This window comes from Camellia sinensis, chromosome 10 (assembly GCF_055761805.1).
Source record: "Camellia sinensis isolate YWXY chromosome 10, ASM5576180v1, whole genome shotgun sequence".
In the NCBI taxonomy this organism is placed as follows: domain Eukaryota; kingdom Viridiplantae; phylum Streptophyta; class Magnoliopsida; order Ericales; family Theaceae; genus Camellia; species Camellia sinensis.
Genome location: NC_138970.1, coordinates 13,756,555 through 13,861,523, shown reverse-complemented (window position 1 = coordinate 13,861,523; position 104,969 = coordinate 13,756,555). Strand labels below are relative to the sequence as shown.

Sequence of the window (104,969 nt, the reverse complement as noted above, 5' to 3'; positions counted from 1 at the left end):
AAGCTCGCTCGAGCCAAGAAAGGCAACTCTCAGGTCCAGAACCAGACGCAACACTCGCTCGAGCGAAGCCACCCTGGCTCCACCCACCAGACACGAACCTCGCTCTCGCTCGAGCGACCAACTCCTCGCTCGAGCGAAGGTCCAAAAATCTGGGCAACAACACTAGGCACCCAAACACAACCAACCTGTAACAAACCTGCCCAACACATCTTATAACTCAATATACAAAGTAAAGAGGATGCAAACAAGATAATAAACAAATACCAACATCCACGGACACATGTCCGGATCACTGTACAACAAGGGTAAAATCTTGGGATCGCTATAACCTCCCCCCCTTAAAGAATTTCGCCCCCGAAATTAAGCACAAGTTTTCAAAAACAGGTTTTCCTTCATTTTAGACAATGTTACAATTTAACATTCAACAATTCGACCCATTACCGGTCATCCCATCTCTTTAACAAGAGGCATTCACAATATGTAAACAACATATGTATTTTCAACATGCATCAATATTATGCACTATCTTTCCAATTTCAACGATACGTTCAACATATATAATGTCACATTCAACTTTCATATGAGGCAAGTTCCAAAACATACTTCCAATAACCAAAACATTTTCAATGTTTCACAACTTAAGACATATATAAAAGCTCTTAAGTTCAACAATAGCTCAAAATTTAAACACAAGGTTACATAGCAATAAACAAGTCCGGATATTTCTCACGGACTTCCAACTCACGTTCCCAAGTGGCTTCCTCCACTCCGTGATATTTCCACAAGACTTTCACCAAAGGAATGGTCTTGCCACGCAAAACCTGATCCCGCCTATCCAAGACCCGAATCGGTCTCTCCTCATATGAGGCATCCTCATCTACCTCTAGATCGGTCCAATCCAACACATGTGATGGATCTGGCTCATACTTCCGAAGCATACTCACATGAAACACGTCATGCACTCCGGACAACTGCGGCGGTAAGGCTAACTGATAAGCAACCTCACCAATCCTCTCAAGGATCTCAAAAGGACCAATAAACCGAGGGGATAACTTCCCACTCTTCCCAAATCTCATCAAACCTCGCCTAGGTGATATCTTCAGAAAGACATGATCACCTACCTCAAACGCCAAAGGCCTCCTCCTACGGTCGGCATAACTCTTTTGTCGACTCTAGGCTGTAACAAGCCTCCTACGGATAAGCTCAACTTTCTCCGTCGTCTCCCTAACCAACTCCGGACCCAACAAAGGTGCATCACCCACGTCGGCCCAACAAACTGGAGACCTACACGGTCGACCATACAAGGCCTTAAACGGTGCCATACCAATGCTAGACTGAAAACTGTTGTTGTAGGCAAACTCTACCAATGGCAAGTGCCTCTCCTACGTCCCACTGAAGTCCAGGACACAACCCCGAAGCATATCCTCGAGGATCTGAATAGTACGCTCGGACTGCCCGTCAGTCTGAGGATGATAAGCCGTACTAAAGGTCAACTTAGTGCCCAAGGCACTCTGCAAACTCTGCCACAACCTAGCAGTAAAACGAGGATCTCTATCTGAGACGATCGTCACTGGGACCCCGTGCAATCTCACTACGTCCCGAATATATAAATCGGCAAGATGATCCACCGAATCTCTCACGCGCATAGGAATAAAGTGCGCCGACTTAGTCAACCAGTCTACAACCACCCAAATAGCATCACTACCCCGTTGAGTCCTCGGAAGACCTACAACGAAGTCCATAGTGACATGCTCCCACTTCCACTCGGCAATAGGCAAGGGTTGCAACAAACCCGCTGGCCTCTGATGCTCGGCCTTCACTTGCTGGCAAGTAAGGCACTTCGATACAAAAACAGCCACATCTCTCTTCATACCCCGCCACCAAAACTGGCGACCCAAATCCTGATACATCTTAGTACCTCCCGGATGCACCGTAAGGCGCGAATGATGAAACTCTCGGAGTACTTCCTCTCGGCAAGCCTCCGGTACAAACAAACGGTCTCGGTATCTCACACTCAGGTCGGGATACACCGTCAAACCCTTCTCAACTTTCCCACTGGAGATCTTCTCTCGGAGAGATTCTACCTCAAGGTCACCTCTCTGTGCCTCTAACACTCTAATCACAAGTGTAGGCTGCGCAACAACAGAAAACAAGGCCGCAGCCTCAACAGACTCGCCCAGTAGCAAATCAAACTCGCCAAGTGCTCCCAACATCTCCCATTCCCGGATGGCTATACTAGCTACATCACTAATGGATTTCCTACTAAGGGCATCGGCCACAACATTGGCCTTTCCCGGATGATAATGTAACTCAAAATCATAATCCTCGATGAACTCTATCCACCTCCTCTGCCTCAAATTCAAGTCTCTCTGTGTAAACAGATACTTCAAACTCTTGTGGTCCGAGAACACCTCGAACCTCTCACCATAAAGGTAGTGCCTCCAAATCTTCAAGGCAAAGATCACAGCCGCTAACTCTAGGTCGTGTGTGGGGTAATTCTTCTCGTGTATTTTCAACTGACGTGAACCATAAGCTACCACTTTCCCCTCTTGCATCAACACACAACCCAAACCCTCTCGTGAGGCATCACAATAAACCGCATAACCCAACCCTCTCTCCGGAATAATCAACACCGGAGCGGTGGTCAATCTAACTTTCAGCTCTTGGAATGACTTTTCACAAGTCTCACTCCACACAAACTTGACTCCCTTCCGAGTCAGTCTAGTCAACGGTGACGCTAACCTGGAGAAATCTTTCACAAACCGACGATAATACCCAGCCAATCCCAGAAAACTGCGGATCTCAAACATACTCTTAGGCTGTGCCCAATCTTGCACTGCCTCAACCTTGGATGTATCAACAGACACCCCTTCCCCGGATACCACGTGGCCTAAGAATTTGACTTCCCTCAGCCAGAACTCACACTTCCCAAACTTGGCATACAGCCTATGGGCTCTAAGCAACACAAGCACCACTCTCAAGTGTGCCTCGTGCTCCTCCTCTGAAGGAGAATAGATAAGGATGTCGTCCACAAAGACGACCACATATCGGTCTAAGAACTCCCGGAAGATCCGGTTCATCAAGTCCATAAAGACTGCCGGTGCATTGGTAAGCCCGAATGGCATCACCAGAAACTCGTAATGGCCATACCGCGTACGGAATGCCGTCTTCGGAATATCCTCTTCCCTGACCCTCAACTGGTGGTAACCCGATCTCAAGTCTATCTTAGAGAAACAACGAGAACCCTTCAACTGGTCAAACAAATCATCTATACGGGGCATAGGATACTTATTCTTAACCGTAGCCCGATTCAACTTCCGATAGTCAATACACAATCTCAGGGCACCATCTTTCTTTTTAACAAAGAGGGCCGGTGCTCCCCACGGTGAAACACTAGGGCGAACAAAGCCCTTATCGAGCAATTCCTGGAGCTGAACTTTCAACTCAACCAACTCTGCTGGAGCAAAACGGTAAGGTGCCATAGAAATCGGCGCCGTGCCGGGCACTAAATCAATAGAGAACTCTATCTCTCGGTGAGGTGGCAAACTAACAAGATCTTCGGGAAAGACATCCGAATACTCACAAACCACCCTCGGCAATACAACCTGGGTCTCACTACTCTCACCACTCTCAAAGCTAGCAAGTAGACCACTAAGCTCACTTCGCCCTCGCGAATCATACCCCGGTGGCAAAACACTACCAACCCGGTCTCCCAAGAAATGGAACCACTCCCCGCTCAAGGTACATAACGTGACCCTCTGGCGGTAGCAATCAATAACAGCCCGGTATGACGATAGCCAGTCCATACCCAAAATAACATCAAAACCCTTCATGGGCATGACAACAAACGGAAAAGGAAGCCTATAGTCGGCGACCTCTATATCACATCCTCTAACACCCTGTTTCAGGATCAACTCACCACCCAAAGGCGATACCACACAAATAGGAGATGCTAACTGTGCTAACTTCAATTCCAAAACCGATGCAAATGCAGCAGATACAAAAGAATGAGATGCACACGTGTCTATCAACACACTAGCAACCGAGTTGCAAAACAAAAAAGTACCTCTCACTACTGATGGAGCCGGTACTAAATCCTGCGCGGAAACAGCATACACGCGCCCCGTAGGCCCCTGGTCTACCTGCTCACCTCTCAGAGCAAAAGACTGCTGCACAGACTGGGATGACGAAGCTCCCGGATTGGCCCTCGAGGCCTGCACAGACTGAGCTGGCTGAAAACCCTGCGTCTGCCTAGAACCAGACGCTCCCGAAGTGGCACTCAACTGCGGGCAAAACCTCTTCAGGTGCCCAGGCTGTCCACACTGATAACAAGTCAAGGGCTGCCCCCTGCCCAAACTCTGACTCTGCGGTCTAGCTGAAGAAGAAGCAGCTCTCTGACCCCCACCCTTCTGCGGGCAAACAGAAACCTTGTGACCCAACTGGCCACACTTGTAACAGGTGAAATCCCCCTGACCACCTCTCCCGGAGCCTGCACTTGGCACTGGGAAGGTCGATCTAGCAACACCACCCTGCGACTGCTGAGGGTTAGAACCCCTCTGCCTCCTGCCATCACCCTGACTATCCTGGCTCCTCTTGGAGCCTCTCTGCCCCTCATCCTCCTCCTGCATCATGAGCTTCATATGAGCTGCAGCATCTACCAGGTGTCTATACTCTCGGATATAAGACCCACCAACTCTCAACTTGAGGCCCCGCCTCAACTTCCGCTCAAACTCATAGCAACGGCGTTCCTCAGACGCCACCAGTTCAGGTGCAAACCTGGACAGACTGGTAAATGTAGCCTCAAACTCGGCCACTGACAAGCCCTGATGATTAAGCCGGCTAAACTGATCCCTCAGCTTCTCCCTAGCTGCTGCAGACAAAAACCTCTCCTGAAAAGCATTTATAAACGCCTCCCAAGTACCACCAACACGAGCCTTCTCGTACTTCCACCATTGACCCGCATCTCCCTTCAGTTGGAAGGATGCCAAGATCACTTTCAGTGCTCCGTCCTCGATGCCAAGCATCTCGAACGTCTTACTCATTTGCTCTAGCCACTCATCAGCCTTCAGCGGCTCCTTCGGATCCCCGACAAACTCATCCGGATTAGACCGGAAGAACTTCCTCTTCAAGAAAGAAGGCCCTGCCTCAGCGGCCTGATTCCCAGCTCTAAGAATACCCAAAGCTCCTGCTATCTCTCTGGCCAAGGCACCCATAGCCTGCTGACCCACTGGCTCGGCCACATTGGCCTGACCAACTCCCTCCTGCACTGCCGGAATCTCACCCGGTAACGGTGCTTCCTGCCTCGCAGGTCTACCACGCCTAGCACCTCTTCCTCGTCCTGACATTCTAATAAAAGTAACACAGAACATTAGCACATTCACAAATGTGCCGAAACTAAACACTCACGTCCTAATGCATGGACAACTGTAATTCACTCCACATAAGCACATAAACACATAAACACTTACGAATTTCATTTTCAGATAATGATAGTCCCGAGGCGTTACTAGAGTTCCGGTTAGAAACAGCATTGATTGAGTGCTTTTCCAACAAGACTCCCAAAAACTCAAGGATCCAATCAACATCCTAGAAATTAAATCCCATACCCACATAGTCACATAAGCATGTTATCAATTAAGCACATAGCATATGATATTACATCTAAGTCTCTATCAAGCGAGACAAACCCATTGTGATACTAATCACTCCCCACGTACCCAAAGTATTCGAACCCGGTACGCTCTGATACCAAGTTGTAACGCCCTCAAAATAACAACATTAAACCCATCAGATAAGACATGCATTTACATATAAACTAACCACATACTTTTATTCATTAGAGTTCCATTACATAAGTATTACATGTTAACATCAAAACAAAATGCCCTACGGGCTTACAGCTTTCCAAGTTAACACTTGGTTACAACAAAAGAGTACTAACTCATACACATTAAGCCCTTGGCTTGTATTTACATGTAATACATCAAAAAGTAAAACGACTACATTATGTCCGCCTCTAGCCTCCCAAGCTATGTCCTTGGAGGTGGCATGCTTCCTGTACCTGAAAATGATGTTCCCATATAGGGTGAGCCACAGCCCAGTAGAAATACACTAAACCAACCATGAACAATGACTAAAAGATTAGCAATTGATAGATGGCTAACACAGATACATTCACATAAATTACACATTTATGTCATACAACTTATGAGTCTAAGTTACCTTTCATTTTCCCTTTCTCAACAGATAAGCATGCTAGCTCTATCATCATTTCCACAGATATGTATAAAAACTATATCCCACATTCACAGATAAGCATATAAGCTGTATCCACACTTTACCAAGATAAGCATATAAGCTCTATCTTCACTTCTCTAGACAAGCATATGAGCTGTATCTACGGAGTTCATCCCCTATCTTCTCCCAACACTATCCGGTTTAGAGGTACATCCCCTATCTTCCCCTAAACCGCGGAGTACATCCCCTATCTCCTCCTCTACACATAACGTATATAAACACATTGGTTCTATATACAATCACCCAATACATACAGTTAATGTATTCTATCAACCGTCAAGTTCCATGACACATTTCATTGATTAGTTTCAGTTTGCCTAATCATCATGCATTGTCTACAACAATCACGACTATCCTCCACCGATAGCCCAAAGCAGTTATTTCTAAACAGAAAATAAATGCACAATGGATATTCAATCAACATTTCATTTCCTCATTTCTCACAATTAATCATCCCAATTAATTAAACAATGTAATTAGGTCGTTATCCATAATTACCATTTCAACCCTTAGGTCCCATTTTCATCAATGATTCAACATTTAATTCCATTTCTCTATGCCAAACATGCATCTAGGTTTATTATGAATAAAACCCCAACTTTTGTAAAAATTGCACAAAAGCCCCAAACTTTCACAAAATTACCAAGCCAAGCCCAACATCTCAAAATACCAAAAATTAAAGACAAAATCCATAGAGAGGAGTAGGGTATCCCTACCTCGAAGTTTAAGCCAAAAAGGAGATGAAGACCCGAAGATCAACTTGCTCCAAATCCAAACTTTTTCAGATTAAATCAAAGCTCTCAACGCCCTCTATCTTTTTAACAAAGGCTCTAGGCTAGATTCACACTCTAGGGAGATCAAATCTTAGAAAGGGTGTAAGTTTAGAGAGAGAGAGTCTTGGATTTAGGGTTTGATCAAAAAAAAGAAATGAAAAACTGAAGTTCAAAATCGCTACTGTCCGCTGATATAAAACACGCTCGCTCGAGCGAAGACTTGGTCGCTCGAGCGACCAGACACAGAAAACTCTCGCTCGAGCCAAGAAGTTCTCGATCGAGCGAAGAAAAACCCAGACCGCTCGAGCGAAGGAAGCTCGCTCGAGCCAAGAAAGGCAACTCTCAGGTCCAGAACCAGACGCAACACTCGCTCGAGCGAAGCCACCCTGGCTCCACCCACCAGACACGAACCTCGCTCTCGCTCGAGCGACCAACTCCTCGCTCGAGCGAAGGTCCAAAAATCTGGGCAACAACACTAGGCACCCAAACACAACCAACCTGTAACAAACCTGCCCAACACATCTTATAACTCAATATACAAAGTAAAGAGGATGCAAACAAGATAATAAACAAATACCAACATCCACGGACACATGTCCGGATCACTGTACAACAAGGGTAAAAACCCGGGATCGCTATAATAATAAACTCAACTTTTTCAATCTTTTTCTTCTTTGAGAAACTTGTTTCTCGACGACGTAATCTTTTACGATGACTGGGAACATCTGTACAAAAACATTGAGCATGAACATTGAAAATTGAGAAGAATTTTATCACTGAACTAGGCAAACTAAGAAGAATTTATCAGTCTATTATGCAAATTAAGCAAATATATAATTGTATCGCAAAGTTTAGATTCTAAATTGCAAAATAACATAAAGTATCATGATGAAGATGAAAACAACTGATAATTTATCACTCAATGAGGTAAAGTAAGTAAATTCTATCACTCGATTAAGCAAAGTAAGCAAATCCATTATTATAACAAATTTTATCACTCGATTAGGCAAATTAAGCAAATCTGTCATTGTTAGCAAAACTAAGCAAATGCATCATTGTATAGCAAATGAACATAAAGATATGATTATTATGAAGTTGAATATCACTCATAAATTAATACTGTATGGTACAGATTGAAAATAGTTTCAAGTCGAATTTTATCACTCAATTATAGTTATGAAAGAAGAAGGGAAGCAAATCCATTGTTATAACAAATTTTATCACTCAATTACAAAAATTAAGCAAATCTATCATTCTTATAGCATATTTTCTCACTGATTTGGGAAAAGTAAGCAAATCCATCATTGTATAGGAAATGAACATGAAGATGTGATTATTATGAAGTTGAATATCACTTATAAATTAATACTGTATGGTACAGATTGAAAATAGGTTCAAGTCGAATTTTATCACTCAATTATAGTTATGAGAGAAGAAGGGAGGCAAATCTATCATTATAACAAATTTTATCACTCAATTAAGAAAATTAAGCAAATCTATTATTCTTATAGCAAATTTTATCATTGAATTGGGCAAAGTAAGCAAATCTGTCATTGTATATCAAATTTTATCACTGAATTAGCAAAAGTAAGCAAATTCATCATTGTATAGCAAATGAACATAAAAATGTGATTATTATGAAGTTGAATATCACTCATAAATTAATACTGTATAATGCACATTGAAAATAGCTTCAAGTTGAATTTTATTACTCAATTATAGTTATGAAATAAGAAGACATTGAAAATAGCTTCAAATCGAATTTTATTACTCAATTATAGTTATGAAAGAAGAAGGGACGCAAATCCATAGTTATGAAATAAGAAGATAAGCAAATCCATCATTATAACAAATTTTATCACTTAATTAGGAAAATTAAGCAAACTTATCATTCTTATAACAAATTTTCTCACTAAATTGGGCAAAGTAAGCAAATCTATTATTGTATATCAAATTTTATCACTAAATTAGCAAAAGTAAGCAAATTCATCATTGCATAGCAAATGAACATGAAGATGTGATTATTATGAAGTTGAATATCAATCGTAAATTAATACTGTATGATACACATTGAAAATAACTTCAAGTCGAATTTTATAACTCAATTATAGTTATGAAAGAAGAAGGGAAGCAAATCCATCATTATAACAAATTTTATCACTCAATTAAGAAAGTTAAGCAAATCTATCATTCTTATAGCAAATTTTCTCACTGAATTGGGCAAAATAAGTAAATCTGTTATTGTATAACAAATGAACATGAACATATGATTATTATGAAGTTGAATATCACATAATTATAGTTATAAAAGAAGAACGAAAGATGAATATGACTCACGTTTGATTCGCATGTTTGTTGAAGATGAACTAAAGAGGGAGAGTAGATGTCCAAATCAGAATATAGATCGAAACGGTGGAAGATTTGCTGGGGATCTATTCGGAATCAGAATATAGATCGAAATAGAGGTGATTTCTTTGGAAACGATGAGATATTCAGGAAAAATCTCGTCGTTTGTTTTGATTTCCAAATCGCAAATCGCCTCAGAATGGTTTCCAAATCGCCTCAGAATAGTTTCCAAATCAGAACAATTGAGAAGGAGCGTGTGTGTCACGCGTGCAGGGGAGAGCTCGTGATATCTTCTTTGCTTCACGCGTGTGGTGTGACATTGAGGGGTAAAATTGGAAACTGAAATAGGGCAGGACTTGGTGGGTAGTAATTTGTTTCCATGGGACCAGCTAGTAAGTCCCCCTATATTATTTTCTAATTTGAACTGAAATTCAAATGAGACCAACCTCTTTAATTAGAACAGAAAATATTGATAACTTGGGTAAAAATAATAGTGATGCTATAAGAAAAGAACAATTTTCTCCGAAATTATTTTATGAATAAATTTTTTATGTACTACATAAAAGATTGGACAAGAGAAGATTAATCCCAATATTATTTCCTCCATGCCTTTAGACACGGGCATATACTAGTATGCAGATATTGCAGAGTCATATTTCCATTATAATCGCAATATTAAATCTAAGTTCTCAAGATTGTTTTCTTAGAATTTCCATGGCTGGCCTTCAATACAAATTCTTCCCTACTGATTTCTTCTTTCCTCCTCAACAATCTGTCAACAACACAAACAGTCCTCTCCGTCAAGTTCTTCCGATCAAGCCCCGAAAAATTGATGATATCAACGGCCGTGAACAACCCATAACTCCGATCATCAACTACAAGCATCTGAAAGCTCCTCCCTCCTCATTGCTACCAATATCTCCCATTCGTAAGGAAAATTAGAGCAAGCTTCACTAGGCAATAGTATTGTGTTCTTTTAAGCTATGATATTTTTACCTTGATTCATCTTTTTTATTTTTTATTAATATAAACTGGTTGAATTTTTTGTAATTTTGATTTGTATTAATAATATTTTTATGTTGTTGATTAAAAAAATTCATTTTGTGTTGAAATGGTGGAATATTGAAGAGATTCAAAGTTCAAATTAAGTTCTTCAATTATATCAAAGAAATTTTTATGGTTGAGCAATAATATTAGAGACTGACATTTTACACTCACAAATGCATTCACAATGTAAAGATGATAAATTCCATATAATTGAATGTATAACTATTCAAAAACTAATACTTGTCCAATCACTTGATAAAGTTAAAATGTATGTTTGTGTATTAAAATGATATGACAATCTTGAACACAGTATTTATAATTAGTGTCATGAATATGACAATCTTGAACACAGTACTTCGGTGCTTGTGTATTCATGCAATAAGATTTGGTCCATAATAACTTTGGGCCCAAATTATTTTGAACACAGGATTTATAATTAGCAGTTCCCTGCTTAATTAGGTATTGGCCCTAGTAGTTGTGTAATAGTATTTGATAGTTTCACTACAAGAAAATATATTTTTGGCGACTAAAGTTTTAGTCGCTGAAGCCTTTTCCTGATTAAATATTTTGGTCGCTAGATTTGTCACGGGAAAATGGTCGGGGAAGGTTTTGGCGATTGAAAAAAATTTAGTCGCCAAAAGTCCTATAAATGGCTACTAATGTTTTAGTAGGGAAAAGTACGAGGTATTGGCGACTAAATATTTTTTAGTAGCCAAAAGTCATAAATTGGCGACTAAATATTTAGTCGCCAAAAGTTTTCAAATAAAATTAATTTTCATTTTCATCGACTAAAACTTTTAGTCGCCCAAAGTATCACTTATTATTAGCTACTAAATATTTAGTCGCCAAAAAAAATTAATTTTCATATTTTTCTTTTAACTACTAAACTATTTAGTCGCCTAAAGTCTCATATATTTTTGACTACTAAATTTTTAGTTGCCAAAAAATCTTTGATTTGTTTTTGGCTACTAAATTTTTAGTAGCCAACAAGTTTTATTTTGTTTTTTTGGCTACTAAACATTTAGTCACCAAAAACTTTATTTTGTGTTATTTTTTTTATTATTATTATTAATTTCTGCACAATCTGTATTTATTTCGTGCAACCTGCACCCTGTATATAAACAAAACAACACATATGTCTATTTCTATTTCACTTTCAACCATCCAAAAATTTGGTCTTGTAACATCAAATTCTATACAAACTGTGGGGATATATTTTCTGAGTACCGACACATGGTTAAGGTGACGCCGACGTGTCAGCCGAGGTGCCACGTGTCCTGGTTATGATGCTGAGATGATCTCGGTTAGGCCGAGGTTATCTGTGAAGATACCGGAATCCGGGATAAGCGGATAAGAGACAAGAGTCCTAGAATGAAGAAGGATCACATCTTAGATAAGGATAAAGTCCTTAAGGGAGTTTATCTTTATCCATTGGAGAGTCCGGGATAAGCACTGAACTAAAGTCCATTGAAGCTAGGCTTTTATTGGGACTTAGTTTGTGTTGGCTATAAAAGAGAAGCACCCCCATGGGTCTAAGGTCGTTCAGGCGCCATCTATTCCACCAGTGCTCTCCAGTTGAATACTGAGTTGGTAGTGTGGTCAAAAAATCACTCACACAATTAGGCGCCGTCTCTGGGAAAGAAAGGAGGATAAATGGCCAGCGACGGATAGAAGGAGAAGGTTGGGGATGAAATCCCTGCTGGGAACGGTAAAGACGTTGACCTTGACATGGAGGAAGATGGTTGCAACGAAGAGACTCAGGGTCAGAATCATGGCAAGAAAGACGTCGGCCAAGAGGACAACGTACCAAAGAAATCAGATCGAAGCGGGTATTACAACGAGGACAACCTACAGGTATGGAAGGATAGATGCCTATGGAGGGATGAAGAGGTCAAAGAGATGGCGAACAAATTGGCCGACCTACAATCGGTCGTCAATTTCATGATGCAAAACGTCATGCAGCCACCATTCCCGCTGCAGGACACGCCGATTCCAGCGGCCAATGCCCAAAAGGGAGGGCCGAAAACAATCCCTGTAGCCCCCCAGTACACTAGGAACAAAAAACACTCTCACCGGCCTTCAAAGGAGGTCGGGCGAGGAGAGTCGAGAAGGGAAGAATCTCGAAGGACATATCGCACCAAGGAAGCAAACCCCAGAGAACATCGGCATGTTCAAAGGCAGGAGCCGTGCTTCGACACAACTCATGGAGAAAGGTCGAAAAGGGCTCACAACGAAGCTGAGAGCAGTGCACCGAAAAGACTGAAGTCAAGAGATAGCCGAGCTCCTGGCCAGACCAAAGAGGACTTGAGAGATTACCTCAAGAGGAAGCAAGAGCATGCTGAGGTAACTTTCTCTGTTAAACCGAGAACACCATTCTCGGTAGAGTTAGACAAAGTTGAGGCCCCGAAGAGATTCAGTATGCCAAGGTTCCAGATATACGATGGAAAGTCGAACCCCAACTTTTATATCGGATTATACCTTAACTCGATGGCATTGTACACTGGAAACGAGCCGTTGCTCTGCAAAGTGTTCCCCTCATCATTCGGGGAGATTGCATCGGATTGGTTTCACAAATTGCCGAAAGGAAGTGTGAAAACCTGGGAAGGCCTAGCCGAGATGTCTGTGGCCAGGTTCATGACAAACAAACTACAGCCCTTGAGGGTAGACGCCCTAATGGCTCTGAAGATTGGCAAGGACGAAAGCCTGAGGACCTACGCCAAGAGGTATTACGAGGTGTTCAACCGAATACCAGAATGCAACCAAGAAGTGGTCGTGGTGTCATTTAAAAATGGCTTGAAAGATAGTTGTCTACACCGAAAATCACTGGCAAAGACGTTGCCGAAAAGCATGGAGGAGCTCATGGCCAGAATCGAGAAATATGTCAAAGCCGAGGAGGACACACCAGGAACCACGGCGATAAAACAAGAAAAAGGAAATGGCTTGCCGAAGCGAGGCCGAGGTAACAACGGATCCAACAAGCAGGAGATAGGACTAAGGGTTGCACAAGCAGTCACAATTGTGTTCCGAATCCCCATTTACAAAGTCCTAGATAAAATCCAAACCCAACCCTATTTTAGAGCACCAGCAAAGGTACCATGAGAGTTAATGGAACGAAGCCTTGGCAAGCATTGTGCTTACCATAACGAAGATGGGCATATGACCCAGGGTTGCAGAGCCCTGAAGGCACACCTGGAAGACCTGGTAAGACAAGGCCATTTGAGGGACCATGTAGATGAGGCCAGAACAAGGGAAGAGCAGGCAAGACTGCCTCAGGCATCGGCAGCTCCACCTACCCCAGCACAGCAGCCGCAGGCAGGCAGACCTCGGGTAATTAATGTAATTCACTCGAAGGTCAACGAAAACGAAATACGAGAGGAGACCCAGAAGGTGAGGCACTTGCAGCATGTGTACCAAGTAAGGGAGAAAAGGCCTCGGGCCGAGGAGTACCAGGGACTAGTAGTGTCCTTTACTAAATCCGACCTGGATATGGTCCAACATCCGCACAACGATGCCTTGGTAGTATCTCTCCAGGTTAGAGAGTGCCAACTGAAGTGCATCCTCATTGACCAAGGCAGCTCTTGTGACATCATGTATGTCAGATGTTACACGGAGCTTGGCCTTCAACCAGACGATATGGAACAATCTAATGGCCCAATGGTCGGGTTCAATGGAACGCCGACATGGCCACTAGGAGTAGTAAACTTAGATGTGCAGGCTGGCACGAAGAAGATAAAGACAGAGTTCACCGTAATCGACACACCCTCCCCTTGCAATATTATCTTGGGAAGGCCATGGTTGCATGCAATAGGGGCTGTTCCCTTAACATTGCATCAACTATTGCGGTTTCCAACAGAGCATGGGATAGAGGAGGTCAGAGGAGATCAGCTGCAGGCAAAGAATTGCTCCATGGCAGCAATGAAATCCACCTGCAGCGTATGAGAACCAAAGAAGGCAGAGATCGAAGATGATGACGTGGAAGTCCTAGAGGATGTCGGCAAGGAGCCAGCCGAGAAGAGTGAAAAAGTAGTGAAGAAAATCCTCGTCTAGGAGGGGGATGAAGAACGTTTTTTTCTTCTCGGCTCGGACTTAGCCGAAGAAGAGGAAAAAGAGTTGGAAGTTTTCTTGAAAGCAAATATTGAGGTGTTTGCTTGGATGCCTTACGAAATGCCTGGCATTAACCCCGAGGTCACTTGCCATAAACTGAACGTTGACAGGTCGGCCAAACCTGTAATTCAACGAGCAAAAAGACCGACGTTGATACACGTCGAAGCAGTGGAAGAGGAAGTAGACAGACTTCTGGAGGCCAGGGCCATTCGAGAGGTAAATTACCCGACATGGCTATCAAATACAGTGGTGGTGAAGAAAAAGAATGGTAAATGGAGGATCTGTGTGGACTTTACCAGCCTGAACAGGGTCTGTCCCAAAGATAGTTTTCCTCTACCCAAGATTGACCAACTAGTAGACGCCACTTCAGGGCATGGAAGGATGAGCTTCCTAGATGCCTACGGGGGGTACCATCAGATAGCCATGTACCCCTCAGATGAAGAGAAGACTGTGTTTATCACCCCCAAAAGGGCTGTATTGCTACAGAGTGATGCCTTTTGGGTTGAAAAACGCAGGAGCAACTTACCAAAGATTGGTAACCAAGATGTTCAAACACCTGATTGGCGGAACGGTGGAAGTTTACATCGATGACATGGTCGTAAACACCAAGGAACCTGAAGGTCATTTGGCTAACCTGAAAGCAGTCTTTGACATCCTTAAAACATATCAGCTCCGACTCAATGCATCGAAGTGTGCATTTGGAGTTGGATCTGGTAAGTTCTTGGGATACTTGGTAACCAGAAGGGGCATTGAGGCCAGCCCAGATCAGATTAAGGCCATCCTAGATTTGAAAAGCCCGACATTGACAAAACAAATGCAAATGCTGACTGGAAGGGCTGCAGCCCTGAACAGGTTCATAAACAGAAGCTCTGACAAACGCAAACCCTTCTTCAGCTTAGTGAAGAAGGCCACAGACTTCTTATGGATAGAAGAGTGCGAAGTCGTCCTGACCGACTTAAAGAAGTATTTGACCACGGCTCCGGTTCTCTCAAATCCAGAACCTGGAGATAAGCTATTTTTGTATTTAGCAGTTTCAGAGCATGCAGTAAGCACAGTGGTAATCCGAGAAGAAAAAGAGGAGCAAAGGGCTGTTTACTATGTAAGCAAAAACCCTGGCTGATGCAGAAACCAGGTATCTACCCCTAGAAAAATTAACGCTGGCTTTAGTAATGGCTTCAAAGAAGCTAAACCATTACTTTCAAGCCCACAAAATTATGGTACTAACAGAACACCCTTTAAAGTCCCTGTTGCAGCAAGGAGATCTGACAAGCAGAATAGCCAGGTGGGCAGTGGCCTTGGGGCAGTATGACCTGGAATACAGACCCAAAACTGCAATCAAAGGCCAAGTCTTGGCCGACTTCGTGGCCGAGTTCACTCCAGGAGCCATCACACATCGGGCTCTGTTGAGCTGAGGTGACCGATGTCCAAGCAAGCAAGGAGAAGCCTAGCCGAGGGCAACGGAACAAAGGAAGGAAGAAAAACTAAGACCCTGCAACATTTACATCGGCGACTCCTTTCGACTGTTTATTAATGGGAGTTCAAACCGATAAGGAGTGGGGGCAGGAGTAGTACTAGTATCTCCAGAAGGGCAGATACTAGAACAATCGATTCGTTTAGGGTTCAAGGCCTCAAACAATGAAGCAGAGTATGAACCACTCATTGCAGGACTGAAACTGGCAGTGGCAGTAGAAGCAGATGAGGTAATAGTCTTTTGTGACTCCCAGCTTATAGCCAACCAGACAACGGGAGAGTTTACAGCCCGAGATGAAAGGATGTCGGCCTACGCAAAAGAGGTCAACAGGTTGGTGGCCTTGTTTCAGAACTACCGACTACATCAAGTTAGCCGAGATGATAACAGTCATGCTGATGCACTGGCCAACCTGGCTAGTGCAATACAACCTAGAAAAGCAAGGACGATAATGATTGACTACTTGTCAGGCCTGAGCATCGAACCACTGACCACAGAGCGTGAAGCAATGTGTGTGGACATGGGACCAAGTTGGATGGATGCAAAAGTAGCATTCCTGAAAGAAGGAAAATTGCCAGATGATCACAAAGAGGCACACAAGATCAGATTGAAGTCAGCAAGATTCAGTCTGACAGTAGAGGGACATCTCTACAGAAGATCCTTCACTGGACCCCTTTTGAGGTATGTACATCCTTCACAAATTGAAGATTTTTTATATGAAATACATGAAGGAATATGTGGAAGCCACGCTGGGGGCAGATCACTTGCCCATAGGGCCATTACCCAGGGATATTGGTGGCCCTACATGCAGAAAGATGCAGAAGCCTATGTGAAGAAATGTGAAAAGTGCCAAAGGTTTGCACCTCTGATACACCAACCAGTAGCAGACCTAAACCCAGTATCTAGTCCTTGGCCGTTTGCCCAATGGGGCATGGATCTCGTTGGACAACTCTCCCAAGCAACTGGACAAAGGAAGTACCTGCTGGTGGCAACAGACTACTTCACCAAATAAATAAAAGCTGAACCCCTTGCCAAGATTCGATATGTGGATGTGAAGAGCTTCATATGGAAGAATATCATCACCCGATTTGGGATTCCAAGAACAATAGTTACAGACAATGGAACACAATTTGACAGTAAGCTAATGAAGAGCTTCTGTGCAAAGTTCAAAATCAAGAATTACTTTTCAACCCCAAGCTTTCCCCAAAGTAATGGACAAGCAGAAGCATCTAACAAAGTTATCCTGGATAGGATAAAGAAGATGCTGCAGGCAGTAAAAGAAAAGTGGGTGAATGAGTTGCCTAGTGTACTCTGGGCATATCGGACTGCGCCGAGAAAATCAACAGGGGAATCCCCCTTTACTATGACTTATGGCACAGAAGCTGTCATTCCGTTGGAGGTCGGCATCCCAGGGATCAGAACCCAAGGAGTAGAGAACGAGACCAATGATGTACTCTTAGCCCAAGATCTAGATCTTATAGAAGAAAGAAGGGAGAAAGCTATAATTCAGCTCGTAGCATACTAGCAGCAGCTTGCCAGAGCTTATAATAAAAAGGTCAACCCAAGGGAGTTTCAAATCGGTGACCTTGTCTTGAGAAAAGTCGTCGGCAACAAGAAGGATCCCAGAGAGGGCAAGCTTGGCCCAAACTGGGAAGGACCCTACAGAATCATCTCGGTACTGGGAAATGAGGCATATCGACTTGAAGATAATGAGGGAAAAGAGTTGCCAAGGCCCTAGAATACTTGCAATCTTAAGTTTTTTTATCATTAAATTTTCTTGTTCTTTGTTATCAGCCGAAGTAATAAATAAAGCTTGATTTTATTTTTATTTTTTTCAGAATACATGTATAATGAGAACCCAAGTGGAACTTAAGTTCACATTAGGGGGCAGAGAGTTGGAAAATGGTTTTAACACTTGTTGAAATTTGAGAAAAATTTACAAGTTGAAGTTAAACCGAGATCATGTTTAACACTTGTTGAAATTTGAGAAAAATTTACAAGTTGAAGTTAAACCGAAATCATGTTTAACGCTTGTTGAAATTTGTGAAAAATTTACAAAGTTAAAGTTAAACCGAGATTATGTTTAACACTTGTTAAACTAAGCTTATATTGAACAATTCTTGAAAATTTGTGAAAAATTTACGAGTTAATACCAAGACTGTACCAAGAAAGGTACTTATATACTTGCCGAGGTACACCATTGGCTTGTATAACCGAGGTATGTCACCCCGAGAAGGTGGCATAAGACTAAGGTGTATATTGAAGACACAAAATTATTCTAAGTATGAAAGTCATACAAAAGCAGTAAAGGGATGATAAAGATACAAGCATTCAGAAAAAAAAGTTGCATTTATGTACAAAAAAATGCATTTCGGCCTACCAAAAGAGTAATTGTTCAGAGATTACAAAAGAAGACACATCAGCCACATAAAGAGCTTACTTTGTTTCAAAGAAAAATAAAGAAGCACAGAAAAAAGAAGGAGAAGATCAAATTAAGACTCTTCGGCAACACCAGATGGTTGGGTTTGAAGTTCAGAAGACTGCTGGGAGGACATCTCGGTAGCCTTCTCAGCCGCAAGCTCAGCATCTATCTCCTGAACGGTTTGATCGAGGCCCTTATCGGCGAGAGACACGTCCGATGATGCCTTCTCCGGAGTAGCATCCTTGGGAACCTCCTCACCCTTCTCATCTTGAGTCAAGTCCAGGACTTGCTCATTTTGAGTAGGGGACTTGGCCCCAGCAACTTCCCAGGACTTCCTCACCAAAGCCTCCTCCTCAGACTCAGAATCGTCTTCGGATTGGCTTGGAGTTGGGGGGAATGAAAGGGGAAGGACGTCGGTGTTCCTAAGGGGGGAGTCCTCGGGGAGTTCAAGTTTTTTTAGAAGAGACATCCAACCAAGGGTGAAACCCTTGTTGCATGCCTGCTTCACCTTTTTCTTATAGTCCGCCGTAACATCGGCCCCCCCTCAGCATATGCCTTTTCATCTGCGACCTTGACCTCGGCAGCTTTGGTGGCCAAGGCATCTTGAAGTTCTTTTTGGGCCTAGGTCATCTTTTCTTCGGCCTCTTTCTTTTCGGCCTCAAGAACCTTCTTGATGGCCTCAACGGCCTCCGCCTTTTCCATGGCCTCATCTTTGGCTTTAATGGCCGACGCAGCCTGGTCAAATAAAGTTTTCATCTTGGTTTCAGTCTTTTTAAGGGTCCTCTGCAGACCAGAGGCCTCCCTCGCCTTGTCGGCAAACGCATTCCTTATCTCAAAAGATTGCATTTAGAAGGAATGGGCGTGCTGGATTGCCTGAAGAAAAATGAACAGAGCAGAAGTTATTAGAAAATTTTCTAAGTATGGGAAAAAGAAAGAAAGAAAAATTACCAAATAAGAAGGCTTATTTTAGCAGAGTGCTGCAGCATCAAGGCGAAATTCTCATGCTCAGTCATCTGGGCATTGCGGTCAAGATCCCGAAGTAGGAGCAAGGCTGTAGTAAGGGCAACACCGACGTTGATATCGTCAGCACTATCCTCAACAAAGACTGGCCTATTCTCCAAAGTAATAGGTGCAGCCCAGGGGGCACCAGCCTTCATGGAGCCCGACGCTGTGGCAGACTCTGACCTCGGCCTCTTTGACCGAGTTGATTGGGAGGGTTCAACCTCGATGGGCCTCTTCTCGGGGGCGGAGGTAGTCTTCTCGCTTGAAGCCAATTTTGAAATTGGCAAGGTGTCCTCAGTATCAATCTGAGTCACTGTTGCCTTTGGCTGAGCCTGCTTTATCCTTTTTTGTTTTGGCTTTGGCTGAGACGGTGCTGGTTCAGCGTCAATAGTGGCCGGGATGTTGGCCAAGAGGTCCTTAGCAACTGCTTTCTGGCGACTCATCTCAGTGACAAAAACTGTTTGGCATCGTCGACGGCTTTGAGATGGCGGAATCAGCTGTGGAGCCGAGGTAGATAGTTGTTCAGCCGGATCTGAGGTTAACCCTTGATCTGGCCGAGATGAGGACGCTGTCGAAGGAGTAGTAGCGGAAGGAGGAGACTGACTCTTCTTCTTCTTCTTTGGGATGTCGGGGAGCACCGATTTGTAGGTGGGAATGAAATTGAGTACCAAAGGGGCTCTCCGCTTATGGATTGGCAGATCCAATAGTTTCTTCAAGTCTTTGCTGGGAAAGAAAGGCTGGCGGAAGCCCTTTGGTGGTTGAGGAAGAGCTGCAAGAAAAACAGACATTAGAAACAAACAAAGTATTGAAGACTTTAAAAAACGAGCAAGTGCAAAAACTAGGCTCATACCATTACCCTCTACAAAGACTGTACGAGGAAGAGGATAGAGGTGGAGGTCCTCATCTGGAGCGAACTCCCAGTTCCCCTAGGTAATGAAGTAATCATCCCCAGCTCCCTTGTTGGAGTCTGGGAGGTCGGCAATGATTTTGTACTCTGTGGACCTCGGTTTAAGGTAGTAGACATAGACTGTGTCCTTTTTAAGGCCACACATGGTGTAGCAGTATTGGATGTCGGCTAAGGTAACCCTAGCGTTCTCTTGTTTTGCTAAGGCTATTATACCATTTATGACTCGGTAGGAATTGATGGCGAGTTGTATTGGGTTCAATTTGTAATAATGGATTATTTCACGGAAAAGGATGTCGAGTGGGAGCCTAAGACCACACTCAATAAAGGCTACAACAAGGAAAGGCATAGAATCAGTTGTAGGCATGATGGAGTCATCCTCCTCAGCCAACCTCAGATGGACGTCAGCAGGGATGGAAAATTCTCGCCTAAAGTACTCTAATTTTGTCAAGGTGTCTACCCTATGCCTCCACATACCCATGATATCGGCTTAAGAGGAAGGTGTGAGACTTCGGAAAGGACCTCGGCTAAAACCTAAGGGAAATTCGTTTCAATTTTTCCTACAAATTTGTGGATTCTATAAGCAAATCCCAAACCTAGATCTATGGAAACAAAGATTGAAGACGAATCTAGAAAAGACACAGAAAATAGAAAACAAGAATGTGTTTCAGAATCAAGAACAGTGAAGAACTATCAAGAACACTGTGACAGAGTGTGTGCAAGGGTACAAGGCCAAGAACAATGGCAAAAGTGAACAAATGCGTGAGCAATGTGTGAATATTCAAGAGAGGATTGGGCGAAAATAGAACCGCGAAGTAACCATACTCAAATACATGAACAGATTAAATTAATCGAAGACATGAGAGAGTTCGAGGAAAAATCAAAGAATTGAAACCAGGAGGAACAGTGACTTACCAGAGAAGTGAGGCCGGTGAAAAGGATCGCCGAAGTCAGACGATGGTTATAAAAGCAACAGAGCGGTGAAAGTCTCGCCGGAGGAGGTGAATGGAGCAAGTTGCAGAACTAAAAGGGCTTGAACAATGGAAGATCTTGAGAAGAGGTTAGAAAGAGCTTCAGAGACAAAGGTGTAAAGTGAAAAGACAAAGAGAGGGAGAAAAGTTTTGTTAAAACCCGAAACGGCGGCAAAAAGGCAATTAATGTGCCTAAAACAACGTATGCGTTAGACGGCGCTCGCAAGAAAAATTCGACTTACAGGCGCGTGCCAAGTACGATCCAGTAAGGGGAAAACGTGTAGCTAAAACGGTTAAGTAATTATGCATGACAGCTCATACCCGTGAAAAGAGCTCTTGGAATTCTTGTTCTTTAAAAAGACATGTCGGCCTGTATGATGATCTCAGCTGAGAAATTTTAAGCTGACGTATTGGAAGGAATCACCGATATAGGTTCCATCATCTCAGAATGCCGAGGTAATAGAACCTAGGGGGTAGTTGTGAGGATATATTTTCTGAGTACCGACACGTAGTTAAGGTGACGCCGATGTGTCAGCTGAGGTGCCATGTATCCTGGTTATGATGCCGAGATGATCTCGGCTAGGCCGAGGTTATCTGTGAAGATACCGGAATCCAGGACAAGCGGATAAGGGACAAGAGTCCTAGAATGAAGAAGGATCACATCTTAAATAAGGATAAAGCCCTTAAGGGAGTTTATCTTTATCCATTGGAGAGTCCGGGATAAGCATTGAACTAAAGTCCATTGAAGCTAGGCTTCTATTGGGACTTAGTTTGTGTTGGCTATAAAAAAGAGGCACCCCCATGGGTCTAAGGTCGTTCAGGCAACATCTATTCCACCAGTGCTCTCCGGTTGAATACTGAGTTGGCAGTGTGGTCAGAAAATCACTCACACAAACCAAATATAATCCAACCCAAAATAATAATTCCATACAAACAGATAATCATACAAAAAATGATGTCCTCCGTATACAAAAAAGAAATATCCACTAGTAATCTATACCACCAGAAAATAACTTCATCTCTGTTGGATCAACAACTATTGCAGTAATTGGTAGTGGACAACCTCGAGTTTGTAAAAGTCTTCCAGTAACAAGGTCCCATACCTACAATACGAAAATAAGTCATTTCGAGAAACAAAAACACTCATGCTAGGAAGATATTACTATGAAACATTTAACATAATTAAGTAACCTTGCATGTGCTATCGAGGGAGCTTGATAAAAAAATTGAACTTGAGCCAGTTGATGCAGTTAATATGCCCGTTATGGTTTGTCCAAAGGGTCATGAGTTTAAACTTGCACTTGATAAAATTGCACAATGTAATAATAGCCTCGATATGCATGGTGGAGGGTTTTGTGAGTTAATAAGGTAAAGAGAGCAGATTGTGAAATTTTTTTTGATAAATTTGTTGACCATGTTCAATTGTGAAAGTAGATTCAAACATATTCAAACACTTGGTGACCATGTTCAATTGTGACCACAATGTAATAATAGCCCTTATATCTTTTCCTTCCCTCTATGATAACTTGGGCATATAACCTAGCATATTAAAGCTTTGAAGTCTGATGCATCTGTTCTAAGTAAAACAAATATAACTGATGTTACTACTAATCAACAAATCTGTCCAAAACTCTTAACTCTTGCAACCTCCACCTATGAAGATTTTTTTGGCTAAGAACATGGACATGAAGATTTTTTTTTTTTCTGTTGATAAATCACATGTACATCAAGATATTAAAAAAATAGGAAAACTATTAATCCAATTTGGGCTGTTTGTTATGTTTTTCTATTGATAGTGGTATGCTCTGTTTCTGCTCTATCTAAGAGATGGTAGTTTGTTTGTGTTGGCTGGCTTGGTGTAGAGGTTCTCCTCCATTGATTTCTGTTCTATACTCTGTTTGATTCTTTTCATCTTTTTCAATAACGCGACCTTTGGTTCTGATTATTTTTGAATTTTGTGTTTTAAATGTCTAAATAGGGTGAGGAAGATGTACCTTTTGGGATCTCCGTTGAGCCTTCTGCAACCCCTTTCTCTAATCTCCATAGAAGATAATTTTTTTCATCAGTTTCCTTGTCAGCCTCAACCAAAGGTGCTGCAACAGACAAAAAAACTTTCTTATGCTTCATGAACTATAGGTTTCTTAAGAAGATCCACAATGTGCTTGTAACTACTTATGCAATGTGCTAATTTAAACACACTCAGATCACAAAATCAACCTATGCTAATAAATCTCACGTATTGTATTGGATAGAAAAACCCCTCGGAATCCAAGACAATCCAATCTTGGATCCTTATGCCATTGCCATCGAAAACTATTTCCTTGTGAAGCTGACATGCCAGACTGATCAACAGCACCTCCCCAGCCAACAGAAGCAGCCTCTGGTTCTTTTGCTGATGAGGACTTCTTGGTTAGGTTTGTGCCATACCGTTGCCAACAAGAGAAAGCCTCTGCCATATTCTCAATATCAACCTTGGACCTCAACCTGTATCTGTAGCTCCAAAATAAACAAAAGTTGAATGAAAGATTTATCAACCATTTTGATCATTGAAAAAGCAAATAATCCTGATTCCTAAAGGTTTGGCCATTCATAAGGTAAAAAAGGTAAAAAAAATTATAAGGTAAAAAAGTTCCAATAAAAATTCTCAAAAGTAATATGACAATATCTCCTACTAATGTGTTTTTCTAACAGGACGCACATGATCATAGTAATAGTCACTAAAAAAATGTCAAGAAAAGACAGAATAGTATTGCAATTCATAAGCCCCACACAAAAAGGAAAAAGAAAAAGAAAAAAAGAAGAGGATAACAATACATGCTTACAGACAGTCAATAAATAAACAAAATTATATACATTTATATTGAATGAAAGATTTATTTTTCATTCGGCGACTAAAAGATTTTAGTAGCCAAAACTATTTATACAGCGACTAAAACATTTTTTAGTCGCTAATTGTGGCCTTTTTAGCGACTAAATTTTTTTTTAGTCACCAATAATCAATATTTCCCGACTAAAAAAAAATTAGTAGCTAAATATTGTATATTTGCCAACTAAAAAAAATTTTAGTCGCCAATGCGACATGTTTTGGCGACTAAATTTTTTTTAGTTGCCAAATTTGATCGCCAAAAGTGTATTTTGTTGTAGTGTTTGAGGTTGCGGTTCAATTTTTATGGAACGAAATTTGATTTTATTTTTACTATTTTTTGGGATACATTAGAGGAAGTAATCTGGGAAAGATTTTTACTTTTTTCCGTTCCTTTGATTTACCTTTTTTTTGGACACATTGGAGGATGCTGCCTCGAGAGAGAAATTGAGGAGTGAGATCTTTTATACCGCTTTAGAATGAGTTAGATGATCTGTACTCGAAATTTAAACTATTTACCTCCAATTGAGGTGCAAGGATTTTGGCCTATTGAGTTTGTCCTAATTGATTAAGAAAAGAATGGCTTGAGAAAATATTACGAACTTCGAAATTTCAAATCGTTTCAAATTTTTGACATGTAGGGACTTGTATGTATTTATTAAAATGATATTCCATGAATATGACAATCTTATGACCCACACATAGAGCATGATTTTGCTTTAGTAATGTATTGCATGAATTTTCATAATCTCATATTTTGCATGAGTTGTGGTTACAAGAGGAAATGTGGTTAAGATTTCATGGGTTAATGTATTATAATATAGTTCAAAATACTAGAGTGAATGAATCAAATTGTGAATTAAATTGATTGTGGGTTATGATAATTTTATAATATACTTTGACATGTTGGAGTGAACTAATGAAATTATGAATTAGATTGATTTGTCAAATTGTATTTTCCCCTATAAATAGAAGGTGTCTTTATTAATGATGAACTCTTCTTTTTGTTAAACACCGAAGATTATCTTTCATTACATTGTTTTCAAACCCGGACCGGACCGGCCGGTCGGACCGGGAACCGGTGACCCAGTGGTCGAACCGGTCAGAACCGGTCTATTTTTTTTTTTTTCTAGGTTTTACTTTTTTTTTTATTTTCTTTCTTTCTTTCTTTCTTTCTTATATATATATATATATATATATATAAATATATTTCAAAATTTTGACTAAAAATTCTTATTTCAAGAGTCTCCTCTCGTAAGAAAGAGTCTCATTGAAAGCTTGAGAAGATTATGAAAGTCTATTCCTATTTATAGGAAAAGATTTTTAAAGAGAACCTACAAAATTCTATGTGGGATTCAATCAAATTATTTGAAACATATTGATTGGAGGGAGAGTTGAAAATTTCATTTCCCTCCAAAATTAAATCTAGCATTCAATCAATTTATTTGGAGGGAATGTTTAAAAAATTTAATTTCTTTGAAATAAGTGACTTTTTTTTTTATCAATTATGACTTTATTAAATATTATTAATAAATATTATGCAACAATTTTTATTTTTATTTGATTATTTATATATATTTTTATTTATTTATAATTTATAATTATATTTTTTAATTATATAATATTAATTATGACGTCACGGTTCGACCGCTTTGACCCGACGGTTGAACCGGTGACCCGTCCACCCGGTCCCTTTTCCGGTTCGCTCACCGGTCCGGTTTTGAAAACATTGTTTCATTATACACAAATGCATTTAAAATTATAAGAGATAAGTTACAAAAAAATTGATCATAATCCGTCTATACTAATAACAATGTGGTTATAAGGTTGTCATTGAGTTTTTTTAAACCATAACAAGTTCTATGTCAAATTAAGAGAAGTTTTTTCCAAGTAATTTTGACTTCCACACATGATGGCAGTGACATGTTAATATCACAAATTAATTTGTACAGTCTATTTATAAACCTCACCTAAATAGATGGGGCATGAATAATTTTTTATTTTAAGTGTGTTAAATATTTTCCATAATTAATCACGTAACTTGAAGAATAACTATGTTTGATGGTGAAAATGCTGCTAAGCTTAATTTTAAGAAAGTTTGTAAATTTCGTTTTACAAATGATCTAGTAACTAACTTTACATATATATATATATATATATATATTGATTTGAAAACAATATATTTCTCAATTCAATATATTCAATTAACCTATAATTTATTCATTCATCAACCACTCAGTTAATAAGAAATGAGTAATTTGATAAATTGACATCTAATTTTAAGTGGCTTAATTCCTATGTGAATAGATCAATTTACTTTCAATTTTTATATAATTTCTTAACGAATATAAATAATTAGACTAAATTGACATAACATCACAAGTTAAATGATGAAAATTGATACAATAGAAACTACAAGAACTAAATTGATATAACACATATGACAAATTAAAGACAAAATCGATAAAATATGAAAAGGGAAATTTTATTTTCAGCTCACTCATCATAAATTTTTAGTAGTTTAAGAATATAAGAAAAACTTTTTTTTAGTTCAAGTCGTCTAAAACTTCCAACATCATTTTCAAACCAAAGTATCCTAGAACTAATAGTTTGTTATGATATCTTTGGAATGATTTAAAAACTTTAAAATTCAATAATTTTTTATTTACATATCTGTTTTTCATAAAATTTATATTTTAAAATCCTTTCATGAAGATCTATCAAACAAGATCCATAGTGAATATAAAATTCAAAATAAAATAAAATAAATTTTCACTGACCCAAGTTAGAGAAATTTCATTAAAATCAATTAAATGTCACTGTGATTAACTTTAAAATTACTCAGAAAAATTTCAGAATTGTTCAGAGAAACTTAAAAATTGCTTACTTTCTCTCCAAAAAAAAATTAGAATTGCACAGAAAAATTTCAGAATTGTTCAGAGAAATTTAAAAATTGCTTATTTTCTCTCCAAAAAAAAATTAGAATTGCACAGAAAAATTTCAGAATTGCTTATTTTCTCTCAAATAAATTTTAAAAATTGAACAATTGAGAAATTAGTGAAATTTCTTTTACTTTTAGATAGAAAACTTAGAGAAAATTTATTTATTTTTTCTTTTCAAAATTTCATATTCATCATGATCTTATTTGATAGATCTTGATGAGCCGATTCCAAAAATATAAATTTTAAAAAATATGGAGTTTCAAATCAAAAGTTATTAAATTTTAAAGTTTTGAAACACATTCTAAAGTACAACTTGTTTGCCTACAATGACGAGAAAATATGTTCAAATTTCATGGTACCAATTGTTAAAAGGGCATTCTGGGCATTCTTGACGTTTATGTTGAAATTTGTCCTTATCTTCATGGAATTTCAAATTTTAGGAACTTTAACTATCAAACAAATTGTGATTGTCCTTAAACTCTTATACAAATATAGAGAGGGATCCTCCTTAATTTTTCCTATGAAGGGTCAAAAGGAAAAAATTAGTGTGTTTGATTTGAATTTTTTGGATTGAATTTTTTGAAAATTGAGTTTTTTGGTTTTCGTATTTTTTTTTTTGTTTTTAGAGAATATTTTTAAAATTTTAAACATTTTTTTTTACTTTTTTAGATGCACCTAACTTATATGTATCTAAAAAGTAAAAAAAAATGTGTAAAAATATTTTAAAAAATTAATAAATACATAAAAATACAAAAAATGTACTGAATTCTTATATTTTTTTTCAACAATGATAGAGACCACTAATTTTGAAGCTCTAAAAAGACCACTAACGACATGGCACTCAATAAAAAAAGAAAAAAAAATACAACACCAAGGCCAAAACATCAAATCATTCATGGTGGGATCCACTGCCACATCATTAGTGGTAGCACTAATTAGTGCTCTCACTCATTTTTCATTTTTTTTTTTATATATTTTTGGTATTGAGTGAATTTTTAAAAGATTTTTTTTACAATTTTTTTACTTTTTAGGTGTATTTATGTTAGGTGTGTCTAAAAAGTAAAAAAAAAAAATTGTTCAAAATATTAAAAAATTTAGTAAAAATAAAAAAACACGATAAATAAGAAAATAAAATTTTCTAAAAAGTGTATTTGAAAAAATGAAACCAAGATAACTAAATTGAAACAAAGAGACCAACTCTTATAAACATCACCCATGACACAAATTAAAAATAGAGAAAATCAAACAATATAGTACAGATTTATAACACGAACCTAAAATTAAGTTGATCAGCAACGTTGTTTAAAAACAAAAAACAAAAAACAAAAAACAGGATTCTAAGGGCATTTGGGGCCTCCTCTCTTGGTCTTCCAATTATTGTAGCAAGGGCAGAACTGCTTGTTGCCATAAGTTCCGGGCGGTACACACAAGCATACCGTGCAGCATTTTTGACAAAAAAACATACATGGCTTCTTGAACGCTGTCTTTGAGCATCTTTCTGTGCAACGCGGTCCACATTCTACATTGTAAACCCACCCCCATAACCTTCAGATTTTTACTTGTTTTTTTTAAAATTGTGAGATTACATGTTCACCATAACTAGTTGCTCGGTATTGGATCTAGATGGCTCGATAATGAAAAGTACTATTATTTCAAAATTCTATGCAAAATAATCTTTTATTAAAATTACGAGACAGTGGTATTTTTATAATTAAGAGACATGTTAATTTTTATTTTTTTTTAAGTAATGGACACACAAGTCAACCATGTAATTCAGTATAAACTTTTTGTATTTTTTATTTTGGGTGTTTGCATGATATTACTCCAAAATTTAAACTAAAAAAATGAACATGTTACTTAATTACCTTGAGGATGAAGGCTACCTGGAGTGCTACCATACTGAAAAAAAATAATCCAACATCAAACTTATTATGTGTTAGCATTTTTGAAGAATGAAAGAGGTACTAATGGTGTGTTTGGTAACGTTTACCTTTTTAGTTTATATTTACAAAAATTTTATAAACTGGTTTTTGTTTGTTTTTTATTTATTTTTAGAAAAACATAAATTATAAATGCGTTTGGTAATTAGCAAAATGTTTAAAAAATTTTAAAAATATAAAAAAGAATGAGAAATGACAAGTGGCGGTAAGTGGAGGCAGAAGATGGCGGTGGAAAATGGTGACGGTGGGTGGTGGGTGATGGCGGGTGGGTGGTGGTGGTGCTGGCGGGTGGTGGTGGCAGGTGGGTGGCGGATAACGGGTGGTGGTGGTGGGTGGATGGGTGACGGTGATGGTGGCAGGTGGTAGCGAGTGGGTGGCGGGTGGTGGTGGTAGGTGGGTGGCGGATGGCTGGTGGTGGCGGGTGGTGACCGGTGGGTGGTGGGTGGTGATGGTGGGTAGGTGGGTGACGGTGGCGGGTAGTGGGTGGTAGCGAGTTGGTGGTGGGTGATGGTGGCAGGTGGGTGGTGGGTGGTGGGTGGTGATGGTGGGTGGGTGATGGTGGCGGGTGGTGGGTGGTAGCGAGTGGGTGGTGGCGGTGGCGGTGGTGGTGGTGGGTGGGTGACGGTGGCCGGTGGTAAGTGTTAGCGAGTGGGTGGTGGTGGGTAGTGGTGGTAGGTGGGTGGCGGGTGGGTGGTGGTGGTGGTGGCGGGTAGGTGACAGGTGGTTGGTGGTGGTGGGTGGCTGGTGGTGGATGGTGGTGGCAGGTGGGTGGTGAATGGTGGTGGCAAGTAGGTGGCGGGCGGTGGATGGTAATGGCGGTTGGTAGGTGGTGGCGGGTGGATGGTAGGTGGGTGGTGGTGGTGGTGGCGAGGGGTGGGTGGTTGGTGGTGGCAAGTGAGTGGCAGGTGGGTGGTGGCTAGTGGGTAGTGGTGGCGAGTGGTGGCGAGTGGTGGCTGATGGTGGTAGGTGGGTGACAGGTGGTGGTGGTGGTGGGTGGTGGTGGCGGAAAACGGTGGTGGAAAATGGTGGCGGGTGGTGGCTAGTGTTGGGTGGTAAAAAAAAAAAAAAAACCTCAAAACTCAAAACTCAAAACGGAAACACATTTTTTGTGTTTTCATTTTTTAGCCAAATTTATAAACTGAGACCACTGATTTATAAATCAAAAATTTTACCAAACAAGTTTTTATTTGAGTTTTTAAAATTTTTGTAAATATAAACAGAAAACTAAAAACGTAAGTATTACCAAACAGCACCTAAGTAATATAGTAATATTAGAAACTTTCAAAATATTTTTTCTATATTAGAAACTTCAAAACTATTATTCTTAAATTTAGCGACAAATGTAGTAGAGATTGAGTTTTTTAATTGGTTGATTTCTCAACAAATCAACAAGATATATAACAATTCATGGCATCAAAAATAAATTTTAACAGTAATATTTTAAAAAATTTAAGGATTTTTCTTGATCAGCAGGTATGGTAATAATTGGGTGCTCATGATGAGTTGTTAAGAAAGTTGTTTAAGAATTCTCACCATGGGAAGGTTCCCTGTTGGTTGTGGCTGTGGAGTGGGAGACTCTGTAATGACACCCTGTATAAAGCATTTGAGAATCAGATTAAAATTTACCATATAAAATTAAATAAATAAATAGTACCAGCACATCTGGATGACTCTGCTGCCTAATTTGTCTGGAATTGATTTTATTATTATTATTTTATTTTTTTTTTTGTATTTAGTACTTTTTTAAAAAAAATTTCTTACACATTTAAGTTCTAACTATACTTACTTTTTTTAATAAATAAAAAAAAAATTATCCTCGTCCACTAGATGAATATGGGGGAAAAAAAAATTGACAAAAAAATTAAAAAATTACTAAAATCAAAAAAATTCAAAAAAAAAATGTATATGACTTTTTTAAAGATGAATTCCAAACTCAATATGGTTTTATAATAAATTCATCCACAAAAGTGTAACAGCACCCTCCAATCTAATATGAACAGTAAAAAAGTCAGTAGTAAATTAAAAATACATTTTCTAAGATTTGATTAAAATACAAATCGTCCTTTGTGATTTTGAAAATTACATTTCACCCCTTAAGATTTTTAATTTCATAACAAATCGTTCCTTTATTAATAAATCATCAAGTCAATTAACAGTTTTTAATGATGTTAAAAATATGTTTCAATTAATAATTTAGGTAATTTTATTATTGTATAGGAGAACAATTATAAATTTTATTTTTTTTATTAATTTTGTTAAATAAAAAATCTAATAAATGAGTATTTTTAATTTTTCAAACCACATAAGATAATTTGTATTTTAAACAAATTTTAAGAATATATTTGTAATTCACACAAAAGTCAAATCTTAAAAGATTGATTATCATTGCAAATCACACATGCAATATTCAATTTAAATTCTTTAAGGTTTTTTGTTTTTTTTTTTTTTTTTTGACTGAGTAGTACAAAATGTTTTTCATGTTGTCAGTTTCTAACGGCCCATAGGCCCCACTGTTTGGTCTAATATGCTTACAAATAGCTTCCAGAAGATCCCTCATAAGCCAACATACCAAACTTGAATTGGATGGTATTATATTGAAAAACAAAAGCAACACAAAAATGAATGGAATTTAAAGTGTCATTTGACTTAATTGATAAAAATTCTTATATATGTTCTCACTTTCATTTAGGTTGGACGAGTTAACAAAAAAATAAAAATAAAAAAATGTAAGTGTTGTTACAAAAAGCCTCATCATTGGAATTCCCCATAAAAAATAAAAATAAAATAAAATAAAAAAAGCAAAAAGACCCTCTTTTTATTTCTATGATTTTTGGCTGAAATAGGAAATCTCTATTAGACTAGAAGATGTTGGTGCATGTGTGAAACTAAATCTGAGATCGATAGAAAAATTATTCAGAAAATTAGTATGAAAAATATTGATTTTATCACTTAAAAAATCATCAGAATAGCTTATATTTTGAAAAAATATCACTGATACATTACTCATAAAAAATTCTCTGTCCTTTTCTATTTCTCTGCATACATAATCAAGACATACCCATTGAAATGTATATGTTAGCATAAAAGAAAAAGTAGTGATTACAATGTTTTATACTATGTAACCCAGAGAAATTCTGAAGGAGAAGCATCAACATATATAAGATAAAATATGTAATGTTGCTTACATTGTTCTCTTTTACTAGAAGCAGAAGCATCAACATAAATATGAGAAGGCTTGGCTTCCTTGCCATTGCTTTGTTCAAAGAATGAAATTGCCACAACAGCTCTGCTACACACACACACACAGTTATGTGATGATGGGTGGTGGTGGTGGTGGTGGATGATGGGATAGGAGTATATATATACATAGGCAGTTGAGGCAGTTTGATTAAAAGTTGAGAATTAAAGAATTCTATAATGTATACTTTGCATGGAAATGGGGTAAAGGGACACCCTGTACTGTTTAATAAGTCTTATTTATTTTGGCCTTGTTTGGTTTGATTTTGAGAGATAAGTTTTCAAAAAATATTTTGGGAAGAGTTTAGAAATTTTTGTAATTTGTTTGGTTATATATTTTGAAAATAGTTTTAAAGTTTAGAAGTTTGGGATGATTTGATATTTTGTTGTAATTGAGTTAATGTATGTGAGAGAAAAAGTGATTGAAAAGGAGAGAGGAGAGAGAAAAAGTGATTGATTGATGAGTAAGAAAGAGGATGATTTTGGAAAATTTTTGAAAAAAATTACAAAGCAAACAAAATTTCCAAAAATTTTCTTCAAAATCTTTTTCTCAAAGCCAAACAATTCTAAGTTTCAGAAACATTGATAAAAAGCATATATTGTTATGTGATTCATGTCATGAGTATATATATGTAATGTGTGTGAGAGATGGTTGTTACCAAATGAATTTCACAATTTAGTGTACACCTGCACATGAATTTACACATCAAAATGTTATCAATTTTTTTTAGTTTATTTAAATTATTTATACTTAATAAATTATAAATAAAAATTATACCAAATAATTTGACATAGACTTTTAAATTAAAGTAAGTTATTAACAAGTAGTATACGTTGGACCAAAACATCACAATAATCATGAAAGGTAACTTATAAATGTGGGAAAGTTAGCTCAAACTTCTCTACAAAGAAAGAAGAAGGAAAGAGAAGAATGATTTCTCTTCTTGAACTTGAAGAAGGAATTAGAAGCTCTTGAATGATCCAGAAACAAGTAGCAAATTTCAATTTTGATTGAAGCTATGTGAAGGTCATACATGGAAGCTTTCTTTTCTTTTCTTTTCTTTTCTTTTCTTTTTTTAACACAGCCATGTGAAAATAGAACTTGAAAATGATAGGAGGCCCCTCACATCACATGTGTACTCATCACAACAGCCACTACTAACACAACAGACAGTCCAAGGAAAATCCATCTATATCAAATATATGAATGAACTATGCACTAACCTCTCTCTCTCTCTCTCTCTTTGTCTTCATTCACAGCACAGCAAGGTAGAGAAGTTGTAACAGCCCTTTCAATCCATCTATCCAATTCTCGTGACCTATTTTTTTAATAGGTTCTGCACTTTTTATCATGTGCTCTCTGTTTGTTGCTATCTTCTCTTTGTGATTTTGGAAATATAAGAGAGAGATAGAGAGAGAGAGTAGAAGATGGCCGTCCATTAGGACCAATGTTAGTTAGCTTCATAGCTATATAATGTTCCCGTGACCACTGCAAGTGACATGACAATTAGAATCACATGGGGGTTTATATAGAAATCACATGATGTTTTACATATATAACACACACATATATATATATATAGCTTTATTTACTTCTTTACTTTACACCTAAATGTGTGAGGATTTATAATTGTGTATAGAACAAATTTCATATGTGGGAGGTGAAAGTAAACTCATAATTGGCAAAACAGCTAACTATGATACTAAGTGAAGAACACAATCAACAGCCGCGAAAGGTATAGGCCATATGAGAGAAACAACAATGCAACAATAATCAACAAGAGACATCAAACAAAGGTGTATCAATTGTAACACACGAAGGTCAAATCAGTATCAACACACTAATGTGGTGAATTCTTACCAGAGAATGGCTTAACTAACTTAGAAAGTTGTGTAGTGTCTATACTAGTGGTTGTATGATAGAACGAATATATTGATGAAAGTCCCTAATAATGAAAATAAATAAATAAATAAGGTTCTATCATTATGAAATGATGAAGAAAAAGACAAACATGCCCAGGTAGCTATGGTCCAAGATGCAAAAGAGTGGGTGACACAAACATGACCCATAACCATTAGATTAAGTCACATTTTCTATAAACATCAAAAGTTCTACATTCAGTAGATATGTGAAATCTAACATAATACTTACAATACTTCTCTTTTTTTGCCTCCATTGAGCAAGAACTTCACATAGGTATCGGAGAGTCTTTCTAACCAAACCATTGACCGAATCACTTTAGTTGTTCGCTATGTGTGTGCAACACTTTCACTTCGACCTTAGGTGCATATAGGAAAATAATTCAAACAAAACAACAAACTAAGCTAACTTCTTTATAATCACAACATTAATAAAGTAAAAAAATTATAAAAAAAAATTAGCTAACGGTAGTTAGCACAGCATGAGAAACAAAAAACTCCTTGATAAAATTGTAGCCAAAACATTTTTTTGTCAAAAATAACCAAAAAAAAAAATGCAAATTTAAAAGCTGAACAATAGAATTTAACCGAAAACCGGCTTAAATCACAGCAAAAAGAGAGATCTCCACAGTGGCTTGTGAGAAATGTTAAAGATTATTTGTAAAAATGTTAGTAGAGCTCGCATTGTAGTCCTACCTTACAACAAATGCACCAAGGCTGGCTTAGAAGTTAGGGCTTTGAATTGCCCAATTATATGAGTCCTGGCCATGGGTTAGGTTGGGCTGGGTTTGGACTTAGGCTAAAATATATATATACCCAAACAATGTCTGGGCCAATATTGGATTAATTTAAACACCCAACCCAACCCTGGCCCATCACAAAGCAGAGATGACAACTTTGTTTTTAGCAAACATGAACCTCATGTCTTTAGCAGAAAGAAAAAAACTCTTTATTTTTAAAACTATTTGTCATTATTTTTTGGGGATAAATTTGATAAAATTATATAGTTATGGATATCAAATTGATCTTTTTTTAATCAATGCTCTATTCAAAGTGACTTAAAAAATGAATAGCTAAGATGATTGAAACGAGACTCGTGCTAAATTTCACGCCCGAATAACATGGTTTAGTCCAATGACTAGACTGAAAACCACCCATCACCTACAATTTATCTTCTACTGACCAAAAAAGAGCAATAATTATAGGAATCATAAAAAATTACCCGTAATTCTACTATGAAAGTGATGCGTAAGATTTAAATTTAAAGTTAACATTTTGTAGGTCCTAGGTAAAATAAATCTTATCCAAGTATTTAGGCTATGTTTGGTTTAATTTTTAGAAACTTGTTTTAGAAATTATTTTAAAAAATTAAAATTAATTTGTTAGAAAAATGAAAAAATCAAATGTATTTATCATTTTTATATAATTTTATCTTTTTGGAAATAGGAAATAATTTTTGAAAAATTAAAAATATATATATTTGATATTTATTTTTGTCAAATTAATTTTTATATTTAAAAAAACAAAAAATAGTTTCAAAAATCAAATCAATATTGGCCTTAAATTATGAGTATATAGCACAAATGAAAAAAAATAAATAAATAAATAAAAAAATCACAAAATCACAAAATCAATTAGATGATTTTAATTCTGGTCAGCCAGCAAAGCATTCCCGCCATCACAGTTGGATCATAGGTAAGACAGTTGAAACTTGAAACCCAAGTTTACAAAAACAGAATCCCAACAAAATCAAGCTTTTAGTGGTAGTTTCCATGTATAATTACACATTTTACTTTCCAAAAACATAACAATCCTAATCCCTCTCTCACCCATCTCTTCTCTCTCACTCTATATATATACACACATAAATCCATAAACCCTAAATCAGATATAACCAATATCTTTCCATTCCATTCCACTCTGTTACTGAGTTTTTTTTCTGGGATTTTCAGAGTTCTTCTTCTTCATCAAAACGTTACACATTTTTGTGTTTCGGGTTTTGAATATTGAGAGATGGTGATTGTGAAGAAACGCCGTAGGCTAGTGAAACTCTCGGATGCTACTGCTGTGGACAGCCCTCTTCACAAAATGTAAGTTTTTTGGTTTCATATGTATATATGTACTCTGTTCTGCAATGTATATATGTATATGTTTGTGGGTGTTTGTATATATGTACTTATTGTATAAAGGGTTCGTACAAAAACAAGTTTTGTGGGTAATATTTGATTATGTTGTGTTGTGTTAATCAAGATCTTTCTAGGGCATGTTTCAGTTACAAGAAAAAATTTGGTTCCTCTGTTTCTTTTATGTGGGTTTAGGGTTTAGGGTTGAATTGCACATGGGGAAACTTGATACTTTAAATTTAACCAAACTACTTTAAAAAGGAAGCTTTCTTAATCTCAAGCAATGAAGCATCACTTTTCACAAAGAGACAATAGAGGATCCATATCAAAACCACCAAGGGGTTAGTAGAGCCTTAGGAAGAGTAGGTCACTAATTCGAATCCCATGAAACACTTGACCCCCTTGGGTCCACCACTGTATGTACCCGGGGACTAATTGAAGCAACCCCTAGTCATATTAAGTATCAATAACTTACGTGAATAAGTGTTTGACTCTTTTAGGACCATTCTAAGGCTGTGTCCAATAATTACTGAATATGTATAGGACAGAAAACTGCCTGTACTTAATGTTGTGGCAACATCCCAATACCATCATTACCCCAAAAAAAAAGAAGGATTCATTGCTGGGTGTTGTTTTGTCTAGTTGAATATGATCTATGTATGTTCTTTTTGAATCCATGAAATGCTTGGAAATCAACTTATGGTGTGCTTACTGTATTTCAGTTGCAGGGTTGACTCTAATGAACCATCCTTAACCATGGCTTCTGGATCATTCTACATTCCAAAACAAAAGGAGCAGAATCCTCTAGGCGATGATGCTCACTTCATCTGTCCAAAGCAGCAAACCATTGGAGTCGCAGACGGTGTGGGCGGTTGGGCCAGAAAGGGTGTGGATCCAGGGGAGTACGCAAGGGAACTAATAGCCAACTCTGTCATGGCAACTCTTGATCAGCCTAAAGGAACTGTTGTTGATCCTAAAGAAGTGTTAAATCATGCTTTCTTGAATACTGAAGCCAGAGGATCATCCACTGCTTGCATTTTGACTCTTTCAGGCAATGTATGAATCATAACTTTCACTCTCCTCTGTTTTCGTGCTCTGTCAGAAATTGATAACCATGAATGTGAATGCTAACTTGGTTTTGTGATAATTGCAGATCTTGCATGCTGTGAACGTTGGAGATAGCGGATTCGTGCTGATGAGAGGGGGGGAAATTGTGTATAGATCACCAGTGCAGCAACATAGATTTAACTGTCCCTATCAGCTGGGAAATACCAATGATAACCCGAGTTTAGCAAAGGTTTGAGCATATTTTGTTAATTCAAAACAGTCAAATTAAGAGTAACAAGAACATTAGTATTCAAAGTGCAAACTTGCTGACTTTTATCTGAATTTATTTTCCACAGGAGCTGAAAGTTCGTGTCATTGAAGGAGACATCATTGTAGCTGGAACTGATGGACTGTTTGACAACCTCGATTCTTCTGACATCGAGCAGGCAGTAAACCGAGGCCTTGACGAAGACATCATGCCTCCAGCATTAGCTTGGAACATTGCTAGATTTGCATACTACAGATCTGTGGATTGTGATGCTGAAAGTCCTTTTGCAAAAGCAGCTCAAGAGGCAGGATATAAATTAACAGGAGGCAAAATTGATGACATAACTGTCATTGTGGCCTATATTGTATCTTCAGACTTGGTTCACCATTAAACTGAATTCAGAGTAAGGATATTTCTCGGATTTTTGCACTTGTTGTCACCGGTAGGCGGCTATCTTTGCATCTGTAATCTTTCTTATCACGGTGGAACTACATCAGCTGTGGTGTGGATGTTTTCGTGTTTCATTGATTGTGCTTTAGATGTAAAGAACGATTTGGGTAAAAGTTATTTTTTTAAGATGTATAGAATCAATTTATACTTTCAAAACAGGAAAAAGTTGTATAGAATTAATTCACTTGAATGCTATTTTACCTCTCATAAATGATATTATATTACATGAGATCTTCTGTCATTAAATTTTCATCTCTCTATATACTTGGAAATATTGAATTATGTCTCAAAATTTCTGTACCTTAACAATCTAATATATAATCAACATATGATCCAACGGTCAGGACTATTTTAAGACGAGGAGAGTGAAACTTGGACGTAGAGAAACCGTGTATGTAAATCATTGTATCAAGGGCCCCAAAATGTGAATGTGGACACCACTGATCCAACAGTAGCATGGAATGACTCTGATGGTATAACTAGCTATTTTAGACAGATTAGTATTCAAAATTCAAAATTGCACAGATTAGTATTCAAAATTCAGTCCAATTTGGTGATCTAAAAAACAAACTCACTATATATACTTTAACAAATAATGCAAATGACCATTGAGTAGAATTATGGCTCTTATGGCTACAGAATTTCTCAAAACAATCCACCCTCTTAATCCTGATTACGGAGAGCAAACTCTAGTGTTTGACTTGCAAAAAATTTATTTCAAATTGGCTAATTATATAAACAAACCAAGTTGACACAATTTAAAACTCATTCTAGTTTGAGATGGACTGCAAAGCTAAACAAGTAAAATTTAAACATATTTTGAAACTCTTTTAAGTTTTCAAATCAAACTTAAATAATCTACTACCCAGCTCTACCTAGCAAGTATTAAACCAAGTAGCATCTCAAACATGTGTCCCAAGGCAGTGCATGATGATCATCACCATCATCATCTTGGCAGGTCAAATGAGATGCAAGATATAAAAACATAACCCAAACCCAAAATCAAAATCAAAATAAAAATAGAGAGAGAGAGAGAGAGAGAGAGAGAGAGAAAAGCAAAACAAATTTCTCCTTCCTAACACAAACTGAATCAATACAGAACCTTTCAAAACTGAATCGATGATATGCCTAGTATTGAACCTTAACATGAACGGAATAAGCCTAAACTCTCAGTGTAATCAACAGAAAGAATTTACAAATTAAGAATCAAAAAACAGAAAGAGAAGAAAAACTCTAACTAAATGTGCTGCTCAATTATTGAAATGAATCACGGGGACGATCTGCCTTGCATGCAAGAACTGCATCACGACAAGTGAGCCAATACTCTGTATATGGGATCAACATCCACGGCATTGTTGAAGGAAGACCAGTCCCCAGAGTAGATGGGATCCTATTGGAGTCAAAAAAATTATTAAAATGTGTACAATGTTGTGTGTGTGTGTGTCTCAGAGAGAGGATTAAAATCAAAGAAAGTAAGGAACCATAGTGCAATCAGAATTGATCATATAGACAGAAAGGAAACCCCACCTTTTCCCGGTGAGAACTCCATACGCTGATGAGGCAACAAATGACCGAGAAACCACAGAAAATACATATCTATAGTGAGGCCAGACAACTTGTCCTGAAATATATTTCCCAACAAGTCAGTACAAGAATAAATTTATTGAGAGAGAGAGACGGAGTATTAATAACAAAATGAAATTTAGCCATTAAAAAACATAACACAAATTTGGACATGTTCGGGCAAATATTTTCAAAATTTATATCCATGAGGTTTCAACAAAATTTTTAAAGCAGTTGGAAACCTAAACAAGACAAGGCCAACTTCAAAACAAATATGTATGGTTCTAGAAAGCAAACTAGGATCATAAGAGAATAATGGTCATCGTCAATCAAATAAGACCATGCATCCCCGTACAGGAATTATAAACTTTGTCAGTAGACAACCAAAACAAAAATAATAGATCTAGGCCTCACTTATATTCGAAAAGTTGCTGTGAAGATATGAAACCAAAACACTGGACTGATCCGGTCTTTGCAATGTCCTCTCAGATGGTGTAGAAGTATCATGAAGACATCCAATGTCCATAGGATCAACAGCGTTACTCTGACAGGATATAATTTCAAACCATATGCCAGAGGGAAACCTTCTTGGCCTCACAAACCATAGAAAAATCTTGATGTAAGGTGTCGCATGAATGACAGATATAATGAATTCAACTGCTATGCAGATAAAGCTGATGGTAGTCTTCATAATGGTGAAGAAAATATAGAAAACAGAAGTCGTTGGTAGTAGAAGAAGGAGCGGTGTAAATAGAAGAGAGCCAACTATGTGTTGCTCTACCGTGTAGTCATAGCTATCATATCTCTGACGAAGAGGATTCCACTTTCGACCCCTGTTCAAACCATTGAAACCACCACAAAATTATACCATCATAACATGAATTACTTAAAGATAATGGCTACAACTGGGAATGTAAATGATACAGTCAACCCCTTTGCACCAGTTGGGCAGGTACATGGAAGGGTTCTTTTCAGTCATGGCTAGAAACTGACAAGTTTTTCTTCATAAAAAACTATGCCATGTTTGTTTGCTCATAGGATACATATACAGAAGAGTTGAAGCCAATTGGAGAAACAATTGTCTTTGGCAGAAAGATTCACAAATCCCACCTCAAAATCAAAAATATAAATGCTAAATAATGAGATTTAGAAGCATTCCTAATATCTCCCCCAATTACTGAAAAAGAAATTTTCTCCCCTTGCCTGCCTAGTGAAATCTGCAATTATGTTTCTCAAAAGCAAAGACTGGTTACAATTTCCTATAAAACAAAAACAAAAAAAATAATAATAATAATAATTCAAGAATATCAACAGTTCAAAGCATAGTGATACCTGAAAAGGCGCCATAAAGCAGTTATTGCCTGTATCTGGTGAGAATACAAGTGTGATATTAACCAGTGAAGAGTTGACACATGTAATGTTGCCAACAAAATCATGTCTATGATAAGAGCAGCAGGTGTAGTCAAACCAAAAACAACCGCTGATATAGCAAGTACTTCAACAAAATGAATGAAGAGGGAACCCACAAAGAACCAAAGAGTAGACCAAATTTGGATTGCATTAAGAGAGATCATGCCAAGAACTCTTGCAAGTTCAGTGTTCAACTTGAAACCCGCAGGCACACCCATCAACCACACACAACCGGTACGCAACAAATAGTTTGTTATGTCATCGGCAAAGTTTGAAACCCATAGGCAAGCAGATTCTGCATGAAAGAATAATGCTATACCAAGAAAGTAGCCCAAAAGAACATCAATAGCAACACTTGACCACATGGAATGCTTATGGAATGTAGCTTTCTCCGCGTATTCCACACATGAGTGAGACCTTACAAATCAACAAAATTCGAAATAATGAGAGAAGCAGTTATAGGATCCTATTCCAACATTATACAGATAACAAACAACAGTATTTGCATAGGCATATAACAACTACACAGATATGTGGAACATTTATGCGATAAGTCACCAACTTTGTTACTCTTTTTAATTAGCTATCAAGAACTGCACTATGTTACCCTTTATGTTCTATTATAACTCCTGTGCAGTCAATGCTTGGTTTAGGTATTATTTTTGCTAACATATACACTGTATCATGGTCACCTTGGCTAAAAATCAATTTGATCTAATGTTTATGCAATTTAAGCTATATTCTCTTTAATGCAAAACTTGGAAGCCATCTGCTGAAGTAATCAATTTAAGATCTTAAACCATGTCAGTGGACCTGAAATCCAACAAGCAGGTTGGACCGATCAGTGATGTGATATTATTTCTCACAATCTGAGTAACAACAAAACTGATAACAAAGGTGCCGACAAATGAATTTTTACATACTTCGTGCCCACATGTGTATTTTGACATCAATATAAATTTCAACCATGTAATAAATGGGACAAATTCAAAATTTATCAAGTTACATCATTATAGCTATGGCTGACGTTGCTCAACATTCTGATGATCTGAATCCAACAAAATGTCAGTGTCTACTACATGTCTAATTTCCGTCATAAATCAGAATCACATCTGACATGACAATTGTAATGCTAGTAAATGAATCAAATATTGCAAAACTTATACCTCAATCAAATAACTCATAGGCATACAGACCTTTACATTACCTGAGACAGTCATCTTTAAGGAAGATTGGCCAATACAATATTTGAGAACAGCGGATTTGAATATTTTTCCATGTTTTGCTGAATACCTTTTCCAATGTGAGATACATCCATGATTGAGATTTAGAGCTCAAAAGGACATGAAGAAACTGAAAAATTATATAAAATAAAGTGGACAATGAAGCAATTGACATGGCCAACAGTTGCCATGTCAAATTAACACACCTGAAAAGCAAGAATATAGGCTATTAAAACATGCAAATCAAAAGATGCCACGGGGAGAGAGAGAGAAACCAAATTCCAGAAGAGATTACATGTAAACAATGGGGAACCGAACAGTAGATCTTTCAGGGCCCACATGTCTTTCAAAGAATAATTTGGCAGCATTAGCACAGTTGATTGCCAGAACCACCGTGTCCTGAATAAAATTTAAAAAAAAAAAAAATCAAGAAGCAAATAAACAATTGCGCAAACATTTGAAACATGTGATATCTCACAAACAACATTACCAAGTCCAGGAGTGGCTGCTTTTGATGAAGTTCTTCAAACCACTTAGGTTTCTTCAGAGGATTTTTCACTTGTTCAGAACTCCAAAACCCCAATGAAAAATGGTGACTGCCAAACATGGGAGTTTCATAGACTATTACCTGAATTTGTTTAGACAAACGAGGAAGTTAAAACACCACATGATGTGACATAACTTGAGTGTGCAGGAAGGTAATCATGACTTACATACGTGGACATCAAAATGTGACACTCTTTGCCCGTTCCAATGTATGTGATGCAATTTAGGGATCCACTTGATTTTTCTACCAATATATCCATGAGAATCATATACTAGCTGGATCCAAATATTTTTTTCTGCAGAAATCAGTTCACAATGGTCTAATAATCCATCATATTTGTAGCATCCACAGCTCCAGCGTCCGTATTTTTTATCTAACATATATTGACTGCTTTGTGTACATATATTACCATTAGTGGAGTTAATTTGATTATTTTCTTCCACTCCAACTGTCAGCGATTGACCATTGCAGCTCAAATCTACTGCACAATGACCAAGCAAAGAGAACATGCATTTATCTTGCACAGATACAGGCATACTTCCACTAGTTTCACGGATGATCCCCTGACAGAAAGATGTGCTCATCAATGTCAGAAATTATAAACAAGCCTAAATCCTTTACAGAACTAGCAAAATTAGCAATGTATCACAGAACCCATATGGCTCACAAGAATGAGAAAATTTGCACTACAGATATGTCGCTTCCTGACCATGGGAATTGCTAAATCCAAGTCATAAGTGTTTGCTTTCACATCCCTCCCTCTTACATAGGTTGGTCTCCCATCATAAGAAAAGTAGGGTGGCTCTAAAGCTGTAGTTTGGTACATCAGCAGATCAAAACTATAAGCGGTAAAGATTTTAGAAATGCGAAAATAATTTGAAATTAATTTTTTTACTAAATAACCCATCAAGCACTAGCTTGTGCATGCCTTTCTCATTGCACAACAACCACAAGACCCAAATTACTACACCCTAATTGTACTACCCTTTTTTAAAAATAAAAACAATATTATCAAAAGAAGAGCATCGGGCTTATGCTCACAATTTAACAAACACAAAGATATAAACAACCAACCAACGCCGCCTAATCATGAAGAGAGTCTAAAAATTCTCAAAATGAACACAAATCTGGCTCCACCCACCCCGACACCCAATTATACAAGACACCCAAAAATCTATACTTCAAACACAACATCGCCTCCGCCACTTCCCACCCAACCTCCTTTTCAACCACGAAAGACACCGGCAACATCCTTAGGTTGAACCCACACCACACTGCGACATAGCTCACAATTGTTATTGCTAGAAAACTAAACTTCATTGCAGCTAAACACTCAAAGAACAAATTAACTTGAATTTAATTCACATTTTTAACGTACAACTTGAATTATGAGTGTAGTTTCACCATATAATTACAAAAATGCATGGCTAAAATGGGTCAAATCTAAGATTTCAACTTGGGTTCTTATAGTTTATACCTCAACACGAGATTGGATTGAAGAGAGTGAAGCCTCATCGCAAGCAAAAGCCACTACGATGTCGAGAGAAGCCGAGGGGGACAAAACAAACCACCCAAAGAGGAAGATCGAGGAAGCTGGATGAGTCGATGAGAGGTGGGTAGGCCACCAAAGCCTACACTTTCTTCTCATTCTCATCTCATGATCTCACCTCAGCTCTGTGTTAAAGTTCATGAATGTCCTACAATGGAAGAAAACAAGTGTGTCACTGAAATTGTTAACTTACTGATCAAAATGAGAGGAAAATTCAGTGGGAAAATTGCATTGGGGTCTGTTTGGAGGGCGAGAAACTGAGGGAAAAGCACCAAAACGATGAGAGAGCACCTGCAATAGAAAGGGAAATCAAAGAGCTTGATTGAATAGATTATAGAAGTATGGAAGTCGTGTATAGAATGCTAAATTTGTTGAATTGAAACAACATTTTGCTGGGTTTGATTTCTCACTGGTTCGGAAAGCTTTGTTTGTTTTGTACAATTCGAATCTTTGGAGGCATAAAATTGACCAGTTCTTTTCACTTTAGGTTAGGGTTCCAAAAAATAAAATCTTATTTAGGGATAGGTTTTATTTATTTTTTTAAGGGGTTAATTAGGGATATTTATTTTTTTAAGGGGTTATTTAGGGATTGTTTGGAAATTAATTTTCTTACTTTTACGAAAAGGTGAGACATCTGGATTGGAAGGATTGTTTGGCCATGATAATTTAAATTATTTATTTTATTAAGTATTTTATGTATTTTATTTAAAAAAAAATTAGATTGATTCAAAAATTACAACTTATTTAATTTATTGTTTTTGTTATTACAAAAATGTATGATTTATTTTTCAAAAATATAATTATCATTTATTTTTTTTAGTAAAAAATACGATAAATTAAATAAGTTATAGTTATCGAATCTACTTAACATTTTATGAATGAAATACATGCAGTGCCTAACAAAATAAACGGTTCAAATACTGTGATAGGACTCATGAGCCTAAACAACCCCCTTCAGTCTAGATTTTGTATTTGATAGGATACTCCTCTCTACAAAAATACGTAAAAAAAATAAATAAATAAAATTATGTAATCATTTGTAATGTCTTTTTAATTTTTTTTGGTTAAAAATTAAAATTCCCAAACACAACGTTAAAGTCTTTTTAAACTTGTTTTGCATTCAAACATTTTTTTATTATAAAATAGGTGAAATTGATAAATCAATCCAAATCGATTCAAATTGTAAGGCTTGGTTTGATTTATTTATTTTTTTAAAATTGTTAGATTTTAATTTTAAATAATTATGATTCAATTCATAAATTAAGACTAAAAAAGGAATAATCGCATGGAACCAAATTATAAATTTTTATGAATGAAGTTTTCTTGAACCCCAATTTTATTCTAACTAGATCGTCGGTGTACGGGGGAGAAATATTCACCTCTTTCCGTACCTTCTTACTTCCAAGCTCATCGCATTCCGTTAGGACTCCGTCACACTGTGAACAAAATGAAGGTGAGCTACCCAGCGGGTGAGTTTGTTGGAAAATCCCTCAAACAGTCAAGTTAGCTTTCTTAGAGAAGAGAGAAGGCAGAGCATTGTAGAGAGAGAGAGAGAGTTGCACAAAATTGTTTACCTCCAACGTCTGCATGCTCCTCATTTTCAAGGCTGGCCATGTAATCTTAGGGATTGTGGGTGTACTACCTTTGTTGTCCTTCTCTAGACAGGCGGTTGTGTTCCCCTTTACATTTTTTACACGTATAGAGACCAAAACTACCAAACAATATTTGTCGCACCGCCAAACAGTATTAACGCGTACCAGGAATGGATTCCTCTCTTTTTGTTATTGGTCCATGTGGAATACTAGACCGAGCTATTACTAGTGAACCATAAGCATCATTTTTATCACCTTTACGCCGCATTGAGACTAACTGATCTTCCAAAGGAAGTATGATGCGGTCAAAGCCTGGAGCCAGTGGGGCGCGCAGTTCGTTATCTCGGCTACACACTGCGATCCCACGAACCATATGTCTCAATGATTGTAGCCGAACCATCTACAGCTCGGCCGCCATGTGGTTCCGCTACCTAGAACCGCAACGCTGGGGCAGCTTGGCCCACCAACGTGAGCCAATTCGGCTGAGTTTGGCCCAACGCAATATTCCGTGATAGTCTAGCTCGGCCTGACACCATATTCCGTATGGGCCCCGCTCAACCCACAACACCCCAGACAACCTTAGTCCGACCTAGCACCACATTCCGTGTGGACCCAATTCAGTCAATGCTCGGTATAAGTTTGGCCTAACACCATATTCTGTATGGGCCCAGCTCGATCCACGACACCCTACAACCTTAGTTCGACCAAGCGCCACATTTCGTGCGGACCCAATTTGGCCAATGCTCGGTATAAGTTCCCCTCACAATTGCCCCTTAATTCTATTCGAATTGAGCGTGAATGGGATTACATTTTCTAACCGAGCTATCCACTTTGGCTTGTCGCAGAGACTTGTGCCGGTTGTTTTGTCATCAATCAGTTAGCTGCACTGTCAGCCCATCAGTCGTACTAACAATCCGTCACCTCCATAACACATGGCACTTCCCTAGAGGTTCCATGCAGTCCCCATAGCTGTCATCATCATACCAAAAATTTGAAAAGTTGCCGCCTATTGGGCTCCCCTCCATAAATAGCCAATTTTACACCCCCTATCCTTTTCACTGTTTATCTCATTATCAAGCAAAAACCCTAGTTTCCTCAGAGCCCACGTTGTCACCGTCGTCGTCATCGTCGCCGTCGGTGCCTTCGTTCCCACCATTTCCAGTGTTTTTCATCGTCCAGGACATCGCACTAGAGGTCAAGATTGATTGGACCTTGACTTGCCTCTCGAATCTATAAGTTTTCCTTGTCTCTTTTTTCTTTCCTCTACTGTTCTTCATTTTTTTTTTTATTTGGGACTGTTGATATACTGCCTATGCCCCTCTCATAGGGTAAAACTTGTAAGAACCTGAATTTTTAGACAACTGATTAGTTTGTTAATAATAATATTAAGTCAATTAATAGTGATTATTAAACTATTAAATTAAATTAAATCTTAATAGCACTATGATTAATACCAATATTAAACTCCTTTAAATAAATTTATTTATCTTTGTGTGATTAAATTTCTATATCTAAATACAGTTGTGGAAACTAAATGATTTAAACAAATAGTAACTAAATTAATTAGAGGATAGTAGAAAGTAAAATATCTAGTGACCATGTTATATATATATATATATATATTGATTTTTATTTTTGTATACACAACCAAAAAAAAAATGCGAAGTTAGAATTTGGGCAGAGGAATTCGGCCTCCACCTTCCCAAGAAAGCTACTGGAGGCATGCATGCCTTTACGCTCTAGGCCTACCTTGTGGATATAATTCCCAAGCTAAGAGGAAAATAAATAAATAAAAATTGCCTCCAAACTCCTACATATAGAACATTGTTTAGCCCTTTTTATTTCCACGGCTGAGCAAAGAGAAACAAAGTGAGAAAAAGTAGAACAGAGAAGAAGAGAAGAGGATGCTTGGTGGTCACCATTTCAAAACAAATCTTAAGAATAGTTTGTAATAGCTCACGAGGTAAGAATACTCAACCTCTAACCGCCCTTAGATATTTTTTTTTACTGAATCTATATATTAAAAGTATGCAAGAGTGTGCATTGTTAATACACACATAGCAAGAATAGCTTAATGCATGTTTACATTTTGATAGAATAATAATTTCATGATTCTATGATTTCTATTCCTTCTTACAAGCATAGATTAGATGGTTTAGCTACTAATTTTATCTTCTTATGTGTTCAAATATCCTCCATTGTTTGAAATAATCTTGCATGGGGGTAAAATGAGATAAGGTTGGTTCATTTTTACTCAAAACTTATGTTTTCTTCACTGTCTCAAATTTTATTGGAGGTAAAATGCTTTAATAAATTGAAAATAACTTGTGTCAAAAATCTATTGTTACTGGGAGTATATATAGGTGTTCTATATACATGTAAATTTTTATAGAATAATTGGACACCATTTTCTTACCAAAATAAATATTTGTCCCAAGTGTTGTTCACAACACAGCAAAAATAATGACTTCAAACAAGTTTCATTTTCTCTAAAAATTGTATTTTTCTGCACGACTACTTGGGATAGTTAGATATAAGAGTTATCTTTCATTTGTCGCCGATTTCACAAAAAATGGATAAGCCTAAAGGGAGAAATTAATTTTACTAAAATGCGACAAAATCTGTCCTATTTTCTTAAAAAAATTATTTGACCATCTTCTATTGGTTTTCAGTCTTCAAACTCTTCTGGAAATATGTTCTAAACTCAAATATCTAGCAAGCCGTTCTTACCATACCTCTTTTTGACACCGTTTGATACCCCTAGATCACTTGTGCTAGAAGTTACTGTAACTTATTGTCCCAGAAACTAGTTTTCTTCCAAATTTCATTTCTCTAGTTTAAAATCGATTTTAGCCCTGGTTTTCTTCATAAAATATTTTCCTAACTCAATGACCTAACACTAGTTAAAATATTGTAATAATTGAACTTCGTTTAATATGGGTTTCATTATTTTTAGTCTAACGATACAGCACTGAAAAGAAGAAGTGTGAGAAATTCATTGAAATTTTGTGATGTCTCCTAAGACACTCTATAATATTTATTTTGGTTTCCATACGTGATTATGTTGTGCTATATAAACCTTACGTCACTATGGTTTGTAAACTAAAACTTGTACATGCATCAAAATTTGAATTCAACGAAGTAAAGAAACACGAAATTTAACCGATGTATTAAAGTTTAAAAGTGATAGGGTGAGCTCGGTTTAGAGTCTTGTGCAAGTGAGTTGTGAACCCTAACATGGCCCGCAAAGGTATTTCAGCTCTTATCGATATAGGTGATATAAGGTTGGTGGTGTAGGTGTCACAACATGGACTGTTCCCTTGGGGCAGACCGTGATATCACGACTCGGGTACCTAACCCTGGTGCGTGGGCATCATTGGTAGTTACCGCAAGTAACATTTGAATATTTGACCAAGAGGGAGTCAAAATTGCCCGTGGCCATTGCTTAGCGGTTGAGTGGAAATAGTGCTCCGCGGGGAGTTACTTAAAATTACCTGATATACTAAATCTATGTGAATTTAAAAGAAAAGTTGACATTTTTCCTTATGATGAAATATTGCTTCTGTTTGCCCTTATTCTTATTATCTATTGTTATTATTTCAACTGATATCATCCTTGTTATGTTTATTAAATGTTGTTTGTTATTCCGTTACTACAAGTATTCATTAATTGTGAGTATTATTATTGGGGTGGGTATTTTCAGGTTGTAGTATCTTATTGAGCTTGTCGCTCATTGGCATTCCCGTTGCCTTGGCATTTTATGCCAGGTACCAAAGAAATCGAAGAAAACACTGAGGCCTTGCAAGGCGACATTCAACCTTGGTCAGCTTGAAGAGTGTCCAAGTTCCATGAACCATTTTTCTAAGTTTTCTAGTTTTTCTCTAGTTTTTTTTTTTTTATTTGGGTTTTTTTTTTATGTATTAAGACTAAGCCTTGAGTTTGATTGAAGTTGTAAGTAGAGAATTTTTAATTTTTGTGTTATTAATTAATGAATGATAGTAAACTTGGTGGTAGGAATGATTATAAGTTCTTAATTAATAAAATTGATATTAAGTTTTAAACCTTAATATGATGTCCTCAATTTTGGGGCGTTGTAAACTGATAAACTTTCGTGGATATTAGGCAAAACCGGAACCGAAAACACAAATGGGGCCACCGTGCCTTGCATTTCCCTCAGTTCCAGCGTATAAACTTCATATTTAGGATGAACAGCATAAATCCTGGATAAAACCGAGCAAAATCCTAATTTTAGATCCAAAAATAAGATTGAGCCGAGCTGAAACTGGTTCGTGGTCCTTCCAAGTGACTGTGACTACGCTAGAAGCTTGTAGGGACATCTAGCCGAGATAAGCACCAAGTGGTTAGGATGAAGGCCCAAAACCGGTCTAACATCTTAGGCTCCACCACCGAGCTAAAACGAAAATCAAGTTAAGATTGAGAGCGTAGCTGAACTTTTGCCGAGCTAGGCATATTTTGAGAGCTGCGCACTTGATGACGTGCTAACACTTGCACTTATTTTTAATAATGCAGAACGAACTAGGACTAACCAAGCACACATCAACATCACAATCGGTGAGGCTCAAAGGCTGAGCAGATAATCACCAGAGCCGCTCAATTTTGGCCAGGCTATTATTATATTTACCGTACAAAATATAACTGGGGTAAATAGGGAAGTACCAGTTTATGGCTAGTTCGCTTGGGGCAATTGCCGAGTTCCGTAGAGAATTCAACATTCCAGATGACGTCCACTTTGAGCTGGCCAAAAAAGGAGACACTCCCTGGGGTAAACTGGACGTCTGCCATTTCACGATTGTGTCCATTGTGGAAGGCGGCCTACGTTTCCCGGTCCAACCTCTAATCTATGAATTTTTTAGGCAGACTAGGCTGTGTCCAACCCAAGTCTCAAACAATATTTATAAGATAATAAACGGCGTGGCCACGCTAAATCAAATCCTCAGTTTGAACCTCGGCCTCGCCGAGGTATTCCACCAATATACACTTAGTAAAAATAAAGGAGGTTTCTACTGGTACCTGAAGGTTAGAAAGGGCTGAGCAAAACTCATAGAGGGTAACTCGGACAAAAAGTTGAATGATGATGACTTCCTGTGGGTGTCTGGAAATTACGAAGACACCGAGGGTCCCATACCGAGCTGGTACATACGCAAAAATTTCAAGAGCGCTGGTGAGCAGAACAACACGATTTTCTATTTTCGTATTTGATTTGTCTTTGCCGATCTAACATTTCTCTATCTCACGCAAATTCCAAACTCTTGGCGAACGATTATTCTCGCACTAACTAGGAGGCTCTCAAAATTGTTTTGCGGTATCCAGCCGAGGAACGAGAGGCCCAAAAGCTGTTCGAATACGAACCGAGCTACCAGCATACTACGCCACTCAAAAGCAAGGTCACCGATTTTCTTCATGCCCCTTCTCCAGAGCCGAATCCAACCCTTCCGCTGATCAAACTCGTTCTCTTAACTACAGAGCGAGAAATGGCTAAGATCCGTGCCATCAAGTCCATGATCACTGGCGAGCTGAGCAATTCTCAACCAGCAGAAATGGCAAGGGGGCAGTCTTTTTAACAGGCCGTTTGAGAATCTGGCCTGGTACTGGCTCTTGCCAACGAACAGGGTGCTGGACGGTCAAAGAAGATGTAGAAGTGAACACCGACCGAGAAAACATTGGTCGATGAAGATTCCACCGAGCTTCTTTCTACTATCAGGGAGAACAGATTGAACAAACCCTGGCCGAGCAATCTGGTCGCTCCACTGCCCCTCCAATCTGGTCACCCCGAGTTAAAATACAAAGGCCGAGTAGCGACCCCAACTGATTCGGTCTATGCTGACAAGGATTACTCCCTTGGTTTTAATATGACCAAGGGTCTGCTCCTACCGGCAAATATGAATAAACATGAAGAGCTTTCTGACCTGAAGGTTCTTAGGTTAGCTGCCAAGTCCATTGTGCTGGTAAGTAAACAAATCACTTTGTTACAAGTTATTGCTCGGTTTCCACATATTGACTTCATCTTTATTACAGGCTACCTAAAAAAAATTACTTGGCCCATGAGCGCATGATTTATGTGTGGCAAAGTTTGCGGGAGGCCATTACCGACAACAAGGCCAAGACTGCCAAGCTGGGGAAATTAAAGTCCGCTCATGAGGCGGCACTGGCCGAGCGGGATCAGCTGGCCAAGAAATTGGCTCGAGTCGAGAAAGACACACAAAAGGCTATCCAAGCCAAGAAAGAGAGATATATAGTCGAGCTGCGCAAGCTCCGCACTGGTCATGTGTCCAAGTTAAAAAAGCAAGTCAACAATGCGGAAGACCGTGGCTATGTAGAATGAGAGAAAGTTTATGAGCGGCAAGTGGAGGGAACGAAGGATATCTTTTTTCAGTGCAGTTGGAAAGTCGCAGCGGAGCAACTTGGCCATGGGCTTGATTATGATTTCTTTAAAAATCCCCTACTTGCCTTCATCCCACAGCACATGAAAGCCTACGCCGCAACCCTCCAGCAGAAAATGAATGAGGCGGCGACTGCGGCTGCCGTGACCGAGGCAACAACCCTTCCATCGACTAAAGAGATCACTTTACCAGTCACTGTGGAAGAAGAATCTCCGAGTAGCGGCCACACCGAGCAAGATGCTAGTCTGGGCCTCAGTGCGTGAGAAGAAACCGCGCCAAACGTGACTGATGAGGTCCTAGCCGACCTAGAGGATGCTATGGATGTAGATTAGGGCATAGCTAGGCTCTTTCTTTGCTGTATATATATATATATATATATTTATATTTTTTTGTAACCGGGTTGTCAGCCCCACCTTTTGTAACCAAACTATGTTATGAATGAACCTCAACTTTTTGCTCGCCATATGTATTTGTCTTCTTTAATTTCACTTCGTTTGAATAACTGTAATGCTCTCTTGTATAATGTCCGAGCTAAAACTGCTCGGCGTAACTCGGTCGTGATAAACTTGCATAAATGTGAAATGTGTTAGGATGTGCCAAGCTAATTTCTGCTCAGATGAGACAGTACAAACGCAAAATGACTTTTCATTTGGACTTAGCCAGTTCAAATTTAGGGAAACACAATGTCCCTCCGAGTAAATATTAGCTCAGCAAAAGAAGCAAAAAGTTACCTTTTAAATTGAATTAGTTCCCTCATCCCCTGTGTTGAGCAAAATCAGCTCAGGGTAACGAGCAAAGTCAACTTAGTTTCAAATCAGAAGTTATATAGAACACCAACTTTCTCCCCGACGAGCAAAATCAGATCGGGAGGGCGAGCAAAACCAGCTAAGATTATATGGTCAAAAATTGAGCACAACACCACTTGCCCTTTAGCGAGCAAAATCAGCCCAGAACCAACGATTACAATTGGGAATAACACCAGTTGTTAGCGCGGCGGGCAAAGTTAACCCGGGGGGCGCAAAGTCAGCTTGGTCCCATGCCTTAGATTGGTCATAACACCAGTTTTTCGTCCGATGCGCCATCTAAACTAAGATCAAATTACCCCTAGTACCCAGTAGCTTAATGTGACACTTTAATAAAATAACCACATGATACAAAGAGAAATAAGAGGGCTCGTTTCATTGCTCATCAAACATTACATACAACGCCAAAAGGCCAAGTTTGAATAAAGGAAAAAAGATTACATGTTAGAAGTAAAACAGCTTGAGATTGGCCGCGCTCCAAGGCCTTAGAATGGCTATGCCATCTAGGTCCTCCAGATTATAAGCCCCTTCACCTATTTAGTGAAATAGTTGGTAACGGCAATGAAAAATTTGCAATTGCCTGAAGCAATTGGAAGCGGTCCCACAATGTCTAGCCCCCAAAATGCAAATGGCCAATGACTCGTTAAGGGGAGCAACTCTCTGGCCGGCTAGTGGATCTGGTGACCAAATTTTTGGCATTTTTCGCATTTACAAACATATTTCTGTGCGTCGGCCTACATGCATGGCCACCAATAGCCTTGAGAAATAGCTCAGTACGCTAGTGATCTGCCCTCAATGTGGCTACCACACATGCCTTCATGCATTTCAAAGAGAAAAACTTCAACCATATTAGGATTGACGCATCTCAGGTATGGCCCAGTAAAGGACTTTTTATACAAGATGGCAGATGGAGAAAGCTAAAACCACTCTAACCTGGCTCTTATCTTGTTAGCTTCCTTTTTTTCGGCAGGTAGGATTTGATCTTTTAGGAAGGTGACGATAGGATCCATCTAGGATGGTCCTAGGTCGACGCAGAGCACTTCGGGCCCCTTTGGTTCTTCGATGCTAGGTCGGGGTAAAAACTTGATCGTCAAAGGATTGAGAAAGATGGTTTGCATAGATGCTAAGCCAGCCAATTCATTTGCTTAACCATTCTCCTCGAGGCCGATTTGCTCCATTCTTATTGCAGTAAATTTTTTTATCTCAGCACGTACCAACGCTTGATACTTAGCTATCCTTTCATCCTTGGCCTTGTATTCCCGGAGACCTAATTGACCACCATTTTGGAGTCGCTGAATACCATAAGCTCTGATGCCTTTATTCTTAGGGCGCTCTTCAGGCCGGGAATCCAAGCGTAATAGCATGCTTAATGGTTAGTCCATCTGGCGAGGTTAATACAACTCCCAGCCCGGCGCCATGTCTATTGGAGGCTCTATCAAAGAAGAGCTTCCATATCTCGCCAATGAACAACTTCCAGCAGTCAGATTGGTTCTGAGAGTTTCTCAAATCCAACGCATAGGTTGACTCTACAAGCGGCTTTCCTACATGGTCATCTAGCCTGTCATTCAGCATGTCGACATGCTCTTCCTCTGCTTGTTCTGGAATGTCTTGCATTTCTATTGAAATCGTGGGTTGTGCCAAATCTGCACTAGCTAGATTAATAGGACAGACAGAGTGAGTGCTAGGGGCAAATTCCACCACAAAGTCGGCCAAGGCTTGCGCCTTGATAGCTATTCGCGGTTGAAACTTAATGTCGTATTGCCCCAACTCTACTACCCACTTGAAAATTTTGCCCGTAAAATTCGCTTTCTCAAAGAGCACCTTGAGTGAAAATTCAGTTAACAACTATTGTATGGGCGTAGAAATAGTGCGCCAACTATTTGGAGGCCATCATAAGAGCTAGGGCCAATTTTTTGAGTGGCAGATATCTTGATTCAACTGGGAGCAATGTTTTGCTGACATAGAAAATAGAAAGATGCTGAATCCCCTCAGCTCGAACGAGCATCGCACTCACCGCATGCTGAGAAACGGCCAAGTATAAATAGAGCTCTCCGTCTTGCTGTGGAGTGACCAGGATTGGCACAGAAGAGATATGCCTTTAGGTTCGTCAAAGCGCGGTCGTATTCTGCATCCCAAAAAAACTTGGCTTTTAAAGTCTTGAAAAAGGGCCTGCAATGATCTGATGACTAGCTGATAAATCTATTCAGCGCAACTACCATTCCGACAAGATGTTGCACGTCTTTTGTAGAGTTTGGTCATTCCAACTTTTGGATTGCCTTGATCTATGAAAGGTCAGCTTTAATTTCTCAGTTGGTGACCAAGAAGCCCAGAAATTTTCCAGTTCCTACTCCGAAAGCACACTTGGACGCATTTAAGCACAATTTGTGGAGTTTGAGTATAGCAAACATCTCAACTAAGGTGGTCAGTTGCTGGGACTCATCTTTGCTCTTCACTGCCATGTCATCAATGTAAGCCTCCATAGTGCGGCCTAGGAGAGGGGTAAACATTTTGGTAACCATCCTCTAAAACGTTGCCCCGACATTCTTGAGGCCAAAGGGCATAACCTTGTAGCAGTATAGGTCTCTTGGTGTGGTGAAGGATGTGATCTCTCTGTCTAGCTCATACATGGCTATTTGGTGGTAGCTGCGGTATGCATCTAGAAAACTGAACCTTTGGTGACCAGCGATAAGATCCACCAGCTGGTCAATCCTTGAGAGTGGAGAACTATCCTTGGGGTAAGTACAGTTGACCGTCTTGTAGTCAACGCATACCTGCCATTTTTCATTCTTCTTTGGTACTACCACTGTGTTAGAGATCCATCTAGGGTAGTGCACCTCTTTGATTGCCCCAGTTTTCAGCAAGTTTTTGACCTTTTCGGCCACTACTTCGACATGGTGTAAACCCAAGTGCCGACTTCTCTGAATGACCGGTGGTGTGTTGGGAAAGACATTCAATTGGTGACAAATGAAGCTAGAGTCGATGTCAAGCATATCATAAGGCGTCCACGCGAAGACTTCAATGTTAGAAACCAAAAAGTTGACATAATCCAGCCGCTCGGCGCTGGTCAGAGATGAACCTAAGAGAAAGAATTTGTTCAGATCATTCTCATCAATCTGAACCTCCACTAGACCCTCTACCAATTTTTCTTTGACCGTTCTTCCTATATCTTCCAAGATTTCTTTTCCTTTTGGTTCTTCTATCATTTGGACAAAGCCTTTAGCTGTCCGGCTGCCATTTACTATGATGAAGCATTGTTTGGCCATTACTTGGTCCCTCCAAATTTCTTCGATTTGCCCTGTTGGGACAAAAAAGTGCATGACCTGATGATAGATGGAAGCCACTACTTGCATGGTGTATAACTAGCCTCTCCTAAAGATTAGGTTGTACGTCGAAGGAACCTTCAGAACCCAAAACTCGACTTACTTTGTTACTGACCCCGCTTTGACCAGCAATATGATCTTTCCAATAGACCATTCCGGTTAAGAGTTGAAGTTGACCAAAGGAGATGTTGTTGGAGCTAAGTTCTTGTCCTCCAACTTCATCTGTTTGAATGCATCATAGTACATAATTTCGACTGAACTCCCCTAGTCGATCAGTATTCTCTTGATGTCGAAGTCCTTGACGCGAAGTGTTACAACTAAGGCATTGTTGTAAGGGGTTTGAATTCTTTCCAAGTCCTTACTTAAAAAGGTCATGATGTCTTTTATCTCAGTCTTTTCCTTCTTCATAGCGGGCTGAACAGAGAGCACTTTCCTCATATGCTCAACCTTCTTAATCATCCCCCTTCCTAAGCTCGCATACTCGAGCTGGTTCTATGATATAGTGAATAACATTGATAACTCCTTGAGGTTCTGCGTCTAGGGCGTGTAACACCCCTGTTCCGTAATATGCTAATTGGTCCCTAATACGTATGTGACTATATGTTTTGATATGATTTTGTTTTGTGTGCCATTATGTGAATATATGCGACTTTGGAATTCTACCTGTTCACCGTAGGAATATCTGTTTGAATAATCTGCTCTGGAAATTAAATTGAGGGCCTTATCGGCCACAGAACCCGAAATTGATTACGCCATTGTGATTGGCATAATTTTTAGAGCCTACGGTGAAATTTAATTGAAAATTGATTCTGGTCAATTTAAACTGATTAAATTGATAAATTAAGTACCCCATTATTTTATATATAAATATTTGTTAGTGGGGCTTATTGTATGATAGCATTACACTCCCCTTTAACTCTTATGAACTCAAGAATATGAGGGATTCAATTGTGAGAGAGTGAGGGCCGGCCTTAGTAAGAGAAAGGGAGAGAAATTGCCTGCTTCGATGTTATTGTACTTTACAATCAGTATTATGGGGATGTCTGGACTATGTGTATTGTGTGGGTAAATACTTCGATGTTACCTTCGTTGTTTCGGGAATCAGTTTTTGGATCCACCCTATATTCCTGAAGACTTTTAATTGACCTTGGATAATTGTGATGAGCCACTTGACTAAATACCGAATTAGATCGTGAATTGGGGAATTATTGAAGAATGAATTGAACTTTTGTGACACGGAATAGACCGAACTTCTGTGATAAAGTTAGCCGACATTGAAATAAATATGTTGGTGACCTACCTTGAAGAGAGCAGTTGGTGAATATGTCTAAATATTTTTCGGTGCCAACAGGTCGAAGTTGAATTTCAGATAGTGGCGGGACTACTTCAACCTCTCTCCATTTTGGAATGGAAATGGGAATATGTGGCTACGAATTTCGTTGTGGGGCTACCTTGAGCACCCAAGGTATAAGTCCCGTTTGGGCTACTGTAGGTAAAATTATTGAAGTTGCCCATTTCTCCCTATAAAATTTTGTATGATGCTTGTAGACTAGCCACTGTTTACATCGATAAGATCGCTCATTGACATGGAGTCCCAGTATCTATTGTTTAGACAGAAATTCTAAATGTGTTTGAATTTTGAAAAGCCTTCAAGGGGCAATGGGGGCTCAGCTTCTGTTCTGTTATGTTACCCGGATCTGGAGGTTCCCTTATGGAACTGGTTATTCGTAACCTCACGTGTATATGTTCTGTTCTATTTTGTTCCGTTCTGTTCTGGTAATGCTAATGGATGTATCACGTAAACTTAATCATGACTTATGATTTCTGCATATGATCTGGACAAATTATGAATTTGATACTAAACTGAATTATGATTCGGCACTGTTTTCCATCCGCAAGTTGATGTACGATCAGGAAGAACTGTTAGAGTTTTAGGAGGAATGCTCCAAAGATATGCATTAGATTTTTCAGGGGAGTTGGAAAGATTTATCCATCGTTGGCAAACTTTGCTTCCAACAACAGCTCTCACTCTAGTTTTGGCATGGCACCGTACAAGCCTTGTATGGCGGAAAAAGGTAAATCTATGACTGATTGAGAATAGAGCGTTGCTTGATTTTGAGACTAAGTGAATGACTATTAAGAATGATTGGAGCCGTTGAATGAAAAGTGTTCCGAATTGTTTCGACTAAAGGTAAAATAAGTTTGGAGGACCAAACTTCCTAAAGGGGGGAAGACTGTAACACCCCTGTTCCGTAATATGCTAATTGGTCCCTAATACGTATGTGACTATATGTTTTGATATGATTTTTTTTTTGTGTGCCATTATGTGAATATATGCGACTTTGGAATTCTACCTGTTCACCGTAGGAATATCTGTTTGAATAATCTGCTCTGGAAATTAAATTGAGGGCCTTATCGGCCACAGAACCCGAAATTGATTACGCCATTGTGATTGGCATAATTTTTAGAGCCTACGGTGAAATTTAATTGAAAATTGATTCTGGTCAATTTAAACTGATTAAATTGATAAATTAAGTACCCCATTATTTTATATATAAATATTTGTTAGTGGGGCTTATTGTATGATAGCATTACACTCCCCTTTAACTCTTATGAACTCAAGAATATGAGGGATTCAATTGTGAGAGAGTGAGGGCCGGCCTTAGTAAGAGAAAGGGAGAGAAATTGTGCAATTTGGCTTAAAGCTTGGAAATTTTGGGGATTTAGCTCAAGAATTGACTAGAGCTTAGAAGATCAAAGCTTCTAGGTGAGTAATTCTTGGATTATAGTTCGTAATTTTGTGTGTTCAAGCTAATTTGGTGATCAAGAATAAGATTGAAATGAAATTGTGTTGGAATTGTTGAATTGAAGCTTAATATGTGCATGCATGTAAGAAATTACTTTGAAATTGCATGTTTGAGCACAAATGTGTGTAGTCCATGTGAAATGTTAAAGGAAACTCATGTTTTGATCACCATTTGTGTTACCTAAGTTGAGAATGATGAGCATCTCCCACATGCATGTACAAATCATGGGAGTATAAGTCTTGAATGTTTGAATTTGAGCATGTTGATGATGGGTTTGAGATATTATGGGACATGCATGTAGATAAATCATGAAATTGAGCTTCCTGATGTTGTAATTCTGTATTAGTAGCATGTTAGCATGTGTAAATGTGTAATTTGAGCCATTGCATGCAAGTAATGTAGCTGGAAAACCGATTTGGAGCTCAAGAACACGATCTGGGAAACCCAGAATTTTGATGTCCGCTCGAGCGGGGTAATGGCCGCTCGAGCGGGAAAATCGTGCTCCCAGCACTTTTGCAGAGTTGGATGTCCGCTCGAGCGGGAAACCTCACGCTCGAGCGTGGAGTTTTGTAGACAGGCCTTCAGCTCGAGCGCTCTATTCCACGCTCGAGCGCATTTTTCATGCAACCAGTACTTTTGTAGGCCTTAAGGGTCCGCTCGAGCGGGTAAGTACACGCTCGAGCGGGTACCCTGTTTTCTGAAATTTTGTTCATGCATTCTGTGTTTCGTTTCCCGTTCTCTTTCACTTATAAGCACTCTTAGGCATATGTTAAGCATTGTAAATGAGTTGATAAGATAAGAATAAAGCCTAAAGAGGAGTATGTGAATTAAGGAACGGATTAAATGGTTAATGACCCTTTTGTGTTCATGGAATGTGTAGGGTCAAGCTCCAGGGCGAATCCACAAGCCGATCACTGTGAGTAATATCGATATTTGAATGCTTGTGAATGTCCACTTGTCTATTCCCTTATACGCTTTATGAATTGCTAAATTGGGATTATGGACGTAAGTCTGATATGAATAAACATAAATGGACCCAAGGTCGTTTTGATAAACATAAATGGACCAAAGGTCGTTCTGATAAACATAAATGGACCAAAGGTCGTTTTGATGAACATAAATGGACCAAAGGTCGTTCTGATAAACATAAACGGACCAAAGGTCGTTTTGATAGAAATGAGTGGACCGAAGGTCGTTTTGACATGAATGAGTGGGCCGAAGGCCGTTTTGACAGAAATGTATGGACCGAAGGTCGTTCTGATAGGAATGAGTGGACCGAAGGTCGTTTTGACATGAATGAGTGGGCCGAAGGCCGTTTTGACGTAAATGAATGGACCGAAGGTCGTTTTGATAGAAATGAATGGGCCGAAGGCCGTTTTGACGTAAATGAACGGGCCGAAGGCCGTTTTAACATGAATGGAAATCTGAATGGGCCAAAGGCCAGAATGTTTGGAACTACAGTCACTTGATTTGAATCTCGTATAGTTATATATCTATTAAATGGAAATATGAATTGGGCCGAAGGCCGTTTGGAACATGTTGTTCTACATTGTTATGTAACTTCTGTATTTGATTTGATATTATTCACTGGGCTATCGCTCACGCTCATTCATGTGTTTGTAGGTGAGCCAAGAGAAGTCCAGACCCAGTCTCAGTGAAGTCTGTATGGAACAACTAAGGTTTTGAGAGAGTCAGCCCTTGTGTCTCACGCACGAGACCCGTCTTCGCCCTTTTGTTATGTATTTACATTTTGTCAGGTTGGCGAAGTTTTGTATATGTCTGCTTATAGTTTTTATGGGTTGACTTAGTTTTGGATGATCCTGTCTGTACAGAACCTATGTCGCTATGTTTCTGTTGTGAGTTATTAACGTGCATATGTATAGTTTGTTTTGATGTGCCATGTAAGCACAGCTCTATGGACAAAGTTTTAAATTTTGCTTCCTTTTTGGCCCCTTTACTCTGATGTGTTAAGTCTATTTTGGTTTGAGGCCGTAGGTAATCTTAGGATTACTGGCCGGTTACGTCCTTAACCCATGGGGGCGGGTTCGGGTCGTGACAGGGCGGCTAGCCCATTTGGCTCGGCTTGTCCTTGTGGAGTGGCCCTCATATCTCTATCTATGTACTGGTCCAAGTGCCTAGCCGCAACCAGCTCTTCCAAATGTTGTTTCAATGGTACGCAGTCCTCCGTGCAGTGCCCCCTTTCTTCAAGGAAAATGCAACGGTACCTTAAGTTGAAGCCCTTCTGTGCATCCCTCAATTTTGCTGGCCAACGGACATATGGCTTACCTCGGATTTCACTGAGGATGCGATAAATTGGAATCTTAAAAATAGTGGTGATGCCAGTTCGTGCCTTCTATTTTCTTTTGGCATCTTCCTCTTCATTGCGAGGAGCATTAGCCCGATCGCTCCAACGGCTTTTGTTTTTGTCATTGCGGCCAACACCACTATGTTGTTTTCTAGCTCGATTATTAGGGCGATTATTCTCCTGCCCCACTAAGTGAACCTTCCCAACTATACGTTTGTCCACCGTAACCGGATTTACCTTCTAGATCGCGGTCACAGTCGCGGTCGCGGCATCATCCTCAACTCGGATGTATTCGTTAATTCGCTGCATCAATGATTCCATGGTTGTGGGTTGGTGCATTGTAAACGAGTCTAGCAATCTATGTTCGACTGGTAGGCCTCGTTTGTATTGGGCAATTACCAAATTAGTGGATCAATCGAGGATCTCATTGTAGGTATCCCAATACTTGGCATTGTATGCTTTCAAAGAACTACCTGATTGATACCAAGGAGGTGATTGACCTCTTTCGGTGTTCGCATATTGTCTTTAATCTGGTGACAAAGGCTTCCGCCAATTGCTGCCACCCCTTAATACTCCCCTCTATGAGCCTTTTGAACCATTTCAGGCCCAATTCTCCCAAACTCGCTAGGAATATGAGACACATCAAGGCATCGTTGTGCTGGTGGCCTGCCATTATGCTGGTAATGACTAACGTGCATATACGGATCCGTCTTGCCATTGCACAGCGTGAACTTAGGTTGATGGAATCCAGCAGGAAGCAGTATGCTCTCAATCTTTGGAGACAGTGGAGTGGTAGTGAGTCTTGCCAAATCTCTGTTTACCGGTGCTGGAGCCACCATTCTAGGTGGCAACATAGCCACTTCCTCACTACAACGAATTCTGGGACTTAGCCTTTGCAGTGCTGGCACTCTTTGGGCCTCTCTGCGACGTGCACGTTCCTTCAAGACGTCTCTCAAATCCTCCAAACGGGCGGAGTAAGAGTATCTCGACGTTGTTGACGGATGCGAAGGATGGTAGCTGCTGTCACGCACGCAAGAACTCTTCATCGGTGGGTCGGAATCGCCAACGTCATAGCTCCTAGTGATGGAGACGGAGGGTGTCCCTCATTGGTGCTGGCAACCTACGCGACGTTGTTGGGTGCACTCACTATGGTTTCCCACTCCAACAATACCCCTACCTTTGATTTGTCGCTTCAACGTCGCCATCTCAGCCGCCATCTTCCTAATGAGGGCATCCTGGTCTTTGAGTTTATACTCCAGGAGTTGAGCGTGCAACTCTCCTCATCTCTGACGCCCATTAGGACTCCTCAAATGGTCAGTGCTCATCACGCTTTTATCTCGCGCGTCTCTAGGTAGCACTCTAGAGGAGGTTTCCAAGCCTACCATAGTCGGAATGGCAGAAGGGCCATCTCTTCTCCAGACTGATTTCGGAGTGATGCCGTCAACAATGGACAACAATGTTTCATTGATGTTTGCCATGGAAAATAGCTAAAAAAGCTTATAGAACAAGGTTTGTCTATCAAAGAACTTCCCACAGACGGCGCCAATTGTATGGGGAAGAAATATTCACCTTGTTTCATACCTCCTTGCTTCTAAGTTCATCGCACTCCGTTAGGACTCTATCGCACTGTGAACAAAATGAAGGTGAGCTACCCGGCGGATGTATTTGTCGAAAAACCCCTCTGACGGTCAAGTTAGCTTTCTTGGAGAAAAGAGAAGGCAGAACGCTGTAGAGAGAGAGAGTTACATAAAATTACTTACCTCCAACGTCTGTATGCTCCCCCTTTTCAAGGTTGGCCATGCAGTCTCAGAGATTGTAGGTGCACTACCTCTGTTGTCCTTCTCTGGACAGGTGGTTGTGCTCCCCTCTACATTTTTTATACGTGTAAAGACCAAAACTACCAAACAGTATTTGTCGCACCGCCAAACAGTATTGATGCGTACCAGGAGTGGATTTCTCTCTTCTTGTTATTGGTCCACATGGAATACTGGACGGAGCTAGTACTTGTGAACCATAAGCATCATTTTTATCACCTTCATGTCGCGCTGAGACTAACCGATCTTCCAAAGGAAGTATGATGCGGTCAAAGCCTTAACTGCATCACCTGGAGCCGGTGGGGCACGCGGATCGTTATCTCGGCTACACACCGCTATCCCACGAACCATCTGTCTCAACGATTGTAGCCGAACCATCTACAGCTCGGCCGCCACGTGGTACCGCTACCTAGAACTGCAACGCTTGGGCAACTCGGCCCACCGACGTGAGCCAGTTCGGCTGAGTTTGGCTCGCTGTAGTATTCCATGAGGGTCCAGCTCAACCCGGCACCATATTCTGTGTGGGCCCAACTCGGCCCATGACACCCCAAATAACCTTAGTCCAGCCCAGCACCATATTCCATATGGACCCAATTCAACTAATGCTCAGTATAAGTTCGGCCCAACACCATATTCCATGTGGGCCCAGCTCGGCCCACGACACCCCAAACAACCTTAGTCTAGCCCAGCATCATATTCTGTGCAAACCCAATTCGGCCAATGCTTGGTATTAGGGATGACAATTTGAACTCGGCCCGACGAGGACCTGACCCCTCTACTTCGATTTCAGTAATTTTTCTCCAAAAAATATCCCCAACAGGCCGAGAATGGTATTCAAAAATCAATCCCTGATCAGTTTTTGGTCGGGGAGGAAATAAGTCTTCCAGTCCCATACCCGGTCCATCTCTGTCCCTATTCCTATCCCCGAAGTGAAATTACTATTTTACCCCTCTATATCCCCCTATATAATATATACATACAGATTCTCATCTAGTTTTGTTCTCTCTCTCTCTCTCTCTGATTCAAATCTCTGCTTTTATACAGGTACGCATCGATTGATTATAGATTTAGATCTATATCCATTCATTCGATTCAGATCTAATGAATTTTCTTCATTGACTTTTTCTTTTTCCAGCATCGTAATGGAGGATCAAACCAAACCCTCAGCTTATCTCTCTCAGTCTCATCTCACTCTCAATCTCTCTCTCTCTTTCTCTAGGTTCCTCTCTCTCTCTTTAAAACCCTTCCCTCCGAGAGACAATGAGAGTCAAAGGATCTCGCCGATAGTCTCCGACAAAGGATCTGAACCATAGATCAGATCAAAAAATGCAACCATAAATTACATCAAACCACCTCTGTCGAAGGATTTGATCCGTGGCCGTTAATCTCCATCCTCTGTGCATCTGACCTCAGATCTGTTGTTGATGAAGATGAAGAAAATGATGATCTGTTGAATGTGTTAGATTTTTTTATTTTTTACATTTGGTGAATATAAATGCCCAGATCTGTTGATGATGTTGTTGTTGTTGATGAATATATATGCTCAGATCTGTTATTGAATATATATGTTATTTATTTTTTTTTAATTATTTTGGTCGGAAAATTTTTGGGGTCGGGGAAATCCGATCCTCGTTAGGGGGCGGTGATAGGCTCCCTGTCGGGGATCGGGGCTGGGGCGAGGGACGGAAAAATTTCTACCATCAAGGATCGGGAACAGAAAGTGTGATCCCCGGCGCCGCCCCGCCCATTGCCATTCCTACTTGGTATAAGTTCCCCTCACAATTGGATATTTTTCTAAAAAAATATTTATTCTATTATATATGGTTCATTTATATTTTTCATTATTTATTTATTTTTATATTTGTACAGTAATTAGTATGTAATATTTTTGAAACAATTGAACATTTTTTTAAAGTTAGTTTAGAGTATATTATGAAATCTGAAGTATTTTTGTGTAATATTTTTGAAATACTTTTATATGTAAAATTAATTTTTATTGAACTACATAATATGGTTATAGTGGTACTGACACCTGAGTATAAATTTGGCGCCACTACATTTATGGAAATTTAAAGAATTTATTGTTGATTTCAAATTGTTTAGAAATATATTATTTTAGTAATTTTTTTATTTTTTACGAAAAAATATAATAAAAAAAAAGTAAAAAAAATGATATGATAATTTATAGTAATCTTCTAATTTTTTAATTAAAATATATAATTGACAAATAAGATCTAAGTTAGTCCATAAACCCTCTAAAAATAACAACCAAGTCTACAATGAATTGGTACAAACATGATAATGGCGTGGGGCATGGCCAATGAAGGTGGTTATGTGATAGCAACGCAGTGATGATGACGATGACGTTGATGATGGCAGTCATAGTGGTTTGTTTATTGTGGTATAGTGACCATTGAAAAATATATATTTAAATACATGCTAAAGTATGTAAATTATGCTTTATTATCATCAAAACTTAATAAAACAAATATGAGAACTGATACCAAAAATTGTACTATTAATAATAAAATTATCGTATCAATACTATCAAGCATTTTGGTTAGTTATGAATTTATTATGACCAAATGATAATAGTTTGGGCCCATCTACTCTTTTATTTTATTTAGTTATTTTTTTTCTCTTCAATAGTTTACAAGCACATTTTCAAGTAGAATAATGATATATATATATATATATATATCAATTAGTATATCAGTTAGTATACTAACGGCTAATGTGATATAATTTTAGATATTTTAAGTCTTTATAATTTATATAATGAGTGGAGTAATTTTAAAATGACAATGCTATAACTATGTAGGGGATTGATTGTCAAATTTTTGTTTAGTTTGAGAAAATAATCCCAACTCGAGTAGATAATTAAGAATGCCACAAGGTTATGTTTGTTTGGTAAATAGGCTATAAGATTGGATTATGTGTCTCATTCAATTTTGAAGCTCACCTCATGTTTGAATATCAAAGTAGACATTAGGATTAAAATTAAATAAATAATTTTTTTTTTTTTTTAAAAAGAGTAGACATTAGGATTAAAAGTCTCTTCAATTTACATATCTCTGTATAATGACTATTGAGTTGGGAAGGTGATATACAAAATATAGAAATTAAGGGAGGTTTGATTTAGAGAGTATTAAAACATTAAAATATCTTTAAATCATAGTCATTACTCCTTGTAATCCATACCTAGTACTTTTAAACAAACATCAAATAAGACGAGATTCTATTAATTCCTATCCTAATCTAAAAATATTCTAAACATTAAACATGATATATAATCAGATGATGTTGATAATCCCAAAAACTAATATTTCCATATGATCCAATTCATCAGACTAAACATGGCCAAAATCACACATGCCATTCACTAGTTAATAGTTATGTATGTATCAATAAATATTTAACAACCACATATCTTTGAGAAGTTAGTAAAAAATTATTTCTTACTTTTTAATTTATTTTTGGCCACATTACCTCTTGTATTTTTCACTCACAAAAGGATAAAAAAGTTTTAAAAAGTTAAAAAATCAACTTTTAACCAACTTTCCAAATCAACCCATAATCTATATAACAATGGAAGGGTTAGTTTGAATTCAAAGATTGAAAATATATATGTGTCAAAATTTGGACCTTTAGATTGCTTTAATCCAAGGGCTGAAAATGTCTTACTCTTATTTGTCCTATTTAGACATCTCAATAAGGATAAAGATTGGTAGCTCGAAAATTTACCCGCCCTAATCCCCCTAATGCCCAAAACGACGTCGTTTTGGGCATTAGGCTTTTTTTTCTTTTTTTTTCTTCTATTTTTGAAGCTTTTCGAGCTCAAACACAGACGGGGAAGAGGGAGAGGGAGAGGGAGAGGGAGAGAGAGAAAGGGAGAGCGGAGAGGAGAGAAGGAGACACACACACACAGAGGCCCCCCTGTAATCCGGCCGACCGTCCGATCGTCGCAGCTCCGCCATCGTCGCAGCTCCAGTCCCTTCTTCTTCCTCCTCCTCCTTCTTCCCTCTCTTCTTTTTCTTCCCTTCTTCCTCTTCTTCTTTCTTCTTCTCTACTTTCTTTCTTCTTCTTCGTCTCTTTTGATTTTCTAATTGAAAAAAAAAAAATTAAAACGACGAAACGACGTCGTTTCGTCGTTTAGGGGGATTCGGGGAGGCTAATTTCGAGCGACGTAGCATTACCGTTTCAATAATTGAGATCAATTACAATCAAGATCTAATGGTTCAAAATGTCTCTCACCTCAGCTCAAGATAATGTGGCTGAAAATTTCTCTCTCACGTGCTCCTCTCTGCTCAAAATCTCTCTCTGTTTCAATTTTCAAATTTTGAACACCCTCTCTCTTTCTCTCTCTCCATCAGAGCCCATTCCCTTGCTGGAGACCCAACCCCAATCTTCATCTTCATCAACTGAGGCAGCCCCAATCTTCATCTTCTCACTACAAAAGGTGAACGAACCAATCTTGTGTTTCCTCGCTCCATCATTACATATTTATCATCTTTAATTGACCGTGCCTTTTTGAGTGTCTGTGCCGGCCTATGCTCTTCTAGATTTCAACTTCATTCAATCATTGCTATATGTCAAATTCATACATCTTTTGAGTATTTGAGGAGTGATTCGTGAAGTGAAGGGAAAATTAAGCTAAATTTTCATTTTTCACTTCACTTAGCATGTGCTTCTATGGTTTCTGGGCAACCAAAGGATGTGATTATGTATATTTATGTATTCATTAGGCAATTCAGGAAGGAATGTATTGGGGTTTTATTTTAAGTAGGCCTTTCATAAATTTCACTTTGTGTAACTACAAAGAAACAATCATTTCATGAGTATCCATTATTAATCTACTTAATTACTCTTCTTTTATGTATTTTTTTTCTCTAAATTGCTTTTGTATTTCGTCCCTCTTAAAGACCAACCATTCGGAAGAACCAAGGGAGAATTATGACAATGTCAAGTTTACAGAGCACACCACTGTTAAACATGCTAGAGCAAGTAATGGGCCTTAGAAGGAGGATGGCCTGGATCTGAAACCTTGTTGGACAAAACCCGGTTTGGGTAAGTCGGCTTGAGTCCTAGAGATTCGTAAATTTCGTAGTTTTTAAAATTAGCTTACCTTTGGCTAATCATTCTCTCTTTCATGCTTTCTTATTTGTTCTTATGGCTAACAGAAGAAGCAACACAAACAGACGGTTTCGTCACCTTCTCATTAACCAACGGCCCTGAATATCATGCCTCACAGGTATCCTAAATTTAATATGCATCAGTTTCCTGTTGCCTTGCCTTGCGCTCTTTTCTAGGTTTATAGGAATAAATGGGTGGTTCAATCTATTACTGAACATTTTATTGAACAGTTAGTGAGCAATTCGTAAATGGCCAAGCTAATTAGAATTATTAAAAAGAGCTGCAAAATGCTAGGATCTGATTACCTAGGGCTCACTAACACAGAGAAAGAGATGAGACGAAGCCAACTGAGAAATACACGCGTAGAGGAGTGTTGGTGTAATCAGAGGCATAGGTGGGTGAGATTGTGTCAAATGTGCATCAAGTGATCAATAGCGACCTACCATGAGAAGGAAAATAGGAATTTTTTCCACATTTAGAAAATAGGAATTTTTTTTTTTCTTGAGAGTTTTCTTTTTGTAACTATTACTATCAACTCTTTCAGCAAACCTTGGGTTGGGATATATTCCACTCAAACTTGCACATTACACAATGAATATGCTATTGTTATTGGAAAGCCTGGAGTAGACAAATGGAAATCAATTACAGAAAATCAGAAAATATATTTTTCTAATTTGGTGCCTAAAGTTTATTTATTGGTAGCAAATGTGTTTTGGATTGCATTTGGTACCTCTTGAAAATCAATTTCTTTTTGTTGTTGATCAAAAAAAAAAAAAAAAAAGAAGAAGGAGAAAGAAAAGAAAAAAAAGGTGAACAATGATGTATGGAAATCAATTACAGAAAATCAGAAAACATATTTTGCTAATTTGGTGCCTAAAGTTTATTAGCAAATGTGTTTTGGATTCTATTTGGTACCTCTTGAAAATCAATTTCTTTTTGTTGTTGATCAAAAAAAAAAAAAAAAAAAAAAGAAGAAGAAGAAGAAAAAAGAAAAGAAAAAAAGGTGAACAATGATATATGGAAATCAATTACAGAAAATCAAAAAACATATTTTGCTAATTTGGTGCCTAAAGTTTATTTATTGGTAGCAAATGTGTTTTGGATTGTATTTGGAACCTCTTCAAAATCAATTTCCTTTTGTTGTTGATTAAAAAAAAAAAAAGAAAAAAAAAGAAAAGAAGAAGAAGAAGAAGAAAGAAAGAAAAGAAAAAAAGGTGAACAATGATATATGGAAATCAGTCACAGACAATCAGAAAACATATTTTGCTAATTTGGTGCCTAAATTTTATTTATTGTTAGCAAATGTGTTTTGGATTGTATTTGGTACCTCTTGAAAATCAATTTCTTTTTGTTGCTGATCAAAAAAAAAAAAGAAGAAGAAGAAGAAGAAGAAAGAAAAGAAAAAAAGGTGAACAATGATATATGGAAATCAATTACAGACAATCAGAAAACATATTTTGCTAATTTGGTGCCTAAAGTTTATTTATTGGTAGCAAATGTGTTTTGGATTGCATTTGGTACCTCTTGAAAATCAATTTCTTTTTGTTGTTGATCACAAAAAGAAGAAGAAGAAGAAGAAGAAGAAGAAGAAAGAAAAGAAAAAAAAGGTGAACAATGATATAATCTCAACATACATGAAACATAGAATGTCAATCTTCTAGCAATGGATTTAATAAAAGGTGTGGTTCAAAAGTTGGGGTATCAACGCCAGCAAATTCTTAGGGCTATGCAGACCAATGTTGTTACCATTTCTAATTTATTTTGGCCAATTTTACTTGAATCTTGGACTTGCTATGTTATCTTACTTCCTTTTTCATTGGTTGTGTCAAGGTTGGTTAAGTGGGGTTTTATTACAAGTGGTGTATGTGAACCCCTTTTATTGAGCCCCTTTCTAGACAATTTTTGTACTATTTTCATTGTGAATGTTTAGTGGTAAATTTTCACTAATAAGTAGGATTCACTAATTAAGTGTTTAAAAAGAATAATGTATTCGAAATCCCTTCAAGCCTATTCTTCTTTTTGATTATTCCCACCCATGCATGTGCAACAATCAAAACCTTAGTTTAAGATTTAGTTCACTCTAATTTCTATACAGTATGCAATAGTGAGCAAGAATACTAACCATAGAGAAGTTTCAGATTGCCATGTAAAACCAAACGAGGTTTTTGTTTTTAGAGTCCGTGTTCAATAATATGATTCTTTTGTAGTTTCTCATCCTTTGCTTTAATGAGTTCAAGTGTAATGGAGGCACAAGGTAAGCAATTTTAATATGATAATTGCGACTATTTTTGTTCATGGGACTTGCAGAATGTTAATAGTATAACATTTAGCAAAAGAATCTTTACTCTAATGTGTTTCAATAACTTATCTTTTTGGGCCCATCAAGTATATTTTCATCATGGATGAAGGTGTATTCTTTTGTTTCAATAATCTTTACTGTAACATGTTTCTATAATCTTTATTCTAATTTTTGGATATCTTTTGTTTCAATAATCTTTACTGTAATATGTTTCAATAATCTTTTGTTTCAAAAATTGTTGTTCGTGCCTTCATTCTTTTGTTTCAATAATGTTTCAATAATCTTTATTGTAATATGTTTCTATAATCTTTATTCTAATTTTTGGATATCTTTTGTTTCAATAATCTTTACTGTAATATGTTTCAATAATCTTTTGTTTCAAAAATTGTTGTTCGTGCCTTCATTCTTTTGTTTCAATAATGTTTCAATAATCTTTACTGTAATATGTTTCAATAATCTTTACTTTAATTTTTGGATATCTTTTCTAGCAAGTTTGACAACAGGTTTGTCCAATCTAATTGCTTTATTGATGTGTACAACTTGTGATTGAAACATACTCTAATTTTTTGATATCTTTTGTTTCAATAATCTTTAATTTCTAGCAAGTTTGTTAATTTCTAGCAGGTTTGACAACAGGTTTGTCCAATTTAATTGCTTTATTGATGTTTACAATTTGTGATTATGTGTAATATTTGATCTGGTGTGTCCAATACATTGTGTCTGAAGCATTGTGTTTGCTTAATAGGCTCACATTAGGCAGCTTGAGGACTTCCTTAAGACCTTTCATATCGAAACATTGTGGTAAGTATTTGATTTGTATTCTTACTTAAGCAATAATTGATCATTGTTATGTTGTGATTATTTCTTTGGTTGGTTGTGTTGGAAATTTTTAAGTATGGTTTTTTTTTTTTTTTAAATTTTTTCTTACAATTATCATTATTTGGGTTTATTAAAATCAAATTGGGGTAGGTGGGGTAGGGGGGGCAAGAAAGAATGAATGATTTAAGAAATCAACTATAGTATTTTTTTTAGTTAAATCTAAACCACATTTCATTTTGTCTTATTTGATACATGTTTAGGAATGTAGGATTAGAATTTTTTTTACCGGATTTGTCATGTTCATCAGTTTAGGCATGGACTACCAGATTTGTTCCTGTATGTGGGAGAGTTTTTTTTTTTTTTTTTCCTGCGTGTGGATGATTTGGTGCTCATGGATTTTCATTGTCATTTATTTATTTATGTTTTACATTTTGTCTTTAGTTAAATCTAAACCACATTTCATTTTTTTATTTTAGCAAATAGGCTCTTAACAGAATTATAGAATTCATGAGTTAATTTTTTAAATTAATTGATTTTTAAATTCATGAGTTAATTAGTTTGAACTTGTATTATCATACTGTTCAAGCTTTAATTAATCTTATTAGTAAAAGTCTTTGGAATTTTCTTAGAATTCTCTAATTGGTTGTTGAGAGTTTCATTGTTCCAGGTTAGTTTAACTAGATATCTTTATGTATTCAGATTCAAATTATTATTTACCAAATTTGATATTTTAAATTGAAGTGGGTCATAATTGATAGATTTTATTATGAGAGACAATAAATGTCACGACCCGAACCCACCCCTCTGGGTTAAGGCCATAACCGGCCAGTAATCACGAGATTACCTACGGCCTCAAACTAAATAAGACAAAACTCATCAGAGTAAAAGGGGCCAAACGGAAGCAATTTTAAAACTTTGTCCATAGAGCCGTGCTTATATGCACATCATAACATTCTAGACACACATATGTTAATAACTCATAACAGAAAGTATAGTAACTTAAGTACTTGTACAGACAGGATCATTCAAATCTAAGTCAGCCAAGCAAAACTACATACAGACGTATTCAAAACTTTGCCAACCTGACAAAATGTAAATACATAACAAAAGGCGAAGACGGGTCTCGTGCGTGAGACACAAGGGCTGACTCTCTCAAAACCTTAGTTATTCCATACAGACTTCACCGAGGCTGGGTCTGGACTTCTCTTGGCTCACCTACAAACACATGAATGAGCGTGAACGAAAGCCCAGTGAATAATATCAAATCAAATACAGAAGTTACATAACAATGTAGAACAACATGTTCCAAACGGCCTTGGGCCCAATTCATATTTCTATTTAATAGATATATATAACTATACGAAATTCAAATCAAGTGACTGTAGTTCCAAACATTCTGGCCTTTGGCCCATTCAGATTTCCATTCATGTCAAAATGGCCTTCGGCCCATTCATTTATGTCAAAACGGCCTTCGGCCCATTCGTTTCTGTCAAAATGGCCTTCGGCCCATTCGTTTACGTCAAAACGGCCTTCGGCCCACTCATTCATGTCAAAACGACCTTAGGTCCATTCTTACATGTCCAAACGACCTTCGGTCACTCATTTCTATCAAAATGACCTTCGGTCCATTCATTTCTGTCAAAACGACCTTCGGTCCATTCGTTTACGTCAAAACGGCCTTCGGCCAACTCATTTATGTCAAAACGACCTTAGGTCCATTAATTTCTATCAAAACGACCTCCGGTCCATTCGTTTACGTCAAAACGGCCTCCGGTCCATACATTCGTGTCAAAACGGCCTTCGGCCCATACATTCGTGTCAAAACAGCCTTCGGCCCACTCATTTATGTCAAAACGACCTTAGATCCATTTATTTCTATCAAAATGACCTTCGGTCCATTAATTCGTTCATGTCAGACTTTTGTCCACAATCCCAATTAGCAACTCATAAAGCTTATAAGGGGATAAACAGTTGGACATTGCTAAGCTTTCAAATATCGATATTACTCACAGTGATCGGCTTATGGATTTGCCCTAGAGCTTGACCCTACACATTTCATGAACACAAAAGCGGTCACTAACAGTTCAATCCGTTCTTTAATTCACATATTCCTCTTTAGGCTTTATTCTTATCTCGTTAACTCATTTACAATGCTCAATTCATGCCTAAGAGTACTTACAAGTGAAAGAGAACGGAAAACAGAATACAGAATGCAATTTCAGAATTTCAGAAAACAAGGTCCCCGCTCGAGCGTGGACTTCCCCGCTTGAGCGGACACTTAAGGCCTGCAAAAATACTGGTTACATCAAAATCACGCTCGGGCGTTAACTCTGCCGTTTGAGCGGATGGCCTGTCTACATGGCTCCCCGCTCGAGCGTCAACTTCCCCGCTCGAGCGAGAACCTTGTCTGCAAAAAGTGCTGGGAGCACGATTTTCCCGCTCGAGCGGCCATCAAAAATCTGGGTTTTCCAAATTGAGTTCTTGAGCTCCAATTCGACCTTCCAACCACATTTCCTGTATAATATGGCTCCAACTTCACATATATTTGCACTCACATGATATAAACACCAAAACACAACATCATGGAGCCCACTTTCATGAATTAACCACATTCTCAACTTAGATAACACAAATGGTGATCATTCTCATGGAACACAACAAAAACATGCTTGATTATGCAAAATTATGGTGATCCTACACATGCAGGTGCACATTAGCTTCAAATTCATCAATTATAGCACAACTCTTGTTCTTGATCACCAATTAATCTTTAATTCACAAAATCACAAGTTAAGTCTCATGAATTCAAGACCAAATGCTTACTTAGAGGCTCAATCTTCCAAACTATAGCAATTTCTTGACTTCAATCCTCCAATTCTTCACAAATTTGAGCCAAACACCCAACTCTCCTCTTTCTCTCTCTCTAGCCGACCCCCTCCTCCTTCTCTGAGTTAGATTCAGTCAAAATAAACTTAAGATGGAAGTTTGAGTGTATAAAGCCTTTACAACAAAACCCACTAAGGCCAAAATAATAGTAATAAAGTAGTTGGGTTCTAATTCATCATTTTAATCGATTTAATCTGACCCGAGTCAATTTTCAATTAAATTTCACCGTAGGTTCTAAAAATTATGCCAATCACAATGGCGTAATCAATTTTGGGTTCTGTGGTCGATAAGGCCTTCAATTTAATTTCCAAAGCAGATTATTCAAACAGATATTCCTACGGTGAACAGATAGAATTTCGAAATCACATATATTCACAAAATGGCACATAGAATCATATTAAACACATTATTATACTCATATTAAGGACCAATTAACGTATTACGGAACAGGGGTATCACAATAAATTTGACGAAAATGGGTTAGACAGAGATGAAAATTAATGAACCATTATGAAATACAGAAAGGTTAGTTTCTAATTGTTGAACCATTTGATGAGGCCTTTTTTGTAGAGAAAGAAATAGAGCTTTAATTTCTATGTTGTTTAATTTGTATGTTATCCTACCATGTATAGGACACAAAACAATATAATATTCACTCAGTTTAATTTAATATTCACTCAGTTTGTTATCCTTTCTATTGAGTTGATTTTTGGATTCTATGATTTTGTCAAAGATTATTTACTCCACTCAATAACCCAATAAATGCCAATTGGGTAGATCAAGCACTACTAGGAGCACATCCTCCTTATTGTTCCTTTGCTAGGAGGAAATGTAGCATCACCCGTAAATTGAGACAACTCTTCCTAAAAGCTGGTTAATGTTTTAAACTTGGTCCGTAAACATAATGGTAGTCAGTCTAATTTTATATTTCTATTATGATTTCAATATATTAGTCTTCAACATTATGGGTTAGAACAATATTTTCTAATTTTGGCTTTCAATATATTTTAGCTTTCAACATTATGGGTAAGAACAATATATTAGCTTTCAACATTATGGATTAGAACAATATATTAGCTGTCAATATATACATAGCATTAGAACAATATTTTCTAATTTTATATGTCTCTTATGGTTTCAACGTTATGGTTCAGAACATAGCATTAGAACAATCAAGCCTAGCCTCATAATTAAATTATATCGTCAATGGGTTTAGTGGCAGAACCAATATTTTGGCTCGGGGGCAACATTAAACAAAAACCTAAGTTTATATTGCTAATGGGTATAGTGGCAGAAATAATATTTTGGCTTGACAAAGTTTTGCCCAGTTTCACAGTCTTATTACTCACTCAGTTGTGTAATTATGAATTATAATTAAAAAAAAATCACATATCTATCCTGACGGTTAATTTTACATTTGATCAATTAACTGGTTTAAGGATTCCCAGTGGCAGAGAATAAATTAGGGGAACGCGTATGTATAATTTGCTTACTAATTGATAGTTGTAAAGAGCATGAATTTGTTTATTCTCTCTCTCAAATTGGCCCCTCTATAAAACATGTATTGGTACCATTTCGTCAACAAAAATAATTTTGCTTACATATTTGAGGTTATGTTTGAATCATAATAACTTTATATTTCCCTCATCTTTTCTTTTTCCTTTTTAAATTCCTATCAAAATTTAAAATGATATTCTCAGAGGGGAATACAGTGAGGGTGGTGGTTGTGCAATACGGTTTACGTTTAGATCAATTTAGTTTGCGGCTAACATTCAATTTCTATGGTCACTAGCATAAGGCACGAAGAAACCTCATCTTCATGTTATTTTTTTCTTCCAAAATGCAGCTTCTCTATTTGATACTCAGTGTATAATTGGAGCAATTATTATGTTTTTCTCACATAAATACATTTTTTAGGTCTTGAGTACTATTTTATTTGATAAATTGTTCATATTTTACTCTTTCATGATAACAAAACTGCATTGAGTTTTTATCTTGCGCGTATTATTTTGGATAATATAAACATCTTAAAATTAGATTGAGCATGACTATGAAAAAACTTCATCCCAAATTTAAACACCCTAAGCGTCAATTCAAAGAGCTACTTTTGTTTGAAGTATATTAGTTGGTCTACTTTTGAAAATGCATTTTCATGGCATTGGTATGTCATGGGTGAGAGAGAACTTAAGCAGAAAGCAGAGAAAGGGTTTGGTTGTGCAATGAGGTTGTGGGATGACGGGAAATAGAGGTATAGGGAGAAAAAAAGTGCAAACAAATGAATAGAACAGTGAGGGAAAGATATGGAGGATAGGATAGCGGGAAATGGTTTGCAATTAAATTAATGGATTTGATTTAGTTTAAAAGAGGAGATATAAGTTAAAATGATTACATATGTACGTTGGCAAAAATATCAGTATGAACTGGATAGTTAATATTTATGCTACATTGCTAAATTTTATGTTCATAAATTTTTTTGATGGCTGGAAATTAATTATATTTGCTAGATCAATTTTTCTAAATATTCTATTAAGTGTTTAGAGGCTAAAAGTTGAACTTCTGAAATCATGTTTAAGAGTTAAGATTTGATGTGGTTAGAACCTGAAATTGAACTTTTTATTTGTGTTTGATGAATTTAGTTTTTGCAATTGTTATAAATAGTTGTATATACATACATATAGAAACCCCTTTCACTCTCTCACATCTACATACTCTTCCCCTCCCCACCAGCTCTTGATCCAAAGCCCTTTACGATGGCTTCTTTATTGATGCAATAAAGGTTGTTATTGCGTAAGAATACTTTTGATGGTTAATTTCAAAGTGGGTTATATATTTCGATAGGCCACAAAACAAAAATGAAAATCCACTTATTTATATAATAAACCACAAGGGTTTTTGAAAATTTCCTACAATTGTCTTAGAGATACAATTGTTTTTAATGGTTGAGATCAATCCTAATCAATGTCTGACAGTTAAAAGTATAAGTTGAACAAAATGCGTGTTGATGCTAGACCTCTGGTTCTCGCTTACCGGTACCTCTATCTATCACAAACTTCTCTCACCCCCTTAAAAGTTAGTTTCATTAGAACATAATGTGAAGACCGGAAAGAGCTCTACTTAGTTTGAATTCCTAGACTTGAATGAGGAGAAGAGCTCTATTGGTTTTGATGTAAGTGGGATTACCTTCAAAGTTAGTTTCTTTACAACATAATTTGAAGACCAGAAAGAGCTCCACTTAGTTTTACTCTCTCTCTTTCTCTCTCTCTCTCTCTCTCTCTCTCTCTCTCTCTCTCACACACACACACACACAACCTCTTTGCAAGTGACGATAATGGCAATTTTTTGTGAATTTCGTTGAGGGTTTCTGTCTCTAGGATTGTGCTTTGTACATAGCTCCGTTGCTGCTTCAAGTCTCAATTTAGGTGTACAGTCAGAAGATTGAATATTTTTAACTGGTTTTACTTGCTTTGGTTTTAGATATGTTGTGGTTCACTTTCCCACATTTTATCTTGGTAATTTTTTTATTCTCTGGATAGGTTTGGGGATGGCTTAAACCACATAAAGCACTTGAAAACTCTAAATGTTTAGGGAGACAATTTGTTTTGTAGAAGACAAAATACAAGAAATTAGAAAATGGGAGAATGATTTGATACAGTTGTACTGAGTAATATCCATACACTAACTAAAGATTTGATGCACTAATTTAGTCATCCATGAGATTCTTTTTTATTATCGCAATCGCTTAAATATTGTTTTGAAGTCTTTATGAGTAAAAGGGCAATTTCTCATGTCTTATTCAGACTTAGATGGCATCTTCATTTTGTTTCTATGTAAAACATTTGATTTTATTTGTGAAGTGATGATTGGTCCTTTATATCAAAGTAAAAAACTAATTTTTGCCTGCGGGATTATTGTTCAGATTCATTTTTTCCTTCCAAATTAGTTTTAGTGTTTGTTGTGGCCAATACAAGCTATGCATTTCATATCATCTCTGTTTTTTTTTTCTTTTTCTTCTCAATTAATTTGTCAAGTGTTGCTTCATGTATTGTTGGGAATATAAAATTGTGGCCTCATCATGTCTTTCAAAGATTAAAAATATTGTGTTTTGGACTTACATAGTAGTGATTACACAAATTTTTGATTTTTTTGTGAATTTTGCAATTAATAGTTTGTGTTTTTTTAGGGCTTTTTAATTTTATTTTTTATTATTTGATCTATTTACAGAGCTTAGATAATTGGAAAAATGGCGAGGTCATCAATGCGTGTTCTATGTTTGCTTCACTGTAGTACTTCATTATCTAGATCAAAGTGTTTGGAGAGGTTTGCCTAATTCATATTTTTGCTGTTGTTGAAATTTGCTCCCCGGTTCAACTAGGAAGACTTTTATACAAGAGTTATCATTTTATTGTTAGGTTTCACTATGTAAAACCTGTGTAAACTTCTCTCTTACATTCATGTGTGTTTCAGCCAATGATGGGGTCAGAATTATGGTTACCACTGGTATATTCAGAGCTCTCAAAGAAGTACATGAATTTTGTGCTGAAAGAAGGGGATTAATTACAAAATAAATTGAAAGAAGATTATTTGTTGCTACGACAATGTCCAAACCAAACCAAACCAAATTAAACCAAGCCTTAAGTCTCATTGCTATGACAATGTCATTGCAAAAAATTGTGAAACATGCAATTATCACTCTTAAACCTAGGTTTGTTGAGTTTTTTTGGTATTGTTCAAATTGAAACCGTAAAATCATCTGATTTAATAATATTATATCAAGCTATTCATGTATTTGTTATTGTTCTTCAAATTATTTTTATTACTGCAATGAGTTCATTTTGTTGTCAAATTAGAGTTGCTTTTAAAGAATCATTTTGTTGATTTCTCATAGCTATTGGTTTTTTAAAACGAATTTAAGCGAGTGATTTTGTTGTAGGTAGCTGATCCGTATTAGAAATGTTGGGTTATGTTGCTTCTCTTTATGTGTGTAGTTGGCTGGTTCTCATTCTAAACTGAATGATTAATTATTATTTTTTTTAGGTAGATAGGATGATTATTCTTTTGTATCAAAATATTCATTCACCTTTTCTTGAAGGTATTGAAATTTGATAAAGTGAAAAGGTTACCAGTTATAATATGAATTCAGTAGCATCATTTTATTGAAGGTTTGCTATACATGTATCATTTTGACGTGGATTGAATTCTAAAATTTGCTGTTTGAACTTAAACTTTAGCAAATATTTTTAGATTCTATTCTTTGCTTATGCTACACTGTAATATAAAATTCATTATTTGGACTTTAATTTTGAAATTTGTTATTTGAAATTTATGAATGTTTTTTCCAGTTTACTGTGTAGAAACAATTTCAACTTTTTATTTGTGAAGTATTAAACTGAAGTGATATATTATTTTAAATTGATTTATTACAATTGAATTCCGTAGCATATGTGGTACCAAAAAAATTATTGATCGTGCCTATCCCTAGTGATAATTAGGATTCGGTAGATCAAATATTCAAATAATAGTACTTACTGGAATACAATAATATCTTATGGATTAATTGGGATACAAATACTTGAAAAAAAGATTTTCTAATAAATCTCCCTTTATAATCTACACCACATTTAATTCATATTGATGTTACATTTATCACATTTGCATATTATATTATGAATAATGCTATATGTATTAATTAATGTACTAACAAGTATACTAATAGATGAAGTGCCATAATTTTAGAAATTTTAAGTATTTGTAATTTGTATAATAGGTGGGGTCAGTAATAATAGCATAACACTAATTTGTACACTAGTGTGTATATTAATTAGTGTATGTAATACCACCGATTATATTTTATTTTATTTATCATCTTATTTGTTAACATAATATTGACATAATGGTTTACTAGCATAATTACTAATGCTATGCACGGGTATAAATAAATAATTAAAAATAAAAATTTAAAGTTAAATAATAATCTAAAAAAATTGTCTACAAGCCAAAGATGGACTAAAATAGGTATGCCAAAAGATGGACTAAGATGGACTAAAATAGATTGTGTGCACTAAGTTCTTAATAACAAATATATGTCGTAATTTAAGTGGTAAAAATTTAAAAATAAATCACAAAAATTATATTTATGATAAAATATAAATACATTTTGTCTTATGAGTTTCGTAAATTTAATTTATCATATGATAGTGGTAAATTACATTTGTCAATATAGTAATTTTTTCATGTTTTGTGAAGTCTAAAATTATAATTTGTCTTATATTATAAAATTTACATAAAAATGAATTAAGATTCACTTGTGATATTAAATTTGGGCTTATTATTAGATTTACGCCAACTTATCCTTCACCTAATCATTAAAAATTGTCTTGTTCTATTCCCAACTTATATGAATCATTTGATCTGTCTATTTATTAAATTAGTAAATAAATATTTGTTAATATTTTTTTATAATAAAAATAAGAAATATGAACTTATTTTATGCATACTTATTAAAAAGTTTGAACTATAGTTAAAAAAAAAAACTATATATTTATGTTTAAAACAATTAAATGAATAGTTATATATATTTATGTATAAAAAAATTATTTAAGATAAAGCCACTTTAAATTGTAGGTCATATTCTAGTCCTAAAAAATTTAAATTTTATATTTAAATTATATCATAGCTTATCAGTTTGTGACTGGTATGAGCTAATTTGGGAGTTTTAATATTGGAAATATTAAAAAGTTGCCAAGAAAATTTAGTTCAAGTCGATTTTTTTTTGCAAATAATTCTTGATTTAAGCCTAATCCTTAGATAATCGTCTAATTCATGTCCAATTCATGAGTTAGTAGACCTACCTATTTATTTAATTTTTAATTAGTAAATATATTTTTTTAAAAAAATTATAGCAAAAATAGGAAATATGTACATATTTGCTTGGTATATTTATTAACAATTTCAAAATTAATTAAGAAATTATGTACTTATTCTTAAAAGGATAAATTACATTGGTAATCCCTATATTTTAACTTTTGTGTTATTTTTGTCCTTACAATTTTAATTTTCTCAATTTTGACCCTAAATTTATACTTTTATCTCAATTTGGTTCAATTGTTATAATTGCTATTTTTTTTTATTGAAAATACACATATGAGTAGCATTTGTTATACTTTTATAAACAAAATTATAATCTTGTTCAACTCAATAACTTAATCTCGACCAACTTAATAACTATTTTCTTTCAAAAATCTTAATCAGCATTATTAATAGGACCAAATTAATACAAAATCTAAAATTAAGGATAAAAATTAAACTAATTGAAATTACAGAGACTAAATTGACACAAGAGACAAAATGTGGGGACTATCGATATAATTTACCCTTCTTAAATATGTCTAATATTGATAATCAATATTAAGATATATTTATATCTGAAAAACTATTTAATATCAGATCAAACTAGAACTTGAATACAAATTTAATGGCTTATTAAAAATATTTAATAATTATAAATTCAAATTTGATTAATTTTTCATTTAAATTTTTTCATAGAATTAGGTTGTTTGATAATTTTAATTTATAGTTCCAATTTTTCCTTATATTTTTTTTAAAATATTTTAAAATTATATATAATTATAATTTCTTTTCAAATTTCCTTTTCAATCTCAAATTAGTTATAACTTGAATTTGGTTAAAATTTATTTTTGACTTCTCATCTACAAAAATTAACAATAAACATAAATTAATTTTTTGAACATTATAAAAAGGTAAATAAAGAAATATATTATCAATAATAATAATAACAAAACATATTTTTTATTTATCATGTGACATCTTACCACTGCATTGATAATAGACATTAATAATAAAATTTATTACAATAATACAATAATATATCAAATGATAAGTAACATGTGATTACAATAATTTTTTATAGTTATACAAAAGTACCCAAAATTATATAATAAAAACAATATATGATCCATATTCAAATTTTATATTGTAAAATTCACATTTAATCTCAACCACACATTAGTTTTCTAAATCAATTCATCACCCAAACTATCTACTATTCTTTTAATATTCACCTGTTCAAAATCCATCCAAACAATGCTCTAGCCGAGCTCATCATCACTTTTATTGTTTCCATGCTCACCACCTCCACTAACCATTTTGTAACTCCGGTCTAGTTTTGTTGGCTTTTTTGGCTTTCGAAGGTTAGTATTGTGATTTTAAGCGTGTCAATAAGGATCAATCAGTCCTTACAGAAGATAAATTGCCAACCAATTATCAAAAAATTGTGTTTCAGTTCTTTCAGCCTCAATGAAGAGGACTTTTACTAGTGGCTTGTTTAGGAGAATTTAGTCAACAACAATTAAATGAAGAATAATTGCAGCATTTCATTAAGTAAAAATGAAAAAACTTACAATGATCTTATCCAGACTCGTAGAGGTTTACGGCAACAAGCTATTCGAAACTACTCCTATGAATAAAGTGCAATACAAGAATTTGAAGTGCAGAAATGTAAAGAACAAGAAATATAAAAACTGGAAGGAAAATAAAGTAGATAAAAACTGGTTTCTGAATCTGAGTCTGGGGGCTTCTTTCTGGGGCCTTCTTTGCTATTTATACTTCTCAATGATAACCGTTGAAATGAGCTTCTAACCGTCGAAACATCCCTCCATGATCACTAATCATGCTTTCTCACAGTTGGCTCCACTACGCCATGTCTGCAGTTAGGCTTCCCTCTTAATTTTGAATTTGAACCTTGTGGGTAACCGTTGGGCCACATCATTTTATATCCCTCGATCATTCCAGTGTTATGTGGACCCATTATTACTAGTATGGGTTGACATGTGTCTGACTATGGTTGGCGATTTATATTACCTTCCAAAATTACCTTCCAAAATTACCTTTCCCATACCACGTGTTGAATCGTGATTGGCTTATACAATTTATACATCCAACATTACCCCCCGCACTAATATACCAAATACTTGGTGATATTAGTGGATCAAAACACTTCACCCACGTCCTAGGACATGCATGGGTTTCACATCTTCTTAGAACTGCAACCGCCTGCATTAAATTCTTTTCTACACCTTGAACATTTCCCATTATCTGAGCATTCGAAAGGATTGATACAACTCGAATGGCCAAACAAACTTTCTTTGACATAGATTGAGCATATGAGGAGTTGTTAGATAATAATGTTTTCCCTCGAAAGAATTTTCATGCATTTATTAACCACTCCTATCCATCTCCCTATATTTAAGTCATGGAAGCTTTTGCAAACTATCGACCTTTGGTTTACGAACCTGTTATTTATAATTCTCTAGCCCAAAACTTTGCAAACATGGATATTGGAAGCTCTTCTTCTAACGAAAAACCTTCTGCCTGGGATGAGGCTGCAGCTTCTTCTTCTTCTTCTTCTTCTTCTTCTTCTTCTAAGACTTCTAGCAGAGGAGGCTGGCCAGAACTTGAGGAATCCAAGTTGAGAGAGCGCATTAATCATCACTTCGTCAAATTCGCTGATCTTCCATCTTTCCCTCCTTTTGTTCAAAGCTCGGCGATTTACCCATATGTATCCATCGATCACTGATGCAGTTTGGAAGGCAACTTACTCATATCATGGTACAGGTCCTACATACCTACGAAAATTGTGTAAGCCACTCGTCATCCAGAGGAAGCACAAGGGTACAACCCGTCATTCTTAGCCTAGAGGGCCAAATTTTGCTCTTCTGAGTAGCTTGAATGCGTAAACAACCCCCAGTTCTCTCCTTCTTTCGAGATGGATCCTCATGCACATCTTCTTCTGCAAAATCCTCATTGGGTGGAAGAAGTGAGACTTACTCTCTTTGAGAATCAGTTTATTCCTTCCTATGAACCTCCAACTCCCCCCACTATATTTGAGCGATATCAAGCTCAGCTTCTGCTTGCGGCCTTTTCTCACTTGCCCTTCAATGTTCTTGAGGGTGATGTTCCTCTTAAGAACTTTCGATGGGCTTATGACGTTATGACTCGAAGTCATGTCCTCAATCCTATTGCACAAGCAGAGCTTCAGATGTTTTTGGACCAACTCCCACTGCTTCTTCATTGGCACCAAACTTCTGTGGCCACCACTCAATCTTTGGACCAAATCTCAGCCCGTCGAATTCATACCCAGTTTGAAGCAGAGAACCTTATCGACGAATATAATGATTTCAAGAATAAAGATTCTGCATACTGGGATGACTTAGATATGGATGAGATGGAACAAGGATTAAAAGAAACAGAGTTTGAAGTAAAAGCCAATTTTTTTTTTTATCAAATAAGAGCATATCAACTTCAACAACCTAGCCTGGAGAAAATAGAGGACAGAATAAAAAAGGAACAGAAATTCATTGACCACAGTTGGAACAAATTCCATGAGCTTGTCATTTTCTCTATTCCTTATTTTTATGAAATTGAATATGTAGCCAAAAAGGGCTTCTGATGTAATTACTTTCATTTTAATAGAGCTAAGTTTTCCTTTCTTTATTTGGCGTGGTTTGATTTTACTCTATTTGTCCAAAACAAACAAAATCAGAGCTTCGAATTTACCAATTTTGTCGTTTGAAAGCTGATTTGAACATATCCAATAGAATACTAGAGACCTTATTTGAACTTTACCAACATATGGAGTGTAATTGACAACCTTTGCCTTAGTCTTCTTTTCCCAATCATATGGTTAACACAATCAACAGTTTCGAATCAACTATTTTCACTTCGAACAAACAGTCTACATTTTCCGAAGTATAGAAACTTTTTTTAAGGATTACACTGTTTTATTCGAAAAAAAAAGTGATTCCCTTTGTATTCTTCATTGCTTAACCAAATATTGGTTTTATGTCACTTCGAAGTCAAAACAAACAAATTCTAACTGTAGAGTATTTCAAACTTTACTTCGAAGGATTTTACTTTCAACAAGAAACCTAAAAGCAGGTTTTTAATCCTCTTGACGTAAAAAAATACCTTGGGCACTCCTGTTCTTTTAGGTATGAAATGTGCTTTGAAATCAATTTCCTACTTTCAAAGCTCTAGCTAAATGTTTGTCACCTGATTTTGGCGCCAAAGCTTGGCTTCGAAGCCAAACATTTGATTTCGAAGCCAATATTAGTATTTGAGATATGTTTCCCTCCCAAATTATCAATATTGAGAGAAACTTTTCGCATCCGTACCTTCAGTACTTTTCTATGAATTCTACCCATTTAAAACGTTTGGGTATTTTTCGGACAGAAAAGTTTAAAAACCCTTTTATTTCATGCTTCTAATTCACTCTGCTTACCTTTATTGCTGCCGATTCTCAAACCCTTAAAATTCTCACACTCCTCTTTCTTACTGTTCCTTACCAATGGAGTCTTCTTCTTTGAAAGTACTGGCCGTCGAACGTATAAGCCCGACAATAGCTTTGAAAAGATATATTGAGGAAGAAGTTACTAAATTTAAAGTTGGTGGCCCAAGTGCCATAGATGGACGCCTTTTTATTCCTCGCCACAGTGAAAAACAAGAATATGTCTTAGGTCCTATCTTTCGAGAGGTTCGTACTTAACTTCCCGCTTTGTACCCTCGTTTGGAGGACCACTTTCTTATCTATAAAGGAGGGCTTGATTGGGGAAATTGGAGGATGAATCGACCTCACCGTTGCTGGCCAACATTGAAGGTTAAGTGGGATGAGTGATATGACAGGGTAGTGCCTGCCAGAGAATGGGACTTACAAGAGCTCTGTATTCTCGATGCCCTTCATCTTTCCAGGTTTATCATTCTTGAAGATCCTTTTTTAATTCTTACCACTCTTTGTTTTTGGAATATGGCCTTTAATTTTTTCCAGTTTCGGCGTAGTATGATGGCTCCCATCGTTCTTGATATCTGCCATCTCTTAGGGCTTTCACCCCTTGGTACTCCCTTTACACCTAGCTATCTAGACCTCTCGGTTGATTTTTCTCTTCCACCTTTGAATTCTTCCTTTAGTGACTTCGTAAAAGCTGAGAATAAAAAGGAGGGCCTTGTGAGTGACCGAGAGCTCTTCTCCTTCATTTTGTATTGGTTGTGTAAATTTCTCTTTTGTACATCATCCCAACGAATCATGCTTGAATTTGCCCCATTTGCCAAGGCCCTTGTTTTGAAGAAGCGAATAGCCTTAGCCCTTTATATTTTAGGCCATGTTTATAGAGCCTGTTCCCAATTCTGTGAGAAACCCCTTGATGTCAACTAGGGAGGTCCCCTATGGGTGCTTCAACTCTGGCTCTTTGCATACTTCACTGGTTTACATTCCAAGTGTTTGAAGTTTTTAGTTCAAGATCCTAGCACTTATGGAGAAAAGTATGCTAGAATTGCCCTTTATCCTGCTTCTTTTGCTTACTATCTTACTTTTTTTTACCAACTTCCTGTTTCCTTATCTGCCACCTTCTTTTACCCCTTCGATGCCAATAAAGGACCGACTTGGCAAAGGACCGACTTGGCTAAAGACATTTTTGGCTGATAGGCAGTGTTCCAATCCATTACACAAGGATATGTGGGCCTCTATCTTGTTGCCGAGGGAGCTTTTTATTGGTACTTTAAACCTTCGAGCTTATAAGTGCATATCTGAGGTATACTGTCCCTCCCAGTTTGCCAGGCAATTTGGGCGTACTCAAGGAATTCCTATTCCACTCTGCAGTCTCTCAAATACCCATCTTATAGCCAGAAACTTGAGGGCACCCAAATCTAAGCTAGAGGAGGCAGCATTTAAACTGTTGGAAGATTTGAGTGAGTTTAAATTTACTCCATTCCTCCCCTCTGGCTCAGTTTTAAAAAGATTTTAAAATTGGTGGACAGCAAATATGGAAGTGCATCTAGCAATACATCCTCATGGTTTACTAGTAGGGCTAGGTGTGCCTTCTCAGGTTCAACCTAAAGAAACTAGGACCACCCCTTCTCCTTCTATTGCTACCAAGACTATTCCTGCAGTCTCACTCTTTCCTTCCAGAGTTACCAGAGCTGCTTCGAAAAAGGGTATGCATTTTTAAGCTTCCTTCATTTCATAATATTCTATTTGTTCCTCTCATATTCATATTACTTAGTGCAGGGTCTCCACAAGAAGAATCTCCCAAGAGAGCTGAAGCTTTGGTTGTTCTCAAACACAAACACCAGCAGAGAAAGAAAAGAAAACTACTACTCATTCCTGAAGAGTCTGAGTCTCAGATTGCAGAGAAAGAGACAGAGAAAAAGCAAGAAATACTATTGCAGAGGAAAAAGAAAAAGAAGACAACAGTCTCTCCTTCTGGCTTGGCCGAAGATCCCATTCATGAAGCAACTGCCAAAACAGTGGAGAATGAACACTTTAAAGAGATCATTGTTTTCCAAAGGGTTGAGAAAAGACAGCAACAACAAATACTAAGGGATAAAGCTGCTGCTGTTGATACAATCCAAAGAGAAATTGCAAGAATGCAACAAACTGCTGAGCATTATACCCTTTGCAGTTCTCCCACCATTGCCCCCTCTTCTGACACTGGTAATTTCCTTTTGCGTCTCTAATTCCTTTCCTTAAGTTTTCAATACTGAAACTTAACCTTGCTTTGTATTTCTTCTTCTGCAGCAACAATGACTCTATCTCTTCCTTCAATATGGGTTTCTCCAGTCTTGTCTGAAGTTGAAAGACCATTAGAAACACCCTTGAAAAGGAGGAAAGAAATTGACACTAGAGTGCCTTTACGTGTAGAACCCATTCAGACAATACTCCTACTCCTCCATTCTACATTTTCTATAGCTTTTTTGAGGCCAAACATTCCTATATCTTTATCCTTTAGCCTAACTCCGCATCTTTCCCATCTAACCTTTAATTCAACCCAATTTTCTTTCCCTACAAACCTTGCTGCTCCTTCTCCTCCCGAAGAGATCCCAATTACTATTCCACCTCCAGTGATGACTAATCTCCTCAGAGAAGATACTGATAGTTCACTAACTCTTTGTCTACCATCACTATCCACCTCTAACCCTTCTTCTCTTGACCAACTAACAGCAAGACTATGGACACTGCTAGGGACACTTTTTTCTCCTCTCCTATCCCTATGCAGCCATCTCTTCCTTCTCCTGAAGCCCTCTCTACACCACTAATGTCAATGGAAGAGATGGACATTTTTGAAGCTACACTGGCTAGCCTCTTTGGCATGCCTTCTACCATTCCAAAAGCTAGCAATGAAACTGAGCCATTGGATCTGGCTGATTCTCTTTTGGAGATTTTTGAGAGCTTTTCCACCAATAGTAGGACTTCCCCGCCTTCACTGGATTTAGATAACTGCTTGGAGTTGCTAACACTGTTCTCGAAGATCCCCTTTGAAGCCTTGCAAAGACCTATAATCAAGAATGATTTCCTCTAGTGCTGCAAGGTTATTGAACAATCCAGCATGGCTATTTCAAGTCATTTATCTTAGGCAGCAGCTACCGTTGACTTTTATATCAACATCTGCCATGTTGCCAAAGCTGCAGAGAAGAAATTGTTGAGAGACCAGAAATTTGTTTCCCAGATACATGCTGAAGTGTCTGAATTGAAAGAACAACATTCCTCTGTCTCCCAATTTCAATCCCAACTTTTGGAGAAGAAAGCTCAACTAGAAGAAGAGTTGTTAGCAGTCAACCTGGCTTTCGATCGAACTGCCACCAAGCTGCAAATCACCAACCAAGGACTGGCTGATCGGAAGCAGGAGATGACTATAGCCATTCAGTTGTTCCCATCTCTTAAGAGTAGAGAGTCAATTGTAAAGGAACAACTGAAACATTGTATTGACTTTTGGACCAATCTATGGCTGCATGTATTCAACTCCTTATGAAATAAAATCTTTATTTATTTTTTGAGTGTTTTCATGCTTCTTTTGTTTTGCACTTACTACACTCCTTGTGTTTCCCACACAGTTGGATAATAAGACTTCAAATACCTGCCATTAATTTTTTTAGGGTGTACATATCCATTCAAATTTCTTAAATGATGTACTCCCCAAGGCAAGACTCTATGAACTTGATATGGTCCTTCCCAATTAGGTGACCATTTGCCAAACCTATGGCTTTTAATCCCTATTGGGAGTATTGTCTTCCATACCAAATCACCTTTATCAAAGCTAATGTGCTTGACTTTCTTATTATAGTTTTTGGCTGCTTTTTTCTTTTGGGAAAGAATGCTATTTAATGCCAAAATTCTAACTTCATCCACATTCTCTAATTCCAAGCACATACTCTGATGGTACTGCTCAGGAACTAACAGGCATTGGCATCTCACCCTCAAGGACTTGATGTTAATTTCTACAAGTAACACTGCATCATGCCCATATACTAAAGCATAAGGAGTAATTCCTGTACTTGATCTTAGAAAAGTCCTATAAGCCCATAATACATCCAACAGTAAGTTATGTCAATCCCTGGGATTGTCTTCCACAACTTTCTGTATTCCTTTTTTCAAGGATTTATTGGATGATTCTGCCTGACCATTTACTTGTGCATAATAGGGAGTAGAATTAACAAAGCTAATTCCAAACTCTGCCACAAAAGACTTTACCATCTTCCCATCAAATATAGTCCCATTATCAATAGTTATAGTCTGTGGGATGCTATATTTGTGGATCAGATCTTTAATGAATCTAATAACTTCAGTTTAGTCTACAGCCTTATATGGTTTAGTTTCGACCCACTTAGTGAAGTAGTCTGTGGCCACTAAGATGAAACACTGATGCTTCGAAGAGGGTGGATGTATTTTTCCTATCATATCCATAGACCATCCTTTAAACGGCCAAGGCTTCACAACTACATGCAAATCAGTTATTGGTACACGTCTTATTGTGCCATGCTTTTGGCATTCCTAGCAACCTCTAGCATACTTTATACAATCTTTAAGGATTGTTGGCCAATAGTAGGAATGTCTTCGAAGCAGCCATCTCATCTTCACACCAAGCTGATGAGCACCACAGATGCCTTCATGAATTTCACCCATGGCTATCAATGCCTCATTTGGCCCTAAACATTCCAATAATAACCCATCTGCTCCCTTTTTGTAAAGAGCATTACCATACACTATGGGTCTGTTTGGTAACCATTTTGTTTTCAATTTACAGTTTATATTTACAAAAATTTTAAAAACTGTGCTAAAAACTTGTTTGGTAAATTTTTGATTTATAATCCTAATTCTCAGTTTATAAATTTCACCCAAAAAACGTAAACTGAAAAAACGTGTTTCCGTTGGTTTATTAATTTGGCACTGTAGCGGAAGTTACTGTAGCGGAGCTACAGTAACGTAGTTGTTGGCATTATGACCCTGGTTCAAATCTGCGTAGCACCTGAATGGAATTTATTTTCTCCCAACGGTAAAATAAAAGGTGTATCTCATCTTCCTCTACTTCATTCATGTTGACTGAAACTTCACAAATCAGGTCAGTGTCTCTCTTCTCTCTCTCTCTCTCTCTCTGTCATCTCTTCTCTCTACCTTCCATCTCTGTCTCCCCTCTCTTCTCTATGTTCACCGAGCTTCGAATTTTTTTTTTCTTTTATAAAACATTATGTTGCAAACATGCAGATCTTTGTAGATCTGTCAACAAATTGTTCTCAGGTCTCTCTCTTCTCTCTCTCTTGCTCTCTATCTCTCTCTTCCATCTCTTCTCTATTTTCTGTTTCACCGAGCTGCCATGGTGATTTTTTTTTTCTGAAACAACAAATCTATTATGCAGATCTTTTGCAAAATTTCCGAACCACATTGATCTCACTCTTAGGTCAGTCTCTCTTTCTCTGTTCTGCAAATCTATTCTGCAAAATTTTCGAACCAGAAATCTATTCTGCAAATCTATTCTGCCATGGTTGTTTGTAGATCTGTGTTACATTTTGTAGATCTGTACTATATTTTGTAGATCTGTGCTACAATTTGCAAAATTTCCGAACCAGAAATCTGTTCTGCAGATTTTTATTTTTTTATTTATTTATTTTTTTTTTTTTTTGTAGATCTGTGCTACATTTTGTTCTTCACTTTAAATTTGGAGTACATGATAAGGAAATTTGTTAGGCCTCTACAACTATTATTCACTGTAATGATATTATAACTGTTCTTCACTTTAAATTGTAATGATATAATTGTAATGATATTATAAACTGGTTTTTGGTTTATGTTTATAATCTGGTATTATAATGATATTATAATCTGGTATTATAAACTGATATTATAAACTGGTATGATAATCTGGTATTATAAACTGATATTATAATCTGGTTTCCTTATCATGTACAATTATCTGTTATAATATGTTCTTCAATTATAATGATATTATAATTGTAATAATTAAAAAACATACATTTTAGATCAGATTTTGTGGTTAATCCACAGAAACTGGACAGAACACTTGAGTTGAGAAACTCAACTGTGACAATCATACAAAATTTCCAATCAAATAAGCTTGCCGGCCATGATTTGAGTCAAAAGGTTTGATCTAGGCTTGCATAGGTTGCAGTAGCTTCAAAACTTAATGATGGGGGAGTATGATGGTGCAAGTCTTACAATTTAAATTCTATCATCTATATCTATATTAAAAAAACAAAAAACAAATAGAGAAGTTACAGTTAGCACAGTTTTTTTAAATATAAATATACATATTTAGGCCGCTTCTATAACCACTCATTCGTCCAATTACAAAATTCCATCCATTACTGATATCAAAACTGACTAACATCAATTGCCCAATAACTGTCCATCTTTCTGTAATCTTCAAATTTATCTTTAAATGAAAAATGTGGTATCTTGCAGGTTAATGTGATACTTTCACTTTATCATTGCATTTTCGTGGGGTAACTGATAATTTAGCAGCATCTATTTCATATTATAGTTGTGATTCATTCATTTATTCTCATTAATAATTCTGCTATCGTATGATTCATTTCATAAAAACTCTATCCAGAGTATTTCAAATGAAAAATTAGGAAAAGAAACAATGGCGCAAGCGACTGTTATTTGTCTTATTTGAAAAAGAAGGGAACAACTCTTTGACTCTTTGTGCACAAGTAAAGAACAATTAGGAAAAGAAGAAAAAAGGCAAGGGACTGTTATTTTTCCTATTTGAGCAAGTAGGGCTCAACTATTTGTGCACAAGTAATACATATTTGTGCACAAGTGGTCACGTTTGGTAACACCAAAAAAAAAAAAAAAGGAGTTGATTTTAGCTTGAAAATAACACCTAAAACCCAACTTTAAAAAAGTTAGATTTGTTAGCTTATTTTTAGCTTTTTAAGCTGAAGAAGCAAATAAGCTGAAAACCTGAAACTTGGAGCCAAACAACTTACTTTTTTGAAGTACATATGCATAAGCATGTGATTTTAAATTTTAACCTAAAAAAGCTGCAAATAAGTCGAACCACATTGGGCAATATCAAGAACTAAACAATTTTATTTTCAAACAATAATGCAAAGCCCAAAGATCTATTTCATATATGTAGCTATCTCTCCTTAATTTTTTTAGTCCTGGGAGTTCTCTCAACCTCTTGGCCTGCAGAATTTTCGATTGTACTACATCATTAGCATGATATTTTTCTCGTCTAAATAAACTAACAGGATATTTAACTGGTGCTTGTTCTTCAATGCCTCTTCATTTTATTTGACTTACATTTTTTTGAAAATTGTTTATCTATGAATAAATATACATAGTTAGGCAATGGCAACAGCAGTACACAATGATCTCTCCATTGATGATGATGTTGTTGAAGTTGGCAGAGGAAACAGTGTTCCATGGCCTCAGGCAAATAAGGCTCTTTTCATTACCCTCATGGATGAGGAGGTGAAAACCAAGAATAGTAAAATAACTAGGACATTCACTAAACAAGCTTGGAACAGGTTGAGAGATCAAATGAACGCAAAAACCCAATACCAGTATAACGTACACCAGCCTCGGAACAAATACAATTAGCTACGTATTATGTTCAACAAATTTACAGCATTACTGAAGCATACTGGTGTTGGTTGGGATAGCCAGCGACTTACTGTCACTGTACCGGATGACGTTTGGGAAGCCCTTTACAAGGTTTAATTAGCCTTTTGCATTTTCTTTGCTACATTTAATTGGGGAATTCTTCATGTTAACCTGAAATTCATTGGTTTGTAGGTTAATAGCCATGCAAAGAGGTTCAGGAAGAAAGGGATAGTTTACTACCATGAGTTGTCTCGTCTCTTAGGTGACACATCTGCAACTGGTAAACTAGCTCACCCTTCTAGCAAATCACCTTCTGAAAGTAGTGCTAGTTCTGATCCTGAATTTAAGGTAAGGAATGAGGACTTAGATGCATTACAAATTGATAGTGATAATGACAATGGAGATAGCCAAGGCAAGGACAAGTGCAAGAGCAAAATGGCAGATTAAAAGAGTAAGAAGAGGAGCTCTTTTCAAGCTAATATTTCTGAAGCACTCAAAGAAATGAGTGAAAATAGTAAGAGGAAGGTGGACCTAATGGAAAAGAGCTTGACAAGTGCTTCAGTTACTGATGTTGGCGAAAGTGCATGGCACTATTGCATGCTATGGAGGAAATTCCTGCGCCTGCTTACACTAAAGCTGTGAACAAACTTGCATCGAATCCCATAATAAGGGAGGCATTTGTTGATATGCTTACTAGTAGGATGAGGGATTGGGTCCTTAATCTTTGAAAGCTATTCTCAAAGAGTGCTGCAGATTTTGTGTGGTATGTGTTTGTGTTGTTTAATTTATTAGTAATGTTGGATAATATTTGGTAGTTAAAAAATGTTAGTTCGTATGGATGTTTTCATGTTTTCAAAAATGTTGGATAATATTTGGTAGTGTATTGTGGAAACAGAGTTATTATGGAAACAGAGTTGGGTGTGTGCAGCATGTATTTTATATTTGGTACTGTATTGTACTTTTTATTTTATTTTATTTGTTTCAGAATTATTTATTATGGAAACAGAGTTGGGTGTATGCAACATGTTCTGGAATGGTGTATGCTATTTATTATGGAAACAGAGTTATTATTGAATACTTTTTATTTTATTTTACTGTATTGTACTAGTGTATGCTATTATGGAAACAGAGATGGGTAGATAGGTAGATATAAAATTGAAACATATTCTGGAATGCTTTTGTACTGGAATATGGAATGCTATTGTATTGGTATGCAACATGTTTTTATTATGGAAACAGAGATGCGTAGATATAAAATTGAATGCTACTGCTATATTCAATGAATGCCACAGCTATATTCAATTATCTTGAATGCTATTACAGTGGGAGTTTATGGTTAGTTGAAGTATTGAATGATCTTCTCCTATATAATACTTGTTGGTAGTCATTCCAAGTATTTTTTATATCACTGCATTGTCAACACTGCATTCCAAGGTATATATGATCTTCTCCTATAAAAAATATTTATATCACAGCATTGTCAACGTTGTTTTCTTAAGAGTCCAAAGGTATATTTATAAAAAAATAAAAAATATTTGTCTTTAGTAGTAATAAAAATAAAAATAAAAATAAAAATAAAAATACATGGGAAGCATCAATTTCTTTCTATCACTAAATTCAATTTATTTGTTGAATCCCACAAGAGTATTGTTGAATAATTTCTCAACCAATAATTTCTATCACTACTTTCTATCTTCACTTCTCTGTTGACTATATACTTGTGTGAAAAGCCCCTTCATTGCTACTATAAAAAATTGAAAAATAAAAATAAAAATAAAAATAAAGATTGCAAGTATTGGTACTAAAAAAATTTTTAAAATAAAAATAAAAAATTCTTGTGTGACCATTATTTCATGTATTTTCATTATCACTAATACTTTTGTTTTTAAGGGGTCAACACAATATCACAGTGATATATATGAAGCCGATGCATGCTCTTGATTTGAGTTTTGACTCAGATAGTGACGATGAAAATAAACAATTTCTGATGTGTGTAGCACTACATGAGTATTGTATACTTACCTTCAATCTAGACCATGCCGAACGTCCATATTACAAGGACATGACTACGTATTAGAAATATTGAATGGCCATGAAACAAGGTCCAAGGAAAATTTTAGAATGGAACCAGATGTATTTATTAGTTTGCGCAAGGCACTTAAGGTATATGGTAAACTGGAACACTCACGTTATCTAACTGTCCAAGAGCAAGTTTGTATATTTTTGCTGACAATTGGTCACAACAAACGAAATCGTGTTGTCTAAGAGCGATTCCAACATTCTGGCCAGACCATCTCCAAATACTTCAACCGAGTCTTGAAGGCAGTGTGTAGGCTTGGTAAACAAGTTATAAGGCCTCCAGATTTTGATGAGGTGCCTGCAGAAATTTGACATAATCCACGCTTCTACCATTTTTTTAAGGTAATCACTAACAGAATATTTGAAGTATAAATTTTAGTAAAATATCCTACATTATTAAAGTCATTTGTCAAATAGGATTGCGTTGGAGCAATTAATGGTACCCACATAACTGCAAGGGTGCTAGCATCAAAGCAAATACCTTATACGGGTAAGCATATAGTTACAACGCAAAATGTAATGTGTGTTTGCTCATTTGACATGCGATTTACGTATGTATTGGCCGGTTGGGAGGGCACTGTTATAGTGATCCCGGTTGTCCCTTTACTGTTCAGTTGTATTCCGGACTCGGTTCTATGGAGTTGGTAGTTGTATCTATCTTGTTGTCGTCCTTTAATTCCATTTGTTTGAGTTTTAGGATGTGTTGGGCATGTTTCGAACAGGTGGGTTGAACCTTGGTCTAAAATCTTGTTGCCAGGTTTTTGGTTGTTCTGCTCGAGCGGATATTGCACACTCCCAGTATTTCTTGTCCCTGCAAAAATTTTGCAGGTGTGATTTTTACGCTCGAGCGGGTTTCTTTACGCTTGAGCGGTCGCGATCGAGCAGGTACTCTGGCGCTCGAGTGGGTAGTACTTTTTGGTGTAAGTTCTAGGAGGGGGAAATCTATGCTCGAGCGGACTGGTTTTCGCACTCGAGCGGATGTACTTTATTCTTGTGTCTTGGCGCTCGAGCGTACCTAGTTTTTTGTTCTTGACGCTCGAGCGTTGTGTTCTCCGCTCGAGCGGGAATGTCGTATATCAGTTGGCAGCTAGGCATTTTAAAATCACTTTTTACATTCTCTCTCTCTCTCTCTCTTACTTTCTAAAAAGATATTTTGAGAGCTCCTCTCTCTAGAAACTCCTTTCTCTCTAGGGTTTGATCTAGTTAGAGTGTCTCCCTATCCTCCGGCCTTTGTAAAAAGTGTGTTGATCGTCGAGGGCTCCATTTTGATCCGTGGATCTTTGAGTTTGGAGCATTTTGGTTTTCTTCGACTTCCCCGTTTGAGCTCTAACTTCGAGGTAGGGATATCCTACTCCTTCTCATGAGTTTTGTCTTTGAATTTTAGCATTTTGATGAGTTGGGGGTTGTTGGGTAATTTTGAGAAAGTTTGGGCCTTTGTGTAATTTTACAAAAGTTGGGGTTTTGTTTATATAAACTTATATGCATGTTTGGCATAGAGAAATGAGATCAATATTGGATTATTGGTGAAAATGGAACCTTAGGGTTGTGATGTTAATTATGGGAAATGCTCTAATTACATTGATAAATTAATTGGTATAATTAATTTGAAGAAAAGAGGAATTAAATTGAGAATGTTGGAATTGGATGTGTATAGGATTAAAGGGTGCAGTTAGATTCGTTCATCGCTCACCTAGTTGAAATGTTGATTATATATCCATTTTGTGCATTTATTTTCAGTATAGAAATAACTGCTTTGGGCTATCGGTAGAGGATAGTCTTGATTGTTGTAGACACTGCATGATGATTAGGCAAACTAAAACTAATCGATTGAGTATGCTATTGAATATAGTGACTGGAATAATACATTAATTATATGTATTTATTGATTGTATATGATCTATGTTTATATACATGTGTTGTGTGGGAGGAGATAGGGGATGTACTCCACGGTTTAGGGGAAGATAGGAAATGGACCTCTAAACCGGATTTTGTGTGACATTGATACAGCGCTACAATGTGTATCAAGTGTTGATTATGGAAGTGTTTGAATTGATTTCATATAGCACTAAAATGTATATTGTTATCAATTGTGAAGTATAGAAGTGATTCTATGTTATGTTGATACAGCACCGAAATATGTATCTTTCGCAAAGTGTGGAAATGGTTTATGTGTTATTGATACAACATTAAAATGTGTATCCCTTATGAATTTCGAAAGTGTTTTAAAGATGAGTCTAAATCTCATTAAGTTATCTGGCTAGGTGTTGAGCCTTGTTTTCAAACTCAAAGTTGGAAAAGACATGGGAAATAAAATGTGACATGGACTTAGTGTCATGAAACTGAAATGTGATATATGTGGATGTATCTGTGTTGGCCATCTATCAACTGTTAATCTTTTAGTCATTGTTCATAGCTGGTTTAGTGTATTTCTACTGGGCTGTGGCTCACCCTTTATGGGACATCATTTTCAGGTACAGGTAGCATGCCACCTCCAAGGACATAGCTTGGGATGCAAGAGGCAGTCAAGCTTTTGGCATTTTGTGATCTTTTGGATGTATTACATGTAAATTCAAGCCAAGGGCTTAATGTGTAGTTGAGTTAGTACTCCTGTTTTGTAACCAAGTGTTAACTTGGAAAGCTGTAAGCCCGTAGGGCATTTGCTTTTGTTGTTAACATGTAACACTCATTGTGAAGAACTACCCTGATGAATGGAAGAATATTTATTTTTTATACCAGTGCATGTCTAAATTGATGGGTTTTAATGTTATTATTTTGAGGGCGTTACAACTTGGTATCAGAGCGTATCGGGTTCGAATACTTTGGGTACGTGGGAAGTGATTAGTATCATAATGGGTTTGTCTCGCTTGTTAGAGACTTAAGTGTAATGTAATGTGTTTATGTGATAACATGTTTATGTGACTATTTGGGTATGGGATTTAGTTTCTAGGATGTTGATTGGATCCTTGGGTTTCTGTGAGTCTTGTTGGAAAAGCACTTGATCAATGCTATTTCTAACCGGAACTCTAGCAACGCCTCGGGACTATCATTATCTGGAAATGAAATTCGTAAGTGCTTATGTGTTTATGTGCTTACGTGGAGTGAATTACAGTTGTCCATGTATTAGGACGCGAGTGTTTAGTTTTGGCACATTTGTGAATGTGCTAACGCTCTTCGTTACCTTTATTAGGATGTCAGGACGAGGACGTGGTAGACGTGGCAGACGTGGTAGGCAGGATATGCCTTTACCGTATGATATTCCGGTACAGCAGGAAGGGGTTGGCCAGGCCAATGTGGCCGAGCCAACAGGTTAAGAGGCTATGGGCGCTTTTGCCCAAGGGATAGCCGATGCTTTGAGGGAGTATGTGGGCATTTTCCGAGCTGAGAATCCAGTTCAGGCTCCAGTTTAGGCCCAGGTTGTTAAGGCAGGGCCTTCTTTCTTGAAAAGGGAGTTCTTCCGGTCCAACCCGGACGAGTTTATTGGGGATCCAAATGAGCCACTGAAGGCTGACGAGTGGTTAGAGCAAATGAGTAAGACGTTCGAGATGCTTGGCATCGAGGACGGAGCGTTGAAAGTGACCTTGGCATCCTTCCAGCTTAAAGGGGATGCGGGTCAGTGGTGGAAATACATGAGAGGCCGTATTGCTGGCACGTGGGAGGCTTTTGTGGAGGCTTTTCAGGAGAAGTATTTATCTCCGGCAGTCAGGGAGAAACTGAGAGACCAGTTCTGTCAGCTTTTGTAGTTGAGTTCTTCAGTAGCCGAGTATGAGGCTGCTTTTACTAGCTTGTCCAGGTTCGCGCCTGAACTTGTGGCGTCCGAGAAACGCTGTTGTATCGAGTTCGAGAGGAGGTTGAAGCGCGGCCTCAAGATGAGAGTTGGAGGTTCGATGATCCGAGATTATGGGCGCTTGGTTGATGCTGCAACCTATATGGAGATCATGATGCAGGAAGAGGAGGGACAGAGAGGCTCCAAGAGGAGCCTGGATGGTCAGGGTGATAGCAGGAGACAGAGGAATGCTAACCCTCAGCAGTCTCAAGGAGGTGTTGCTAGATCGATCTTTCCGGTGCCGAGTGCAGGCTTTCAGTTTGCCCACAGAGGGGAGGAGGTCAAAGAGCTGCTTTATCTTCAGCTAGACTGTAGAGCCAGAGTCAGGGCCAGGGTCAGCCCTTGTCTTGTTATCAGTGTGGTCAGCCTAGGCACCTGAAGAGGTTTTGCCCACAGTTGAGTGCCACTTCAGGCGCGTCTGGTTCTAGGCAGACGCAGGGTTTTCAGCCAGCTCAGTCTATGCAGGCCTCGAGGGCCAATCAGGGGGCTTCATCGTCCTAGTCTGTGTAGCAGTCGTATGCTCCGAGGGGTGAGCAGTTGGATCAGGGGCCTACTGGGCGCGTGTATGCTGTTACCGCGCAGGATCTTATGCCTGGTCCATCAGTTGTGAGAGGTACCTTCTTGTTTTGCAACTCGGTTGCTAGTGTATTGATTGATACGGATGCATCTCATTCTTTTACATCTGCTGCATTTGCATCTGTTTTGGAATTGGAGTTGGCACAGTTAGCATCTCCTATATGTGTAGTATCGCCTGTTGGTGGTGAGTTGATCTTGAAACAAGGTGTTAGAGGTTGTGATATAGAGGTCGCCGACCATAGGCTTCCTTTTCCTTTTGTTGTCATGCCCATGAAGGGTTTTGATGTTATTTTGGGTATGGACTGGCTATCGTCATACCGGGCTGTTATTGATTGCTACCGCCAGAAGGTCACAGTATATACCTTGAGCGGGGAGTGTTTCCATTTCTTGGGGGATCGGGTTGGTAGTGTGTTACCACCGGTGTATGATCCGCGGGGGCAGAATAAGCTTAGTGGTCTACTTGCTAGCTTTATGAGTGGTGAGTGTGATGAGACCCAGATTGTATTGCCGAGGGTGGTTTACGAGTATTCGGATGTTTTTCCTGAGGATCTCGTTAGTTTGCCACCTCACCGTGAGATAGAGTTCTCTATTGATTTAGTGCCCGACACAACGCCGATTTCTATGGCACCTTATCGTTTTGCCCCAGCCGAGTTGAGTGAGTTGAAGATTCAGCTCCAAGAATTGCTAGATAAGGGTTTTGTTCGCCCTAGTGTTTTGCCGTGGGGAGCACCGACCCTCTTTGCTAAAAAGAAAGATAGTGCCTTGAGACTTTGTATAGACTACCGGAAGTTGAATCGGGCTACGGTCAAGAATAAGTACCCTATGCCCCGTATAGATGATCTGTTTGACCGGTTGAAGGGTTCCCGTTGTTTGTCTAAGATAGACTTGAGATCGGGTTACCACCAGTTGAGGGTCAGGGAGGAGGATATTCTGAAGACGGCATTCCGTACGCGGTATGGCTATTATGAGTTTCTGGTGATGCCATTCGGGCTTACCAAAGCACCGGCAGTCTTTATGGACTTGATGAACTGGATCTTCAGGGAATTCTTGGATCGATTTGTAGTCGTTTTCGTGGACGACATTCTTATCTATTCGCCTTCTGAGGAGGAGCACGAGGAACACTTGAGAGTGGTGCTTGTGTTGCTTAGAGCCCAGAGGCTGTATGCCAAGTTTGGGAAGTGTGAGTTCTGGCTAGGAGAGGTCAAATTCTTAGGCCATGTGGTATCCGGGGAAGGGGTGTCTGTTGATACATCCAAGGTGGAAGCAGTGCAAGATTGGGCACAGCCTAAGAGTGTATTTGAGATCCGTAGTTTTCTGGGATTAGCTGGATATTACCATCGGTTTGTGAAAGATTTCTCTAAACTAGCTTCGCCATTGACCAGATTGACGCGAAAAGGGGTCAAGTTTGTGTAGAGTGAGACTTGCGAAAAGTCGTTCCAAGAGTTGAAGGTTAGATTGACCACCGCTCCGGTTTTGATTATTCCGGAGAGAGGGTTGGGTTACGCAGTTTATTGTGATGCCTCGCGAGAGGGTTTGAGTTGTGTGTTACTTAGTCGTTCCAAAAGTGGTAGCTTATGGCTTACGTCAGTTGAAAATACACGAGAAGAATTACCCTACACATGACCTAGAGCTAGCAGCAGTGATCTTTGCCTTGAAGATTTGGAGGCACTACCTTTATGGCGAGAGGTTCGAGGTGTTTTCGGACCACAAGAGTTTAAAGTATCTGTTTACACAGAGAGACTTGAATTTGAGGCAGAGAAGATGGATAGAGTTCATTGAGGACTATGATTTTGAGTTGCACTATCACCCAGGAAAGGCCAATGTTGTGGTCGATGCCCTTAGTAGGAAATCCATTAGTGATGTGGCTTGTATAGCCATCCGGGAATGGGAGATGTTGGGTGCACTTGGCGAGTTTGATTTGCTTCTAGGCGAATCTGTTGAGGCTGCGGCCTTGTTTTTTGTTGTTACATAACCTACACTTGAGACCCGAGTGTTAGAGGCACAGGGAGGTGACCTTGAGGTAGAAGCCCTCCGGGAGAAGATCTCCGGTGGGAAGGTTGAGAAGGGTTTGACGGTGTATCCCGACCAGAGTGTGAGATATCGAGACCGTTTGTTTGTGCCGGAGTCTTGCCGAGAGGAAGTACTCTGAGAGTTCCATCATTCACGCCTTGTGGTGCATCCAGGAGGCACTAAGATGTATCGGGATTTGGGTCGCCAGTTTTGGTGGCGGGATATGAAGAGAGATGTGGCTGTTTTTGTATCGAAATGCCTTACTTGCTAGCAAGTGAAGGCCGAACATCAGAGGCCAGCGGGTTTGTTGCAACCCTTGCCTATTGCCGAGTGGAAGTGGGAGCATGTCACTATGGACTTTGTTGTAGGTCTTTCGAAGACTCAGCGGGGTAGTGATGCCATTTGAGTGGTTGTAGACCGGTTGACTAAGTCGGCGCACTTCACTCCTATGCGCGTGAGAGATTCGGTAGATCATCTCGCCGACTTGTATATTCGGGACATAGTGAGATTACACGCGGTCCCAGTGATGATCGTCTCAGATAGAGATCCTCCTTTTACTGCTAGGTTGTGGCAGAGTTTGCATAGTGCCTTGGGCACTAAGTTGACCTTTAGTACGGCTTATCATCCTCAGAATGACGGGCAGTCCGAGCGTACTATTCAGATCCTTGAGGATATGCTTCGAGGTTGTGTCCTTGACTTTAGTGGGACGTGGGAGAAGAGGCACTTGCCCTTGGTGGAGTTTGCCTACAACAACAGTTTTCAGTCTAGCATCGGTATGGCACCGTTTGAGGCCTTGTATGGCCGATCGTGTAGGTCTCCAGTTTGTTGGGCCGAGGTGATCACCTTTGTTGGGTCCGGAGTTGGTGAGAGAAACAACGAAGAAAGTTGAGCTTATCCGTAGGAGGTTTGTTATAGCCTAGAGTCGTCAAAATCTTATGCCGACCGTAGGAGGCGACCTTTGGTATTCGAGGTGGGTGATCATGTCTTTCTGAAGATATCACCTAGGCAGGGATTGATGAGGTTTGGGAAGAGTGGGAAGTTGTTCCCTCGGTTTATTGGCCCTTTTGAGATCCTAGAGAGGATTGGCGAGGTTGCCTATCGTTTAGCTTTGCCGCCGCAGTTGTCCGGAGTTCATGACGTGTTTCACGTGAGTATGCTTTGGAAATATGAGCCGGATCTATCCCATGTGTTGGATTAAACTGACTTAGAGGTTGATGAGGATGCCTCATATGACGAGAGACCGGTTCGGGTCTTGGATAGGAGGGATCAAGTCTTGCGAGGCAATACCATTCCCTTGGTAAAGGTTTTGTGGAAACATCACGGAGTGGAGGAAGCCACTTGGGAACGTGAGGCGGATGTCCGTGAGAATTATCCGGACTTATTTGTTGATGTATAATTATGTATTGAAATTTTGTAATATTGTTGAGCCTTAAGGGCATTGTATATGCCTTAAGTTGTAAAACATAGTAATGTTTTGGTTTATGGAAATGTTGTAGAACTTGCCTTAAAACTGGAATTTTGTTTTAACATCTCGTATATGTTAAATGTATTGTGGAAATGCAAGTATGATGTTAATGTTGCATGTATTAAGGAATCGTGGAAAATGAATTGAAATTGGTAAATTTCAAAGGAATGCGTGTTGATAATGCAGGTTGGTATATGTATAATGTGTTTTGCCTCTTGAAAATGAGATGAGATTGACCGGTAATGGGTCAGATTGTTTAATATTATGTTGTAATCTTGTTGAGAATGGAGAAACCTTGTTTTTGAAAACTTGTATTTAATTTCGGGGACGAAATTCTTTAAGGGGGGAGGTTATAGTGATCCCAGTTGTCCCTTTACTGTTCAGTTGTATTCCGGACTCGGTTCCGTAGAGTTGGTAGTTGTATCTATCTTGTTGTCGTCCTTTAATTCCATTTGTTTGAGTTTTAGGATATGTTGGGCATGTTTTGAATAGGTGGGTTGAACCTTGGTCTAAATTCTTGTTGCCAGGTTTTTGGTCGTTACGCTCGAGCGGGCCTTGTTGCGCTCGAGCGGATATTGCACACTCCCAGTATTTCGTGTCCCTGCAAAACTTCTGCAGGTGTGATTTTTACGCTTGAGCGGGTTTCTTTACGCTCGAGCGGTCGCGCTCGAGCAGGTACTCTGGCGCTCGAGCGGGTAGTACTTTTTGGTGTAAGTTCTAGGAGGGGGAAATCTACGCTCGAGCGGACTGGTTTTCGCGCTCGAGCGGATGTACTTTATTCTTGTGTCTTGGCGCTCGAGCGTACCTAGCTTTTTGTTCTTGACGCTCGAGCGGGAATGTCGTATATTAGTTGGCAGCTGGCATTTTAAAATCACTTTTTACATTCTCTCTCTCTCTCTTACTTTCTAAAAAGATATTTTGAGAGCTCCTTTCTCTAGAAACTCCCTTCTCTCTAGGGTTTGATCTAGTTAGAGTGTCTCCCTATCCTCCGGCCTCTGTAAAAAGTGTGTTGATCGTCGAGGGCTCTATTTTGATCCGTTGATCTTTGAGTTTGGAGCATTTTGGTTTTCTTCGACTTCCCCGTTTGAGCTCTAACTTCGAGGTAAGGATATCATACTCCTTCTCATGAGTTTTGTCTTTGAATTTTAGCATTTTGATGAGTTGGGGGTTGTTGGGTAATTTTGAGAAAGTTTGAGCCTTTGTGTAATTTTACAAAAGTTGGGGTTTTGTTTATATAAACTTATATGCATGTTTGGCATAGAGAAATGAGATCAATATTGGATTATTGGTGAAAATGGAACCTTAGGAATGTGATGTTAATTATGGGAAATGCTCTAATTACATTGATAAATTAATTAGTATAATTAATTTGAAGAAAAGAGGAATTAAATTGAGAATGTTGGAATTAGATGTGTATGGGATTAAAGGGTGCAGTTAGATTCGTTCATCGCTCACCTAGTTGAAATGTTGATTATCTATCCATTTGGTGCATTTATTTTCAGTAT

General features: G+C 37.7%; 4 protein-coding genes and 1 long non-coding RNA gene across 12 annotated transcripts; 2 read left to right on the top strand and 3 right to left on the bottom strand.

Annotated features, from left to right (window-relative positions):
* Positions 1–22,236: 22,236 nt before the first annotated feature.
* On the bottom strand, positions 22,237–24,188 carry LOC114271769 (putative transferase At4g12130, mitochondrial). The gene is made up of 3 exons (XM_028213405.2): positions 23,571–24,188; positions 23,329–23,427; positions 22,237–22,437 (listed from the first exon to the last, which is right to left on the bottom strand). Exons 1-3 carry the CDS (start codon positions 23,788–23,790, stop codon positions 22,364–22,366), a joined length of 393 nt encoding a protein of 130 aa, XP_028069206.2. The 5' UTR covers positions 23,791–24,188; the 3' UTR covers positions 22,237–22,363.
* Positions 24,189–28,318: 4,130 nt separating this feature from the next.
* On the bottom strand, positions 28,319–32,550 carry LOC114271770 (protein GAST1-like). Its single transcript, XM_082890880.1, has 4 exons — positions 32,265–32,550; positions 30,613–30,669; positions 29,005–29,038; positions 28,319–28,658 (listed from the first exon to the last, which is right to left on the bottom strand). Exons 1-4 carry the CDS (start codon positions 32,445–32,447, stop codon positions 28,477–28,479), a joined length of 456 nt encoding a protein of 151 aa, XP_082747006.1. The 5' UTR covers positions 32,448–32,550; the 3' UTR covers positions 28,319–28,476.
* Positions 32,551–36,900: 4,350 nt separating this feature from the next.
* LOC114271771 (putative protein phosphatase 2C 80) lies at positions 36,901–38,350 on the top strand. Its single transcript, XM_028213406.2, has 3 exons — positions 36,901–37,415; positions 37,513–37,656; positions 37,763–38,350. The coding sequence occupies exons 1-3, from the start codon at positions 37,041–37,043 to the stop codon at positions 38,063–38,065; spliced, it is 822 nt and encodes a 273-aa protein (XP_028069207.2). The 5' UTR covers positions 36,901–37,040; the 3' UTR covers positions 38,066–38,350.
* Positions 38,351–39,170: 820 nt separating this feature from the next.
* On the bottom strand, positions 39,171–44,948 carry LOC114301869 (N-acetylglucosaminyl transferase component family protein / Gpi1 family protein). 7 transcript variants are annotated; one of them, XM_082890877.1, is made up of 11 exons: positions 44,827–44,948; positions 44,345–44,707; positions 43,277–43,430; positions 43,034–43,162; positions 42,811–42,948; positions 42,616–42,719; positions 42,305–42,526; positions 41,020–41,514; positions 40,102–40,520; positions 39,652–39,745; positions 39,171–39,514 (listed from the first exon to the last, which is right to left on the bottom strand). In XM_082890877.1, exons 4-11 carry the CDS (start codon positions 43,133–43,135, stop codon positions 39,379–39,381), a joined length of 1,710 nt encoding a protein of 569 aa, XP_082747003.1. In that variant the 5' UTR covers positions 43,136–43,162; positions 43,277–43,430; positions 44,345–44,707; positions 44,827–44,948; the 3' UTR covers positions 39,171–39,378. The 7 variants fall into 7 exon arrangements, with proteins under 7 accessions (XP_082747003.1, XP_082747002.1, XP_082747005.1 ...); XM_082890876.1 differs by having other exon boundaries at positions 43,038–43,162; XM_082890879.1 differs by having other exon boundaries at positions 44,345–44,564; positions 44,708–44,925.
* A 22,792-nt stretch (positions 44,949–67,740) lies between these two features.
* On the top strand, positions 67,741–79,380 carry LOC114271737 (uncharacterized). 2 transcript variants are annotated; one of them, XR_003632417.2, is made up of 6 exons: positions 67,741–67,917; positions 68,381–68,525; positions 68,639–68,709; positions 71,636–71,691; positions 78,817–78,912; positions 79,060–79,380. It is a non-coding gene; the product is annotated as an uncharacterized LOC114271737 (long non-coding RNA). The 2 variants fall into 2 exon arrangements; XR_003632416.2 differs by having other exon boundaries at positions 67,743–67,917; positions 78,817–79,380.
* Positions 79,381–104,969: the final 25,589 nt, after the last annotated feature.

What these genes read in the sequence shown, in the direction of transcription:
- LOC114271769 (XM_028213405.2), bottom strand. Translation starts at nt 23,790, where the DNA reads ATGGCAGAGGCTTTCTCTTGTTGGCAACGGTATGGCACAAACCTAACC. An exon ending in TTTTCTATCCAATACAATAC is followed by an intron (nt 23,428 to 23,570) that starts GTGAGATTTATT and finishes TGTCTGTTGCAG; the next exon opens with CACCTTTGGTTGAGGCTGAC. An exon ending in CTCAACGGAGATCCCAAAAG is followed by an intron (nt 22,438 to 23,328) that starts GTACATCTTCCT and finishes TTCGTATTGTAG; the next exon opens with GTATGGGACCTTGTTACTGG.
- LOC114271770 (XM_082890880.1), bottom strand. Translation starts at nt 32,447, where the DNA reads ATGTATATATATACTCCTATCCCATCATCCACCACCACCACCACCACC. An exon ending in TTCTAGTAAAAGAGAACAAT is followed by an intron (nt 30,670 to 32,264) that starts GTAAGCAACATT and finishes TGCTTTATACAG; the next exon opens with GGTGTCATTACAGAGTCTCC. An exon ending in AGGTAGCCTTCATCCTCAAG is followed by an intron (nt 28,659 to 29,004) that starts GTAATTAAGTAA and finishes TTTACAATGTAG; the next exon opens with AATGTGGACCGCGTTGCACA.
- LOC114271771 (XM_028213406.2), top strand. Translation starts at nt 37,041, where the DNA reads ATGCTTGGAAATCAACTTATGGTGTGCTTACTGTATTTCAGTTGCAGG. An exon ending in TTTTGACTCTTTCAGGCAAT is followed by an intron (nt 37,416 to 37,512) that starts GTATGAATCATA and finishes TGATAATTGCAG; the next exon opens with ATCTTGCATGCTGTGAACGT. An exon ending in ATAACCCGAGTTTAGCAAAG is followed by an intron (nt 37,657 to 37,762) that starts GTTTGAGCATAT and finishes TATTTTCCACAG; the next exon opens with GAGCTGAAAGTTCGTGTCAT.
- LOC114301869 (XM_082890874.1), bottom strand. Translation starts at nt 44,521, where the DNA reads ATGAGAATGAGAAGAAAGTGTAGGCTTTGGTGGCCTACCCACCTCTCA. An exon ending in CAATCCAATCTCGTGTTGAG is followed by an intron (nt 43,431 to 44,344) that starts GTATAAACTATA and finishes TCTTTCTGTCAG; the next exon opens with GGGATCATCCGTGAAACTAG. An exon ending in TGTCACATTTTGATGTCCAC is followed by an intron (nt 42,949 to 43,037) that starts GTATGTAAGTCA and finishes AAACAAATTCAG; the next exon opens with GTAATAGTCTATGAAACTCC.